This window comes from Oncorhynchus mykiss, chromosome 13 (assembly GCF_057628025.1).
Source record: "Oncorhynchus mykiss isolate SJ-2025 chromosome 13, ASM5762802v1, whole genome shotgun sequence".
NCBI classification, from domain to species: Eukaryota; Metazoa; Chordata; class Actinopteri; order Salmoniformes; family Salmonidae; genus Oncorhynchus; species Oncorhynchus mykiss.
The window spans coordinates 75,923,629-76,028,427 of record NC_143034.1 but is presented as its reverse complement, the minus strand read 5'-3'; the positions used below and the strand labels follow the sequence as shown (position 1 = coordinate 76,028,427).

Here is a 104,799-nt window from a genome sequence, read left to right as displayed (position 1 = left end):
TGCAACTAGATAGATAACAGTTATCGTTACCAGTCTGCAACTAGATAGATAACAGTTATCGTTACCAGTCTGCATTAGATAGATAACAGTTATCATTACCAGTCTGCAACTAGATAGATAACAGTTATCATTACCAGTCTGCAACTAGATAGATAACAGTTATTATTACCAGTCTGCAACTAGATATATAACAGTTATCGTTACCAGTCTGCAACTAGATAGATAACAGGTATCGTTACCAGTCTGCAACTAGATAGATAACAGTTATCGTTACCAGTCTGCAACTAGATAGATAACAGTTATCGTTACCAGTCTGCAACTAGATAGATAACAGTTATCGTTACCAGTCTGCAACTAGATAGATAACAGTTATCGTTACCAGTCTTCAACTAGATAGATAACAGTTATCGTTACCAGTCTTCAACTAGATAGATAACAGTTATCATTACCAGTCTTCAAATAGATAGATAACAGTTATCGTTACCAGTCTTCAACTAGATAGATAACAGTTATCGTTACCAGTCTTCAACTAGATAGATAACAGTTATCGTTACCAGTCTGCAACTAGATAGATAACAGTTATCGTTACCAGTCTGCAACTAGATAGATAACAGTTATCGTTACCAGTCTGCAACTAGATAGATAACAGTTATCGTTACCAGTCTTCAACTAGATAGATAACAGTTATCGTTACCAGTCTGCAACTAGATAGATAACAGTTATCGTTACCAGTCTTCAACTAGATAGATAACAGTTATCGTTACCAGTCTTCAACTAGATAGATAACAGTTATCATTACCAGTCTGCAACTAGATAGATAACAGTTATTATTACCAGTCTGCAACTAGATATATAACAGTTATCGTTACCAGTCTTCAACTAGATAGATAACAGTTATCGTTACCAGTCTTCAACTAGATAGATAACAGTTATCGTTACCAGTCTGCAACTAGATAGATAACAGTTATCGTTACCAGTCTGCAACTAGATAGATAACAGTTATCGTTACCAGTCTTCAACTAGATAGATAACAGTTATCGTTACCAGTCTTCAACTAGATAGATAACAGTTATCGTTACCAGTCTGCAACTAGATAGATAACAGTTATCGTTACCAGTCTGCAACTAGATAGATAACAGTTATCGTTACCAGTCTGCAACTAGATAGATAACAGTTATCGTTACCAGTCTGCAACTAGATAGATAACAGTTATCGTTACCAGTCTGCATTAGATAGATAACAGTTATCATTACCAGTCTGCAACTAGATAGATAACAGTTATCATTACCAGTCTGCAACTAGATAGATAACAGTTATTATTACCAGTCTGCAACTAGATATATAACAGTTATCGTTACCAGTCTGCAACTAGATAGATAACAGGTATCGTTACCAGTCTTCAACTAGATAGATAACAGTTATCGTTACCAGTCTGCAACTAGATAGATAACAGTTATCGTTACCAGTCTGCAACTAGATAGATAACAGTTATCGTTACCAGTCTGCAACTAGATAGATAACAGTTATCGTTACCAGTCTTCAACTAGATAGATAACAGTTATCGTTACCAGTCTTCAACTAGATAGATAACAGTTATCATTACCAGTCTTCAACTAGATAGATAACAGTTATCGTTACCAGTCTTCAACTAGATAGATAACAGTTATCGTTACCAGTCTTCAACTAGATAGATAACAGTTATCGTTACCAGTCTGCAACTAGATAGATAACAGTTATCGTTACCAGTCTGCAACTAGATAGATAACAGTTATCGTTACCAGTCTGCAACTAGATAGATAACAGTTATCGTTACCAGTCTTCAACTAGATAGATAACAGTTATCGTTACCAGTCTGCAACTAGATAGATAACAGTTATCGTTACCAGTCTTCAACTAGATAGATAACAGTTATCGTTACCAGTCTTCAACTAGATAGATAACAGTTATCATTACCAGTCTGCAACTAGATAGATAACAGTTATTATTACCAGTCTGCAACTAGATATATAACAGTTATCGTTACCAGTCTTCAACTAGATAGATAACAGTTATCGTTACCAGTCTTCAACTAGATAGATAACAGTTATCGTTACCAGTCTGCAACTAGATAGATAACAGTTATCGTTACCAGTCTGCAACTAGATAGATAACAGTTATCGTTACCAGTCTTCAACTAGATAGATAACAGTTATCGTTACCAGTCTTCAACTAGATAGATAACAGTTATCGTTACCAGTCTGCAACTAGATAGATAACAGTTATCGTTACCAGTCTGCAACTAGATAGATAACAGTTATCGTTACCAGTCTGCAACTAGATAGATAACAGTTATCGTTACCAGTCTTCAACTAGATAGATAACAGTTATCATTACCAGTCTGCAACTAGATAGATAACAGTTATTATTACCAGTCTGCAACTAGATATATAACAGTTATCGTTACCAGTCTTCAACTAGATAGATAACAGTTATCGTTACCAGTCTTCAACTAGATAGATAACAGTTATCGTTACCAGTCTGCAACTAGATAGATAACAGTTATCGTTACCAGTCTGCAACTAGATAGATAACAGTTATCGTTACCAGTCTTCAACTAGATAGATAACAGTTATCGTTACCAGTCTTCAACTAGATAGATAACAGTTATCGTTACCAGTCTGCAACTAGATAGATAACAGTTATCGTTACCAGTCTGCAACTAGATAGATAACAGTTATCGTTACCAGTCTGCAACTAGATAGATAACAGTTATCGTTACCAGTCTTCAACTAGATAGATAACAGTTATCGTTACCAGTCTGCAACTAGATATATAACAGTTATCGTTACCAGTCTTCAACTAGATAGATAACAGTTATCATTACCAGTCTGCAACTAGATAGATAACAGTTATCATTACCAGTCTGCAACTAGATAGATAACAGGTATCATTACCAGTCTGCAACTAGATAGATAACAGTTATCATTACCAGTCTGCAACTAGATAGATAACAGTTATCATTACCAGTCTGCAACTAGATAGATAACAGTTATCATTACCAGTCTGTAACTAGATAGATAACAGTTATTATTACCAGTCTGCAACTAGATACATAACAGTTATCATTACCAGTCTGCAACTAGATAGATAACAGTTATCGTTACCAGTCTGTAACTAGATAGATAACAGTTATCATTACCAGTCTGCAACTAGATAGATAACAGTTATCGTTACCAGTCTGCAACTAGATAGATAACAGTTATCGTTACCAGTCTTCAACTAGATAGATAACAGTTATCATTACCAGTCTGTAACTAGATAGATAACAGTTATCATTACCAGTCTGCAACTAGATAGATAACAGTTATCGTTACCAGTCTGCAACTAGATAGATAACAGTTATTATTACCAGTCTTCAACTAGATAGATAACAGTTATCATTACCAGTCTTCAACTAGATAGATAACAGTTATCATTACCAGTCTTCAACTAGATAGATAACAGTTATTATTACCAGTCTGCAACTAGATAGATAACAGTTATCGTTACCAGTCTGCAACTAGATAGATAACAGTTATCGTTACCAGTCTTCAACTAGATAGATAACAGTTATCATTACCAGTCTGCAACTAGATAGATAACAGTTATCGTTACCAGTCTTCAACTAGATAGATAACAGGTATCGTTACCAGTCTGCAACTAGATAGATAACAGTTATCGTTACCAGTCTTCAACTAGATAGATAACAGTTATCGTTACCAGTCTGCAACTAGATAGATAACAGTTATCGTTACCAGTCTGTAACTAGATAGATAACAGTTATTATTACCAGTCTTCAACTAGATAGATAACAGTTATCGTTACCAGTCTGCAACTAGATAGATAACAGTTATCGTTACCAGTCTGCAACTAGATAGATAACAGTTATCGTTACCAGTCTTCAACTAGATAGATAACAGTTATCGTTACCAGTCTTCAACTAGATAGATAACAGTTATCGTTACCAGTCTGCAACTAGATAGATAACAGTTATCGTTACCAGTCTGCAACTAGATAGATAACAGTTATCGTTACCAGTCTGCAACTAGATAGATAACAGTTATCGTTACCAGTCTGCAACTAGATAGATAACAGTTATCATTACCAGTCTGCAACTAGATAGATAACAGTTATCGTTACCAGTCTGCAACTAGATAGATAACAGTTATCGTTACCAGTCTGCAACTAGATAGATAACAGTTATCGTTACCAGTCTGCAACTAGATAGATAACAGTTATCGTTACCAGTCTGCAAAATGTATGTTATATTTGTGTGTGTTTGTAAGTCTCACATGTCCCTCTGTAGGTGGTGTATTGTTCATATGTCTTTTACATCATTTCTCTGTCTGTCTGTCTGTCTGTCTGGTTCCAACACTCACTCACTCACTCTGTCTGTCTGTCTGTCTGTCTGTCTCTCTCTCTGTCTGTCTGTGTGTCTGTCTGTCTGTGTGTCTGTCTGGTTCCAACACTCACTCTGTCTGTCTGGTTCCAACACTCACTCTGTCTGTCTGGTTCCAACACTCACTCACTCTGTCTGTCTGTCTGTCTGTTTCCCTCTACCTCTGTTCTGATAATCAGGTCTCCGACCCAATTATTATAAAATATAATGTGTGTGTGTACTGCCTGTGTGTGTGTGTGTACTGCCTGTGTGTGTGTGTGTGTACTGCCTGTGTGTGTGTGTGTGTGTGTGTGTGTGTGTACTGCCTGTGTGTGTACTGCCTGTGTGTGTGTGTACTGCCTGTGTGTGTGTGTACTGCCTGTGTGTGTGTGTGTACTGCCTGTGTGTGTGTGTGTGTACTGCCTGTGTGTGTGTACTGTCTGTATGTGTGTACTGTCTGTATGTGTGTGTACTGTCTGTATGTGTGTGTACTGTCTGTATGTGTGTATACTGTCTGTATGTGTGTATACTGTCTGTATGTGTGTGTACTGTCTGTATGTGTGTGTACTGTCTGTGTGTGTGACTATCCTCACCTGTCTCCAGTCTTAGCAGCAGGACCCAGACAGTGGTCAGGTATATGCTAAAACATTATCTCCACTATATTAATAAAATGAATCACACATCAACACAATCTCATTAATGACCTGTTCAAACTGTAATATTGATTCATATCTTCTAACAGTCTCTGTACAGTACAAGGTGTTTAACGAATACAAAACAGTCACACTCCTTATTTGGGTTCAGTGTTAAATGACACCCTATTCCCTATATAGTGGGAATAGTTCCCATAGGTCCTTGTCAAAAGTAGTGCACTACATAGTGGGAATAGAGAGTGTCATTAGGGACATTAGCCCCTTATTTGGACATGCCAGAGAGCCAGCCCAGCTTGAATAGCGACGGCGGCGCCACGGGCTCCTCCTCCTGATTGGCTAGCTGTCTGAACAGGTTGCCAGGGCGGAAGGTGTCGTCATGGGCGGGTTTACAGGTGGGTGAGGCCTATAGGAGGGGAGAGAGACATGGAGGAGAGGATTTAACACAACAGATATGGGGTGAATTACTTAACAGTCTGAACTTGGTGATGTTCATTAGGCACTATGCAGAAGATAACGTTTTGAAACTGAAATAGAGAGAGACTACCTGAACTGAGAGACTACCTGACCTGAGAGAAATAGGGAAAGACTACCTGAACTGAGAGACTTCCTGAACTGAGAGACTTCCTGAACTGAGAGAAATTGGGAGAGACTACCTGAACTGAGAGACTACCTGAACTGAGAGACTACCTGAACTGAGAGACTTCCTGAACTGAGAGACTTCCTGAACTGGGAGAAATAGCGAGAGACTACCTGACCTGAGAGAGAGAGACTACCTGAACTGAGAGAAATAGGGAGAGACTACCTGAACTGAGAGACTTCCTGACCTGAGAGAAATAGGGAGAGACTACCTGACCTGAGAGACTACCTGAACTGAGAGAGAGAGACTTCCTGAACTGAGAGAAATAGGGAGAGACTACCTGAACTGAGAGACTACCTGAACTGAGAGAGAGAGACTTCCTGAACTGAGAGAAATAGGGAGAGACTACCTGAACTGAGAGACTTCCTGAACTGAGAGACTACATGAACTGAGAGAGAGAGACTTCCTGAACTGAGAGAAATAGGGAGAGACTACCTGAACTGAGAGACTTCCTGAACTGAGAGACTACCTGAACTGAGAGAAATAGAGAGAGACTACCTGAACTGAGAGAAATAGAGAGAGACTACCTGAACTAATGTTTTCCATTCTGTGCGTGACATGAACTCGACCCTGGCCTCATGTCCTTGTCTCCTCCCTAATAAGCAAGGAAGCGGGTCGGCTTCCTTTGTTTTGTTCGTTCAGATCAGTGCAGATGAAGGCGAGGAGACAATGAGAGGAAGCCACGTCAGAGTATTGAGATGCACCCCCATGGAAAATGGATGTGAAAACACTCGCTGTTTGTCTGGTCACAGATATGGTTTGGAATGGTGTGAGGCAGGATGGAGGTCAAATCCACGTCACTACAAAAATCAGTTGAGGAGAATTGAAAAATCCTCTTAAGATAAAAAATAGGAACATTGCCGATTCATGAATTGACTGCAGATCCCGGCAGACAGCGTGAAACCAGGTTAGCCGTCAGCAAAAACCCACAGGGCTCAAAAACAGTGTACTATACAGGGAATGGGATGGCAGTGAGGAAGCAGGTCACATGTCCTTGTTAGTTAGCGATCTGAGGCAACATCAAACCAAACCAGAAGCCACGTTAACAACCAAACCTCCCCACTGCAAACCTCCCCACTGCAAACCTCCCCACTGCAAACCTCCCCACTGCAAACCTCCCCACTGCAAACCTCCACACTGCAAACCTCCACACTGCAAACCTCCACACTGCAAACCTCCCCACTGCAAACCTCCCCACTGCAAACCTCCCCACTGCAAACCTCCCCACTGCAAACCTCCCCACTGCAAACCTCCCCACTGCAAACCTCCCCACTGCAAACCTCCCCACTGCAAACCTCCCCACTGCAAACCTCCACACTGCAAACCTCCACACTGCAAACCTCCACACTGCAAACCTCCCCACTGCAAACCTCCCCACTGCAAACCTCCCCACTGCAAACCTCCCCACTGCAAACCTCCCCACTGCAAACCTCCCCACTGTAAAAACACTTCATGGCACATAGAATATTACACATTAAAGATAGATAACTAAAGACACTAAAGACACCACTACACACACACTAAAGATACCACCACACACACTAAAGATACCACCACACACACTAAAGATACCACCACACACACTAAAGATACCACCACACACACTAAAGATACCACCACACACACTACACACTAAAGATACCACCACACACACTACACACTAAAGACACTACACACTAAAGATACCACCACACACACTTACACTAAAGACACTACACACTAAAGACACTACACACTAAAGATACCACCACACACACTTACACTAAAGACACTACACACACTAAAGACACCACACACACTAAAGATACCACCACACACACACACACTAAAGACACCACACACACACACACTAAAGACACCACCCACACACACACTAAAGATACCACCCACACACACACTAAAGACACCACCCACACACACACTAAAGATACCACCCACACACACACTAAAGATACCCCACACACACACTAAAGATACCACCCACACACACGCTAAAGATACCACCCACACACACACTAAAGATACCACCCACACACACACTAAAGATACCACCCACACACACACTAAAGATACCACCCACACACTAAAGATACCCCACACACACAATGACCTGTTGCTGCTGTCCTGGGTCTGTTGCCCTCAAAACAGCTGGAAATGCAGACATAAAACATCATGATACACATCGTAGGAAATCAACAGACATGGCCAAGGTTAAAAAACAGACTGAAACTTGAAGTGAGGTTGACATTCATACAGGCAGGTTTATATGAAAACCTCAGCTATACGTTCAACCTCAGACCTCGTCCTCCCCCAACACCCCCCCGCCCTCCCCCACCCATCCGTCCTCCCCCTCCCCGCCGGTCCGTCCTCCCCCAACACCCCACCCCGCTCGTCCGTCCGTGTGACTCACCAGTGGGCGTGTGATGTCAGTTCCCTGTGTGGAGGACTTGGTTTTACGGGAGTTGGTCATGCTCAGAGGTAACAGCCCAAACCTGGAGAACAGAGACAGGGTACTGGGTTAAAATACGTCTGGACCTGTAGCCTATAGACAGGGTACTGGGCTATAATACTAATGGACCTGTAGCCTATAGACAGGGTACTGGGCTATAATACTAATGGACCTGTAGCCTATAGACAGGGTACTGGGCTATAATACTAATGGACCTGTAGCCTATAGACAGGGTACTGGGCTATAATACTAATGGACCTGTAGCCTATAGACAGGGTACTGGGCTATAATACTAATGGACCTGTAGCCTATAGACAGGGTACTGGGCTATAATACTAATGGACCTGTAGCCTATAGACAGGGTACTGGGCTATAATACTAATGGACCTGTAGCCTATAGACAGGGTACTGGGCTATAATACTAATGGACCTGTAGCCTATAGACAGGGTACTGGGCTATAATACTAATGGACCTGAAGCCTACTCATAAGGCATCTCAAGGTAAAAGTGCTGGTCTAGGATCAGGTCCCCTGTCCATGTAATCTAATAGGACCAGTATTCAGTCATAGAGCTGGTCTGGGATCAGGTCCCCTGTCCATGTAATCTAATAGGACCAGTATTCAGTCATAGAGCTGGTCTGGGATCAGGTCCCCCCTGTCCATGTAATCTAATAGGACCAGTATTCAGTCATAGAGCTGGTCTAGGATCAGGTCCCCCTGTCCATGTAATCTAATAGGACTAGTATTCAGTCATAGTGCTGGTCTAGGATCAGGTCCCCCTGTCCATGTAATCTAATAGGACCAGTATTCAGTCATAGAGCTGGTCTAGGATCAGGTCCCCCTGTCCATGTAATCTAATAGGACCAGTATTCAGTCATAGAGCTGGTCTGGGATCAGGTCCCCTGTCCATGTAATCTAATAGGACCAGTATTCAGTCATAGAGCTGGTCTAGGATCAGGTCCCCCTGTCCATGTAATCTAATAGGACTAGTATTCAGTCATAGTGCTGGTCTAGGATCAGGTCCCCCTGTCCATGTAATCTAAAATGACCAGTATTCAGTCATAGAGCTGGTCTAGGATCAGGTCCCCCTGTCCATGTAATCTAATAGGACCAGTATTCAGTCATAGAGCTGGTCTGGGATCAGGTCCCCCCTGTCCATGTAATCTAATAGGACCAGTATTCAGTCATAGAGCTGGTCTAGGATCAGGTCCCCCTGTCCATGTAATCTAATAGGACCAGTATTCAGTCATAGAGCTGGTCTAGGATCAGGTCCCCTGTCCATGTAATCTAATAGGACCAGTATTCAGTCATAGAGCTGGTCTAGGATCAGGTCCCCCTGTCCATGTAATCTAATAGGACCAGTATTCAGTCATAGAGCTGGTCTAGGATCAGGTTCTACCTGTCCAGTGATCCAATATCAGAACTCCTATTCAGAGATACTTTTTATTAATGAATATGTGTCCTGGTGTGTGTCCTGGTGTGTGTAGTCACCTGATCTGGGTGCTGGTGTGTGTAGTCACCTGATCTGGGTGCTGGTGTGTGTCCTGATGTGGTGTCACCTGATCTGGGTGCTGGTGTGTGTAGTCACCTGATCTGGGTGCTGGTGTGTGTCCTGATGTGGTGTCACCTGATCTGGGTGCTGGTGTGTGTAGTCACCTGATCTGGGTGCTGGTGTGTGTTGTCACCTGATCTGGGTGCTGGTGTGTGTTGTCACCTGATCTGGGTGCTGGTGTGTGTTGTCACCTGATCTGGGTGCTGGTGTGTGTAGTCACCTGATCTGGGTGCTGGCCAGCGGCAGGATGTTGTATGGTTCCTGAGAGGCCGCGCTGTTACCACGGGAAACAAACTGCTTCTCTGTCCCCGTCAACAACCCCAACAACACCTGGAACCACACAACATTAACACAGAGTTTGGAATAGGGACATTTAAAGAGAATTAAGTCATTAACAGTGTTTGGAATGGGGACATTTAAAGAGAATTAAGTCATTAACACAGGGCTTTAGCATATTGCTACATTTCCCCTGTGTGTAAATCACATGACTTCCGGTGTTGTGGTTGTACAGGATGTGAGTTGATGGTCACTAGACTCCATGATTTCCTGTGTTGTGGTTGTAGAGGATGTGAGTTGATGGTCACTATAGACTCCATGATTTCCGGTGTTGTGGTTGTACAGGATGTGAGTTGATGGTCACTAGACTCCATGATTTCCTGTGTTGTGGTTGTAGAGGATGTGAGTTGATGGTCACTATAGACTCCATGACTTCCCGTGTTGTGGTTGTACAGGATGTGAGTTGATGGTCACTAGACTCCATGATTTCCCGTGTTGTGGTTGTAGAGGATGTGAGTTGATGGTCACTAGACTCCATGATTTCCTGTGTTGTGGTTGTACAGGATGTGAGTTGATGGTCACTATAGACTCCATGATTTCCAGTGTTGTGGTTGTAGAGGATGTGAGTTGATGGTCACTAGACTCCATGATTTCCTGTGTTGTGGTTGTACAGGATGTGAGTTGATGGTCACTATAGACTCCATGACTTCCCGTGTTGTGGTTGTACAGGATGTGAGTTGATGGTCACTAGACTCCATGATTTCCTGTGTTGTGGTTGTACAGGATGTGAGTTGATGGTCACTATAGACTCCATGATTTCCAGTGTTGTGGTTGTAGAGGATGTGAGTTGATGGTCACTAGACTCCATGATTTCCTGTGTTGTGGTTGTACAGGATGTGAGTTGATGGTCACCAGACTCCATGATTTCCCGTGTTGTGGTTGTACAGGATGTGAGTTGATGGTCACTATAGACTCCATGATTTCCTGTGTTGTGGTTGTAGAGGATGTGAGTTGATGGTCACTAGACTCCATGATTTCCGGTGTTGTGGTTATAGAGGATGTGAGTTGATGGTCACTAGACTCCATGATTTCCTGTGTTGTGGTTGTACAGGATGTGAGTTGATGGTCACTAGACTCCATGATTTCCTGTGTTGTGGTTGTAGAGGATGTGAGTTGATGGTCACTAGACTCCATGATTTCCCGTGTTGTGGTTGTAGAGGATGTGAGTTGATGGTCACTATAGACTCCATGATTTCCAGTGTTGTGGTTGTACAGGATGTGAGTTGATGGTCACTAGACTCCATGATTTCCTGTGTTGTGGTTGTACAGGATGTGAGTTGATGGTCACTAGACTCCATGATTTCCTGTGTTGTGGTTGTAGAGGATGTGAGTTGATGGTCACTAGACTCCATGATTTATGTTATGGATTGTTCTCATATCTGATGATAGGGACTTGCCGTCAGACTGGAGGATTGTTATTGTATTCTGTAACACTGTGATCTGTAGCGGCTGTGAAATCCTACGAGCCTCTCAGCCGGTGTTTACAGAACATTTGGTGCTGTGTCATTATGATATAACAGCCTTCTCAGAGAAGAGGCCAAAGTTGGACATTTTCTCCGTTACTATCAACCATTTCTCTCTTCTTTTTTTGTTTTGTTGACCTGGAAATTCCATTTTAAATGTTATTACAACATTATCGCAATGTTAGCACAACAACCTTAACGCAACCAAAACACTACAATCGTACAATATAAACACACAACGTCAATACAACATCTGAATCCCCAACAGCACCTCTGAGAGAGCTACCAATTGTGACCAAAGTTACTGAACGATCAATACACAGTGGATAACCCAGGATAACCCAGAATAACCCAGGATAACCCAGAATAACCCAGGATAACCCAGAATAACCCAGGATAATCCAGGATAACCCAGAATAACCCAGGATAACCCAGAATAACCCAGGTTAATCCAGAATAACCCAGGATAACCCAGAATAACCCAGAATAACCCAGGTTAATCCAGAATAACACAGGGTAACCCAGAATAACCCGGGATAACCCATGATAACCCAGGATAACCCTACTCTACACTGACTATCATGATTTATTTTAGTCTCCAATCGCGTTAGTCGCTAGTCCAATCGCTATTCGTACCGAACTCCTCTGTGATAGGCGGTTGAGGTTGCTGTTGAATGGCGGCATGAACACATCCAGGTCAAAGGGATCAATGTAGCTCTCCAGCGAATCACACACCTGCTGGACCCTGTAACATACAGAGACCAGGATGTTACTGAACCCTGTAACACACAGAGACCAGGATGTTACTGAACCCTGTAACATACAGAGACCAGGATGTTACTGAACCCTGTAACATACAGAGAGACCAGGATGTTACTGAACCCTGTAACACACAGAGACCAGGATGTTATTGAACCCTGTAACACACAGAGACCAGGATGCTACTGAACCCTGTAACATACAGAGAGACCAGGATGTTACTGAACCCTGTAACACACAGAGACCAGGATGTTACTGAACCCTGTAACATACAGAGAGACCAGGATGTTACTGAACCCTGTAACACACAGAGACCAGGATGTTATTGAACCCTGTAACACACAGAGACCAGGATGCTACTGAACCCTGTAACATACAGAGAGACCAGGATGTTACTGAACCCTGTAACACACAGAGACCAGGATGTTACTGAACCCTGTAACATACAGAGAGATCAGGATGTTACTGAACCCTGTAACATACAGAGAGATCAGGATGTTACTGAACCCTGTAACACACAGAGACCAGGATGTTACTGAACCCTGTAACACACAGAGACCAGGATGTTACTGAACCCTGTAACACACAGAGACCAGGATGTTACTGCACCCTGTAACACACAGAGAGACCAGGATGTTACTGAACCCTGTAACACAGAGACCAGGATGTTACTGAACCCTGTAACATACAGAGAGACCAGGATGTTACTGAACCCTGTAACACACAGAGACCAGGATGTTATTGAACCCTGTAACACACAGAGACCAGGATGCTACTGAACCCTGTAACATACAGAGAGACCAGGATGTTACTGAACCCTGTAACACACAGAGACCAGGATGTTACTGAACCCTGTAACATACAGAGACCAGGATGTTACTGAACCCTGTAACATACAGAGACTAGGATGTTACTGAACCCTGTAACACACAGAGACCAGGATGTTACTGAACCATGTAACATACAGAGAGACCAGGATGTTACTGGACCCTGTAACATACAGAGAGACCAGGATGTTACTGAACCCTGTAACATACAGAGACCAGGATGTTACTGAACCCTGTAACATACAGAGACTAGGATGTTACTGAACCCTGTAACACACAGAGACCAGGATGTTATTGAACCCTGTAACACACAGAGACCAGGATGTTACTGAACCATGTAACATACAGAGAGACCAGGATGTTACTGGACCCTGTAACATACAGAGAGACCAGGATGTTACTGAACCCTGTAACACACAGAGACCAGGATGTTATTGAACCCTGTAACACACAGAGACCAGGATGTTACTGAACCCTGTAACATACAGAGAGACCAGGATGTTACTGGACCCTGTAACATACAGAGAGACTAGGATGTTACTGAACCCTGTAACACACAGAGAGACCAGGATGTTACTGGACCCTGTAACATACAGAGACCAGGATGTTACTGAACCCTGTAACATACAGAGAGACCAGGATGTTACTGAACCCTGTAACACACAGAGACCAGGATGTTATTGAACCCTGTAACACACAGAGACCAGGATGTTACTGAACCCTGTAACATACAGAGAGACCAGGATGTTACTGAACCCTGTAACACACAGAGACCAGGATGTTACTGAACCCTGTAACATACAGAGAGATCAGGATGTTACTGAACCCTGTAACATACAGAGAGATCAGGATGTTACTGAACCCTGTAACATACAGAGAGATCAGGATGTTACTGAACCCTGTAACATACAGAGAGATCAGGATGTTACTGAACCCTGTAACATACAGAGAGATCAGGATGTTACTGAACCCTGTAACACACAGAGACCAGGATGTTACTGAACCCTGTAACACACAGAGACCAGGATGTTACTGCACCCTGTAACACACAGAGACCAGGATGTTACTGCACCCTGTAACACACAGAGAGACCAGGATGTTACTGAACCCTGTAACACAGAGAGACCAGGATGTTACTGAACCCTGTAACACACAGAGACTAGGATGTTACTGAACCCTGTAACACACAGAGAGACCAGGATGTTACTGAACCCTGTAACATACAGAGACCAGGATGTTACTGAACCCTGTAACATACAGAGACCAGGATGTTACTGAACCCTGTAACACACAGAGACCAGGATGTTACTGAACCCTGTAACATACAGAGACCAGGATGTTACTGAACCCTGTAACATACAGAGAGACCAGGATGTTACTGAACCCTGTAACATACAGAGACCAGGATGTTACTGAACCCTGTAACATACAGAGACCAGGATGTTACTGAACCCTGTAACACACAGAGAGACCAGGATGTTACTGAACCCTGTAACATACAGAGACCAGGTGTGTGTGTGTGTGTGTGTGTACCTGGGGTCTTGTTGAGAGCGGAATCCCCTGCCATCCTCTAGTTTGGTACCCAGGGTAGCAGTGAGATATCTCAGGTCAAATAACAGCTGTAGAGACCTGTTCTGAGTCATAGGGAATGGACAGTCCTGGAGAGAGAGGGGGGGAGAGGGAGAGAGAGGGGGGGTGGGGGAGAGAGAGATAGAAGGGGGGGGGGATGTTCATCTCTTTAGGATGATAACTAATTTCGTTATCCAGGTGTGCTCTATGATTACAGTGTCAGCCCTGTGTGTTACCTTGTCCTGCGCTGTGTGTGTGTGTGTTACCTTGTCCTGCGCTGTGTGTGTGTGTGTTACCTTGTCCTGCGCTGTGTGTGTGTGTGTGTGTTACCTTGTCCTGCGCTGTGTGTGTGTGTTACCTTGTCCTGCGCTGTGTGTGTGTGTCTTACCATGTCCTGCGTTGTGTGTGTGTGTGTTACCTTGTCCTGCGCTGTGTGTGTTACCTTGTCCTGCGCTGTGTGTGTGTGTGTTACCTTGTCCTGCCCTGTGTGTGTGTGTTACCTTGTCCTGCGCTGTGTGTGTGTGTGTTACCTTGTCCTGCGCTGTGTGTGTGTGTGTGTTACCTTGTCCTGCGCTGTGTGTGTGTGTGTGTTACCTTGTCCTGCGCTGTGTGTGTGTGTGTGTGTTACCTTGTCCTGCGCTGTGTGTGTGTGTGTTACCTTGTCCTGCGCTGTGTGTGTGTGTGTGTTACCATGTCCTGCGCTGTGTGTGTGTGTGTGTGTTACCATGTCCTGCGCTGTGTGTGTGTGTTACCATGTCCTGCGCTGTGTGTGTGTGTGTGTGTTACCTTGTCCTGTGCTGTGTGTGTGTGTGTTACCTTGTCCTGCGCTGTGTGTGTGTGTGTGTTACCATGTCCTGCGCTGTGTGTGTGTGTTACCATGTCCTGCGCTGTGTGTGTGTGTGTGTGTTACCTTGTCCTGCCCTGTGTGTGTTACCTTGTCCTGCCCTGTGTGTGTGTTACCTTGTCCTGCGCTGTGTGTGTGTGTGTGTGTTACCTTGTCCTGCGCTGTGTGTGTGTTACCTTGTCCTGTGCTGTGTGTGTGTGTTACCTTGTCCTGCGCTGTGTGTGTGTGTGTGTTACCTTGTCCTGCGCTGTGTGTGTGTGTGTGTTACCTTGTCCTGCGCTGTGTGTGTGTGTGTTACCTTGTCCTGCGCTGTGTGTGTGTGTGTGTGTTACCTTGTCCTGCGCTGTGTGTGTGTTACCTTGTCCTGCGCTGTGTGTGTGTGTTACCTTGTCCTGCGCTGTGTGTGTGTGTGTGTTATACCTTGTCCTGCGCTGTGTGTGTGTGTGTGTTACCTTGTCCTGCGCTGTGTGTGTGTTACCTTGTCCTGCGCTGTGTGTATGAGGTTCTGGTATTGGTGCAGCACCAGGTCCATGCAGCCTTGTAGTAACTCCTGTAGGGTGGGGCGGGGCACAGCATGACCCCCTACACCATTCACCTCCAGACACAGGTGGAACAGCAGAGACTGGACAAACCATGACGGCTATGGAGGGAGGGGGGGGGGGGGGGGGGGGAGAGGGAGAGAGGAGGGGGGGGGGGAGAGGGGGGAGCGAGACAGAGAGAGAGAGAGAGACAGAGAGGGGGGAGCGAGAGAGAGAGAGAGAGAGAGACAGAGAGAGAGACAGAGAGAGGGGGGAGTTGAGAGAGGGAGACAGAGAGAGGGGGGAGCGAGACAGAGACAGAGAGAGAGAGAGGGGGAGCGAGACAGAGACAGAGAGAGACAGAGAGAGGAAGATAGAGGGGGGAGTGAGAGAGGGAGACAGAGAGAGAGAGAAAGAGAGAGAGACAGAGGGAGACAGAGAGATAATATTGCAGCATCTCAGTGTTAATTTTCTATTTGAGAATCCTTTCTCCTGTCTGTGAGACACTACTGGTCAGGTCCTGCTGAGCTGAGCGATGATGTCATAACATCACTCTTACCTGGACAGGAAGTCTGATCTTGGAGGTGACGCTGCTCCCTGACTCCGCCTCTTCCTGGATCTCTAGCTCCTCCCAGTTGGTGGCGTTTGCTAGGATAGCCCCGGCAGACTCTGCGTGCAACGAGGTCGCAAACTGACCTACCAGCGCCTTGGGGGGGGAGAGAGAGAGAGAGGGGGAGACCAAGGGGTATGGTAATAAAATACATGACAACAAAGGAAGGATGGCTCGGCCTAAATAGACTGGGTTGTCATTTCATTTCAAACTGATTGTTGGAAGTTTGTCTGACATTCTTAGACCACAAAACTCTGTATCAAGCCTCTCAGAGAGCTGATCTAGGATCAGGTCCCCCCTGTCCATGTAATCTAATAGGACCAGTATTCAGTCATAGAACTGGTCTAGGATCAGGTCCCCCCTGTCCATGTAATCTAATAGGACCAGTATTCAGAGTCATAGAGCTGGTCTAGGATCAGGTCCCCCTGTCCATGTAATCTAATAGGACCAGTATTCAGTCATAGAGCTGGTCTAGGATCAGGTCCCACCTGTCCAATAGGACCAGTATTCAGTCATAGAGCTGGTCTAGGATCAGGTCCCCCCTGTCCATGTAATCTAAATGACCAGTATTCAGTCATAGAACTGGTCTAGGATCAGGTCCCCCTGTCCATGTAATCTAAATGACCAGTATTCAGTCATAGAGCTGGTCTAGGATCAGGTCCCACCTGTCCATGTAATCTAATAGGACCAGTATTCAGTCATAGAGCTGGTCTAGGATCAGGTCCCCCCTGTCCATGTAATCTAATAGGACCAGTATTCAGAGTCATAGAGCTGGTCTAGGATCAGGTCCCCCCTGTCCATGTAATCTAATAGGACCAGTATTCAGAGTCATAGAGCTGGTCTAGGATCAGGTCCCCCCTGTCCATGTAATCTAATAGGACCAGTATTCAGTCATAGAACTGGTCTAGGATCAGGTCCCCCTGTCCATGTAATCTAATAGGACCAGTATTCAGTCATTGAGCTGGTCTAGGATCAGGTCCCCCCTGTCCATGTAATCTAATAGGACCAGTATTCAGTCATAGAGCTGGTCTAGGATCAGGTCCCACCTGTCCAATAGGACCAGTATTCAGTCATAGAGCTGGTCTAGGATCAGGTCCCCCCTGTCCATGTAATCTAAATGACCAGTATTCAGTCATAGAACTGGTCTAGGATCAGGTCCCCCTGTCCATGTAATCTAAATGACCAGTATTCAGTCATAGAGCTGGTCTAGGATCAGGTCCCACCTGTCCATGTAATCTAATAGGACCAGTATTCAGTCATAGAGCTGGTCTAGGATCAGGTCCCCCCTGTCCATGTAATCTAATAGGACCAGTATTCAGAGTCATAGAGCTGGTCTAGGATCAGGTCCCCCCTGTCCATGTAATCTAATAGGACCAGTATTCAGAGTCATAGAGCTGGTCTAGGATCAGGTCCCCCTGTCCATGTAATCTAATAGGACCAGTATTCAGTCATAGAACTGGTCTAGGATCAGGTCCCCCTGTCCATGTAATCTAATAGGACCAGTATTCAGTCATTGAGCTGGTCTAGGATCAGGTCCCCCCTGTCCATGTAATCTAATAGGACCAGTATTCAGAGTCATAGAGCTGGTCTAGGATCAGGTCCCCCCTGTCCATGTAATCTAATAGGACCAGTATTCAGTCATAGAGCTGGTCTAGGATCAGGTCCCCCCTGTCCATGTAATCTAATAGGACCAGTATTCAGTCATAGAACTGGTCTAGGATCAGGTCCCCCCTGTCCATGTAATCTAATAGGACCAGTATTCAGTCATAGAGCTGGTCTAGGATCAGGTCCCCCCTGTCCATGTAATCTAATAGGACCAGTATTCAGTCATAGAGCTGGTCTAGGATCAGGTCCCCCCTGTCCATGTAATCTAATAGGACCAGTATTCAGTCATAGAGCTGGTCTAGGATCAGGTCCCCCCCTGTCCATGTAATCTAATAGGACCAGTATTCAGAGTCATAGAGCTGGTCTAGGATCAGGTCCCCCCTGTCCATGTAATCTAATAGGACCAGTATTCAGTCATAGAGCTGGTCTAGGATCAGGTCCCCCCTGTCCATGTAATCTAATAGGACCAGTATTCAGTCATAGAACTGGTCTAGGATCAGGCCCCCCCTGTCCATGTATTTCATTTGAATCTAAAAGGCTAAACTGATCCTAGAGCCCCACTCCAACTCTGAGATGTTTAAACAGCCCCAGAAAATGTCTGCCACACTTTGATTTAGTGGTGAGCTATCCCTCCAAGTAACCCCCTCACCTTAGAGAGGGCGGAGCTCCATATCCGATATGCTTCCATACTGACAACCAGAAGCTCCTCTTTCAGACACGCCCACTTGGCCTGGGCGGGGCTAACCTCTGTCGCCTTGGCAGCCGCCTTCCCCAACTTCCTGCTTTGGCGGGGTGTTCCCTTGGTAACAGGGTCAGCTGCAGCACAGCCCTGTTTACCCAGGATGCACTGCCTGAGGTTGGGGCAGAGCTTGCTGAGGGACTGACAGAGGCGGGCCATGAAGAGCACCGAGCTGAGACGGGCTGGGCCGGGGGAGGAGCCAACAGGTGAGGCCGCCCCCAGTTTAGAGCGCACGCAGGTGATGATGTCACGTACGCATGCCAGACAGCGTTCACGTAGGGTCTCCTCTACCGCCATGGCGTCTGTGAACCGGTCGAAGGATGAGACGGTACCGGAACCAGAACTGGACCCAGAGCCGAGGCCTATAGTGAAGGAGACGGAGGGGACCTGGGGATCTGTGGATGAAGAGGAGGTGGTAGAGGTAGAGGGGGAGGAAGAGGAGATGGAGGAGGTGGTAGAGGAGGTGGAGGAGATGGTAGAAGAGGAGGTAGAGAGAGGTGGAGGAGGTGGTAGAGGAGGATGTGGTAGAGGGGGGGTGGAGGATGAGATGGAGGAGGTGGTAGAGGGGGGGGTGGAGGAGGAGATGGAGCAGGTGGTAGAGGGGAGGTGGAGGAGGAGATGGAGGAGGTGGTAGAGGGGAGGTGGAGGAGGAGATGGAGCAGGTGGTAGAGGGGGGGGGTGGAGGAGGAGATGGAGCAGGTGGTAGAGGGGAGGTGGAGGTGGTGGTAGAGGGGGGGGTGGAGGAGGAGATGGAGCAGGTGGTAGAGGGGGGGTGGAGGAGGAGATGGAGGAGGTGGTAGAGGGGGGGGGTGGAGGAGGAGATGGAGCAGGTGGTAGAGGGGAGGTGGTAGAGGGGGGGTGGAGGAGGAGATGGAGCAGGTGGTAGAGGGGAGGTGGAGGTGGTGGTAGAGGGGGGGTGGAGGAGGAGATGGAGGAGGTGGTAGAGGGGGGGTGGAGGAGGAGATGGAGGAGGTGGTAGAGGGGAGGTGGAGGAGGTGGTAGGGGGGGGTGGAGGAGGAGATGGAGGAGGTGGTAGAGGGGAGGTGGAGGAGGTGGTAGAGGGGGGGGTGGAGGAGGAGATGGAGGAGGTGGTAGAGGGGGGGTGGAGGAGGAGATGGAGGAGGTGGTAGAGGGGAGGTGGAGGAGGAGATGGAGGAGGTGGTAGGGGGGGTGGAGGAGGAGATGGAGGAGGTGGTAGAGGGGGGGTGGAGGAGGAGATGGAGCAGGTGGTAGAGGGGAGGTGGAGGAGGTGGTAGAGGGGGGGGTGGAGGAGATGGAGCAGGTGGTAGAGGGGAGGTGGAGGAGGTGGTAGAGGGGGGGGTGGAGGAGGAGATGGAGGAGGTGGTGGGGGGGGTGGAGGAGGAGATGGAGCAGGTGGTAGAGGGGAGGTGGAGGAGGTGGTAGAGGGGGGGTGGAGGAGGAGATGGAGGAGGTGGTAGGGGGGGGGGTGGAGGAGGAGATGGAGCAGGTGGTAGAGGGCGAGGAAGTGGAGATGGAGGAGGTGGTAGAGGGGGAGGAAGTGGAGATGGAGGAGGTGGTAGAGGGGGAGGAAGTGGAGATGAAGGAGGAAGTAGAGGGGGAGGTTGAGGTAGAGATGGAGGAGGTAGAGAAGGAAGTAGAGGGGGAGGAGGTAGAGTGGAGGAAGGAGACAGAGGAGAACCTCTGGTCAAAAGGAGTCCACTATAATGAGAAGAGAGTTTGAGATGCAGTCGATATTGATGACTTCATGTTAAGTATTTCACCTTAGTTCACATTACATTATCATTAGGCCAGGTCTCCCTGGGACAATATCTTAATTGGACCTCCTGTAGAAATAAAGTCCAATAATCCATCTGTCTACCTACCTGTGTTATCAGAGGACAGGTAATCCATCTGTCTACCTACCTGTGTTATCAGAGGACAGGTAATCCATCTGTCTACCTACCTGTGTTATCAGAGGACAGGTAATCCATCTGTCTACCTACCTGTGTTATCAGAGGACAGGTAATGCATCTGTCTACCTACCTGTGTTATCAGAGGGCAGGTAATCCATCTGTCTACCTACCTGTGTTATCAGAGGACAGGTAATCCATCTGTCTACCTACCTGTGTTATCAGAGGGCAGGTAATCCATCTGTCTCCCTACCTGTGTTATCAGAGGACAGGTAATCCATCTGTCTCCCTACCTGTGTTATCAGAGGACAGGTAATCCATCTGTCTCCCTACCTGTGTTATCAGAGGACAGGTAATCCATCTGTCTACCTACCTGTGTTATCAGAGGGCAGGTAATCCATCTGTCTCCCTACCTGTGTTATCAGAGGACAGGTAATCCATCTGTCTACCTACCTGTGTTATCAGAGGGCAGGTAGTGCTGCAGGTCATCCAGTCTGTCTCTGAGAGCAGCATCCAGTGATGAACAGAAGATCTGGACACAGGGTGTCAGGGCCTGAGTCTTCATGGCCAGGCCGCTCCGATGCTGTGGCCCCCGTTGGGATACACTGACCCAGGCCGCGTCGCTCAATAGGTCCCCCTGGGCCTCGGACCACAGGAAAGAGGCCACGTCTGCCTCGTAGAGAGCACCTCGGCTGGGGAGGGGAGGGCTGGAGCCTGGTGGACCGGGGCCCGGAGGGGTGGGCTGGCCCTCTAGATCTCGAAGGGCAGAGGAGAGGAGCTGTCTGCAGCTGGTGGAGATAGTCTCTGTACCCTCCTGGGTGATCGCCTGGGGGAGAGAATGGAAGAAGAGGGGGAGATGGAGAACGGGAGAATTAAGGGAGCAGAAGATAGAGAGAAGGGGAGATATAGAAAGGAGAGAAAAAGAGAGAGAGAGAGAGAGAGAGAGAGAGAGAAAGGAGAGAGAGAGAGAAAGGAGAGAGAGAGAGAGAGAGAGAGAGAGAAAGGAGAGAGAGAGAGAGAGAGAGAGAGAGAAAGGAGAGAGAGAGAGAGAGAGAGAGAGAGAGAGAAAGAAAGGAGAGAGAGAGAGAAGAGAGAAAGGAGAGAGAGAGAGAGAGAGAGAGAGAGAGAGAGAGAGAGAAAGAAAGGAGAGAGAGAGAGAGAAGAGAGAGAGAGAAAGAAAGGAGAGAGAGAGAGAGAAGAGAGAGAGAGAGAGAGAGAGAGAGAGAAAACAGACAGACACAGTGAGCAGATTAGAACTATTCTGGAGAGGAGAACTAGTTCACTAGATAGCTAGAAGACAGAAGTCAGCTGTAGCTACTAGCTAGTTAAATCGGCAGGTTAAATCTGTTGTCCTGTTTCTAAAAGGTTCCCCACTGTCTGAATGGGAACAGCTCAATGTAATGAGAGGAGCAGGGGTGTATAGAATACACACGACTAGAGAATAATATTAACAACAACAGCTAAAACTGTCAGTGCTCCATTCTATTGTATAACATGGACACAGATTAGTCCTAGTCTGAAAAGCCTGGTCAACAGAGATTCTCCATAGAAGGTGCTACTTCCTCCAGGACTAATGTGGTGCACCACACACTTCCTTCCAAGTGTCCACAATCAAAGCCCGGGGGACGAGGCCTGGGTCTCGCTAATTTAAACCTAGATTAAGACTAGCATTAATCTGTGTCCTGGAAACGGGACCTGAGTGTAGCTAGTTACCTGCAGGCGTTGTAGGAAGAGCTGCTGTAGGAAGTCCTCCCACAGCGCTAGGGGGCGCTCTAACAGCCGCTGGCAGATGAAGCTCCAGTGTTGACTGATGGAGTCGGTGGAGAGGAGGTCCCACACAGCATCTCTGATGGAGGCTAGGCCCTTCAGACTGTTCACATAGACCAGCAGACTGCTGACACCATTACAGATGTCCTCCTTACAGCTGGGAGAAATAAAACAACATGATAACAACCCTAACCAGACTGCTGACTCTGTTACAGCTGGGAGAAACAATACAACATGATAACAACCCTAACCAGACTGCTGACTCTGTTACTGACGTCATGTTACTGTACAGACACTGAGCTCTGACGTCATGTTACTGTACAGACACTGAGCTCTGACGTCATGTTACTGTACAGACACTGAGCTCTGATGTCATGTATAGCATGTTACTGTACAGACACTGAGCTCTGACGTCATGTATAGCATGTTACTGAACAGAAACTGAGCTCTGATGTCATGTATAGCATGTTACTGTACAGACACTGAGCTCTGAGGTCATGTTACTGAACAGACACTGAGCTCTGATGTCATGTTACTGTACAGACACTGAGCTCTGATGTCATGTATAGCATGTTACTGAACAGACACTGAGCTCTGATGTCATGTTACTGAACAGACACTGAGCTCTGATGTCATGTTACTGTACAGACACTGAGCTCTGATGTCATGTATAGCATGTTACTGTACAGACACTGAGCTCTGACATCATGTATAGCATGTTACTGTACAGACACTGAGCTCTGATGTCATGTATAGCATGTTACTGTACAGCCACTGAGCTCTGAGGTCATGTATAGCATGTTACTGTACAGACACTGAGCTCTGAGGTCATGTATAGCATGTTACTGTACAGACACTGAGCTCTGAGGTCATGTATAGCATGTTACTGTACAGACACTGAGCTCTGACATCATGTATAGCATGTTACTGTACAGACACTGAGCTCTGACGTCATGTATAGCATGTTACTGTACAGACACTGAGCTCTGACGTCATGTATAGCATGTTACTGTACAGACACTGAGCTCTGACATCATGTATAGCATGTTACTGTACAGACACTGAGCTCTGACATCATGTATAGCATGTTACTGTACAGACACTGACATCATGTATAGCATGTTACTGTACAGACACTGAGCTCTGACGTCATGTATAGCATGTTACTGTACAGACACTGAGCTCTGACGTCATGTATAGCATGTTACTGTACAGACACTGAGCTCTGATGTCATGTATAGCATGTTACTGTACAGACACTGAGCTCTGACATCATGTTACTGTACAGACACTGAGCTCTGACGTCATGTATAGCATGTTACTGTACAGACACTGAGCTCTGACATCATGTATAGCATGTTACTGTACAGACACTGAGCTCTGACATCATGTATAGCATGTTACTGTACAGACACTGAGCTCTGATGTCATGTATAGCATGTTACTGTACAGACACTGAGCTCTGACGTCATGTATAGCATGTTACTGTACAGACACTGAGCTCTGACATCATGTATAGCATGTTACTGTACAGACACTGAGCTCTGACATCATGTATAGCATGTTACTGTACAGACACTGAGCTCTGAGGTCATGTATAGCATGTTACTGTACAGACACTGAGCTCTGATGTCATGTATAGCATGTTACTGTACAGACACTGAGCTCTGACGTCATGTATAGCATGTTACTGTACAGACACTGAGCTCTGACGTCATGTATAGCATGTTACTGTACAGACACTGAGCTCTGACGTCATGTATAGCATGTTACTGTACAGACACTGAGCTCTGACATCATGTATAGCATGTTACTGTACAGACACTGAGCTCTGATGTCATGTATAGCATGTTACTGTACAGACACTGAGCTCTGACGTCATGTATAGCATGTTACTGAACAGACACTGAGCTCTGACATCATGTTACTGTACAGACACTGAGCCCTGACATCATGTATAACATGTTACTGTACAGACACTGAGCTCTGACATCATGTTACTGTACAGACACTGAGCTCTGACATCATGTTACTGTACAGACACTGAGCTCTGACATCATATTACTGTACAGACACTGAGCTCTGACATCATGTTACTGTACAGACACTGAGCTCTGACATCATGTTACTGTACAGACACTGAGCTCTGACATCATGTTACTTTACAGACACTGAGCTCTGACATCATGTATAACATGTTACTGTACAGACACTGAGCTCTGACATCGTGTATAACATGTTACTGTACAGACACTGAGCTCTGACATCATGTTACTGTACAGACACTGAGCTCTGACATCATGTTACTGTACAGACACTGAGCTCCAATTGAGGGTTTTTTTCAGTGTTCAAATCTGCCATGTTCAACCCCCTATACGAGTAGGGGTGTAAAGGGCTACCTGTTACCGAGGTTTACAATGACAGGGGAATTGTTAATTTGACTTCAGGCTTGTTTAAATGATTTATTAGTGGAACATGAATGACATCATTCAAGTCAAGAGTGTGTCCCCAAGTTGAAGGTTTTTTTCAACTCCCTCGCCACTGTCTGGAAGTCACATATTTCAACCCGTGGGCCCTGATCGCGTCTGGTCTGGATGGACAAAAATCAACATGCGGGGGACCCATACACGCGTGTGCCCCCCCCCTTCTAGTCAGCATGTGAGAGTTCCATTTTGGTTGATTTGGTTCCCAGAGCAGATATAGTTCCTGAAGAAGCTGGTCATTTTCTGGTCCCAGATCAGACTCTCCTTAATCATCTTTTTATAGTTCTACAGCCGACTATGATCGATATTGAATATCAGTTGTTGAAATTAAAAGGGCATTGATTGGCTGAAATATGGCAGCTGTTTCTATATGCAAAAGTAAAGGGTATTGATTGGATGAGAGGTCTTACGTGTTGATCCACTGCTGTAGGGTGTCTCTGAGCTGCTCTCTCTGGATTGGCTGAGCCAGGGTTCTGAGCGCGGGCTGGAACTCAGCGATGGAAGAGGGGAGGTACTTGAACCAGCTTCCTGTACTCACCTCCTCCTGAAGGACACGCCTCCCTTTACCTGGACAACAGGTGACAACAGGTGAGACAACAGGTGAGACAACAGGTGAGACCGGAAGGACAGATTACCACAGAGATGTCTACAGTTCTATAATTCAACAATAAGGCCCACAGGGGTGTTGTGTATTGGCCATATACCACAAACCCCTAAGGTGCCTTAATGCTATTATAAACTGGCTACCAACAAACATCTAACAGTAAACAAGTATTTTTGTGTCTTTACAACATACCCGTGGTATATCGTTGGATATACACACACAGCTGAAACACTGTTTCAGATCATCAGCATCCAAGACCCAAACTCCTCGGTTTATAATTGGTATTAAATTCTCCATTGTTGAAAGTCAATATCCCTCAGAGAGGCCAATCAAAAGGTCAAGGTAGAGCTGTTACCATGTTGCTTATACAATCTAATATAACACGCTTATATAGTCTTATCAAAGTTAGGGGCTCCAGATCAGTTTGGGCCTAAAATGGGATGAAAGTAGGTTAGGCCATCACTGTAAATAAGAATTATCTTAACTGACTTGCCTAGTTAAATAAAGGTTAAATAAATAAATAAAGTATTTTTTCTTCTTCAACCATTTCTTGCAAGTTATCATAGGTAATGTACCTGTAGGTGTGGTGGAGGTGACGTTCTCCAGAGTGGTGAAGAGGAGGCCGGAGCTCAGCCCTCCGTCCCCCAGCCGGGGACTCCCTTCTGGGGCTACGTAGAAGACAGCGTAGGCCTGGTACAGAGTGGTCACCAGCAGCTCTACCAGGCTACACACCTGGGCCTTAATACCAGCACCTGGGACACACACACAGACATGACTGTCCACCTGAACCACACATCAAAACACCACACCGGTCCACTGAACAGAGATGAGGAAGTGTGATAACAGGGGAGAGGAAGTGTGATAACAGGGGAGAGGAAGTGTGATAACAGGACATGTTGACTTGGAGAGGAAGTGTGATAACAGGACATGTTGACTTGGAGAGGAAGTGTGATAACAGGACATGTTGACTTGGAGAGGAAGTGTGATAACAGGACATGTTGACTTGGAGAGGAAGTGTGATAACAGGACATGTTGACTTGGAGAGGAAGTGTGATAACAGGGGAGTGGAAGTGTGATAACAGGACATGTTGACTTGGAGAGGAAGTGTGATAACAGGACATGTTGACTTGGAGAGGAAGTGTGATAACAGGGGAGTGGAAGTGTGATAACAGGACATGTTGACTTGGAGAGGAAGTGTGATAACAGGGGAATGGAAGTGTGATAACAGGACATGTTGACTTGGAGAGGAAGTGTGATAACAGGACATGTTGACTTGGAGAGGAAGTGTGATAACAGGACATGTTGACTTGGAGAGGAAGTGTGATAACAGGGGAGAGGAAGTGTGATAACAGGACATGTTGACTTGGAGAGGAAGTGTGATAACAGGACATGTTGACTTGGAGAGGAAGTGTGATAACAGGGGAGAGGAAGTGTGATAACAGGACATGTTGACTTGGAGAGGAAGTGTGATAACAGGACATGTTGACTTGGAGAGGAAGTGTGATAACAGGACATGTTGACTTGGAGAGGAAGTGTGATAACAGGACATATTGACTTGGAGAGGAAGTGTGATAACAGGACATGTTGACTTGGAGTGGAAGTGTGATAACAGGACATGTTGACTTGGAGAGGAAGTGTGATAACAGGACATGTTGACTTGGAGAGAAAGTGTGATAACAGGGCATGTTGACTTGGGATGGAAGTGTGATAACAGGGGAGAGGAAGTGTGATAACAGGACATGTTGACTTGGGATGGAAGTGTGATAACAGGGGAGAGGAAGTGTGATAACAGGACATGTTGACTTGGGATGGAAGTGTGATAACAGGGGAGAGGAAGTGTGATAACAGGACATGTTGACTTGGGATGGAAGTGTGATAACAGGACATGTTGACTTGGAGTGGAAGTGTGATAATAGGACATGTTGACTTGGGAGAGGAAGTGTGATAACAGGACATGTTGACTTGGAGAGGAAGTGTGATAACAGGACATGTTGACTTGGAGAGGAAGTGTGATAACAGGACATGTTGACTTGGAGAGGAAGTGTGATAACAGGGGAGTGGAAGTGTGATAACAGGACATGTTGACTTGGAGAGGAAGTGTGATAACAGGGGAGTGGAAGTGTGATAACAGGACATGTTGACTTGGAGAGGAAGTGTGATAACAGGACATGTTGACTTGGAGAGGAAGTGTGATAACAGGACATGTTGACTTGGAGAGGAAGTGTGATAACAGGGGAGAGGAAGTGTGATAACAGGACATGTTGACTTGGAGAGGAAGTGTGATAACAGGACATGTTGACTTGGAGAGGAAGTGTGATAACAGGACATGTTGACTTGGAGAGGAAGTGTGATAACAGGGGAGAGGAAGTGTGATAACAGGGGAGAGGAAGTGTGATAACAGGACATGTTGACTTGGAGAGGAAGTGTGATAACAGGACATGTTGACTTGGAGAGGAAGTGTGATAACAGGGGAGAGGAAGTGTGATAACAGGACATGTTGACTTGGAGAGGAAGTGTGATAACAGGACATGTTGACTTGGAGAGGAAGTGTGATAACAGGACATGTTGACTTGGAGAGGAAGTGTGATAACAGGACATGTTGACTTGGAGAGGAAGTGTGATAACAGGACATGTTGACTTGGAGAGAAAGTGTGATAACAGGACATGTTGACTTGGAGAGGAAGTGTGATAACAGGACATGTTGACTTGGAGAGGAAGTGTGATAACAGGGGAGTGGAAGTGTGATAACAGGACATGTTGACTTGGAGAGGAAGTGTGATAACAGGACATGTTGACTTGGAGTGGAAGTGTGATAACAGGACATGTTGACTTGGAGAGGAAGTGTGATAACAGGACATGTTGACTTGGAGAGGAAGTGTGATAACAGGACATGTTGACTTGGAGAGAAAGTGTGATAACAGGGCATGTTGACTTGGGATGGAAGTGTGATAACAGGGGAGAGGAAGTGTGATAACAGGACATGTTGACTTGGGATGGAAGTGTGATAACAGGGGAGAGGAAGTGTGATAACAGGACATGTTGACTTGGGATGGAAGTGTGATAACAGGGGAGAGGAAGTGTGATAACAGGACATGTTGACTTGGGATGGAAGTGTGATAACAGGACATGTTGACTTGGAGTGGAAGTGTGATAATAGGACATGTTGACTTGGGAGAGGAAGTGTGATAACAGGACATGTTGACTCGGGAGAGGAAGTGTGATAACAGGACATGTTGACTTGGAGAGGAAGTGTGATAACAGGACATGTTGACTTGGAGAGGAAGTGTGATAACAGGGGAGAGGAAGTGTGATAACAGGACATGTTGACTTGGAGAGGAAGTGTGATAACAGGGGAGTGGAAGTGTGATAACAGGACATGTTGACTTGGAGAGGAAGTGTGATAACAGGACATGTTGACTTGGAGAGGAAGTGTGATAACAGGACATGTTGACTTGGAGAGGAAGTGTGATAACAGGGGAGAGGAAGTGTGATAACAGGACATGTTGACTTGGAGAGGAAGTGTGATAACAGGACATGTTGACTTGGAGAGGAAGTGTGATAACAGGACATGTTGACTTGGAGAGGAAGTGTGATAACAGGGGAGAGGAAGTGTGATAACAGGGGAGAGGAAGTGTGATAACAGGACATGTTGACTTGGAGAGGAAGTGTGATAACAGGACATGTTGACTTGGAGAGGAAGTGTGATAACAGGGGAGAGGAAGTGTGATAACAGGACATGTTGACTTGGAGAGGAAGTGTGATAACACGACATGTTGACTTGGAGAGGAAGTGTGATAACAGGACATGTTGACTTGGAGAGAAAGTGTGATAACAGGGCATGTTGACTTGGAGAGGAAGTGTGATAACAGGACATGTTGACTTGGGGTGGAAGTGTGATAACAGGGGAGAGGAAGTGTGACAACAGGACATGTTGACTTGGGGTGGAAGTGTGATAACAGGGGAGAGGAAGTGTGATAACAGGACATGTTGACTTGGGATGGAAGTGTGATAACAGGGGAGAGGAAGTGTGATAACAGGACATGTTGACTTGGAGAGGAAGTGTGATAACAGGACATGTTGACTTGGAGAGAAAGTGTGATAACAGGGCATGTTGACTTGGGATGGAAGTGTGATAACAGGGGAGAGGAAGTGTGATAACAGGACATGTTGACTTGGGATGGAAGTGTGATAACAGGGGAGAGGAAGTGTGATAACAGGACATGTTGACTTGGGATGGAAGTGTGATAACAGGACATGTTGACTTGGAGTGGAAGTGTGATAACAGGGGAGTGGAAGTGTGATAACAGGACATGTTGACTTGGAGAGGAAGTGTGATAACAGGGGAATGGAAGTGTGATAACAGGACATGTTGACTTGGAGAGGAAGTGTGATAACAGGACATGTTGACTTGGAGAGGAAGTGTGATAACAGGACATGTTGACTTGGAGAGGAAGTGTGATAACAGGGGAGAGGAAGTGTGATAACAGGACATGTTGACTTGGAGAGGAAGTGTGATAACAGGACATGTTGACTTGGAGAGGAAGTGTGATAACAGGGGAGAGGAAGTGTGATAACAGGACATGTTGACTTGGAGAGGAAGTGTGATAACAGGACATGTTGACTTGGAGAGGAAGTGTGATAACAGGACATGTTGACTTGGAGAGGAAGTGTGATAACAGGACATGTTGACTTGGAGAGGAAGTGTGATAACAGGACATATTGACTTGGAGAGGAAGTGTGATAACAGGACATGTTGACTTGGAGTGGAAGTGTGATAACAGGACATGTTGACTTGGAGAGGAAGTGTGATAACAGGACATGTTGACTTGGAGAGAAAGTGTGATAACAGGGCATGTTGACTTGGGATGGAAGTGTGATAACAGGGGAGAGGAAGTGTGATAACAGGACATGTTGACTTGGGATGGAAGTGTGATAACAGGGGAGAGGAAGTGTGATAACAGGACATGTTGACTTGGGATGGAAGTGTGATAACAGGGGAGAGGAAGTGTGATAACAGGACATGTTGACTTGGGATGGAAGTGTGATAACAGGACATGTTGACTTGGAGTGGAAGTGTGATAATAGGACATGTTGACTTGGGAGAGGAAGTGTGATAACAGGACATGTTGACTTGGAGAGGAAGTGTGATAACAGGACATGTTGACTTGGAGAGGAAGTGTGATAACAGGACATGTTGACTTGGAGAGGAAGTGTGATAACAGGGGAGTGGAAGTGTGATAACAGGACATGTTGACTTGGAGAGGAAGTGTGATAACAGGGGAGTGGAAGTGTGATAACAGGACATGTTGACTTGGAGAGGAAGTGTGATAACAGGACATGTTGACTTGGAGAGGAAGTGTGATAACAGGACATGTTGACTTGGAGAGGAAGTGTGATAACAGGGGAGAGGAAGTGTGATAACAGGACATGTTGACTTGGAGAGGAAGTGTGATAACAGGACATGTTGACTTGGAGAGGAAGTGTGATAACAGGACATGTTGACTTGGAGAGGAAGTGTGATAACAGGGGAGAGGAAGTGTGATAACAGGGGAGAGGAAGTGTGATAACAGGACATGTTGACTTGGAGAGGAAGTGTGATAACAGGACATGTTGACTTGGAGAGGAAGTGTGATAACAGGGGAGAGGAAGTGTGATAACAGGACATGTTGACTTGGAGAGGAAGTGTGATAACAGGACATGTTGACTTGGAGAGGAAGTGTGATAACAGGACATGTTGACTTGGAGAGGAAGTGTGATAACAGGACATGTTGACTTGGAGAGGAAGTGTGATAACAGGACATGTTGACTTGGAGAGAAAGTGTGATAACAGGACATGTTGACTTGGAGAGGAAGTGTGATAACAGGACATGTTGACTTGGAGAGGAAGTGTGATAACAGGGGAGTGGAAGTGTGATAACAGGACATGTTGACTTGGAGAGGAAGTGTGATAACAGGACATGTTGACTTGGAGTGGAAGTGTGATAACAGGACATGTTGACTTGGAGAGGAAGTGTGATAACAGGACATGTTGACTTGGAGAGGAAGTGTGATAACAGGACATGTTGACTTGGAGAGAAAGTGTGATAACAGGGCATGTTGACTTGGGATGGAAGTGTGATAACAGGGGAGAGGAAGTGTGATAACAGGACATGTTGACTTGGGATGGAAGTGTGATAACAGGGGAGAGGAAGTGTGATAACAGGACATGTTGACTTGGGATGGAAGTGTGATAACAGGGGAGAGGAAGTGTGATAACAGGACATGTTGACTTGGGATGGAAGTGTGATAACAGGACATGTTGACTTGGAGTGGAAGTGTGATAATAGGACATGTTGACTTGGGAGAGGAAGTGTGATAACAGGACATGTTGACTCGGGAGAGGAAGTGTGATAACAGGACATGTTGACTTGGAGAGGAAGTGTGATAACAGGACATGTTGACTTGGAGAGGAAGTGTGATAACAGGGGAGAGGAAGTGTGATAACAGGACATGTTGACTTGGAGAGGAAGTGTGATAACAGGGGAGTGGAAGTGTGATAACAGGACATGTTGACTTGGAGAGGAAGTGTGATAACAGGACATGTTGACTTGGAGAGGAAGTGTGATAACAGGACATGTTGACTTGGAGAGGAAGTGTGATAACAGGGGAGAGGAAGTGTGATAACAGGACATGTTGACTTGGAGAGGAAGTGTGATAACAGGACATGTTGACTTGGAGAGGAAGTGTGATAACAGGACATGTTGACTTGGAGAGGAAGTGTGATAACAGGGGAGAGGAAGTGTGATAACAGGGGAGAGGAAGTGTGATAACAGGACATGTTGACTTGGAGAGGAAGTGTGATAACAGGACATGTTGACTTGGAGAGGAAGTGTGATAACAGGGGAGAGGAAGTGTGATAACAGGACATGTTGACTTGGAGAGGAAGTGTGATAACAGGACATGTTGACTTGGAGAGGAAGTGTGATAACAGGACATGTTGACTTGGAGAGAAAGTGTGATAACAGGGCATGTTGACTTGGAGAGGAAGTGTGATAACAGGACATGTTGACTTGGGGTGGAAGTGTGATAACAGGGGAGAGGAAGTGTGACAACAGGACATGTTGACTTGGGGTGGAAGTGTGATAACAGGGGAGAGGAAGTGTGATAACAGGACATGTTGACTTGGGATGGAAGTGTGATAACAGGGGAGAGGAAGTGTGATAACAGGACATGTTGACTTGGAGAGGAAGTGTGATAACAGGACATGTTGACTTGGAGAGAAAGTGTGATAACAGGGCATGTTGACTTGGGATGGAAGTGTGATAACAGGGGAGAGGAAGTGTGATAACAGGACATGTTGACTTGGGATGGAAGTGTGATAACAGGGGAGAGGAAGTGTGATAACAGGACATGTTGACTTGGGATGGAAGTGTGATAACAGGACATGTTGACTTGGAGTGGAAGTGTGATAATAGGACATGTTGACTTGGGAGAGGAAGTGTGATAACAGGACATGTTGACTTGTAGTGGAAGTGTGATAACAGGACATGTTGACTTGGGGTGGAAGTGTGATAACAGGGGAGTGGAAGTGTGATAACAGGACATGTTGACTTGGAGTGGAAGTGTGATAACAGGACATGTTGACTTGGAGTGGAAGTGTGATAACAGGACATGTTGACTTGGAGAGGAAGTGTGATAACAGGGGAGTGGAAGTGTGATAACAGGGGAGAGGAAGTGTGATAACAGGACATGTTGACTTGGGGTGGAAGTGTGATAACAGGGGAGAGGAAGTGTGATAACAGGACATGTTGACTTGGGGTGGAAGTGTGATAACAGGGGAGAGGAAGTGTGATAACAGGGGAGTGGAAGTGTGATAACAGGGGAGTGGAAGTGTGATAACAGGGGAGAGGAAGTGTGATAACAGGGGAGAGGAAGTGTGATAACAGGACATGTTGACTTGGAGAGGAAGTGTGATAACAGGGGAGAGGAAGTGTGATAACAGGACATGTTGACTTGGAGAGGAAGTGTGATAACAGGGGAGAGGAAGTGTGATAACAGGACATGTTGACTTGGAGAGGAAGTGTGATAACAGGACATGTTGACTTGGAGAGGAAGTGTGATAACAGGACATGTTGACTTGGAGTGGAAGTGTGATAACAGGACATGTTGACTTGGAGTGGAAGTGTGATAACAGGGGAGAGGAAGTGTGATAACAGGGGAGAGGAAGTGTGATAACAGGACATGTTGACTTGGAGAGGAAGTGTGATAACAGGACATGTTGACTTGGGGTGGAAGTGTGATAACAGGGGAGTGGAAGTGTGATAACAGGACATGTTGACTTGGAGAGGAAGTGTGATAACAGGACATGTTGACTTGGAGAGGAAGTGTGATAACAGGACATGTTGACTTGGAGAGGAAGTGTGATAACAGGGGAGAGGAAGTGTGATAACAGGGGAGAGGAAGTGTGATAACAGGACATGTTGACTTGGAGAGGAAGTGTGATAACAGGACATGTTGACTTGGAGAGGAAGTGTGATAACAGGGGAGAGGAAGTGTGATAACAGGACATGTTGACTTGGAGAGGAAGTGTGATAACAGGACATGTTGACTTGGAGAGGAAGTGTGATAACAGGACATGTTGACTTGGAGAGAAAGTGTGATAACAGGGCATGTTGACTTGGAGAGGAAGTGTGATAACAGGACATGTTGACTTGGGGTGGAAGTGTGATAACAGGGGAGAGGAAGTGTGACAACAGGACATGTTGACTTGGGGTGGAAGTGTGATAACAGGGGAGAGGAAGTGTGATAACAGGACATGTTGACTTGGGATGGAAGTGTGATAACAGGGGAGAGGAAGTGTGATAACAGGACATGTTGACTTGGAGAGGAAGTGTGATAACAGGACATGTTGACTTGGAGAGAAAGTGTGATAACAGGGCATGTTGACTTGGGATGGAAGTGTGATAACAGGGGAGAGGAAGTGTGATAACAGGACATGTTGACTTGGGATGGAAGTGTGATAACAGGGGAGAGGAAGTGTGATAACAGGACATGTTGACTTGGGATGGAAGTGTGATAACAGGACATGTTGACTTGGAGTGGAAGTGTGATAATAGGACATGTTGACTTGGGAGAGGAAGTGTGATAACAGGACATGTTGACTTGTAGTGGAAGTGTGATAACAGGACATGTTGACTTGGGGTGGAAGTGTGATAACAGGGGAGTGGAAGTGTGATAACAGGACATGTTGACTTGGAGTGGAAGTGTGATAACAGGACATGTTGACTTGGAGAGGAAGTGTGATAACAGGGGAGTGGAAGTGTGATAACAGGACATGTTGACTTGGAGTGGAAGTGTGATAACAGGACATGTTGACTTGGAGAGGAAGTGTGATAACAGGGGAGTGGAAGTGTGATAACAGGGGAGAGGAAGTGTGATAACAGGACATGTTGACTTGGGGTGGAAGTGTGATAACAGGGGAGAGGAAGTGTGATAACAGGACATGTTGACTTGGGGTGGAAGTGTGATAACAGGGGAGAGGAAGTGTGATAACAGGGGAGTGGAAGTGTGATAACAGGGGAGTGGAAGTGTGATAACAGGGGAGAGGAAGTGTGATAACAGGGGAGAGGAAGTGTGATAACAGGACATGTTGACTTGGAGAGGAAGTGTGATAACAGGGGAGAGGAAGTGTGATAACAGGACATGTTGACTTGGAGAGGAAGTGTGATAACAGGGGAGAGGAAGTGTGATAACAGGACATGTTGACTTGGAGAGGAAGTGTGATAACAGGACATGTTGACTTGGAGAGGAAGTGTGATAACAGGACATGTTGACTTGGAGTGGAAGTGTGATAACAGGACATGTTGACTTGGAGTGGAAGTGTGATAACAGGGGAGAGGAAGTGTGATAACAGGGGAGAGGAAGTGTGATAACAGGACATGTTGACTTGGAGAGGAAGTGTGATAACAGGACATGTTGACTTGGGGTGGAAGTGTGATAACAGGGGAGTGGAAGTGTGATAACAGGACATGTTGACTTGGAGTGGAAGTGTGATAACAGGACATGTTGACTTGGAGAGGAAGTGTGATAACAGGGGAGTGGAAGTGTGATAACAGGACATGTTGACTTGGAGTGGAAGTGTGATAACAGGACATGTTGACTTGGAGAGGAAGTGTGATAACAGGGGAGTGGAAGTGTGATAACAGGGGAGAGGAAGTGTGATAACAGGACATGTTGACTTGGGGTGGAAGTGTGATAACAGGGGAGAGGAAGTGTGATAACAGGACATGTTGACTTGGGGTGGAAGTGTGATAACAGGGGAGAGGAAGTGTGATAACAGGACATGTTGACTTGGAGAGGAAGTGTGATAACAGGACATGTTGACTTGGGGTGGAAGTGTGATAACAGGGAATGTTGACTTGGAGAGGAAGTGTGATAACAGGGGAGTGGAAGTGTGATAACAGGGGAGTGGAAGTGTGATAACAGGGGAGAGGAAGTGTGATAACAGGACATGTTGACTTGGAGAGGAAGTGTGATAACAGGGGAGTGGAAGTGTGATAACAGGGGAGAGGAAGTGTGATAACAGGACATGTTGACTTGGAGAGGAAGTGTGATAACAGGGGAGAGGAAGTGTGATAACAGGACATGTTGACTTGGAGAGGAAGTGTGATAACAGGACATGTTGACTTGGAGAGGAAGTGTGATAACAGGACATCTTGACTTGGAGTGGAAGTGTGATAACAGGACATGTTGACTTGGAGAGGAAGTGTGATAACAGGGGAGAGGAAGTGTGATAACAGGGGAGAGGAAGTGTGATAACAGGACATGTTGACTTGGAGTGGAAGTGTGATAACAGGACATGTTGACTTGGGGTGGAAGTGTCAAGGCTGTAATATGTTGTATTGTGTAGGATGTTGTATTGTGTATTGTGTTGTGTAGGATGTTGTGTTGTGTATTGTATAGGATATTGTGTTGGATGTGGTGTTGTGTATTGTGTAGGATGATGTGTATTGTGTTGGATGTATTGTTGTGTATTGTGTAGGATGTTATGTAGGGTGTTGCATTGTGTTGTGTGTTGTGTAGGATGTTGTGTAGGATGTGGTGTTGTGTATTGTGTAGGATGTTGTGTATTGTGTTGGATGTTGTGTTGTGTATTGTGTAGGATGTTGTGTTACGTATTGTGTTGGATGATATGTTGTGTATTGTGTAGGAAGTATGTGTGGTATTGTATTGTGGTACAGTGGTATATACTAGTACCATGCTGTGGCTGGTTGTATTGTGGTACAGTGGTATATACTAGTACCATGTTGTGGCTGGTAGTATTGTGTAGGAAGTATGTGTGGTATTGTATTGTGGTACAGTGGTATATACTAGTACCATGCTGTGGCTGGTTGAGTAGCTGTTGGATAGAGGCCTTCCTAGCCAGGAGGAAGTCAGCCAGAGCCTGACGTGGAGAGCTGTCCTCGAGGAGCATGGTGGACACTAGGGCCTCAGCGATGGCTTGGTCAGACACCGCCCGACCACGCAGGACTGACTTACTGTCCAGCAAAATGGTGGACCTGGGAGGGGGGTAGAAGAGAGAGAGAGTGCTCCTATATTGAATGTGGCGCTCCGATATTGAATGTGGCGCTCCTATATTGAATGCGGTGCTCCTATATTGAATGCGGTGCTCCTATATCGAATGTGGTGCCCCTATATTGAATGTGGTGCCCCTATATTGAATGTGGTGCTCCTATATTGAATGTGGTGCTCCTATATTGAATGTGGTGCTCCTATATCAAATGTGGTGCCCCTATATTGAATGTGGCGCTCCGATATTGAATGTGGCGCTCCTATATTGAATGCGGTGCTCCTATATTGAATGCGGTGCTCCTATATCGAATGTGGTGCCCCTATATCGAATGTGGTGCCCCTATATCGAATGTGGTGCCCCTATATTGAATGTGGTGCCCCTATATTGAATGTGGTGCTCCTATATTGAATGTGGTGCTCCTATATTGAATGTGGTGCTCCTATATCGAATGTGGTGCCCCTATATTGAATGTGGTGCTTCTAGCCCTGCTGAGGTAGGCTCTTCAATTTCACAGAAAATCCAGATTTGATAATCGTCTCCCTCATCCAAAATTACATCACGGTGACATTCACCTGAAGTGTCCAGCAGCAGCCACCTGCCTGACCAGGATGGGGAAGCGGGCGAGGACGGGGCTGTACTGTGGTCCTCCAGCCTCCAGGTGGAGCTGTCTGTGCAGGTGGCAGCAGAGCAGGTAGAGCTGTGTGGCCTGCAGCAAAGAGGGTGGTAAACCAGGGAGAGGCTATAAGGGCTTTTCTGACCAGCATCCCATTGACAGCCCGACTACCCAATCTCTAAAACTGACCATAACCTAATTTTAACCAATTCTGAAATGAAATATTGGTTGGCTGGTCAGGAGTGTCCATTAAACCAAGAGTTAGCATTAGCAGTGCCCTATGATGTGGGTTTACATAAATCATTGGCCATGCCCAGCTAGTATTAGCAACGACGGCTAAGTATGCAGTGTCTTCCTATGGGAAATGCTAACAGTCCACTGTCTTAGTAATAAGTGTCTTTGCCTGCAGGTACTGAGAGGCCTCCATGGAACTCCAGATCCTCTCTGGGATCTCCAGCAGCAGCTTGATCTGAGAGGCCATGGTGTAGAACTTCTCCTGGGACTGCCTCTGGACCTGGTGTGAAAAAAGAGAGAGTTTATAAACACATACAGACAGAGATAATCACAGGGATACACAGTGATTGATCTGAGAGGCCAAGGTGTAGAACCTCTCCTGGGACTTGATGTGAGAGCTGGCCTAAGACAGGCTACATTACATACATAAATAAAGGGACAGGCAGAGAGATAATCACACAGAGATATAGGGTGTAGTAGATATTGAAACTCACACCGATATACCCATCATTGACATATACCAATCATCTCACAACGGGTGGAACCTGTCGGAGTCTAATCACACATCACAACCTGTCCAGAAGGGATCCGGGAATGGTATTCTGCAGAACAGTTTGCTATCTAAATCAACAGAACTAGTTAGCCATCACCACCGCTCGTTAGCCATCACAATGGAGCCACATACCTCTTCTTTGCTGTTGCTTTGGGGAACGCTTTTCCCCTGTTTCAGCTTGTGGCAATAGCGGTGCATGTCCTGGATGGACGTAACCACGCTCTCCGAACACTGACGCATCTCTCCGATGGTGTCGGCGGCGTCGATCAAATCGCGGTACCGCTCGCCCACCATCTGACGAAGTTCCTCCTTCTTGTGCTCGATCTCTCCGCGGACATTCCGCTCGATGCCGCGTATCTCCTCGGTGTTGTACCGCTCGAACAGAACCGTCGGGTCTCGGATATCCGAAACCCGGAGAGATTGAGCAGGAACCACGGCCATCGCAGCTGAGCTTCGCTGTAAACGAAATGCCAACCTGAAGGATCTACAACCCGGAAGACGGAGCGAAACTCACTTCCACGTAAACAATGCATCAGAGGTGAAAAACGGAAAATGAGGAGCCGGGAAAGTAACAGCGCCTCATACGGAACTAATATGTTACTACAATACATCATATGACCGAAACTCAACCTGACACAATATTGCTATTCCTTGAATTATGTAAATCAGCTGGTTTACGATAGAAAAAAATAAATTTTTAATTTACTGCAATGAAAACAGAAATGTAGCTATGACAAATGCTAGTTTTATATACATGCGTCACACATATGAATTGTTCTGACTTTATTTCCTCCAGTCACATCATAAAAGTTTCCTTTGAAAAGACATGGCCAAGAGCAATGGTGGAAATGACTGGCAATATCTCTCAACTTCGGTAAGTCCATGATCACGAGACACCTTTAGATCTACTCGGAGGAAATGAAGCAGGATTCAAACAACCTACCCTTGCCCCATGCAAATCAGTGTGTACAGTGACTCACACGGCGACAGGTGCGTCAGTCGGACAGGTACCCGGAAGAAGAGAGAACAAAAAACTGGAGCTTGTTCGAGTTACAGGTACAATGAACTTCGGAAAAATATATAGAAACGTGTTTGATTACTACCGAAAATATGAGTTTACTGTAATTGTTTATGTTCAAGTAAAGTCAGATATATAGGTAATCTTGGAATATTATTTTAAAGTGAAAGTCTGAGGCTGTAATTCATCAAGATGTTACAGTCAGTCAAACAACGATAATGATGTTGGTCTTGTGGTAAAGAAGTTCAAAGCAAATAGTGTCATTTTTAGATGTAAAATAGAGTCTGTATTTGGCTAGTTGATCTATATCTCATCATAGTAGTCTATGTGAAAGTGATCAGGAGAAAAGTACTGTGTCTAGGTCAGAGCAGGTACGCTGAACTCTGATCCAGTTTATGAGGTACATTCAAAATGCAGCATGATCTCCCTTACAATGAAATAACGTATTGGTTTGTATATTTTAGGCCTACTTTATAGACCGTCATAGCCAGCCAGTCAGTTGCATTGTACTTGTCTATAGAGAATTACCACACGTCTCTTCTCCCAGTGTGTCCTGTACTAACCCTGACTGGTACAGTTATGGACCAGAGAAACCTTGTAGTCTATATCAGAACCACGTCTCTTCTCCCAGTGTGTCCTGTATTTTATAATCATAATAAACCCTATACTGTTCTTCTCCAGTGTGTTAACCCTTACTGAGACGAATTCTAGCCCAGCTATAGCCATGGACCAGAGGAGCCTACAGGAAGAGTTTAAGGATCAGTTTACAGACGTGGTGTCCAGACTGCAGTCTAAACAGCTGTTCCAGTCTGACTGGGACATCGCCTCCTTCGCTGTCTTCTTCATCTTCATCGGTAGGAATACACACGCGCACACACACACACACACACACACACACACACACACAATTGACTGTCCACCTTGATCCTTTCAGGCATGGTTCTGCTGCTTGTTGTCCTGGTTCTGATCCGCTGCTGTTGCTGCTGCTGCTGTGATGAACAGGTAATGTAGCAATCAATCAATAAAATCTAATGGCCTGTTTCTGTGAGAAATGTGTTGTGTATATAGCCTGGTCCCAGATCTGTTGGTATCTATTGCCTGGTCCCAGATCTGTTGGTATCTATTGCCTGGTCCCAGATCTGTTGGTATCTATAGCCTGGTCTCAGATCTGTTGGTATCTATAGCCTGGTCCCAGATCTGTTGGTATCTATAGCCTGGTCTCAGATCTGTTTATATCTATAGCCCGGTCTCAGATCTGTTGGTATCTATAGCCCGATCTCAGATCTGTTGGTATCTATAGCCCGATCTCAGATCTGTTGGTATCTATAGCCTGGTCCCAGATCTGTTGGTATCTATTGCCTGGTCCCAGATCTGTTGGTATCTATAGCCTGGTCCCAGATCTGTTGGTATCTATAGCCTGGTCCCAGATCTGTTGGTATCTATAGCCTGGTCCCAGATCTGTTGGTATCTATAGCCCGGTCCCAGATCATGGTCATTCAGACTCTATCCTGTCATGGTCATTCAGACTCTATCCTGTCTTGTATCATGGTCAATCAGACTCTATCCTGTCTTGTATCATGGTCATTCAGACTCTATCCTGTCATGTATCATGGTCATTCAGACTCTATCCTGTCATGTATCATGGTCATTCAGACTCTATCCTGTCATGGTCAGCCAGACTCTATCCTGTCTTGTATCATGGCCATTCAGACTCTATCCTGTCATGGCCATTCAGACTCTATCCTGTCATGGTCATTCAGACTCTATCCTGTCATGGTCATTCAGACTCTATCCTGTCTTGTATCATGGTCATTCAGACTCTATCCGGTCTTGTATCATGGTCATTCAGACTCTATCCTGTCATGGTCATTCAGACTCTATCCTGTCTTGTATCATGGTCATTCAGACTCTATCCTGTCATGGTCATTCAGACTCTATCCTGTCTTGTATCATGGTCATTCATACTCTATCCTGTCATGGTCATTCAGACTCTATCCTGTCATGGTCATTCAGACTATCCTGTCTTGTATCATGGTCATTCAGACTCTATCCTGTCATGGTCATTCAGACTCTATCCTGTCTTGTATCATGGTCATTCATACTCTATCCTGTCATGTATCATGGTCATTCAGACTCTATCCTGTCTTGTATCATGATCATTCAGACTCTATCCTGTCATGTATCATGGTCATTCAGACTCTATCCTGTCTTGTATCATGATCATTCAGACTCTATCCTGTCATGGTCATTCAGACTCTATCCTGTCATGGTCATTCAGACTCTATCCTGTCTTGTATCATGGTCATTCAGACTCTATCCTGTCATGGTCAGTCAGACTCTATCCTGTCATGTATCATGGTCAATCAGACTCTATCCTGTCATGGTCATCCAGACTCTATCCTGTCTTGTATCATGGTCAATCAGACTCTATCCTGTCTTGTATCATGGTCATTCAGACTCTATCCTGTCATGGTCAGTCAGACTCTATCCTGTCATGTATCATGGTCATTCAGACTCTATCCTGTCATGGTCATTCAGACTCTATCCTGTCATGGTCATTCAGACTCTATCCTGTCATGTATCATGGTCATTCAGACTCTATCCTGTCATGGTCATTCAGACTCTATCCTGTCATGTATCATGGTCAATCAGACTCTATCCTGTCATGGTCATTCAGACTCTATCCTGTCTTGTATCATGGTCATTCAGACTCTATCCTGTCTTGTATCATGGTCATTCAGACTCTATCCTGTCATGGTCATTCAGACTCTATCCTGTCTTGTATCATGGTGAAGACCCATCCGTTTGAGTCAGTCACATCCTACAATAGAGGGTCTGTTTTAGTGTGACCAGATTTAGCATGGCTGTATCAAGGAGTCTGTGTCAGACAAGCGTTCACTGCATGTCCTCTGAATAAAGATGTGTTGAAAGATGCATGATTTCCCCTCCTCTCTCTCTGTGTTTCCCAACAGCCGAGAAGACACAAAGTGGGTCATGAAAACTTTGGAATGGAGACCTGAAAGGAACTCGGAACAGAATAGAAGATTCCACAATGACGACACTTAGAAAATTGATTAGTCCTTTTTATAATATATTTTTTTTCGATGCACTTTAAAATTTGCACTTTTAATCTGTGTGCCAAACCAAGAGTTGTATAACTTGTTTTCATTCTGGTTCCATCTATTTACTTTTGACTGTTGGAAAATGTTGCACTCCCTGAGGTAACCCGGTTTAGCCGCCGTCTAATGGTGGAACGTCATTGGAGGTCATATGAATCAGTTTGTTTACTTGTTCCCTGCACGGCTAGCGGTTGTTGCTAGGACGCCAGAAAGGAGAGGCAAGGTGAAAACAGTCACCGAGTGTCACAACCAGAAGATTAAAGGGCTTTCACTAACGGTTCATGAAAAAAACTAGGCACCAACTCTTTATGTAGTGGAATCAACACTGTGTACTTTAAACTTAACTTCTTAAGTGTATGTAATGAGGAACGATAGATAATGTAGTAGTATTGATTCAATGACTTTAATGTAGTTAATTATATTAACAACATAATTCAATGTTGAAACAGGTACATTGTATCATTCAAATGATTAAATAATATTTTGTATTGAATCTGTCCCCGATTGACTGACCGAACACTCCTGTATAACACCTCTTTATTGCACAGATAATAGATCATATGGTCCACAACATATAGATTTTAAAACACTTGCAGTAATAATTATTTTTGTTCGACATTGGAATGGGATCTTCACTTCACAGGGAATCATCAAAAGGCAAAATAACATAAGTGCAAAAATAAAACAATTGAATAAATAAAAACATTAGCAAAACAACACATTAAAATGAACTGATACAATGACGAATAACAGCTTATTGTTGAGGAGAACGTTTACTTTTCAAAAGCTGGGAATGTCCGTTTCCCTTTACACTTGACATAAGAGCGGCATTCCAAGGAATATAGAGTCAGAAACCTTACAAGTTAATTTCACTATGAAGAGTCACGGTAACTGTTTCATGTCACACACGTATACTGCTGCTGAGTAGTGTAGTCTACACAAAATAACAGTATGGTTTACCACAGTAGGACAATCTGCTTGACAAATTTAGTTTCCAATACCTTTTTCACACTGCTGAGCAAACCAAGCTGGCCTGGTTACTCATTAACCGTAGATGCTGGAACCGTGTAGGAGAAGACGATGCGTTTGTATCGGTCCCTACCCAAATAAACGATAAATTTAAATTAAAAATATATTTTGGTCGCTATTATAGTGTGAAAAGGGTACTTGGGTACTATACAACAGGGAGGTCCAAGTTAGTTAGTACTATACAACAAGGAGGTCCTAGTTAGTTAGTACTATACAACAGGGAGGTCCAAGTTAGTACTCTTCAACGGAGGTCCAAGTTAGTACTCTTCAACGGAGGTCCAACCAAGTTAGTTAGTACTATACAACAGGGAGGTCCAAATTAGTTAGAACTATACAACAGGGAGGTCCTAGTTAGTTAGAACTATACAACAGGGAGGTCCTAGTTAGTTACAACTATACAACAGGGAGGTCCTAGTTAGTTAGAACTATACAACAGGGAGGTCCAAATTAGTTAGAACTATACAACAGGGAGGTCCAACCAAGTTAGTTAGTACTATACAACAGATGACGCACAGAGAGATACATGCACCCAATCCTAAATCAACCCCTAGTCCCTACTTGTCTAGATCAGAATTCAGTGTTTCCCCTATATTCATTCCCATAGACTTCTAGTCATGCAGTGTTTCCCCCTATATTCATTCCCATAGACTTCTAGTCATGCAGTGTTTCCCCCTATATTAATTTCCATAGACTTCTAGTCATGCAGTGTTTCCCCTATATTCATTCCCATAGACTTCTAGTCATGCAGTGTTTTCCCCTATATTCATTCCCATAGACTTCTAGTCATGCAGTGTTTCCCCTATATTCATTCCCATAGACTTCTAGTCATGCAGTGTTTCCCCTATATTCATTCCCATAGACTTCTAGTCATGCAGTGTTTTCCCCTATATTCATTCCCATAGACTTCTAGTCATGCAGTGTTTCCCCCTATATTCATTCCCATAGACTTCTAGTCATGCAGTGTTTCCCCCTATATTAATTTCCATAGACTTCTAGTCATGCAGTGTTTCCCCCTATATTCATTCCCATAGACTTCTAGTCATTAAGCTAACGACCCCCATCTAGGAGAAACACTGAATGTATTGGATAGATATAGCAATATGGTAGTAGCCCCACCATATTGCTTAGTCCTATACTTTCATCACAAGTAGGGAGTGTAGTGTAGGGGTTAGGGTTTGATTTGGGACTGAATTAAAGCAGCTGTAACACATGGATGGGTCCTAAACCCTGGAATACTAAACACTGGTAATGTATATGAACTTTGATCCGGCTGTTCTCCTGTAAATCATACAAACAAAACCCACTTCAATTCAGACAATATTTTCAAGACATCCCTTTTATCTGGGTTGGTTGGTGTGAAGGATTTGGACAGAACACCAAGGCATTCTGACGGTCAGCTTGCTGCAGGAGGTTTAGAACACCTAGGCATTCTGACGGTCAGCTAGCTGCAGGAGGTTAGAACACCTAGGCATTCTGACGGTCAGCTAGCTGCAGGAGGTTAGAACACCTAGGCATTCTGACAGTCAGCTAGCTGCAGGAGGTTAGAACCCCTAGGCATTCTGACGGTCAGCTAGCTACAGGAGGTTAGAACCCCTAGGCATTCTGACGGTCAGCTAGCTGCAGGAGGTTAGAACACCTAGGCATTCTGACGGTCAGCTAGCTGCAGGAGGTTAGAACCCCTAGGCATTCTGACGGTCAGCTAGCTGCAGGAGGTTAGAACCCCTAGGCATTCTGACGGTCAGCTAGCTGCAGGAGGTTAGAACACCTAAGCATTCTGACGGTCAGCTAGCTGCAGGAGGTTAGAACACCTAGGCATTCTGACGGTCAGCTAGCTGCAGGAGGTTAGAACCCCTAGGCATTCTGACGGTCAGCTAGCTGCAGGAGGTTAGAACCCCTAGGCATTCTGACGGTCAGCTAGCTGCAGGAGGTTAGAACACCTAGGCATTCTGACGGTCAGCTAGCTGCAGGAGGTTAGAACACCTAGGCATTCTGACGGTCAGCTAGCTGCAGGAGGTTAGAACACCTAAGCATTCTGACGGTCAGCTAGCTGCAGGAGGTTAGAACACCTAAGCATTCTGACGGTCAGCTAGCTGCAGGAGGTTAGAACACCTAGGCATTCTGACGGTCAGCTAGCAGAGGAGGTTAGAACCCCTAGGCATTCTGACGGTCAGCTAGCTGCAGGAGGTTAGAACCCCTAGGCATTCTGACGGTCAACTAGCTGCAGGAGGTTAGAACCCCCAGGCATTCTGATGGTCAGCTAGCTGCAGGAGGTTAGAACCCCCAGGCATTCTGATGGTCAGCTAGCTGCAGGAGGTTAGAACCCCTAGGCATGCTGATGGTCAGTTAGCTGCAGGAGGTTAGAACACCTAGGCATTCTGACAGTCAGCAAGCTGCAGGAGGTTAGAACACCTATGCATTCTGACGGTCAGCTAGCTGCAGGAGGTTAGAACCCCTAGGCATTCTGACGGTCAGCTAGCTGCAGGAGGTTAGAACACCTAGGCATTCTGACGGTCGGCTAGCTGCAGGAGGTTAGAACTCCTAGGCATTCTGACGGTCGGCTAGCTGCAGGAGGTTAGAACACCTATGCATTCTGACGGTCAGCTAGCTGCAGGAGGTTAGAACCCCTAGGCATTCTGACGGTCAGCTAGCTGCAGGAGGTTAGAACACCTAGGCATTCTGACGGTCGGCTAGCTGCAGGAGGTTAGAACTCCTAGGCATTCTGACGGTCGGCTAGCTGCAGGAGGTTAGAACCCCTAGGCATTCTGACGGTCAGCTAGCTGCAGGAGGTTAGAACACCTAGGCATTCTGACGGTCAGCTAGCTGCAGGAGGTTAGAACACCTAGGCATTCTGACGGTCAGCTAGCTGCAGGAGGTTAGAACGGTCGGTAGTTCCAGAAACTAGAGAAGACAGAAATCTAGAAGGAGGAGGAGGAGGAAAATCCAGTTAATGTGAGCCAATATAATACAGGTTTTATAATATAGATCACAAAAGAAGTGCCTTGGCTTTGTGTTGCACATAAGCTTTCAGTTTGATGGTTTTCTGGGATATACGCCACAACTTCTCTGCTTCTCAGTCGATTTCAACTCAAAATGTATTTATATAGCCCTTCGTACATCAGCTGATATCTCAAAGTGCTGTACAGAAACCCAGCCTAAAACCCCAAACAGCAAGCAATGCAGGTGTAGAAGCACGATTTAGACTCTTGTTTCCAATGAGCAACTTTTCATACCATTTAGAACTTTTTTTTCACAGAAGCAAAACAGCTCTCCCCGTCTTCTCCTTTTCTGAGTCTGACATTTCTTTAGGTTACGGACACACTTGAACCTGGTGAATCAATCTACTTCATACCAACTGACCCACAGCCTGAATCTACGCCAATACCGCCAGCTACTCATTCACTTCAGTGTATTCTGTGGACCAATGGGGAGTGTTGGGGGAAAAAAAGTGTCCTGCTGCCCACAGACGTCACCCACCTTGTCCTTGAGCTGCTGACAGAGCTGCAGTGAGATGGTGAAGAAGATCAGGGTGTTGTTGAGCCAGGGGACAACACACTCCACCTTGTGAACCTGGCTCACCTCAAACTTAGCATTGTTCAGCTCGCTGGGGGAGACAGCAGGGAAAGAGGTCAACAATAAAAACGACAACAAGAAAGCAGTTGGATGTATTGGAAAGGGCACTGTGTGTGTTTAAACAAGTTGGGAAGTGTGTGTGTGTGAAAGTGTTCAGAAATGAGAGGACCCAGGGTTAGACCCAACAAGCATAATTTACTATGCAGCTGACTAGTGACAAAAAAAGATATATATATTTTTAAAAAACGGTAGTTACTATTGTTAGAGACACACGAATATCTTCACATCAACCAGATATGAAACGGACATGAAAAGGTCCTGTACTGACCACAGACAGCCCGTCTGAGGTGTTAGTGACCGACATGATGTGAGTCGTTATATTAAGCAGAACTTACAACATGGCTCCGGGGTTGTGTAACACGGAGCTTCCAGATGGCTTGAAGTTCTGTTGAAACACCGCAGGTAGACAAACTGATGCATCTTCACAATACCACATGTGATTACAGAAACTAACAGCTGTGATCTTGTTGCGAAAGTTGTCTCAGGGATGGAATTCGATCCGCAGACTGTATCTGCATGAGAGTGTGAGTGTGTACCTTGGTGGTGTTGGGCTGCATTGCGTGCAGCTGGTAGACAGTCAGACACAGCTTACTCAGGTTGATATAGAAGTTCACCATCACGTCGCCTGGCATTGGAGGAGTGAACATTTTCTGGAGAAGGAGAGAGAGAGAGAGCGAGAGAGAGCGAGTGAGAGAGAGCGAGCGAGCGCGAGAGAGAGAGCGAGAGAGCGAGAGCGAGAGCGAGAGAGAGCGAGAGAGCACGAGAGAGAGAGCGAGAGAGAGCGAGAGAGAGAGCGAGAGAGAGAGCGAGAGAGAGAGCGAGAGAGAGAGCGAGAGAGAGAGCGAGAGAGAGAGCGAGAGAGAGAGCGAGAGAGAGAGCGAGAGAGAGAGAGAGAGCGAGAGAGAGAGCGAGAGAGAGCGAGAGAGAGAGCGAGAGAGAGAGCGAGAGAGAGCGAGAGCGAGAGAGAGCGAGAGAGAGCGTCATTGTGATGTAAATTGCATACAGTAGACGGCGAGACCAGTTTCTCTGCTATGACCTAAAACCTATGAGAGACTCACCATGAGGCCGCTGGTGGCCAGCTCCGGCAGGGTCATGGCTGCCGGAGTGGTGAGGCGGTTACGAGCCCTGGTCAGCTGGAGCATCACCGCGTCCATCAGCTACAACAACGACATCATCAGTCATCATCAACTACCGTAATCAACTGGGAACAAACACATTCTGAGATATATAGAGGAAATGAAGAGATGCACTCTGGGATGGAAATGTTGTTCTTGGTAATGAACGGGTGGGTACATGGTGGAGCAAAGTTGTAGTCTAATGATGTGTAGTGTAGTCTAACGATGAGTAGTGTAGTCTAATGATGTGTAGTGTAGTCTAATGATGTGTAGTGTAGTCTAATGATGTGTAGTGTAGACTAATGATGTGTAGTCTAATGATGTGTAGTCTAATGATGAGTAGTGTAGTCTAATGATGTGTAGTGTAGTCTAATGATGTGTAGTGTAGTCTAATGATGAGTAGTGTAGTCTAATGATGAGTAGTGTAGTCTAATGATGTGTAGTGTAGTCTAATGATGAGTAGTGTAGTCTAATGATGTGTAGTGTAGTCTAATGATGCGTAGTGTAGTCTAATGATGTGTAGTGTAACCTAATGATGTGTAGTGTAGTCTAATGATGTGTAGTGTAGTCTAATGATGTGTAGTGTAGTCTAATGATGTGTAGTGTAGTCTAATGATGCGTAGTGTAGTCTAATGATGTGTAGTGTAGTCTAATGATGTGTAGTGTAGTCTAATGATGTGTAGTGTAGTCTAATGATGTGTAGTGTAGTCTAATGGTGTGTAGTGTAGTCTAATGATGTGTAGTGTAGTCTAATGATGTGTAGTGTAGTCTAATGATGTGTAGTGTAGTCTAATGGTGTGTAGTGTAGTCTAATGATGAGTAGTGTAATGTGTAGTCTAATGATGAGTAGTCTAATGATGAGTAGTGTAGTCTAATGATGTGTAGTGTAGTCTAATGATGTGTAGTGTAGTCTAATGATGTGTAGTGTAACCTAATGATGTGTAGTGTAGTCTAATGATGTGTAGTGTAGTCTAATGATGTGTAGTGTAGTCTAATGATGTGTAGTGTAGGCTAATGATGTGTAGTGTAGGCTAATGGCGTGTAGTGTAGGCTAATGGCGTGTAGTGTAGTCTAATGGCGTGTAGTGTAGTCTAATGGCGTGTAGTGTAGTCTAATGATGTGTAGTGTAGACTAATGATGTGTAGTGTAGACTAATGATGTGTAGTGTAACCTAATGATGTGTAGTGTAGTCTAATGATGTGTAGTGTAGTCTAATGATGTGTAGTGTAGGCTAATGGCGTGTAGTGTAGGCTAATGGCGTGTAGTGTAGTCTAATGGCGTGTAGTGTAGTCTAATGGCGTGTAGTGTAGTCTAATGGCGTGTAGTGTAGTCTAATGGCGTGTAGTGTAGTCTAATGATGTGTAGTGTAGTCTAATGATGTGTAGTGTAGTCTAATGATGTGTAGTGTAGTCTAATGATGTGTAGTGTAGGCTAATGGCGTGTAGTGTAGGCTAATGGCGTGTAGTGTAGGCTAATGGCGTGTAGTGTAGTCTAATGGCGTGTAGTGTAGTCTAATGGCGTGTAGTGTAGTCTAATGGCGTGTAGTGTAGTCTAATGATGTGTAGTCTAATGTGTAGTGTAGTCTAATGTGTAGTCTAATGTGTAGTCTAATGATGTGTAGTGTAGTCTAATGATGTGTAGTGTAGTCTAATGATGTGTAGTGTAGTCTAATGATGTGTAGTGTAGTCTAATGATGTGTAGTGTAGTCTAATGATGTGTAGTGTAGTCTAATGATGTGTAGTGTAGTCTAATGATGTGTAGTGTAGTCTAATGATGTGTAGTCTAGTCTAATGATGTGTAGTCTAGTCTAATGATGTGTAGTCTAGTCTAATGATGTGTAGTCTAGTCTAATGATGTGTAGTCTAGTCTAATGATGTGTAGTCTAGTCTAATGGTGTGTAGTGTAGTCTAATGGTGTGTAGTCTAATGGTGTGTAGTGTAACCTAATGATGTGTAATGTAACCTAATGATGTGTAGTGTAACCTAATGATGTGTAGTGTAGTCTAATGGCGTGTAGTGGAGTCTAATGGCGTGTAGTGTAGTCTAATGGCGTGTAGTGTAGTCTAATGGCGTGTAGTGTAGTCTAATGGCGTGTAGTGTAGTCTAATGGCGTGTAGTGTAGTCTAATGGCGTGTAGTGTAGTCTAATGGCGTGTAGTGTAGTCTAATGGCGTGTAGTGTAGTCTAATGATGTGTAGTCTAATGTTGTGTAGTCTAATGTGTAGTCTAATGATGTGTAGTGTAGTCTAATGATGTGTAGTGTAGTCTAATGATGTGTAGTGTAGTCTAATGATGTGTAGTGTAGTCTAATGATGTGTAGTGTAGTCTAATGATGTGTAGTGTAGTCTAATGATGTGTAGTGTAGTCTAATGATGTGTAGTGTAGTCTAATGATGTGTAGTGTAGTCTAATGATGTGTAGTGTAGTCTAATGATGTGTAGTGTAGTCTAATGATGTGTAGTCTAGTCTAATGATGTGTAGTCTAGTCTAATGATGTGTAGTCTAGTCTAATGATGTGTAGTCTAGTCTAATGGTGTGTAGTGTAGTCTAATGGTGTGTAGTCTAATGGTGTGTAGTGTAACCTAATGATGTGTAATGTAACCTAATGATGTGTAGTGTAACCTAATGATGTGTAGTCTAATGATGTGTAGTCTAATGATGTGTAGTGTAGTCTAATGATGTGTAGTGTAGTCTAATGATGTGTAGTGTAGTCTAATGATGTGTAGTGCAGTCTAATGATGTGTAGTGTAGTCTAATGATGTGTAGTGTAGTCTAATGATGTGTAGTGTAGTCTAATGATGTGTAGTGTAGTCTAATGATGTGTAGTGTAGTCTAATGATGTGTAGTGTAGTCTAATGATGTGTAGTGTAGTCTAATGATGTGTAGTGTAGTCTAATGATGTGTAGTGTAGTTTAATGATGTGCAGTGTAGACTAATGCTGTGTAGTGTAGACTAATGATGTGTAGTCTAATGTGTAGTGTAGTCTAATGTGTAGTCTAATGATGTGTAGTCTAATGGTGTGTAGTGTAGTCTAATGATGTGTAGTCTAATGGTGTGTAGTGTAGACTAATGATGTGTAGTATAGTCTAATGATGTGTAGTGTAGTCTAATGATGTGTAGTGTAGTCTAATGATGTGTAGTGTAGTCTAATGATGTGTAGTCTAATGGTGTGTAGTGTAGACTAATGATGTGTAGTCTAATGTGTAGTGTAGTCTAATGTGTAGTCTAATGATGTGTAGTCTAATGATGTGTAGTGTAGTCTAATGATGTGTAGTGTAGTCTAATGATGTGTAGTGTAGACTAATGCTGTGTAGTGTAGACTAATGATGTGTAGTCTAATGTGTAGTGTAGTCTAATGTGTAGTCTAATGATGTGTAGTGTAGTCTAATGATGTGTAGTGTAGTCTAATGATGTGTAGTCTAATGATGTGTAGTGTAGTCTAATGATGTGTAGTGTAGTCTAATGATGTGTAGTGTAACCTAATGATGTGTAGTGTAGTCTAATGATGTGTAGTGTAGTCTAATGATGTGTAGTGTAGTCTAATGATGTGTAGTGTAGTCTAATGGTGTGTAGTGTAGTCTAATGGTGTGTAGTGTAGTCTAATGGTGTGTAGTGTAGTCTAATGGTGTGTAGTGTAGTCTAATGGTGTGTAGTGTAGTCTAATGGTGTGTAGTGTAGTCTAATGGTGTGTAGTGTAGTCTAATGGTGTGTAGTGTAGTCTAATGATGTGTAGTGTAGTCTAATGATGTGTAGTGTAGACTAATGGTGTGTAGTGTAGACTAATGGTGTGCAGTCTAATGATGTGTAGTCTATTGATGTGTAGTGTAACCTAATGATGTGTAGTGTAGGCTAATGATGTGTAGTGTAGACTAATGATGTGTAGTGTAGACTAATGATGTGTAGTGTAGTCTAATGATGTGTAGTGTAGACTAATGATGTGTAGTGTAGACTAATGATGTGTAGTGATGTGTAGTATAGACTAATGGTGTGTAGTGATGTGTAGTGTAGACTAATGGTGTGTAGTGATGTGTAGTGTAGACTAATGGTGTGTAGTGATGTGTAGTGTAGACTAATGGTGTGTAGTGATGTGTAGTGTAGACTAATGGTGTGTAGTGATGTGTAGTGTAGACTAATGGTGTGTAGTGATGTGTAGTGTAGACTAATGGTGTGTAGTGATGTGTAGTGTAGACTAATGGTGTGTAGTGATGTGTAGTGTAGACTAATGATGTGTAGTGATGTGTAGTGTAGACTAATGGTGTGTAGTGTAGACTAATGGTGTGTAGTGTAGACTAATGGTGTGTAGTGTAGACTAATGGTGTGTAGTGAAGACATAGAAAATAGAGGAAAACCACTTCCCTGTTAGCTCCGCTATGACACAGAAAGCAGTTTATTTCTGACAGTAATTATCAGTGTTTTCCCTGGTGGAAACTAACCTCATTACCCTCAGCCCCAGTCTTATAGTGGTAGCTGTGTGTGTGTTCCTACCTTGTTGACCTCGGCCCCAGTCTTAAAGTGGTAGCTCTCATCTCTACCACTCAGCAGCTGCAGAGCCTGGTTCACATGGTTCCTAGCATCCTGGATCTGAGGGAGAGGCGGGGACAGAGTCAGTATTATTAGATCTGAGACGGGGACAGAGTCAGTATTATTAGATCTGAGACGGGGACAGAGTCAGTATTATTAGATCTGAGGGAGAGACGGGGACAGAGACAGTATTAGTAGAGCTGAGGGAGAGATGGGAATTTAGGAATGTGGCCAGGTTGGGTATTTCACCATGACACCAGTGTGTACACCCCTACTCTGACATTAAATGCTATGGGATTTTGAATGACCACAGAGTCAGGACACCCATTTTAACGTCCCGTCTGAAAGACGGCACCCTACGCAGGGCCATGTCCCCAAATGTAATCAAGGTTTGAAATGATTATGGTTTTAGTCTAATATTAGATCTGTTTAGGCTTCTTGAGGTCAATTCGCAGTCTATTAATATTGGTTTTATTTTGTTCTGACTCCCGACCATCGTCTCAAGAAAACGTTGTGACTGAATCTAGTTGATGATTCTTGGTTTAGAGGTTGCAACAAAGGCATTTCACTGTACTTGTGCACATGACATTACAACTTGAAACCACACATATACACACACACACACAGAGTACCTGTTGTAATTTCCAGTGCTTATCATCCCTGAATGTGAAATGCATCACTTGGTTGCTTTTAGCAGTTTTCAGATTGATGTCCTGTGAAGACAAAGCAATCAAACACATTACAGACAGAACCTGACATTGTAACATGTTCTCTGTACTAAAACACATTACAGACAGAACCTGACATTGTAACATGTTCTCTCTACTAAAACACATTACAGACAGAACCTGACATTATGACATGTTCTCTGTACTAAAACACATTACAGACAGAACCTGACATTGTGACATGTTCTCTGTACTAAAACACATTACAGACAGAACCTGACATTGTAACATGTTCTCTACTAAAACACATTACAGACAGAACCTGACATTGTGACATGTTCTCTGTACTAAAACACAGTCAAACACTGCCGGTGAGAATGTTTACAGAGAACAGTCTAGAACCAGAGGAAGGAGAGACACTCACAGCTTGAGTCAGGGCTTCTCCCTGTAGAGTCAGTACTCCTTTCACCTGGTCCATGCTGTGAAGACAAGACAGCAGGACTCACAAGACTGTCCTAACGACACTGTGGAAGTCCCAGACAGAACCCTGTCCCCTACACACTACACTACTGTTGACCTGAGTCCTATGTCATAACGACACTGTGGAAGTCCCAGACAGAACCCTGTCCCCTACACACTACACTACTGTTGACCTGAGTCCTATGTCATAACGACACTGTGGAAGTCCCAGACAGAACCCTGTCCCCTACACACTACACTACTGTTGACCTGAGTCCTATGTCATAATGTCACCTTGTCATAGACTCAAGTCTCGGCAGATTAGAAAGGTGTTGTTGGTGGTGTCTGTAAACAGAAGGTTGTGTAATGTATAAACAAGCCCTCCACTATAACAAGATGTTAACAGACGGGAGTTTTCCCTCCACCAAGACACATACAGGAAGTACAGCCATGGACCTGAAGTGCACACACACACACACACACACACAGGTGACATGTTGGGACTGGCTTCTGAATTTTAAATAGGTGCAACAAGGCATCAATAACAAGCCTATTTTCATGCTCTATAGATTGAATCACATCACCCCGCAAAAACAGACCATTAGAAAATAACTTGATTTGGTTATGCATGTTGTGTGAGAATTTTAATATTTTTTATTTATTTGACCTTTATTTAACTAGGCAAGGCAGTTAATAACAAATTCTTATTTACATTGACGGTCTAGGAACAAGAGGGTTACATTGTCTATTGTATTGCTATGAATCAAGGAGACACATTTTAATGTTTTTAAAATGGCTAATAAAAGAATCAAAAGTCACTAACTCAACCAATCAAATCACCCAACTGATCAATTAACCAATCAAATCACCCAACTGATCAATTAACCAATCAAATCAACGAATGAATCCCTCCAAGACTTACGTTGAGCTGCCCAGGATGAAGTTCTCCTGTTTCAATTGGTTCTCCAGTCCTGGGGTAGGAATGGAGAATCTCCTGGATGCCTCCTGGTGACATAAACATAGAACACAATCTAGTTATACAGGACACAATCTAGTTATACAGGACACAATCTAGTTATACAGAACACAGTCTAGTTATACAGGACACAATCTAGTTATACAGGACACAATCTAGTTATACAGGACACAATCTAGTTATACAGGACACAATCTAGTTATATAGGACACAATCTAGTTATATAGGACACAATCTACACTGAACAAGAATATAAATGCAACATGTGAAGTGTTGGTCCCTGGGTTTCATGAGCTGAAATAAAAGATCCCAGAAATGTTCTACACGCACAAAAAGATTATTTCTCTCAAATGTGTTTACATCCCTGTTAGTGAGCATTTCTCCTTTGCCAAGATAATCCATCCACCTGACAGGTGTGGCATATCAAGAAGGTTACACAGGTGCACCTTGTGCTGGGGACAATAAAAGACCACTCTAAAATGTGCAGTTGTCTCACACAACACAATGCCACAGATGTCTCCAGTTGAGGGAGTGTGCAATTGGCATGCTGACTGCAGGAATGTCCACCGGATGTTGCCAGGAAAGTGAATGTTCATTTCTCTACTATAAGCCACCTCCAACCTCGTTTTAGAGCATTTGGCAGTGCGTCCAACCGGCCTCACAACCGCAGACCATTTGTACGCCATTGTGTGGCCGAGCGTTTTGCTGATATCAACGTTGTGAACAGAGTGCCCCATGGTGACAGTGGGGTTATGGTATGGGCAGGCATAAACTACGGACAACAAACACAACTGCATTTTAATCTATGGTACTTTGAATGCACAAAAATACCGTAAACGAGATCCTGAGGCCCATTGTGAGACCCAATTTTTTTTTGCAAGGTATCTGTGACCAACAGATGCATATATCTGTATTCCCAGTCATGTGAAAGCCATAGATTAGGACCTAATGAATACATTTCATTTGACTGATTTCCTCATATGAACTGTAACTCTGTAAAATCAATGAAATTGCTGTATGTTGTGTTTATATTTTGGTTCCGTATAGTAAACCTGTACACAATCTAGTTACAGCACTGTAAATATCTCCATCAATAACTCAATAAAATGTCTTGAGAAGCGCGAGTACAAATAGCAATCAACTCTGACAACAGTACGCCGAAATCAAACAACATTTGAAGAATTTAGTTACACCACAACCTAGCCAAAGTTAAAATGTCTTGGAATGCACTTGTTCTACATGGTTTATCCTTAGTTATGATAATCTCCTCTTACAGGATCCTCCTCGATGGCTCTGGGGTCAGTGTACCACAGCTAGGTCCAATCGATGGCTCTGGGGTCAGTGTACCACAGCTAGGTCCAATCGATGGCTATGGGGTCAGTGTACCACAGCTAGGTCCAATCGATGGCTATGGGGTCAGTGTACCACAGCTAGGTCCAACCCAATATTGACAACTCAGCAGTGTTAAGACACCTCAGTGACAGTCTTGTGTGGTGATCATTGATCCAGCTCTTTGATCCTCTGGAGCCAATACTTAGTTGTTGGGTGAGGTTGATCCTACAGTCGTGGCCAAAAGTTTTGAGAATGACACAAATATTAATTTCCAAAGTTTGCTGCTTCAGTGTCTTTAGATATTTTTGTCAGATGTTACTATGGAAAACTGAAGTATAATTACAAGCATTTCATAAGTGTCAAATGCTTTTATTGACAATTACATGAAGTTGATGCAAAGAGTCAATATTTGCAGTGTTGACCCTTTTTTTTCAAGACCTCTGCAAACCACCCTGGCATGCTGTCAATTAACTTCTGGGCCACATCCTGACTGATGGCAGCCCATTCTTGCATAGTCAATGCTTGGAGTTTGTCAGAATTTGTGGGTTTTTGTTTGTCCACCCGCCTCTTGAGGATTGACCACAAGTTTTCAATGGGAATAAGCTCTGGGGAATATCCTGGCCATGGACCCAAAATATCAATGTTTTGTTCCCCGAGCCACTTAGTTATCACTTTTGGCCTCATGCTGGAAAAGGCACTGTTCGTCACCAAACTGTTCCTGTTTGGTTGGGAGAAGTTGCTCTCGGGAGGATGTGTTGGTACCATTCTTTATTCATGGCTGTGTTCTTAGGCAAAATTGTGAGTGAGCCCAGTCCCTTGGCTGAGAAGCAACCCCACACATGAATGGTCTCAGGATGCTTTACTGTTGGCATGACACAGGACTGATGATAGCGCTCACCTGGTCTTCTCCAGACAAGCTTTTTTCCGGATGTCCCAAACAACCGGAAAGGGGATTCATCAGAGAAAATGACTTTACCCCAGTTCTCAGCAGTCCAGTCCCTGTTCCTTTTGCAGAATATCAGTCTGTCCCTGATGTTTTTCCTGGAGAGAAATGGCTTCTTTGCTGCCCTTCTTGACACCAGGCCATCCTCCATAAGTCTTCGCCTCACTGTGCGTGCAGATGCACTCACACCTGCCTGCTGCCATTCCTGAGCAAGCTCTGTACTGGTGGTGCCCCGATCTCGCTGCTGAATCGACTTTAGGAGATGGTCCTGGCGCTTGCTGGACTTTCTTGGGCGCCCTGAAGCCTTCTTCACAACAATTGAACCGCTCTCCTTGAAGTTCTTGATGATCCGATAAATGGTTGATTTAAGTGCAATTTTACTGGCAGCAATATCCTTGCCTGTGAAGCCCATTTTGTGCAAAGCAATGATGATGGCACGTGTTTCCTTGCAGGTAGTCATGGTTGACAGAGGAAAAACAATGATTCCAAGCACCACCCTCCTTTTGAAGCTTCCAGTCTGTTATTCGAACTCAATCTGCATGACAGAGTGATCTCCAGCCTTGTCCTTGTCAACACTCACACCTGTGTTAATTAACAAGAGAATCACTGACATGATGTCAGCTGGTCCTTTTGTGGCAGGGCTGAAACGCAGTGGAAATGTTTGGGGGGGATTCAGTTCATTTGCATGACAAAGAGGGAGTTTGATCACATGAATTGCAATTCATCTGATCACTCTTCATAACATTCTGGAGTATATGCAAATTGCCATCATACAAACTGAGGCAGCAGACTTTGTGAAAATTAGTATTTATGTCATTCTCAAAACTTTTGGCCACGACTGTAGACGCTGATCTTGGATCAGTTTGGGATTTTCCCCCACTAACGGTAAGGTTAGGATAGCGAGAGAGGAAGCTGATCTTAGATCTGTAAAAAAGAGAAACTTCACCCCAGAGCTAAAATGTACCTTCAGTATATCCTGGAGCTGCTTCAAAACAGCATGGACCTCCTCTTTCAGCAACCAGTTAAACTCCTCCTCCTGAGGGGAAGGAAGGGAGGGAGGGAGAGAACAAGAGAGGGGTGGGGTGAATGAGAGAGGGGTGAAAGAGAGAGAGAGGAGACAAACAAGATAGTTATTGTGGTGGTCAGCAGAGATAAGGATAGATAGATAGGCTTATTCTGTTCTAGATTGATCACATTATCATGGTTCCAATTAGAATTCCACAGGTGTTCTGAGAATGCTGTGGTTCTACTTCCCTGAATGCAGGAATCATAGAATTAGAGTGAATCATTCTAACGCTATAGGAGAAATGTAATCTGACAGGAAGCAACACAGACATGTTGCTCTTGTGCCTGTGTATCTACATACATACCAGTACCTTTAAGATACCTGCGTCTGTATACTAGCTAGCTATATAGAAAGCCCTGCATACTAGCTAGCTATATAGAAAGCCCTGCATACTAGCTAGCTATATAGAAAGCCCTGCATATATCTTCTCTCACTGGGGAGTTCTTGGATGAAGCCCACCCTTGAGGACTGAATGTGACGCTTGACACCTATGGATCTATAGATCGAGCTGTGTACAGCAATGAACTCACCCATCGAAGGCTGTAAATGTGACAATCATTCAATGTGACTATTATGAGGACTTGGATCATACTGTACATCACGTTGTCATTGACAACCAGCAGAACAGAGCTTGCCGACGCAAGGCAGCAGAGCAGTTATATTCTTGGCACTGTCAGGCGCTACGGCATTGAGTGTACAAAACATGAAGGACGCCTTCCTAATATTGAGTCGTACAGGGATGCTGACTCCCATGTGGACTCCAATGCTTCCCACAGTTGTGTCAAGTTGGCTGGATGTCTTTTGGGTGGTGGACCATTCTTGATACACACAGGAAACTGTTGAGCGTGGAAAAACCCAGCAGCTTTGCAGTTCTTGACACAAATCGGTGCACCAGGCACCTACTACCCTACCCCGTTCAAAAGGCACTTCAATATTTTGTCATGCCCGTTCACCCTCTGAATGGCACACATACACAATCCATCTCTCAAGTCTAAAAAGTCCTTATTAACCGGTCTCAGTCCCTCCCCTTCGTCTACACTGGTTGAAGAGATCATAGCTTTCACCTGGTCAGTCTGTCATGGACAGAGCAGGTGTCCTTAACGTCCCTTTTAATCACGCAAGAAGATCGCATGAGAAAATATACACTCATAATAACAATCAATAGTTGGCTAGAAAAATAGCTAGCTAGACGTCGGTGAATAACTAGCGAGCCAAGGTTAACCCATTTATGCTGCTAGCTAGCTTGTCATGATCCCGACCCTTCCAGTTTTGCTTACCAAAACAGCCCTCTCGGCTTGACTTGGACCCGACATCTTTGGCAGTTCAGATAAAGATCTTTGAGGATTGAGCATTCCCGCAGGCAGACTGGTCCACCAAGTATGTAAACCAGAAGATCTTCAACCCGTCTTCTTCTCGGGTTGTGTTTACGTTCAGCAAGATAGTTTAGTCACACATTAACAATTAATCTTGGCCCCGCCCCCTAATCCCTTCTTTGGGAATGCACTTCCGGTTTGCGTCACATTAAAACATTTTCCGCAGCGGCCAAGAAAAGCGGAAAAGAGATTGGTTGGAGCAGGCAGTTCTTACTATACCTCAGTGAAAGGCAGCAGGTCCCTAAGCTTTTCTCCCTCGCTCGACCTCAAAACACAACAGTACTGTTAAATCAATAAAGGTGTGTGTGCGTGCGAGTTTCATGATAAAACACACAATTTAAATCAGGAGAGGATTTAATAAACTGCACAAAAAGCCTTGATGTTTCACATAAATATCCCAAATCCATACAGTTTCACCGTCCCTGCCTGGCCCTGCACAAAAAAAAGGGGCCCAACAGTCATTTCAACATCACCTGTATAAGCCACACAAAGACAATGTTTACAAGAGATTAATTTAAAACAGCAAACACTGAACAGAACAATCTACAGTATTAATAAGACAGTGTTTCATATGGTACCCTATTCCCTATGTAGTGCACTACTTTAGACCAGGGTCCATAAGGTAGTGCACTACATTAGACCGCGGACCATAGGGTAGTGCACTACTTTATTCCAGGGTCCCTACATAGGGAATATGATGCCATTTGGGACACATCAGATGATTGACAGTCAGTAGAGGAGTCTAACCAGAAGTAGTTTATATGACCCTTTAGTTATAAAGCCTCCACTCAACCAAGATGGGCTATTTACAAGTCACTTGTTAGAATGTTTCCTACTAAAAACATAATTCTTAAATCTTTATAAACTATTTCCGTGTTTTAAACAAATTAAAACCTAAAAACTTAATTTACATCTTGTTTGGCAAAAAGGAAAAATCTACAAAATGGGATGATCAAGACGTTGCGAAGTGTAAATGATATTTAACCAAAATCAAAATGTTAAACATGTTCAATTGTGTTTACGATGAGTCGAATAGTTTCAAATTTTTTTCAAATCAAAATGAACTTAAAACAGAAAGGGATAAAAATCATTATTGAAAGTGGGCAATATTTTATTTTGCCAGGACAATAACCCACCTCAAGCAGGGTACGAGGTCTTTCGATGGTGACTAATTCTCTTTAAAGTAAATTATTTTGTTTTGCGTGGCCTAAATTCCCCCCCACTGCCATTCAGGTAACAATGGCCTGTCTTCTCACGGCCCTGTCAGGTATTCCTTTTAAGGAGAACGTAAAAGGTTATAGTTTGGGCCTTGAATCTCAGGGAGTGGTTTTGATTCAACTGAAATTCACATTCTGTAGTTAGACGGTTTCCTATATGGTGATTGAGCTGGTAATAAATACATCTTTCCTCCTTAGTCTGATCCCAGATCTGTTTGTGGTCTTGAGCCAACTTTCCTTGCTGTACTTGTCAAGCCCAACATGTTTGATACGACAGTGAGTGACAAGGAGTTGGCATGACGGCACAAACAGACTGGGAACCAGGCTAAATCTATCCCCCCCACTGCAAAGGGGAACTGTTGTGGAGCAATCACCCAAAGTCATCAAGCCAAGCGATCTATAGTCATGTTAAAATACAAACAGGTCGCTAAGCAACGTGGTTCCTAAACATAAATGTACAATAAAAAGGGATCAACTTGCCTGTCGTTAATAATGTTAAGACCACTGCATGGGTTTAAACACCATCACCTTAAATGTCCCGGGATTCATCCCAAAAGGAACCCTATTCCCTATCTAGAGCACTACTTTTGACCAGAGTTCTGGTCTAAAGTAGTTCACTACAAAGGGAGTAGGGTGCCATTTGGGATGAATCTCGGTTAGAAGAAGGATTAAGTCATTACTGTATTACAAGGCATCAGAATAACCTTAATTAATATAACCTTAAGGGGCCAGGTTCTCTAACAGGCTATAACACAACAAAACAAAACACTGTTCCGATTCAGACAACTACGGAAACAACTCCAGGCCAAACTGCACCAAAAGAGAAGTAGAATAGAGGAGCTCTAGAGCGTCTAAAAATAAATAAATACATGTCAGAAGATTTCGAATGGTTCCAATATTAAGGCAATGCAGTGGCATTATTCCTCTTGGTGCTCATCAAGCCTCTACCCTCTTTTTAAAAGATAATATCAACAGCTTTATACGTTTAGATGAAATTCTGGACATTCTAAAGACGACATTTTCACACACAGAATTAAATAAAAATGAAAAAGAAAGATGTGATAAAGAGAGAGATAAATTAATCCGTGGCCCGTGCAGCTTCAAAACCCACCCGACAGCAAACAGGCAATGTGTCGCGTTCCAAAATCACTAGTGAACATCTTACCGGTGGGTCAGCAATGGAGCCGCATCCCAAAATCTGTTCCCGAACACCCTGCAGCGCTTCACCATCAGAAACGTGACCAACACCATCGACAACAACACACAAAGATGTGGGACGGGGGAAAACTACCTTCTGTGGACCATTCTTCTAGCATTATTACAACCCTCAGTCAGTGCAATGTTCCAGGTGGACTAGTTAGAGGTTCCCATCACGTTACCGGGAAGGAATAGCTGCCTCCCAGATGACATACTATTTCCCCGTGTAGTGCACTACTTCTGACCTGAGCCCTTATGGGCCCTGATTCGGCAGAGTTGGGTATTCAGCTTCATTCACGGAGGAAATCGTGGACCCTGGTCAAAAGTAGTGTGCTATGTAGGAAATAGGATGGCATTTGGGAAGTACACCAATATCTCTGGTGCCAGGCAAAAATAATTAATTAAAACGGGAATAAAAATTTATAAAAAGATAAGTGTGGTCCAGAGGAGAGGAGGACGGGTCGGGGGGAGGGGTGGGGACGGGTCGGGGGAGAGGACGGGTCGGGGGGAGGGGTGGGGACGGGTCGGGGGAGAGGACGGGTCGGGGGGAGAGGAGGGGACGGGGGGAGAGGAGGGGACGGGGGGAGGGTCGGGGGGAGAGGACGGGTTGGGGGGAGGGGTGGGGACGGGTCGGGGGGAGAGGACGGGTCGGGGTGAGGGGACGGGGGGAGAGGAGGGGACGGGGGGAGAGGACGGGTCGGGGGGAGAGGACGGGTCGGGGGGAGAGGACGGGTCGGGGGGAGAGGACGGGTCGGGGAGAGGGGTGGGGACGGGTCGGAGGGAGAGGACGGGTCGGGGTGAGGGGACGGGTCGGGGGGAGGGGCTCTTCAGGAGGTTTAGTGAATGTAGGCTCTGTAGACAGCTGACATGTCGTTGTCTGACTGGTCCAGCGCTTTAGCCCTCTTGTAGACCTACAGACAGAGACAGAAAACCATGGTTAATATGTATAAAGAAGTAACGTTGTCATAAAGTGAGACAAAAACATACAACTTTATTGTTCACGGAAACAGAATTTGGTCCAAAGAATAGGAGAGGTGTTCCTGGATGAGAAAACATCAGATGGTCTTGTAGCAGGTCTGATTCTGCTCTGGTAAATATGAGGTTTCAATCAGTGTCCGAGTCCCAGGGGCTTCGTGTCCGTCAGCGTCTGTATGCCGCCGCCCCCCCACGGCGTCTGTATGCCCCGCCCCCCCACGGCGTCTGTATGCCCCGCCCCCCCCGGCGTCTGTATGCCGCCCCCCCACCATCTGTATGCCCCACCCCCCCCGGCGTCTGTATGCCCCCGCCCCCCCCCGGCGTCTGTATGCCCCACCCCCCCCGGCGTCTGTATGCCCCCCCCACAGCGTCTGTATGCCCCCCCCCCCCCCGTCTGTATGCCCCACCCCCCGGCGTCTGTATGCCCCCCCCCCCGGCGTCTGTATGCCCCCCCCCCACGGCGTCTGTATGCCCCACCCCCCGGCGTCTGTATGCCACCCCCCCACGGCGTTTGTATGCTCGCGCACGCAACGTGCCCGGTCAGCATCTAAGATCTACCCCCAATGCCATTTGAAATCTCATTGGTGGCCATTTTGTGTGTATTGTGTCAATCCAACAACGTCTTACCTCATTGGCTGCTGCAGCCATAGGAGTCGGGTGATTGGCTGTGTCACCCATGGAGATGGCTAGCCTCAGATCCTTCTGAATGTGTTTCAAATAGTAGTCTGGTTTGAAGTTGCCCTGTAGGATATCTGGAGAGAGAGGGGGGGAGACCTCATCATTACCAGGGGGGGGACCTCATCATTACCAGGGGAGAGGGGAGGGACCTCATCATTACCAGGGGAGGGGGGAGACCTCATCATTACCAGGGGAGAGGGGAGGTACCTCATCATTACCAGGGGAGAGGGGGGGAGACCTCATCATTACCAGGGGAGAGGGGGGGAGACCTCATCATTACCAGGGGGGAGGGGGGGGACCTCATCATTACCAGGGGGGAGGGGGGGAGACCTCATCATTACCAGGGGGGAGGGGGGGAGACCTCATCATTACCAGGGGGGAGGGGGGGAGACCTCATCATTACCAGGGGGGAGGGGGGGAGACCTCATCATTACCAGGGGGGAGGGGGGAGACATCATCATTACCAGGGGTGAGGGGGGAGACCTCATCATTACCAGGGGGGAGACCTCATCATTACCAGGGGAGAGGGGGGGAGACCTCATCATTACCAGGGGAGAGGGGGGGAGACCTCATCATTACCAGGGGAGGGGGGGACCTCATCATTACCAGGGGGGAGGGGGGAGACCTCATCATTACCAGGGGGGAGGGGGGAGACCTCATCATTACCAGGGGAGAGAGAGGGGGGAGACCTCATCATTACCAGGGGAGAGAGAGGGGGGGGACCTCATCATTACCAGGGGAGAGAGAGGGGGGGGGGCCTCATCATTACCAGGGGAGAGAGAGGGGGGAGACCTCATCATTACCAGGGGAGAGAGAGGGGGGAGACCTCATCATTACCAGGGGGGAGAGAGGGGGGGGACCTCATCATTACCAGGGGAGAGAGAGGGGGGGGACCTCATCATTACCAGGGGAGAGAGAGGGGGGGGACCTCATCATTACCAGGGGAGAGAGAGGGGGGGGACCTCATCATTACCAGGGGAGAGAGAGGGGGGGGGACCTCATCATTACCAGGGGAGAGAGAGGGGGGGAGACATTATCATTACCAGGGGAGAGAGAGGGGGGAGACCTCATCATTACCAGGGGAGAGAGAGGGGGGGAGACCTCATCATTACCAGGGGAGATGTAATGAAACAAATGAACCATGTTGAGTAGTTTAAAATCATAGACCAGGAAGGTATTACAACGTTACAATGTAACGATCAGGGGAACTTCTGTAATAGTCAATACACTGGGACATCTTTTACGAAACGAGTGAATGTTTTAGGGGTACCACTGGCCCCAAACAGGACACGTTTTTAACTAGGCAAGTCAGTTAAGAACAAAGTCTTAATTTCAATGGACGGCCTAACCCGGCCAAACCCTCCCCGAACGACGCTGGGCCAATTGTGCGCCACCCTATGGGGACTCCCGATCACGGCCGGTTGTGATACAGCCCGGGATTGAACCAGGGTCTGTAGTGAAGCCTCTAGCACGTTGCTTGTGCAAGTGTTGAATTCACTATGCTCTGAGTTTCCAATTTGCCCCTGGTCTAAAGCAGTGCCTTTCGTCTCTGACTCGGCAGTGCCTTTCGTCTCTGACTCGGCAGTGCCTTTCGTCTCTGACTCGGCAGGGCTTTCGTTTCTGACTCACTCTGGCATTTTTGGTCCACGAAGGTGCTGGCCATCTGACCCTGAGACAGGATGTCCAGGAAGGTATGCTGTGATTGGCCTGTGGCCTGGGCTAGGGTCAGCCCCTCGGCGATGGTTGCCATGAAGCTTCCCTGTACCATGTTGAGGATCAGCATCATCCTCGCTGCGTTACCCACCTCACCTGATAACACACACACACACGTTAGCCTGCTTCACCTGATAACACACAGGAAATTGGATAGCCCTGGGATAAGACACTCGTAAAATTCAAACCATCTACCTAGGAAGAATGAGGTCTTGCCCATGGCCTGGAAACAGGAGCTGCAGTCTTCATAGACCGTCCTGTCTCCGGCCGCTAGGATGACCAGCATGCCCTCGTTAGATACCTGCTGGCTCCCAGCCACAGGAGCCTCCAGGAAGCGGCCGCCCCGCGACGATATCACCTAATGACAGTCAGACAGGAGCCAATCAGACAGTGGTGTGGCAGTAGAGGAGCCAATGAGAGAGCATAGGATAAGACGATTGATGATGTAATGACAGTACCCAATTGGAGAGTGATGATGACCTAGCGACAGTGGGAGTAGCATACACCTGGAATCACAAGCTGTGTGTGTGTATACCTGCGAGAGCTCTGTGTGTGTGTGTGTGTGTGTGTGTATACCTGCGAGAGCTCTGTGTGTGTGTGTGTGTGTGTGTGTGTGTGTGTATACCTGCGAGAGCTCTGTCTGTGTGTGTGTGTGTGTGTGTGTGTGTGTGTGTGTGTGTGTGTGTGTGTGTGACTGTGCGTGTGTGTGTGTGTGTATACCTGCGAGAGCTCTGTGTGTGTGTGTGTGTATACCTGCGAGAGCTCTGTGTGTGTGTGTGTATACCTGCGAGAGCTGTGTGTGTGTATATACCTGCGAAAGCTGTGTGTGTATATACCTGCGAGAGCTGTGTGTGTGTGTGTGTGTGTGTGTGTGTGTGTACCTGCGAGAGCTGTGTGTGTGTGTGTGTGTGTGTGTGTGTATACCTGCGAGAGCTGTGTGTGTGTGTATACCTGTGAGAGCTCTGTGTGTGTATACCTGTGAGAGCTCTGTGATGGTCTCTGGATCCACGGTAGACATCTCTACGTAACATTTCCCTGGCCTGATGCCCTGGAGCACTCCACTGGGACCCAGCACCAACTGGCAAAGAGAGAAGAGAGAAGAGATGAGAGAGGAGGAGAGAGAGAGAGAGGAGAGAGGAGAGGAGAGAGAGGAGAGTGGGGGGAGAGAGAGAGGAGAGAGAGGAGAGTGGGGGGGGAGAGAGAGAGGAGAGTGGGGGGAGAGAGAGAGAGGAGAGTGGGGGGAGAGAGAAGAGGGGAGAGGAGAGAGAGGAGAGTGGGGGGGGGGAGAGAGAGGAGAGTGGGGGGGGGGAGAGAGAGGAGAGTGGGGGGGGGAGAGAGAGGAGAGTGGGGGGGGGGGGAGAGAGGAGAGTGGGGGGGGGAGAGAGAGGAGAGTGGGGGGGGGAGAGAGAGGAGAGTGGGGGGGGGGGGGGGGGGAGAGGAGAGTGGGGGGAGAGAGAAGAGGGGAGAGGAGAGAGAGGAGAGTGGGGGGGGGGAGAGAGAGGAGAGTGGGGGGGGGGAGAGAGAGGAGAGTGGGGGGGGGAGAGAGAGGAGAGTGGGGGGGGGGGAGAGAGAGGAGAGTGGGGGGGGGAGAGAGAGGAGAGTGGGGGGAGAGAGAAGAGGGGAGAGAAGAGGGGAGAGGAGAGAGAGAGGAGAGAGATAGAGAGAGAGAGGTATTAACAGTCATACGTTGTGAGATAAATTAGTCACTGCAGTCAGAACTAAAAGGCATTACAATACTTATCACACCAAGCGCTCTACCACCAGCAACATGCAGCCAGTCTGTTTGGAACATCTCACTCTCTCACCTGCCTGGAAATCTGGCCTGACTACACACATCTCACTCTCTCATCTGCCTGGAAATCCTGCCTGACTACACACATACAAACATCTCACTCTCTCACCTGCCTGGAAATCTGGCCCGACTACACACATACAAACATCTCACTCTCTCACCTGCCTGGAAATCTGGCCTGACTACACACATCTCACTCTCTCACCTGCCTGGAAATCCTGCCTGACTACACACATACAAACATCTCACTCTCTCACCTGCCTGGACATCTGTCCTGACTACACACATACACACATCTCACTCTCTCACCTGCCTGGAAATCTGGCCTGACTACACACATACAAACATCTCACTCTCTCACCTGCCTGGACATCTGTCCTGACTACACACATACAAACATCTCACTCTCTCACCTGCCTGGACATCTGTCCTGACTACACACATACAAACATCTCACTCTCTCACCTGCCTGGAAATCTGGCCCGACTACACACATACAAACATCTCACTCTCTCACCTGCCTGGACATCCGTCCTGACTACAAACATCTCACTCTCTCACCTGCCTGGAAATCTGGCCCGACTACACACATACAAACATCTCACTCTCTCACCTGCCTGGACATCTGTCCTGACTACACACATACAAACATCTCACTCTCTCACCTGCCTGGAAATCTGGCCTGACTACAAACATCGTCTGTTGAGATGTTTCCTCGTTTCCTTAGTTACTTACATCCCTGGCAGCCTTGGGGTCTGAGACGCAGGAGAAGGTGATGTCACACATGGAGACCACCTCCGCTGGGGTCCGCCCTAACCTGGCCCCCTCCTGGATGAACAGGTCACACTGCAGCGGGAAGACAACAGGAACAAGGCAGGAAGTGAGCTCACAGGAAGGCATGTCACAACAGGACGTAGGTCAAAAATCAGCACCAAACCCAAACGTTGTTACTGTACATTATAAATAAATGATTTTTTTTTGCATAAAATAAAATACTGTACCAAATAACTGGTTTAAATAATAATAGTTTTGACGGAATCACAGGAGTAAATTCTGTATCGTATTTTCTCACATGTTGGTTGTCTTGTGGTACCTTTTCTACTGTGCGATTCCACACCGTGACGACGTGACCCATCTTTAACAGGTTGGACACGATTCCGCTACCCATAAGCCCCAGCCCCAGGAACCCTATCCTGTAAAGGAAAGACACAAGTTTACATAGAGCTGGTCTAGGATCAGGTCCCCCTGTCCATGTAATCTAAAAGGACCAGTATTCAGTCATAGAGCTGGTCTAGGATCAGGTCCCCCTGTCCATGTAATCTAAAAGGACCAGTATTCAGTCATAGAGCTGGTCTAGGATCAGGTCCCTCCTGTCCATGTAATCTAAAAGGACCAGTATTCAGTCATAGAGCTGGTCTAGGATCAGGTCCCCCTGTCCATGTAATCTAATAGGACCAGTATTCAGTCATAGAGCTGGTCTAGGATCAGGTCCCCCCTGTCCATGTAATCTAAAAGGACCAGTATTCAGTCATAGAGCTGGTCTAGGATCAGGTCCCCCTGTCCATGTAATCTAAAAGGACCAGTATTCAGTCATAGAGCTGGTCTAGGATCAGGTCCCCCTGTCCATGTAATCTAAAAGGACCAGTATTCAGTCATAGAGCTGGTCTAGGATCAGGTCCCTCCTGTCCATGTAATCTAAAAGGACCAGTATTCAGTCATAGAGCTAGTCTAGGATCAGGTCCCCCTGTCCATGTAATCTAATAGGGCCAGTATTCAGTCATAGAGCTGGTCTAGGATCAGGTCCCCCTGTCCATGTAATCTAATAGGACCAGTATTCAGAGTCATAGAGCTGGTCTAGGATCAGGTCCCCCTGTCCATGTAATCTAAAAGGACCAGTATTCAGTCATAGAGCTGGTCTAGGATCAGGTCCCCCTGTCCATGTAATCTAAAAGGACCAGTATTCAGTCATAGAGCTGGTATAGGATCAGGTCCCCCTGTCCATGTAATCTAATAGGACCAGTATTCAGAGTCATAGAGCTGGTCTAGGATCAGGTCCCCCGTGTCCATGTAATTTAATAGGACCAGTATTCAGTCAAAGAGCTGGTCTAGGATCAGGTCCCCCTGTCCATGTAATCTAATAGGACCAGTATTCAGTCATAGAGCTGGTCTAGGATCAGGTCCCCCTGTCCATGTAATCTAATAGGACCAGTATTCAGTCATAGAGCTGGTCTAGGATCAGGTCCCCCTGTCCATGTAATCTAATAGGACCAGTATTCAGTCATAGAGCTGGTCTAGGATCAGGTCCCCCTGTCCATGTAATATAATAGGACCAGTATTCAGTCATAGAGCTGGTCTAGGATCAGGTCCCCCTGTCCATGTAATCTAATAGGACCAGTATTCAGAGTCATTGAGCTGGTCTAGGATCAGGTCCCCCTGTCCATGTAATCTAATAGGACCAGTATTCAGTCATAGAGCTGGTCTAGGATCAGGTCCCCCCTGTCCATGTAATCTAATAGGACCAGTATTCAGAGTCATTGAGCTGGTCTAGGATCAGGTCCCCCTGTCCATGTAATCTAATAGGACCAGTATTCAGAGTCATTGAGCTGGTCTAGGATCAGGTCCCCCCTGTCCATGTAATCTAATAGGACCAGTATTCAGTCATAGAACTGGTCTAGGATCAGGTCCCCCCTGTCCATGTAATCTAAAAGGACCAGTATTCAGTCATAGAGCTGGTCTAGGATCAGGTCCCCCCTGTCCATGTAATCTAATAGGACCAGTATTCAGTCATAGAACTGGTCTAGGATCAGGTCCCCCCTGTCCATGTAATCTAATAGGACCAGTATTCAGTCATAGAACTGGTCTAGGATCAGGTCCCCCCTGTCCATGTAATCTAAAAGGACCAGTATTCAGTCATAGAGCTGGTCTAGGATCAGGTCCCCCTGTCCATGTAATCTAATAGGACCAGTATTCACTCATAGAACTGGTCTAGGATCAGGTCCCCCTGTCCATGTAATCTAAAAGGACCAGTATTCAGTCTGTGGGAGTAATACTGCTACATACATATATTACTACAGTATCTCCTACCGTTTGTCTGTGGGAGTAATACTGCTACATACATATATTACTACAGTATCTCCTACCGTTTGTCTGTGGGAGTAATACTGCTACATACATATATTACTACAGTATCTCCTACCGTTTGTCTGTGGGAGTAATACTGCTACATATTTATATTATTACAGTATCTCCTACCGTTTGTCTGTGGGAGTAATACTGCTACATATTTATATTATTACAGTATCTCCTACCGTTTGTCTGTGGGTGTAATACTGCCATTGATGGCAGTGCTGTCGGCAGCTTGGATAGACGTTGACCTCGTGTCCTGTACAGACCAAACAAAAACAACAAACACCAACGTCATTTTAACAGGAGCATCGAGAGTTCCCGACCACAGAGGAGTACAAACATGCAGTATCTACTGGGTCTTACTTAATATCTGATCTAGTACTTGCTGTTTGTATGAAAATAAATGCCATTCAGTAAATGTGTGCCATGTAGGAAGCACCACGGGGCTCTGTGGTATAAATAGTCTTCCTCAGAGTGAAGACTGAAACCAAGGACATATATTCATGTGATAAATATACACACGTCTGAAACCCACATGCAAAACCAACACTGGTAGTGGCCAGCTGTACCCCTACATAACATACACCTCCAGCTGTACCCCCCTACATAACATACACCCCCATCTGTACCCCTACATAACATACACCTCCACCCCTACATAACATACACCTCCAGCTGTACCCCTACATAACATACACCTCCAGCTGTACCTCTACATAACATAGACCTCCAGCTGTACCTCTACATAACATACACCCCCATCTGTACCCCTACATAACATACACCTCCACCCCTACATAACATACACCTCCAGCTGTACCCCTACATAACATACACCTCCAGCTGTACCCCCCTACATAACATACACCCCCATCTGTACCCCTACATAACATACACCTCCACCCCTACATAACATACACCTCCAGCTGTACCCCTACATAACATACACCTCCAGCTGTACCTCTACATAACATACACCTCCAGCTGTACCTCTACATAACATACACCCCCATCTGTACCCCTACATAACATACACCTCCACCCCTACATAACATACACCTCCAGCTGTACCCCTACATAACATACACCTCCAGCTGTACCCCCCTACATAACATACACCCCCATCTGTACCCCTACATAACATACACCTCCACCCCTACATAACATACACCTCCAGCTGTACCCCTACATAACATACACCTCCAGCTGTACCTCTACATAACATAGACCTCCAGCTGTACCTCTACATAACATACACCCCCATCTGTACCCCTACATAACATACACCTCCACCCCTACATAACATACACCTCCAGCTGTACCCCCCTACATAACATACACCCCCATCTGTACCCCTACATAACATACACCTCCACCCCTACATAACATACACCTCCAGCTGTACCTGTACATAACATACACCTCCAGCTGTACCTCTACATAACATACACCTCCAGCTGTACCTCTACATAACATACACCTCCAGCTGTACCTCTACATAACATAGACCTCCAGCTGTACCTCTACATAACATACACCTCCAGCTGTACCCCCCTACATTACATACACCTCCAGCTGTACCCCCCTACATAACATACAGCTCCAGCTGTACCCCCCTACATAACATACACCTCCAGCTGTACCCCCCTACATAACATACACCTCCAGCTGTACCCCCCTACATAACATACACCTCCAGCTGTACCTCAACATACACCTCCAGCTGTACCCCCCTACATAACATACACCTCCAGCTGTACCCCTCTACATAACATACACCTCCAGCTGTACCCCCCTACATAACATACACCTCCAGCTGTACCCCTCTACACAACATACACCTCCAGCTGTACCTCTACATAACATACACCTCTAGCTGTACCCCTACATAACATACACCTCCAGCTGTACCCCCCTACATAACATACACCTCCAGCTGTACCTGTACCCCTACATAACATACACCTCTAGCTGTACCCCTACATAACATACACCTCCAGCTGTACCCCCCTACATAACATACACCTCCAGCTGTACCCCTACATAACATACACCTCCAGCTGTACCCCTCTACATAACATACACCTCTAGCTGTACCCCTACATAACATACACCTCCAGCTGTACCCCCCTACATAACATACACCTCCAGCTGTACCTCTACATAACATACACCTCCAGCTGTACCCCCCTACATAACATACACCTCCAGCTGTACCCCCCTACATAACATACACATCCAGCTGTACCCCCCTACATAACATACACCTCCAGCTGTACCCCCCTACATAACATACACCTCCAGCTGTACCCCCCTACATAACATACACCTCCAGCTGTACCCCCCTACATAACATACACCTCCAGCTGTACCTCTACATAACATACACCTCCAGCTGTACCCCCCTACATAACATACACCTCCAGCTGTACCCCTACATAACATACACCTCCAGCTGTACCCCACTACATAACATACACCTCCAGCTGTACCCCTACATAACATACACCTCCAGCTGTACCCCTACATAACATACACCTCCAGCTGTACCTGTACCCCTACATAACATACACCTCCAGCTGTACCTGTACCCCTACATAACATACACCTCCAGCTGTACCTCAACATACACCTCCAGCTGTACCCCCCTACATAACATACACCTCCAGCTGTACCCCTCTACATAACATACACCTCCAGCTGTACCCCCCTACATAACATACACCTCCAGCTGTACCCCTCTACACAACATACACCTCCAGCTGTACCTCTACATAACATACACCTCTAGCTGTACCCCTACATAACATACACCTCCAGCTGTACCTGTACCCCTACATAACATACACCTCTAGCTGTACCCCTACATAACATACACCTCCAGCTGTACCCCCCTACATAACATACACCTCCAGCTGTACCCCTACATAACATACACCTCCAGCTGTACCCCCCTACATAACATACACCTCCAGCTGTACCTCTACATAACATACACCTCCAGCTGTACCCCCCTACATAACATACACCTCCAGCTGTACCCCCCTACATAACATACACCTCCAGCTGTACCCCCCTACATAACATACACCTCCAGCTGTACCCCCCTACATAACATACACCTCCAGCTGTACCCCCCTACATAACATACACCTCCAGCTGTACCCCCCTACATAACATACACCTCCAGCTGTACCCCCCTACATAACATACACCTCCAGCTGTACCCCCCTACATAACATACACCTCCAGCTGTACCCCCCTACATAACATACACCTCCAGCTGTACCTCTACATAACATACACCTCCAGCTGTACCCCCCTACATAACATACACCTCCAGCTGTACCCCTACATAACATACACCTCCAGCTGTACCCCACTACATAACATACACCTCCAGCTGTACCCCTACATAACATACACCTCCAGCTGTACCCCTACATAACATACACCTCCAGCTGTACCCCTACATAACATACACCTCCAGCTGTACCTGTACCCCTACATAACATACACCTCCAGCTGTACCTCAACATACACCTCCAGCTGTACCCCCCTACATAACATACACCTCCAGCTGTACCCCTCTACATAACATACACCTCCAGCTGTACCCCCCTACATAACATACACCTCCAGCTGTACCCCTCTACACAACATACACCTCCAGCTGTACCTCTACATAACATACACCTCTAGCTGTACCCCTACATAACATACACCTCCAGCTGTACCCCCCTACATAACATACACCTCCAGCTGTACCTGTACCCCTACATAACATACACCTCTAGCTGTACCCCTACATAACATACACCTCCAGCTGTACCCCCCTACATAACATACACCTCCAGCTGTACCCCTACATAACATACACCTCCAGCTGTACCCCTCTACATAACATACACCTCTAGCTGTACCCCTACATAACATACACCTCCAGCTGTACCCCCCTACATAACATACACCTCCAGCTGTACCTCTACATAACATACACCTCCAGCTGTACCCCTACATAACATACACCTCCAGCTGTACCCCCCTACATAGCATACACCTCCAGCTGTACCTCTACATAACATACACCTCCAGCTGTACCCCTACATAACATACACCTCCAGCTGTACCCCCCTACATAGCATACACCTCCAGCTGTACCCCTACATAACATACACCTCTAGCTGTACCCCTACATAACATACACCTCCAGCTGTACCCCCCTACATAACATACACCTCCAGCTGTACCCCTACATAACATACACCTCCAGCTGTACCCCCCTACATAACATACACCTCCAGCAGTACCTCTACATAACATACACCTCCAGCTGTACCCCCCTACATAACATACACCTCCAGCTGTACCCCCCTACATAACATATACCTCCAGCTGTACCCCCCTACATAACATACACCTCCAGCTGTACCCCTACATAACATACACCTCCAGCTGTACCTCTACATAACATACACCTCCAGCTGTACCTCTACATAACATACACCTCCAGCTGTACCTCTCCATAACACACACCTCCATCTGTACCCCTACATAACATACACCTCCAGCTGTACCCCTACATAACATACACCTCCACCTGTCCATAACATACACCTCCATCTGTACCCCTACGTAACATACACCTCCAGCTGTACCCCTACATAACATACACCTCCAGCTGTACCCCCCTACATAACATACACCTCCAGCTGTACCCCCCCTACATAACATACACCTCCAGCTGTACCCCCCTACATAACATACACCTCCAGCTGTACCCCTACATAACATACACCTCCAGCTGTACCCCCCTACATAACATACACCTCCAGCTGTACCCCTACATAACATACACCTCCAGCTGTACCTCTACATAACATACACCTCCAGCTGTACCCCCCTACATAACATACACCTCCAGCTGTACCCCCCTACATAACATACACCTCCACCTGTCCATAACATACACCTCCAGCTGTACCTCTACATAACATACACCTCCAGCTGTACCCCTACATAACATACACCTCCACCTGTCCATAACATACACCTCCATCTGTACCCCTACATAACATACACCTCCAGCTGTACCCCTACATAACATACACCTCCAGCTGTACCCCCCTACATAACATACACCTCCAGCTGTACCCCCCCTACATAACATACACCCCCATCTGTACCCCTACATAACATACACCTCCACCCCTACATAACATACACCTCCAGCTGTACCCCTACATAACATACACCTCCAGCTGTACCTCTACATAACATAGACCTCCAGCTGTACCTCTACATAACATACACCCCCATCTGTACCCCTACATAACATACACCTCCAGCTGTACCCCTACATAACATACACCTCCAGCTGTACCCCCCTACATAACATACACCCCCATCTGTACCCCTACATAACATACACCTCCACCCCTACATAACATACACCTCCAGCTGTACCCCTACATAACATACACCTCCAGCTGTACCTCTACATAACATACACCTCCAGCTGTACCTCTACATAACATACACCCCCATCTGTACCCCTACATAACATACACCTCCACCCCTACATAACATACACCTCCAGCTGTACCCCTACATAACATACACCTCCAGCTGTACCCCCCTACATAACATACACCCCCATCTGTACCCCTACATAACATACACCTCCACCCCTACATAACATACACCTCCAGCTGTACCCCTACATAACATACACCTCCAGCTGTACCTCTACATAACATAGACCTCCAGCTGTACCTCTACATAACATACACCCCCATCTGTACCCCTACATAACATACACCTCCACCCCTACATAACATACACCTCCAGCTGTACCCCCCTACATAACATACACCCCCATCTGTACCCCTACATAACATACACCTCCACCCCTACATAACATACACCTCCAGCTGTACCTGTACATAACATACACCTCCAGCTGTACCTCTACATAACATACACCTCCAGCTGTACCTCTACATAACATAGACCTCCAGCTGTACCTCTACATAACATACACCTCCAGCTGTACCCCCCTACATTACATACACCTCCAGCTGTACCCCCCTACATAACATACAGCTCCAGCTGTACCCCCCTACATAACATACACCTCCAGCTGTACCCCCCTACATAACATACACCTCCAGCTGTACCCCCCTACATAACATACACCTCCAGCTGTACCTCAACATACACCTCCAGCTGTACCCCCCTACATAACATACACCTCCAGCTGTACCCCTCTACACAACATACACCTCCAGCTGTACCTCTACATAACATACACCTCTAGCTGTACCCCTACATAACATACACCTCCAGCTGTACCCCCCTACATAACATACACCTCCAGCTGTACCTGTACCCCTACATAACATACACCTCTAGCTGTACCCCTACATAACATACACCTCCAGCTGTACCCCCCTACATAACATACACCTCCAGCTGTACCCCTACATAACATACACCTCCAGCTGTACCCCTCTACATAACATACACCTCTAGCTGTACCCCTACATAACATACACCTCCAGCTGTACCCCCCTACATAACATACACCTCCAGCTGTACCTCTACATAACATACACCTCCAGCTGTACCCCCCTACATAACATACACCTCCAGCTGTACCCCCCTACATAACATACACATCCAGCTGTACCCCCCTACATAACATACACCTCCAGCTGTACCCCCCTACATAACATACACCTCCAGCTGTACCCCCCTACATAACATACACCTCCAGCTGTACCCCCCTACATAACATACACCTCCAGCTGTACCTCTACATAACATACACCTCCAGCTGTACCCCCCTACATAACATACACCTCCAGCTGTACCCCTACATAACATACACCTCCAGCTGTACCCCACTACATAACATACACCTCCAGCTGTACCCCTACATAACATACACCTCCAGCTGTACCCCTACATAACATACACCTCCAGCTGTACCTGTACCCCTACATAACATACACCTCCAGCTGTACCTCAACATACACCTCCAGCTGTACCCCCCTACATAACATACACCTCCAGCTGTACCCCTCTACATAACATACACCTCCAGCTGTACCCCCCTACATAACATACACCTCCAGCTGTACCCCTCTACACAACATACACCTCCAGCTGTACCTCTACATAACATACACCTCTAGCTGTACCCCTACATAACATACACCTCCAGCTGTACCTGTACCCCTACATAACATACACCTCTAGCTGTACCCCTACATAACATACACCTCCAGCTGTACCCCCCTACATAACATACACCTCCAGCTGTACCCCTACATAACATACACCTCCAGCTGTACCCCCCTACATAACATACACCTCCAGCTGTACCCCCCTACATAACATACACCTCCAGCTGTACCTCTACATAACATACACCTCCAGCTGTACCCCCCTACATAACATACACCTCCAGCTGTACCCCCCTACATAACATACACCTCCAGCTGTACCCCCCTACATAACATACACCTCCAGCTGTACCCCCCTACATAACATACACCTCCGGCTGTACCCCCCTACATAACATACACCTCCAGCTGTACCCCCCTACATAACATACACCTCCAGCTGTACCCCCCTACATAACATACACCTCCAGCTGTACCCCCCTACATAACATACACCTCCAGCTGTACCCCCCTACATAACATACACCTCCAGCTGTACCCCCCTACATAACATACACCTCCAGCTGTACCTCTACATAACATACACCTCCAGCTGTACCCCCCTACATAACATACACCTCCAGCTGTACCCCTACATAACATACACCTCCAGCTGTACCCCACTACATAACATACACCTCCAGCTGTACCCCTACATAACATACACCTCCAGCTGTACCCCTACATAACATACACCTCCAGCTGTACCTGTACCCCTACATAACATACACCTCCAGCTGTACCTCAACATACACCTCCAGCTGTACCCCCCTACATAACATACACCTCCAGCTGTACCCCTCTACATAACATACACCTCCAGCTGTACCCCCCTACATAACATACACCTCCAGCTGTACCCCTCTACACAACATACACCTCCAGCTGTACCTCTACATAACATACACCTCTAGCTGTACCCCTACATAACATACACCTCCAGCTGTACCCCCCTACATAACATACACCTCCAGCTGTACCTGTACCCCTACATAACATACACCTCTAGCTGTACCCCTACATAACATACACCTCCAGCTGTACCCCCCTACATAACATACACCTCCAGCTGTACCCCTACATAACATACACCTCCAGCTGTACCCCTCTACATAACATACACCTCTAGCTGTACCCCTACATAACATACACCTCCAGCTGTACCCCCCTACATAACATACACCTCCAGCTGTACCTCTACATAACATACACCTCCAGCTGTACCCCTACATAACATACACCTCCAGCTGTACCCCCCTACATAGCATACACCTCCAGCTGTACCTCTACATAACATACACCTCCAGCTGTACCCCTACATAACATACACCTCCAGCTGTACCCCCCTACATAGCATACACCTCCAGCTGTACCCCTACATAACATACACCTCCAGCTGTACCTGTACCCCTACATAACATACACCTCCAGCTGTACCTCAACATACACCTCCAGCTGTACCCCCCTACATAACATACACCTCCAGCTGTACCCCTCTACATAACATACACCTCCAGCTGTACCCCCCTACATAACATACACCTCCAGCTGTACCCCTCTACACAACATACACCTCCAGCTGTACCTCTACATAACATACACCTCTAGCTGTACCCCTACATAACATACACCTCCAGCTGTACCTGTACCCCTACATAACATACACCTCTAGCTGTACCCCTACATAACATACACCTCCAGCTGTACCCCCCTACATAACATACACCTCCAGCTGTACCCCTACATAACATACACCTCCAGCTGTACCCCCCTACATAACATACACCTCCAGCTGTACCTCTACATAACATACACCTCCAGCTGTACCCCCCTACATAACATACACCTCCAGCTGTACCCCCCTACATAACATACACCTCCAGCTGTACCCCCCTACATAACATACACCTCCAGCTGTACCCCCCTACATAACATACACCTCCAGCTGTACCCCCCTACATAACATACACCTCCAGCTGTACCCCCCTACATAACATACACCTCCAGCTGTACCCCCCTACATAACATACACCTCCAGCTGTACCCCCCTACATAACATACACCTCCAGCTGTACCCCCCTACATAACATACACCTCCAGCTGTACCTCTACATAACATACACCTCCAGCTGTACCCCCCTACATAACATACACCTCCAGCTGTACCCCTACATAACATACACCTCCAGCTGTACCCCACTACATAACATACACCTCCAGCTGTACCCCTACATAACATACACCTCCAGCTGTACCCCTACATAACATACACCTCCAGCTGTACCTGTACCCCTACATAACATACACCTCCAGCTGTACCTCAACATACACCTCCAGCTGTACCCCCCTACATAACATACACCTCCAGCTGTACCCCTCTACATAACATACACCTCCAGCTGTACCCCCCTACATAACATACACCTCCAGCTGTACCCCTCTACACAACATACACCTCCAGCTGTACCTCTACATAACATACACCTCTAGCTGTACCCCTACATAACATACACCTCCAGCTGTACCCCCCTACATAACATACACCTCCAGCTGTACCTGTACCCCTACATAACATACACCTCTAGCTGTACCCCTACATAACATACACCTCCAGCTGTACCCCCCTACATAACATACACCTCCAGCTGTACCCCTACATAACATACACCTCCAGCTGTACCCCTCTACATAACATACACCTCTAGCTGTACCCCTACATAACATACACCTCCAGCTGTACCCCCCTACATAACATACACCTCCAGCTGTACCTCTACATAACATACACCTCCAGCTGTACCCCTACATAACATACACCTCCAGCTGTACCCCCCTACATAGCATACACCTCCAGCTGTACCTCTACATAACATACACCTCCAGCTGTACCCCTACATAACATACACCTCCAGCTGTACCCCCCTACATAGCATACACCTCCAGCTGTACCCCTACATAACATACACCTCTAGCTGTACCCCTACATAACATACACCTCCAGCTGTACCCCCCTACATAACATACACCTCCAGCTGTACCCCTACATAACATACACCTCCAGCTGTACCCCCCTACATAACATACACCTCCAGCAGTACCTCTACATAACATACACCTCCAGCTGTACCCCCCTACATAACATATACCTCCAGCTGTACCCCCCTACATAACATACACCTCCAGCTGTACCCCTACATAACATACACCTCCAGCTGTACCTCTACATAACATACACCTCCAGCTGTACCTCTACATAACATACACCTCCAGCTGTACCTCTCCATAACACACACCTCCATCTGTACCCCTACATAACATACACCTCCAGCTGTACCCCTACATAACATACACCTCCACCTGTCCATAACATACACCTCCATCTGTACCCCTACGTAACATACACCTCCAGCTGTACCCCTACATAACATACACCTCCAGCTGTACCCCCCTACATAACATACACCTCCAGCTGTACCCCCCCTACATAACATACACCTCCAGCTGTACCCCCCTACATAACATACACCTCCAGCTGTACCCCTACATAACATACACCTCCAGCTGTACCCCCCTACATAACATACACCTCCAGCTGTACCCCTACATAACATACACCTCCAGCTGTACCTCTACATAACATACACCTCCAGCTGTACCCCCCTACATAACATACACCTCCAGCTGTACCCCCCTACATAACATACACCTCCACCTGTCCATAACATACACCTCCAGCTGTACCTCTACATAACATACACCTCCAGCTGTACCCCTACATAACATACACCTCCACCTGTCCATAACATACACCTCCAGCTGTACCCCTACATAACATACACCTCCAGCTGTACCCCCCTACATAACATACACCTCCAGCTGTACCCCCCCTACATAACATACACCTCCAGCTGTACCCCCCCTACATAACATACACCTCCAGCTGTACCCCCCTACATAACATACACCTCCAGCTGTACCCCCCTACATAACATACACCTCCAGCTGTACCCCTACATAACATACACCTCCAGCTGTACCCCCCTACATAACATACACCTCCAGCTGTACCCCCCCTACATAACATACACCTCCAGCTGTACCCCCCTACATAACATACACCTCCAGCTGTACCTCCCTACATAACATACACCTCCAGCTGTACCCCCCTACATAACATACACCTCCAGCTGTACCCCTACATAACATACACCTCCAGCTGTACCCCCCCTACATAACATACACCTCCAGCTGTACCCCCCTACATAACATACACCTCCAGCTGTACCTGTACATAACATACACCTCCAGCTGTACCCCCCCTACATAACATACACCTCCAGCTGTACCCCCCCTACATAACATACACCTCCAGCTGTACCCCCCTACATAACATACACCTCCAGCTGTACCCCCCTACATAACATACACCTCCAGCTGTACCTGTACCCCCCTACATAACATACACCTCCAGCTGTACCTGTACCTCTACATAACATACACCTCCAGCTGTACCTCCCTACATAACATACACCTCCAGCTGTACCTGTACATAACATACACCTCCAGCTGTACCCCCCCTACATAACATACACCTCCAGCTGTACCCCCCCTACATAACATACACCTCCAGCTGTACCCCCCTACATAGCATACACCTCCAGCTGTACCCCCCTACATAACATACACCTCCAGCTGTACCCCCCTACATAACATACACCTCCAGCTGTACCCCCCTACATAACATACACCTCCAGCTGTACCCCCCTACATAACATACACCTCCAGCTGTACCCCCCTACATAACATACACCTCCAGCTGTACCCCCCTACATAACATACACCTCCAGCTGTACCCCCCTACATAACATACACCTCCAGCTGTACCTCTACATAACATACACCTCCAGCTGTACCCCTACATAACATACACCTCCAGCTGTACCCCTACATAACATACACCTCCAGCTGTACCCCCCTACATAACACACACCTCCAGCTGTACCCCCCTACATAACATACACCTCCAGCTGTACCTCTACATAACATACACCTCCAGCTGTACCCCTACATAACATACACCTCCAGCTGTACCCCTACATAACATACACCTCCAGCTGTACCCCCCTACATAACACACACCTCCAGCTGTACCCCCCTACATAACATACACCTCCAGCTGTACCCCCCTACATAACATACACCTCCAGCTGTACCCCCCTACATAACATACACCTCCAGCTGTACCTCTACATAACATACACCTCCAGCTGTACCCCTACATAACATACACCTCCAGCTGTACCCCTACATAACATACACCTCCAGCTGTACCCCTCTACGTAACATACACCTCCAGCTGTACTCCCCTACATAACATACACCTCCAGCTGTACCCCCCTACATAACATACACCTCCAGCTGTACCTCTACATAACATACACCTCCAGCTGTACCCCTACATAACATACACCTCCAGCTGTACCCCCCTACATAACACACACCTCCAGCTGTACCCCCCTACATAACATACACCTCCAGCTGTACCCCCCTACATAACATACACCTCCAGCTGTACCCCCCTACATAACATACACCTCCAGCTGTACCTCTACATAACATACACCTCCAGCTGTACCCCTACATAACATACACCTCCAGCTGTACCCCTACATAACATACACCTCCAGCTGTACCCCTCTACGTAACATACACCTCCAGCTGTACCCCCCTACATAACATACACCTCCAGCTGTACCCCCCTACATAACATACACCTCCAGCTGTACCTCTACATAACATACACCTCCAGCTGTACCCCTACATAACATACACCTCCAGCTGTACCTCCTAAGGCGAGCCAAAGTAGACTCAGACAGCAAATAGAGAATGGTACTGAGGGTGAGTGAGTGAAGAGATCAAGCATTAAGACGGTCACAAACGGCACCCTATTCCCTATATAGACGGTCACAAATGGCACCCTATTCCCTATATAGACGGTCACAAATGGCACCCTATTCCCTATATAGACGGTCCCAAACGGCACCCTATTCCCTATATAGACGGTCACAAACGGCACCCTATTCCCTATATAGACGGTCACAAATGGCACCCTATTCCCTATATAGACGGTCACAAATGGCACCCTATTCCCTATATAGTGAACTACTTTTGACCAGAATGACCAGAGGGTTAAAGCAGTGCCTCAATTCGGGGGTGGAAAAGAACCCAGGGCCCTAATTACAGGAGCCGTTTGAGACAGACTGCTTGCTCACCTCCTCAACGATCTTCAGGCGTTTACTGATCGGCTCCATAGACGAGGCAGGCTGAGGAGGGGAGAGAAAAGGTTCAACGGACAGACATTAGTTTACACACAAACAGTGGTGCTAATGCTAACATCCCCCTAAAACCACCAAACTGAATGCTACCCAAAACAGCACTGTGTTCCCTTTATAGTGCACTACTGGTGACCAGGGCCCATATGGGGCTTTGGCCAAACGTAGCCACTCACTCACTGACTGAACAGAGACACTTTTTATTCCTAGTTCTGGTGGGTGTCGTTGAACGGCTAAGCTAATGCTAGCTAGGGTTTGTAGCAGGCTGCTAGGCCTGCTTTGGTAACACAGACGAGGACGGTGTGATTTCACAAATTCAGTTTTCAAGTTGATTCATCCAATTCAAGGAGGAAGTAGAAAACGAGAGGGGGATTTATATTTTAAATATATATATTTTTAAATTGTTTTATACACAGAGTTGCTAACTTTCCACTGAAGCTGTGTTATGGAGCATCTTCTTGAGTTTGTGTAAATTCACTCTGAATCTCCCTCAGACAATTCACATAGTCTGTGTGTGTGTGTGTGTGTGTGTGTGTGTGTGTCTAGAGCGGAGGTGTCAAACCCACTTTCCACAGGGGCCGCATTCAATCTCCCACCAGTTCCGGGGGGCCGCAATGAAAATGTATAAATGATCCTCTGTCAAAATAGTCCTCTATCCATCATGGGAGGAATTTGATGCTTCCTGACAGTCTAGCTTTTATGTCAAATGATTATTAGCAACAAGGACCCAGTCAATAAACTGTATGAATGTAGGTCCATTATCACGTTTCTGTTTGGTTTCAGTCATTGGGAAGTATATTCAGTTTGTTCCGTATGTTTTGACACCCCTGACTAGACGTTGGAGGTTTGTGCTGTACTAGTAGTTTCTGGTGTGTGACTAGATAACTGTCTGTAACATGCAGGGAACACCCGTTACAACTGTAACTACTGGAGTTATCAGACAAACTGTAGCACCACGTGGTCAAACAGTTACACTTTCAGGGCTGTGGCCACTGACATGTGTCCAAAATAAGGCAAGGAATTATGGAACTCAGAGTGCATAGGAGGGGGAGATTCAGAGTGCATAGTGTTGCCTGAGGAGGGGGAGATTCAGAGTGCATTGTGTTGCCTGAGGGGGAGATTCAGAGTGCATAGTGTTGCCCGAGGAGGGGGAGATTCAGAGTGCATAGTGTTGCCTGAGGAGGGGGAGATTCAGAGTGCATAGTGTTGCCTGAGGAGGGGGAGATTCAGAGTGCATAGTGTTGCCCGAGGAGGGGGAGATTCAGAGTGCATAGTGTTGCCCGAGGAGGGGGAGATTCAGAGTGCATAGTGTTGCCTGAGGAGGGGGAGATTCAGAGTGCATAGTGTTGCCCGAGGAGGGGGAGATTCAGAGTGCATAGTGTTGCCTGAGGAGGGGGAGATTCAGAGTGCATAGTGTTGCCTGAGGAGGGGGAGATTCAGAGTGCATAGTGTTGCCCGAGGAGGGGGAGATTCAGAGTGCATAGTGTTGCCCGAGGAGGGGGAGATTCAGAGTGCATAGTGTTGCCTGAGGAGGGGGAGATTCAGAGTGCATAGTGTTGCCTGAGGAGGGGGAGATTCAGAGTGCATAGTGTTGCCTGAGGAGGGGGAGATTCAGAGTGCATAGTGTTGCCTGACGAGGGGGTGATTCAGAGTGCATAGTGTTGCCTGAGGAAGTAGTGAACTATATAGGGAATAGGGTTTTGGATTCTGGTCAAAAGTAGTGCACTATATAGGGAATAGGGTTTTGGATTCTGGTCAAAAGTAGTGCACTATATAGGGAATAGGGTTTTGGATTCTGGTCAAAAGTAGTGCACTATATAGGGAATAGGGTTTTGGATTCTGGTCAAAAGTAGTGCACTATATAGGGAATAGGGTTTTGGATTCTGGTCAAAAGTAGTGAACTATATAGGGAATAGGGTTTTGGATTCTGGTCAAAAGTAGTGCACTATATAGGGAATAGGGTTTTGGATTCTGGTCAAAAGTAGTGCACTATATAGGGAATAGGGTTTTGGATTCTGGTCAAAAGTAGTGCACTATATAGGGAATAGGGTTTTGGATTCTGGTCAAAAGTAGTGAACTATATAGGGAATAGGGTTTTGGATTCTGGTCAAAAGTAGTGCACTATATAGGGAATAGGGTTTTCGATTCTGGTCAAAAGTAGTGCACTATAATGGGAATAGGGTGCCACCTGGGAAGCAGGAAGGATTCAGAGGGAAATCCATGCAAGAGCAGCAGGATAGAGAGAAGGGAGGGAAGGGAGCTCTACAAACAATACATTTCACGTGCTTCCGGACTAAATAAACCATCTAATTGATTTATTTCATTAAACACGGTGCCCTATAGAAGTACCAGTGAAATGTAAAAGGAATCGCCACAGTAGTGTACAGATAAACATTTACATTGAATTAAACTACCTAATAAAACTGAACTACACCACACAGAAATAGGTAGGAGAAGAAAGGGTTAATTAATGATCAATTGAGAAAACAGTTAACAAGCAACCAAAAAAAAAAGGTGTCCAAACTGTCTGCTTCCTGATTCTATACCCTTCTCCTGAAGTGTGCACAAGCACACTCCCCATGGTGGGTTTAAAAAGCACCGGGCCAGCGCCGGCTAAGCACCGGCCCAGGACCAGCGCCGGCTAAGCAGCGGACCAGCGCCGGCTAAGCAGCGGACCAGCGCCGGCTAAGCACAGGACCAGCGCCGGCTAAGCACAGGACCAGCGCCGGCTAAGCACAGGACCAGCGCCGGCTAAGCACAGGACCAGCGCCGGCTAAGCACAGGACCAGCGCCGGCTAAGCACAGGACCAGCGCCGGCTAAGCAGCGGACCAGCGCCGGCTAAGCAGCGGACCAGCGCCGGCTAAGCAGCGGACCAGCGCCGGCTAAGCAGCGGACCAGCGCCGGCTGGACGAAGTCAGTTTCCACCATTCTGAAATCCATGATGGGGAGCGTAAGAGTCTTCAAGAGAAGGATACACAATTGGAACGCAGACTTTATTCCTGTGAAGCTCATACACACTCCTATGTTATTCTCCCACCTAACAGAGTAGGGTGAAGTTGCCCGTAGACGCTGATCTTGGGTCAGATTAGCATGGTGGAGGGAAAGCTGACTCTAGATCTGTACCTAAGGGGAACCTCACCCCCTGAGCCCTTAAAACCCCAACAGTGTGCAGTTACAGGGCAACAGCTGCAAAACCAACCAACCAGCCCCCCCCCCCCCCCAAAACCAAGCAAAAACGTTGAACAAACATTCAGCAAACTTTCCCTCTTACCTTCTCAGTCTGGCTGAGCAGAAAGTGGTGGAAATGGGGATCATCCCGTACTGGCTACAATGGAAGAGAGTTCAACTGTTGAAATGGGAATTATCCTGTACTGGCTACAATGGAAGAGACTTCAGTATTCTCTAAACTGGTAGTACTACTAGTGGTATTCTCTAAACTGGTAGTACTACTAGTGGATTTCTCTAAACCTCTAGCGGTATTCTCTAAACCTCTAGCGGTATTCTCTAAACCTCTAGCGGTATTCTCTAAACCTCTAGCGGTATTCTCTAAACCTCTAGCGGTATTCTCTAAACCTCTAGCGGTATTCTCTAAACCTCTAGCGGTATTCTCTAAACCTCTAGCGGTATTCTCTAAACCTCTAGCGGTATTCTCTAAACCTCTAGCGGTATTCTCTAAACCTCTAGCGGTATTCTCTAAACCTCTAGCGGTATTCTCTAAACCTCTAGCGGTATTCTCTAAACCTCTAGCGGTATTCTCTAAACCTCTAGCGGTATTCTCTAAACCTCTAGCGGTATTCTCTAAACCTCTAGCGGTATTCTCTAAACCTCTAGCGGTATTCTCTAAACCTCTAGCGGTATTCTCTAAACCTCTAGCGGTATTCTCTAAACCTCTGGTCCCCCAGTACCCCCAACCCTGGTCCCCCAGTACCCCCAACCCTGGTCCCCCAGTACCCCCAACCCTGGTCCCCCAGTACCACCAACCCTGGTCCCTCAGTACCACCAACCCTGGTCCTCCAGTACCATCAACCCTGGTCCTCCAGTACCACCAACCCTGGTCCTCCAGTACCACCAACAGCCCAACCCTGGTCCTCCAGTACCCCAACAGAACACATTGTTATTGTAACCCTGGACATGCACACCTGACTCAACTGGTCAACTAAACATCAAGTCTTCAATAAGTTGAATGAGGTGTGTTTGTCCAGGGATACAACTAAACTGTACTGTTGCGGTACTGGAGGACCAGGGTTGGAAAAGACAGCTCTAACCTCCCACCAGTAACCCATATTCTCTAACCTCCCACCACTACCCGTATTCTCTAACCTCCCACCAGTAACCCGTATCCTCTAACCTCCAACCACTACCCGTAGCCTCTAACCTCCCACCAGTAACCCGTATCCTCTAACCTCCCACCACTAACCCGTATCCTCTAACCTTCCACCACTACCCGTATCCTCTAACCTCCCACCACTACCCGTACTCTCTAACCTCCCACCACTACCCGTATCCTCTAACCTCCCACCACTACCCGTATCCTCTAACCTCCCACCACTACCCGTATCCTCTAACCTCCCACCACTACCCGTATCCTCTAACCTCACACCACTACCCGTATCCTCTAACCTCCCACCACTACCCGTATCCTCTAACCTCCCACCACTACCCGTATCCTCTAACCTCCCACCACTACCCGTATCCTCTAACCTCCCACCAGTAACCGGTATCCTCTAACCTCCCACCAGTAACCGGTATCCTCTAACCTCCCACCAGTAACCGGTATCCTCTAACCTCCCACCAGTAACCGGTATCCTCTAACCTCCCACCAGTAACCGGTATCCTCTAACCTCCCACCAGTAACCGGTATCCTCTAACCTCCCACCAGTAACCGGTATCCTCTAACCTCCCACCAGTAACCGGTATCCTCTAACCTCCCACCAGTAACCGGTATCCTCTAACCTCCCACCAGTAACCGGTATCCTCTAACCTCCCACCAGTAACCGGTATCCTCTAACCTCCCACCAGTAACCGGTATCCTCTAACCTCCCACCAGTAACCGGTATCCTCTAACCTCCCACCAGTAACCGGTATCCTCTAACCTCCCACCAGTAACCCGTACTCTCTAACCTCCCACCAGTAACCCGTACTCTCTAACCTCCCACCAGTAACCGGTACCCTCTAACCTCCCACCAGTAACCCATATTCAACTAACCTCCCACCACTACCGGTATCCTCTAACCTCCCACCAGTAACCGGTATCCTCTAACCTCCCCCACTACCCCTATTCAACTAACCTCCCACCACTACCCGTATCCTCTAACCTCCCGCCAGTAACCGGTATCCTCTAACCTCCCACCAGTAACCGGTATCCTCTAACCTCCCACCACTACCCGGTATCCTCTAACCTCCCACCACTACCCGGTATCCTCTAACCTCCCACCACTACCCGGTATCCTCTAACCTCCCCCACTACCCCTATTCAACTAACCTCCCACCACTACCCGGTATCCTCTAACCTCCCACCACTACCCGTATCCTCTAACCTCCCACCAGTAACCAGTATCCTCTAACCTCCCACCACTACCCGGTATCCTCTAACCTCCCACCACTACCCGGTATCCTCTAACCTCCCACCACTACCCGGTATCCTCTAACCTCCCACCACTACCCGGTATCCTCTAACCTCCCACCACTACCCGGTATCCTCTAACCTCCCACCACTACCCGGTATCCTCTAACCTCCCACCACTACCCGGTATCCTCTAACCTCCCCCACTACCCGTATTCAACTAACCTCCCACCACTACCCGTATCCTCTAACCTCCCACCAGTAACCGGTATCCTCTAACCTCCCACCACTACCCGGTATCCTCTAACCTCCCACCACTACCCGGTATCCTCTAACCTCCCACCACTACCCGGTATCCTCTAACCTCCCACCACTACCCGGTATCCTCTAACCTCCCACCACTACCGGGTATCCTCTAACCTCCCACCACTACCCGTATCCTCTAACCTCCCACCAGTAACCAGTATCCTCTAACCTCCCACCACTAACCGTATCCTCTAACCTCCCACCACTACCCGTATCCTCTAACCTCCCACCACTACCCGTATCCTCTAACCTCCCACCACTACCCGTATCCTCTAACCTCCCACCACTACCCGTATCCTCTAACCTCCCACCACTACCCGTATCCTCTAACCTCCCACCACTACCCGTATCCTCTAACCTCCCACCACTACCCGTATCCTCTAACCTCCCACCACTACCCGTATCCTCTAACCTCCCACCACTACCCGTATCCTCTAACCTCCCACCACTACCCGTATCCTCTAACCTCCCACCACTACCCGTATCCTCTAACCTCCCACCACTACCCGTATCCTCTAACCTCCCACCACTACCCGTATCCTCTAACCTCCCACCACTACCCGTACTCTCTAACCTCCCACCAGTAACCTGTATTCTCTAACCTCCCACCAGTAACCGGTATCCTCTAAACTCCCACCAGTAACCGGTATCCTCTAACCTCCCACCAGTAACCGGTATCCTCTAACCTCCCACCAGTAACCGGTATCCTCTAACCTCCCACCAGTAACCGGTATCCTCTAACCTCCCACCAGTAACCGGTATCCTCTAACCTCCCACCAGTAACCGGTATTCTCTAACCTCCCACCACTACCCGTATTCTCTAACCTCCCACCACTACCCGTATTCTCTAACCTCCCACCACTACCCGTATTCTCTAACCTCCCACCACTACCCGGTATCCTCTAACCTCCCACCACTACCCGTATCCTCTAACCTCCCATCACTACCCGTATCCTCTAACCTCCCCCCACTACCCGTATCCTCTAACCTCCCATCACTACCCGTATTCTCTAACCTCCCACCACTACCCGTATTCTCTAACCTCCCACCACTACCCGGTATCCTCTAACCTCCCACCACTACCCGGTATCCTCTAACCTCCCACCACTACCCGTATCCTCTAACCTCCCACCAGTAACCAGTATCCTCTAACCTCCCACCACTACCCGTATCCTCTAACCTCCCACCACTACCCGTATCCTCTAACCTCCCACCACTACCCGTATCCTCTAACCTCCCACCACTACCCGTATCCTCTAACCTCCCACCACTACCCGTATCCTCTAACCTCCCACCACTACCCGTATCCTCTAACCTCCCACCACTACCCGTATCCTCTAACCTCCCACCACTACCCGTATCCTCTAACCTCCCACCACTACCCGTATCCTCTAACCTCCCACCACTACCCGTATCCTCTAACCTCCCACCACTACCCGTATCCTCTAACCTCCCACCACTACCCGTATCCTCTAACCTCCCACCACTACCCGTATCCTCTAACCTCCCACCACTACCCGTACTCTCTAACCTCCCACCAGTAACCTGTATTCTCTAACCTCCCACCAGTAACCGGTATCCTCTAAACTCCCACCAGTAACCGGTATCCTCTAACCTCCCACCAGTAACCGGTATCCTCTAACCTCCCACCAGTAACCGGTATCCTCTAACCTCCCACCAGTAACCGGTATCCTCTAACCTCCCACCAGTAACCGGTATCCTCTAACCTCCCACCAGTAACCGGTATTCTCTAACCTCCCACCACTACCCGTATTCTCTAACCTCCCACCACTACCCGTATTCTCTAACCTCCCACCACTACCCGTATCCTCTAACCTCCCACCACTACCCGTATCCTCTAACCTCCCACCACTACCCGTATCCTCTAACCTCCCACCACTACCCGTATCCTCTAACCTCCCACCACTACCCGTATTCTCTAACATGCAACAATTTCAAAGATTTTACTGAGTTATAGTTCATAAGGAAATCAGTCAATTTAAATAAATAAATTAATTAGGCCCTAATCTATGGATTCCACATGACTGGGAATACAGATATACATCTATTGGTTACAGATACCTTAATAATAAAAAAAAAGCAGGGGTGTGGATCAGAAAACCAGTCAGTATCTGGTCTGACCAACATTTTCCTGAAACACGAGGTGATGGCGGCAGATGAATGGCAGGACAACGTCACGGTATGTCTGTGCATTCGAATTGCCATCGATAAAATTGCGTCCGTTGTCCATAGCCTATGGCTGCCCATCCCACCATGGGGCACCGTGCACAACGCTGACATCAGCAAACCACTCGCCCACACGACGCCATACACGTGGGTCTGCAGTTGTGAGGCGGGTTGGACGTACAGCCAAATTCTCTATGGTCGAGAAATTAACATTTAATTATCTGGCAACAGCTCTGGTGGACATTCCTGCAGTCAGCATGCCATTTGCATGCTCCTTCAAAACGGAGACATCTGTGGCATTGTGTTATGTGACAAAACTGCACATTTTAGAGTGGCCTTTTATTGTCCCCAGCACAAGGTGCACCTGTGTAATAATCATGCTGTGTAATCAGCTTCTTGATAAATACACACAAAAGTATGTGGACACCCCTTCAAATGAGTGGAGTCGGCTAGCAGGTGTCTAAAAATCGAGCACACAGCCATGCAATCTCCATAGGATAACATTGGCAGTAGAATGGCCTTACTGAAGAGCTCAGTCACTTTCAATGTGGCACCGTCATAGGATGCCACCTTTCCAACAAGCCAATTTGTCATATTTCTGACCTGCTAGAGTTGCCCTGGACAACTGTAAATGCTGTTATTGTGAAGTGGAAATGTCTAGGAGCATCAAAGGCTCAGCTGCGAACTGGTAGGCCACACAAGCTCACAGAGGGGGGCTGCCGAGCGCTGAGAAATAAGCTTTTTGTGCGAATGGAACATTTCTGGCATCTTTTATTTCAGCTCATGAAACATGGGACCAACACTTTACATGTTGAGTTTAGATTTTTGCTCCATGTAGTAGCAGTAGTAGTAGTAGCAGCAGTAGTAATAGCAGCAGTAGTAGTAGTAGCTGTAGTAGTAGTAGTAGCTATAGTAGTAGTAGCAGTAGTAGCTATAGTAGTAGTAGTAGTAGCAGCAGTAGTAATAGCAGCAGTAGTAATAGCAGCAGTAGTAATAGCAGCAGTAGTAGCTATAGTAGTAGTAGCAGCAGCAGTAGTAGCAGCAGCAGTAGTAGTAGTAGTAGTAGCTTTAGTAGTAGTAGCAGTAGTAGTAGTAGCTATAGTAGTAGTAGCAGCAGCAGTAGTAGCAGCAGCAGTAGTAGCAGCAGTAGTAGTAGTAGTAGCTTTAGTAGTAGTAGCAGTAGTAGTAGCTATAGTAGTAGTAGTAGTAGCTATAGTAGTAGTAGTAGCTATAGTAGTAGTAGCTATAGTAGTAGTAGCTATAGTAGTAGTAGCTATAGTAGTAGTAGCTATAGTAGTAGTAGCTATAGTAGTAGCAGCTATAGTAGTAGTAGTAGTAGTAGTAGTAGTAGCTATAGTAGTAGTAGCAGTAGCTATAGTAATAGTAGTAGTAGCTATAGTAGTAGTAGTAGTAGTAGTAATAGTAGCTATAGTAGTAGTAGCTATAGTAATAGTAGCAGTAGTAGCAGCAGTAGTAGTAGTAGCAGTAGTAGTAGTAGTAGTAGCTATAGTAGTAGTAGCAGTAGCTATAGTAATAGTAGTAGTAGCTATAGTAGTAGTAGTAGTAATAGTAGCTATAGTAGTAGTAGCTATAGTAATAGTAGTAGTAGCAGTAGTAGTAGTAGTAGTTGTAGTAGCAGTAGTAGTTGTAGTAGTAGTAGTAGTTGTAGTAGCAGTAGTAGTAGCAGTAGTAGTAGCAGTAGTAGTAGTTGTAGTAGCAGCAGTAGCAGCAGTAGTAGTAGTAGTTGTAGTAGCAGTAGTAGTAGTAGTAGTTGTAGTAGTAGTAGTTGTAGTAGCAGTAGTAGTAGCAGTAGTAGTAGCAGTAGTAGTAGTAGTAGCTATAGTAGTAGTAGCTATAGAAATAGTAGTAGTAGCAGTAGTAGTAGTAGTAGCTATAGTAGTAGTAGCAGTAGCTATAGTAATAGTAGCTATAGTAGTAGTAGTAGTTGTAGTAGTAGTAGTTGTAGTAGCAGTAGTTGTAGTAGCAGTTGTAGTAGTAGTAGTTGTAGTAGCAGTTGTAGTAGTAGCAGTTGTAGTAGTAGTAGTAGTAGCAGTAGTTGTAGTAGTAGTAGTTGTAGTAGCAGTAGTTGTAGTAGCAGTTGTAGTAGTAGTAGCAGTAGTTGTAGTAGCAGTTGTTGTAGTAGTAGTTGTAGTAGCAATAGTAGTAGCAGCAGCAGTAGTAGTAGTATTAGTAGTAGTAGCAGCAGTAGTAGTAGTATTAGTAGTAGTAGCAGCAGTAGTAGTAGTAGTAGTAGTAGTAGCAGTATTAGTAGTAGTAGCAGCAGTAGTAGTAGTAGTAGTAGCAGCAGTAGTAGTAGTAGTAGTAGCAGCATTAGTAGTAGTAGTTGTAGTAGTAGTAGCAGTATTTGCTAAACTAGTAGTATTCTCTCAAGAGACTCCCTGGCCTGATTGAGGTTGCATCATATTCCCTAGGCTATATAGTGCACTTCTTTTAACATGAGTCCTATGGGCCCTGGTCAATAGTAATACCCTATACAGGAATTAGGCTGGCATTTGGGACATCCATAGAGGTACTGCTCCAGGAATACATTCTACACAGTTCTACGCTGCACAGAGGATCAGATATTGTTGGATGCCTGGTAACGTGTTTCAACATGACAGGGACCAGACTACACTGAGCCTCGGCGATGTGACGTTGCCACGAGCAGCAGGATGAACCGCAGGTCTTACAGACGAGAATATCAGAGAAGTTTAGCGTCACGATTCATAGTCAGTCGTTGCTGAAGTCCATCTGATACTGTTAACTTCGTCACTGACTGACTCCCTGCTCTAATATGGTGTAAGAATCTATTATAATCATATGTGGAATTTTTGTTTCTGGATGGAGCAAATGTTTCTGTACAGCAAAAGCTACAAAAAAAAAAATGACTTGTTCCCGTTTTCTTTAAAATGCTTGATATTTTTTTAAGCAGAAATGTTTACTTAAAAATCTGAAAAATCAAGTATTTAGCTCCAATATGAAACTCTAGCTTTTCTTCTGCCACGTTAGAATGACTGGGATTACAAAGCATGACGCCTCATCGCGTTGTTTCCTTCTGACTAGTCATGTTGAAGAGGAACTCCCACTCAGCATCTCTCTACCACAGTGGTCACCAACCCCTGGTCCTGGATGAGTAACCAGAGGGTGCAGGCTTTTGTTCCAGCTCAGCACTAAAACTGGATTAGAAAGGTCCCATTTGTATGTGCTTTTAAGCAAATCCGGGTAAACATCAAGTCAAACCCCTTTACTGGGGGGGGGGGGGTTACCCCAACACAGACTAAGTCTAGTCCTGGACTAAAAATATTTCCTCTTGAGTTAGGATTAGGATAAAGCACATACAGATCTCAGCTAACCAAGCTAATCAGACCTTAGTGCTGGGCTGGGACAAAACCCTGCATCCTCTACCTCCCCAGGTCCAGTGGTCGGTCAGTAACCCCTGCGTTCTGTAGCGTGCGAAGGCAAAGGGAGTGGAAGAGAAGGGGGAAGTTAAGGCAGGCGGGCTGTGAGACGGGTTCCACCTACACTGCTCTCCCATTTGAATCCTGAGACGGGTCCAGTAGTTCCCAGGCCCCCTAGTCGCTCAACACTGGACGGCTCTGGGTCAGAGTCAGTTAGGTCCTTCGGGGAGAGAGACACACATTACCCTGGTAGTCACTTTAAAGACGACAGACACTACATGCCTAATACTGGGGAGTGGGGTGGATCAGATTGACTCTACTCCCTGGTAGTTCATCTATGGAAGCAACGATAGATGTGCAGTGTAAGGCTGGTCTTCAGGGAGACATTACCCTGGTAGTTCACTCAGTCACACTGTAGACTAGATCACCTTTACCTCTAGACAGGTGTGACGTTGACTACAGTCACTGTGTTGATTCTAGATAAACTAGAACTGCTCTATGATAATGTGGAGTGTCAGGTCTGTCAGGGAGATCCATTACCCCTGGAGTCACTTTAAAGACTAGATACACTATGATAATGTGGAGTGGGGTGTCAGGTCTGTCAGGTAGATACACTGTGATAATGTGGGGTGTCAGGTCTGTCAGGTAGAGACCCCTGGAGTCACTTTAAAGACTAGATACACTATGAGAGAGAATGTGGGTTCACAGTCAGACTGGAGAACCCACTAGGGCTGATCAGAGAGCCTATATCTAGTGAGATGTCTGATGTATTTACCTGGCTGTGGGTACACAGTCACCCTGTAGAGATAGACTGGAGAACCTACTAGGGATGTATATCAGTGAGATCTTCAGTGGTCTCTGTGTGAGTTCATGCCAATCTGAGGATGCTGAAAGGGGAGTGGGACCAACACCTAGCTGTAACCTGATACCACAGCAGGTGTTGGACAATTGGCCCTTTTTAAATTATATCAGCTTCTGTATGTCTGAGGGTCCACCACACTAGGTGCACTTCTGAGTGTCCACTACTAACCTTCTCAGAGGGGTCTTTCAGGGCACTGAGGTCTTCGTCATCTTCCTCTAGGATCTTCAGAGGTTTAGCTGGTGTCTTCTTTCCTTTAGAGTCTCCTTTCCCCTCAGAGCTCTGTGGGAATAACAGAGCCATACATTAACCCCTTTCCCCTCAGAGCCATACATTAACCCTTTCCACCTCAGAGCTCTGTGGGAATAACAGAGCCATACATTAACCCTTTCCCCTCAGAGCTCTGTGGGAATAACAGAGCCATACATTAACCCCATTTCCCCTCAGAGCCATACATTAACCCTTTCCCCTCAGAGCTCTGTGGGAATAACAGAGCCATACATTAACCCTTTCCCCTCAGAGCTCTGTGGGAATAACAGAGCCATACATTAACCCTCTCCCCTCAGAGCCATACATTAACCCTTTCCCCTCAGAGCCATACATTAACCCTTTCCCCTCAGAGCCATACATTAACCCTTTCCCCTCAGAGCCATTCATTAACCCTTTCCCCTCAGAGCTCTGTGGGAATAACAGAGCCATACATTAACCCTCTCCCCTCAGAGCTCTGTGGGAATAACAGAGCCATACATTAACCTTCTCCCCTCAGAGCCATACATTAACCCTTTCCCCTCAGAGCTCTGTGGGAATAACAGAGCCATACATTAACCCTTTCCCCTCAGAGCTCTGTGGGAATAACAGAGCCATACATTAACCCTCTCCCCTCAGAGCCATACATTAACCCTTTCCCCTCAGAGCTCTGTGGGAATAACAGAGCCATACATTAACCCCTTTCCCCTCAGAGCTCTGTGGGAATAACAGAGCCATACATTAACCCCTTTCCCCTCAGAGCTCTGTGGGAATAACAGAGCCATACATTAACCCCTTTCCCCTCAGAGCTCTGTGGGAATAACAGAGCCATACATTAACCCCTTTCCCCTCAGAGCTCTGTGGGAATAACAGAGCCATACATTAACCCCTTTCCCCTCAGAGCTCTGTGGGAATAACAGAGCCATACATTAACCCCCTTCCCCTCAGAGCTATGTGGGAATAACAGAGCCATACATTAACCCTTTCACTCCAACCCCAGTTGTAACAAACCTGGTTCAGTTTATCAACCAGCTAATTATTAGAATCAGATGTGCTAGATTAGGATTGGAGTGAAAGCCTACAGGGGGGTAGCTCTCCAGGAACAAGGTTTGAGTTAAAACCTACAGGAGGGTAGCTCTCCAGGAACAAGGTTGGAGTTACAACCTACAGGAGGGTAGCTCTCCAGGAACAGGGTTGGATTGTAAACCTACAGGAGGGTGGCTCTCCAGGAACAAGGTTGGAGTTACAACCTACAGGAGGGTAGCTCTCCAGGAACAGGGTTGGAAAGCCCTGGTCTAACTAATCTATGAATGTATAGACAAGGCAGGTGGGTCTCCCTACTTCTCCACTTCAGTATTACAGTGACATAGTCCAACTGTTGTTGAACTCATTTAGATGAACAGTTAAGAGTGTTGACCCGAGGTACATTTTTTGGTGGTTGGACAAATCCCATCTGTTTGGTGGCAATGTGACAGACATCACATCGCTTGCTTAGCCATACCACTTCCTCCAGCTTCCACCGAGACTAGAACCCATACCACTTCCTCCAGCTTACACCGAGACTAGAACCCATACCACTTCCTCCAGCTTCCACCGAGACTAGAACCCATACCACTTCCTCCAGCTTCCACCGAGACTAGAACCCATACCACTTCCTCCAGCTTCCACCGAGACGAGAACCCTGGTCTGCCTCAAAAACTCATGTAACCACCTAGAGACATTTCACGCTGAGGGAGGGAGGTTACGGAAAGCGGCAGGTAGCCTAGCGGTTAAGAGCGTTGGGCCAGTAACAAAAAGGTCACTGGTTCGAATCCCAGAGCCTACTAGGTGAAAAAGAACTGTCAATGTGCCCTTGAGCAAGGCACTTAACCCTAGTTGCTCTGGATAAGAGTGTCTGCTAAATGACTAAAGTGTGTCTGGGTTATCCAGGTGACATCACCTGTTGACTACAACATTATACCCTCCTCACCTGTTCTTTACCCGTGGCTTTTGGACTAACAGTCATGTTCACTAGGTATGAAACGGAAGAAAACGGTCTAGAAATGACTTTTCTGGCTCCTTTCTGCCTGTCTGGGGGGGGGGGGGGGGGTACAACTACCTCACCTGTTCTTTCCCCCCCTGTTTCTCTTTCTTCTTCAGGAAGTCTTCCACTGCATCCACGGCCTGTTGGAAACGTTTGCCCTTGTTGATCTTGATCATCTCCTCTTTGTGGGGGTGGTATGGCTTCAGCTGCTCCACCTTTATCCAGGCACTGCACACACACACACAACTGGATAAGTGATGGAAGCAAGCTAGATATGGATATTAGCGATAAGTGATGTAGTAGGTTTGTTTACTTACTGGTCTTCAGTTCCAAAGAATTTGACAAAATGGCATTTTTTCCCTCTTGGCTTTTTCAGGTCCTTTGGAGGACTGACGACCTGGAAAGACAAAGAAAGTTAATCACAATATCACTTACGTGTAGCTAGTCAGTTCAGCATACAATACCATTCTTTAGTCAAAACGACCAATGATGTTCAGATGTCGCTAGCTTGAATTCGACAGATCTTACCTTGCCTGGCCACGGAGGATAGCGCCCGAGCTTTCCCCTAAAACAAAAACATTGCCATTTGATTGATGAATAAACGTTGCATTATCAAGATAACGTTTAGATTTTCAGAATATAATAATATTCCACGACCCCTTGCATTCGTCGTCGCAGTAAACATTGGCTTCGAACAAGATGTCCCGGGTGGCACAGTCCCCAGATTAATATCTAGTTAGCTAGCTCAACTGGCTAATTTAAGAATGATGTTGTCTCTCAAACATCACAGTACACACTTTTCAGATGTCATCAGTAAACATGTAGAGATAGCTAAACTAACCAGTGTATAAATATAGCTAGAATATGGATTGAGCAATATTTACATACAGTTGCGTCCGGTTTCACTTCTCTGGGTGCGGCAAAGCTAAGTAGTTTACTGGCTAGCTAATGGCTATGCTGACTCGGGCTAAACAGGCAGTAACGTATTTGTTTTGAGGTCGATCGACAACTACCGTTAGTAAACGAATATTTTGTCACATCTACCTGATCAAATGTAACTAAAAAGCGCGATTTGAGTTGACCCGACACGGATTCAATGTAAACGATGAAATTCGAATGGAATAAAACGATTAAAGTAAGTTAGAAATGCATATCTCACCAAACTAGGTCCCCGATTCTCAGATGCACCGTCGCCATCTTAGAACTTTACTGAAACGTCGCACTGAACACCGCGAAAGAACACACCCACCAGAAAACACATGCGTCACCCCAAACCACAGAGTTTCTACGTCCAGAGGTACAGCATCGCGAGACTTCCGGGAACGCGAACGAAAAAGAACAAACATACCAGGAGTGGGTTTGGGGTATAACAAGTCAATGAGAGAAGTGGAAAATTCGTCCTTAGTTGTTAATGTTCTCAAAATCTAAAGGTACAACCTAGATTGGAGCCGACTTCTTCAGTAGTTGAACATGATATTACTCCAACCTCGTGAAAGGGACAAACTGACACGTTTTCATTTTTCTGAAAAACGACTTTTTATCGAAGGAGTTCCTTTGACTGCATGCACATGCGCAGTTCGGCGCAAGACGAACGCTATTCCCGATGACGTGTTTCTACGCATGAGCTTTGCTAGCCAACGTTGCCATGACATCGCCTAAACGCGTGATCTGGGATTTCACTTTTAGCCCATCTTCATACTGTCTGCCCAAATCCCGTAGTTACCACATACACAAAATCCAAATTAACTACATCATCTTTATTTTTTATTTCCCATTTATTTAACCAGGTTGAGAACAAGTTCTCATTTACAACTGCGACCTGGCCAAGATAAAGCAAAGCAGTGTGACAAAAACAACAACACAGTTACACATAAACAAACATACAGTCAATAATACAACAGAAAATTCTATGTACAGTGTATGCAAATGTAGAAGAGTAGGGAGGTGAGGCAATAAATAGGGCAAAGGGGCGAAATAATTACAATTTAGCACTAACTCTGGAGTGATAGATGTGCAGATGATGATGTGCAAGTAGAGATACTGGGGGGCAAAAGAGCAAGAGGGTAAGTAACAATATGGGGATGAGGTAGTTGGGTGTGCTGTTTACAGATTGGCTGTGTACGGGTACAGTGATCGGTAAGCTGCTCTGACAGCTGATGCTTAAAGTTAGAGAGGGAGATATAAGACTCCAGCTTCAGTGATTTTCGCAATTCGTTCCAGTCATTGGCAGCAGAGAACTTGAAGGAAAGGCGGCCAAAGGAAGTGTTGGCTTTGGGGATGACCAGTGAAATATACCTTCTGGAGCGTGTGCTACGGGTGGGTGTTGCTGTGGTGACCAGTGAGCTGAGATAAGGCGGGGCTTTACCTAGCAAAGACTTATAGATGACCTGGAGCCTGTGGGTTTGGCGACGAATATGTAGTGAGGGCCAGCCAACTAGAGAGCATACAGGTCACAGCGGTGGGTAGTGTATGGGGCTTTGGTGACCAAATGGATGACACTGTGATAGACTACATCCAGTTTGCTGAGTAGAGTGTTGGAGGCTATTTTGTAAATTACATCGCCGAAGTCGAGGATTGGTAGGATGGTCAGTTTTATGAGGGTATGTTTGGCAGCATGAGTGAAGGATGCTTTGTTTGCGAAATAGGAAGCCGACTCTAGATTTAATTTTGGATTGGAGATGCTTAATGTGAGTCTGGAAGGAGAGTTTACAGTGTAACCAGACACCTAGGTATTTGTAGTTGTCCACATAGAACCGTCCAGAGTAGTGATGCTAGTCGTGCAGGCGGGCGGGTACGGGCAGCAATCGGTTGAAGAGCATTCACTTAGTTTTATTAGCAGGTCATGGTTAGGCATACGGTTAGTAGAGCAGTGTGGTTAAGATTATATTAAAAAATTTAAGACAATAAATAGTAGAAATAGGAGGTGAGATGAAGGTCATATTCACAGACCCAGACAACCCCTTCTATCTGTAGGCCTATACAACGATACATCTGTTTCTAGAAGTCTTTATGAAGGATAGGTGTGTCTGATTGCTGTGTAACATGTTGCCACCAATTACCTCACCTCACAATAGGGCCTACAATACAGTGAGTTTCTCTCTTTACTGTAAACCCTCACCTCCCAATAGGGCCTACAATACAGTGAGTTTCTCTCTTTACCGTAAACCCTCACCTCCCAATAGGGCCTACAATACAGTGAGTTTCTCTCTTTACTGTAAACCCTCACCTCACAATAGGGCCTACAATACAGTGAGTTTCTCTCTTTACTGTAAACCCTCACCTCACAATAGGGCATACAATACAGTGAGTTTCTCTCTTTACCGTAAACCCTCACCTCACAATAGGGCCTACAATACAGTGAGTTTCTCTCTTTACTGTAAACCCTCACCTCACAATAGGGCATACAATACAGTGAGTTTCTCTCTTTATCGTAAACCCTCACCTCACAATAGGGCCTACAATAAGGTGTTATAAAGACAGACACAGTTGTTCACATTTGACTGTAAATCACCTGTGTTACAAACAGCCCACGTTTTACTAATCTAGTTCAACCAAAACAATGCTCATTACATCATTATCCTAATGAGTGTTTTATTAAAATCAGACACCTTCCAAACTCCTTTGTTTCCCCCGAATGACATCTGACCACGGAACATTTGGCATGTTCCGGAATAGAAGCCCGGAACAAGAGGAATATCTCATTCAAGGGTTTTAATTCCCCCGAATGACATCTGACCACGGAACATTTGGCATGTTCCGGAATAGAAGCCCGGAACAAGAGGAATATCTCATCCAAGGGTTTTAATTCCCCCGAATGACATCTGACCACGGAACATTTGGCATGTTCCGGAATAGAAGCCCGGAACAAGAGGAATATCTCATTCAAGGGTTTTAATTCCCCCGAATGACATCTGACCACGGAACATTTGGCATGTTCCGGAATAGAAGCCCGGAACAAGAGGAATATCTCATTCAAGGGGTTTAATTCATAAAAGCAGATTGAAAATAGAAATCCTCATAGTGGTGAAATCATTTCCTCACAACATTATCCTGACAATGCAATAAACACAGACTCTGAATTTAAATCAGATGACATAAGGTATTTCTGGATAAGACATCTCTTAGGTCTGAGTTTGCGTCACAAATGACACCCTATTCCATGTATATAGTGCACTACTTTAGACAAGGGGCCATAAGGAGCTGGTCTGAAGTAGTGTGTTAAGTAGGGGGGTGGGTTGCCATTTGAGAGGCACCCATTTTTAACAAATTGGTGAATTGTGTTTCTTACATAACACAAGATTACATCATCTGTCTAGACCGGATTTAGTCATTGCATCAAAATCCCAGGATTAATTGTTCTAATTATATTTGTTGTGTATTTCCTATCATAAGCCCCATCGGGACGGTCTGTCCAGTCCACTGTGTCCGAGGTGTTATCCCAAATGGCACCCTATCCCCTTTTGAACAGCCCTATTGGCTCTGGTTAAATGAAGGTTTCACAGTACCTTTATGCTGTTACTGCTAACATGACCCCTTATTTTCTACAAAACACAATACAATAGAGGCGGGATACTTGTCCACATGATGAAGCATGTATTTAATGTAGCAAAAAATGACATTAACTCATTTTTCGAACCCAAACGAGCAGTTACTGCCTTTTTGCTTGGTAGGGCAGAATAGAATGCTATAGCACTTACAACGGGTCGGTTGTTCTGAATGGTGTGTGTTGAGTTTGATCATTAGTGGGTCTGGGTCGGTTGTTCTGAATGGTGTGTGTTGAGTTTGATCATTAGTGGGTCCCGGTCGGTTGTTCTGAATGGTGTGTGTTGAGTTTGATCATTAGTGAGTCTATTCATGTGTGACAATATTCAAGATGGTCATTATGTAAAGCCACTGTGATAATGTCATGTTTGTTTTCAGTTGGTTTGTTTGGAGAGGCTTTTGCTGGTTTGAGATCCAGGCAGTTTATTGGCAGTGCCCTCTTTTAAAGTAAAATGATTGTGTATTTCTAAAATAACTAGTGTGTATGTAACTGCAGGGGTTCACTGTTCTTTCCTTCCTACCATCAGAAGTACAGTATTGTCTGTCACAGTTTTTTGGTCTTCTTGTGAACTTGGGTCAGCAGAATCTCTGTGAAGCGCTGTTGTATTTCAGAAAGCGATCTAGTGGAAGTAACAGATCTAAGAGGTGATTTTAGAGTCCTCTTTGGGTCTTCAGAAAGCGATCTAGTGGAAGTAACAGATCTAAGAGGTGATTTTAGAGTCCTCTTTGGGTCTTCAGAAAGCGATCTAGTGGAAGTAACAGATCTAAGAGGTGATTTTAGAGTCCTCTTTGGGTCTTCAGGAAGCGATCTAGTGGAAGTAACAGATCTAAGAGGTGATTTTAGAGTCCTCTTGTTAATAACCATTATCTGTGTCAAACAAGCAACACCTCGAAGCTTTAATCAACTTGGTTTGTTCTTCACATCTGATTCTGTACCGTTTCCCTTAAATGGGACTAGAACTGGTCGAACGTTTAGAAGTGACAGTTGTAATACATTTTTTTTTATATTTCTGGTGTTGTCTGGGCCATTGCATTGCTCAGAACTGTTGACCCAACTCAATAGGTGGCCTGTCACCAACCTGTGTCTTATGTTCTGGTTGAGGTGTTCCCCTCATTAAACAGTAACTGGTATAGAGTCTTGTGTTCTGGTTGAGGTGTTCTCCTCATTAAACAGTAACTGGTATAGAGTCTTGTGTTCTAGTTGAGGTGTTCTCCTCATTAAACAGTAACTGGTATAGAGTCTTGTGTTCTAGTTGAGGTGTTCTCCTCATTAAACAGTAACTGGTATAGAGTCTTGTGTTCTGGTTGAGGTGTTCCCCTCATTAAACAGTAACTGGTATAGAGTCTTGTGTTCTAGTTGAGGTGTTCTCCTCATTAAACAGTAGCTGGTATAGAGTCTTGTGTTCTGGTTGAGGTGTTCTCCTCATTAAACAGTAACTGGTATAGAGTCTTGTGTTCTAGTTGAGGTGTTCTCCTCATTAAACAGTAACTGGTATAGAGTCTTGTGTTCTGGTTGAGGTGTTCTCCTCATTAAACA

The 104,799-nt window shown here is 46.1% G+C and overlaps 4 protein-coding genes across 23 annotated transcripts; 1 reads left to right on the top strand and 3 right to left on the bottom strand.

The window, feature by feature from the left end:
* Nucleotides 1-5,045: 5,045 nt before the first annotated feature.
* cog1 (component of oligomeric golgi complex 1) lies at nucleotides 5,046-39,605 on the bottom strand. 3 transcript variants are annotated; one of them, XM_090197676.1, is made up of 17 exons: nucleotides 38,765-39,415; nucleotides 38,249-38,359; nucleotides 37,805-37,938; nucleotides 37,037-37,218; nucleotides 26,257-26,433; nucleotides 25,488-25,644; nucleotides 22,541-22,751; nucleotides 21,281-21,653; nucleotides 18,867-19,351; nucleotides 16,562-16,708; nucleotides 15,963-16,124; nucleotides 14,605-14,729; nucleotides 12,122-12,230; nucleotides 9,907-10,016; nucleotides 8,097-8,178; nucleotides 7,797-7,834; nucleotides 5,046-5,452 (listed from the first exon to the last, which is right to left on the bottom strand). In XM_090197676.1, the coding sequence occupies exons 1-16, from the start codon at nucleotides 39,071-39,073 to the stop codon at nucleotides 7,826-7,828; spliced, it is 2,883 nt and encodes a 960-aa protein (XP_090053802.1). In that variant the 5' UTR covers nucleotides 39,074-39,415; the 3' UTR covers nucleotides 5,046-5,452; nucleotides 7,797-7,825. The 3 variants fall into 3 exon arrangements, with proteins under 3 accessions (XP_090053802.1, XP_090053801.1, XP_090053800.1); XM_090197675.1 differs by lacking the exon at nucleotides 7,797-7,834 and having other exon boundaries at nucleotides 38,765-39,605; XM_090197674.1 differs by lacking the exon at nucleotides 7,797-7,834 and having other exon boundaries at nucleotides 36,917-37,218.
* Nucleotides 39,606-39,629: 24 nt separating this feature from the next.
* Nucleotides 39,630-43,262, top strand: smim22 (small integral membrane protein 22). 2 transcript variants are annotated; one of them, XM_090197692.1, is made up of 4 exons: nucleotides 39,630-39,688; nucleotides 40,351-40,504; nucleotides 40,585-40,652; nucleotides 42,623-43,262. In XM_090197692.1, exons 2-4 carry the CDS (start codon nucleotides 40,375-40,377, stop codon nucleotides 42,668-42,670), a joined length of 246 nt encoding a protein of 81 aa, XP_090053818.1. In that variant the 5' UTR covers nucleotides 39,630-39,688; nucleotides 40,351-40,374; the 3' UTR covers nucleotides 42,671-43,262. The 2 variants fall into 2 exon arrangements, with proteins under 2 accessions (XP_090053818.1, XP_021414734.1); XM_021559059.3 differs by having other exon boundaries at nucleotides 40,332-40,504.
* rogdi (rogdi atypical leucine zipper) lies at nucleotides 43,154-60,161 on the bottom strand. Of its 2 annotated transcripts, none has more exons than XM_036942025.2 (11): nucleotides 59,036-59,186; nucleotides 58,404-58,475; nucleotides 55,111-55,193; nucleotides 54,154-54,208; nucleotides 53,694-53,774; nucleotides 53,026-53,121; nucleotides 48,487-48,585; nucleotides 47,965-48,078; nucleotides 47,764-47,813; nucleotides 47,273-47,399; nucleotides 43,154-46,713 (listed from the first exon to the last, which is right to left on the bottom strand). In XM_036942025.2, exons 1-11 carry the CDS (start codon nucleotides 59,102-59,104, stop codon nucleotides 46,672-46,674), a joined length of 888 nt encoding a protein of 295 aa, XP_036797920.1. In that variant the 5' UTR covers nucleotides 59,105-59,186; the 3' UTR covers nucleotides 43,154-46,671. The 2 variants fall into 2 exon arrangements, with proteins under 2 accessions (XP_036797920.1, XP_036797919.1); XM_036942024.2 differs by lacking the exon at nucleotides 59,036-59,186 and adding an exon at nucleotides 59,783-60,161 and having other exon boundaries at nucleotides 43,290-46,713.
* A 53-nt stretch (nucleotides 60,162-60,214) lies between these two features.
* Nucleotides 60,215-100,002, bottom strand: glyr1 (glyoxylate reductase 1 homolog (Arabidopsis)). Of its 16 annotated transcripts, XM_090197678.1 has the most exons (17): nucleotides 99,880-100,002; nucleotides 99,249-99,285; nucleotides 99,038-99,117; nucleotides 98,801-98,948; nucleotides 96,623-96,733; nucleotides 95,717-95,812; nucleotides 87,410-87,463; nucleotides 84,078-84,128; nucleotides 70,759-70,832; nucleotides 68,523-68,643; nucleotides 68,186-68,296; nucleotides 66,635-66,736; nucleotides 65,854-66,016; nucleotides 65,575-65,754; nucleotides 63,895-64,019; nucleotides 63,116-63,203; nucleotides 62,698-62,828 (listed from the first exon to the last, which is right to left on the bottom strand). In XM_090197678.1, the coding sequence occupies exons 1-16, from the start codon at nucleotides 99,915-99,917 to the stop codon at nucleotides 63,129-63,131; spliced, it is 1,566 nt and encodes a 521-aa protein (XP_090053804.1). In that variant the 5' UTR covers nucleotides 99,918-100,002; the 3' UTR covers nucleotides 62,698-62,828; nucleotides 63,116-63,128. The 16 variants fall into 16 exon arrangements, 15 of the variants coding, with proteins under 15 accessions (XP_090053803.1, XP_090053805.1, XP_090053806.1 ...); XR_016486125.1 differs by having other exon boundaries at nucleotides 60,215-63,203; nucleotides 66,610-66,736; XM_090197677.1 differs by having other exon boundaries at nucleotides 60,215-63,203.
* Nucleotides 100,003-104,799: the final 4,797 nt, after the last annotated feature.

Coding starts and splice junctions, on each gene's coding strand:
- cog1 (XM_090197674.1), bottom strand. CDS start 39,073: ATGGCCGTGGTTCCTGCTCAATCTCTCCGGGTTTCGGATATCCGAGAC. Junction 37,219..37,804: donor GCTGCTGCTGGACACTTCAG/GTGAATGTCACC, acceptor CCCCCCTCCCAG/GTCCACCATTTTGCTGGACA. Junction 14,730..15,962: donor TACACACAGCGCAGGACAAG/GTAACACACACA, acceptor CTCTCTCTCCAG/GACTGTCCATTCCCTATGAC.
- smim22 (XM_090197692.1), top strand. CDS start 40,375: ATGGACCAGAGGAGCCTACAGGAAGAGTTTAAGGATCAGTTTACAGAC. Junction 40,505..40,584: donor TGTCTTCTTCATCTTCATCG/GTAGGAATACAC, acceptor TGATCCTTTCAG/GCATGGTTCTGCTGCTTGTT. Junction 40,653..42,622: donor GCTGCTGCTGTGATGAACAG/GTAATGTAGCAA, acceptor GTTTCCCAACAG/CCGAGAAGACACAAAGTGGG.
- rogdi (XM_036942024.2), bottom strand. CDS start 59,857: ATGCTCAATCCTCAAAGATCTTTATCTGAACTGCCAAAGATGTCGGGT. Junction 54,209..55,110: donor TTCATCCTGGGCAGCTCAAC/GTAAGTCTTGGA, acceptor TTGTCTTCACAG/CATGGACCAGGTGAAAGGAG. Junction 48,586..53,025: donor CTGGGGCCGAGGTCAACAAG/GTAGGAACACAC, acceptor TCGTTGTTGTAG/CTGATGGACGCGGTGATGCT.
- glyr1 (XM_090197677.1), bottom strand. CDS start 99,917: ATGGCGACGGTGCATCTGAGAATCGGGGACCTAGTTTG. Junction 66,737..68,185: donor ACCCCAAGGCTGCCAGGGAT/GTAAGTAACTAA, acceptor TCTCTTTGCCAG/TTGGTGCTGGGTCCCAGTGG. Junction 63,204..63,894: donor TGGCTGCAGCAGCCAATGAG/GTAAGACGTTGT, acceptor CTCTGTCTGTAG/GTCTACAAGAGGGCTAAAGC.